Raw genomic sequence first — 116,274 nt, 5'->3', positions numbered from 1 at the left:
AGAAAGTGAGCAGCCAATAGAGAAGAGGTTTCAAGTGGTAGAGATTATTCCTTAAGGGATTAATGATATCAAGACCTATAATGCATTTGTGAGAAATCCTAGGCACATATGTTTCCCCCACTCATTTGTCTCCCTTTTAGGTTTCTCCAACCATGTTTCTATTTTCCCCTATCAATACCATGTGTATTGATGTTGAAGAATATGACCTAAATATATGGCTGGAAAGGGATGTTTTGATTATTATTACTTTTGTCTTATGTTGCATACGTTATGATTATTTCTACTTTTTCCTTCTGAGTAAACATTATGATTATTCTTGCTTTTGCTTTCTCGTTAAATAAATGTTTTATGTTTAACACTTAATGGTTTAATGATTAATTTTATGTAAATGGAACCACAATGGTTCCATTAGATACAGTGGCAAGTGTCAGGATCCCCATGCCAAGACCACCCCTCTCTTTTCAGTCCTCTCTTTTTACTATTAGGAGACCTCCTGGTTTCCAGAGCTACAGGCCCAGCAAGCAAGTCATTCCCTGAGCTTGGCATAACAATAACCCTTTGTACTTATTCTCTGGATAAACTCTGATGCAGCTAAATCAAAGAATTGGCTCAAACCATACCGAGGTAGTCCCTGAACACAAGCAAGCACCTGCAGGAATCTCATTCTGGTCACGAAGCCCTGCTATGAATAAACTCTTTTTTCATCAGGCAAACTTGCCTCTTTGTTGTTGTTACCCCTTACTGCTGGGCTCTTTGTCTGGCCACGACTATATGTATCAAGGCTTAACCTCGCTGCCTACTTTCCCTCCTCCAATGAAATAAAGTTAGGTTTTTCTTTTTTGTTTATAACCACTGTTAGCTCTCTGATTTATTTTTATTTTTATTTTTACTATCAAGGTTTACAGTTGTTGTGATAACCCCTGTGAGTTCTTTGGCATTTTTAGAGTTAACAGTGGTTGCATAACCTCTGTGGCTTTTTGGTCATTTATTTTCAGAGTTTGACACAAGTAAAGGAGTGTATCCCTCCATATCAGAGTTATCTCCTAAAACTTCCCTCTCTGGAAACCCTAGATCTACTTGCATGAGGGCTGCTTGGGCAGGTGATTCAGTGCAGAGAATAAAAGTAGGAGTCTACACCAGACATGTCATACATGCTGTTCATGGGCAATATTGTGGTGAGTACAGCAGGAACCAGATTAAAATACGATTGAGAAATATTTAACAAAATAAATAAAAATACAATGGAACTTAGATAATGTTAGCATGTGGTTTTCTAAGTCAAAATGCTGCTGCAAGGATCCTTATGTACAGTTTAGGGGCCCCTCCTTTCTATTTGAGTTTGACACTGCTGTTCTACACTATGCCTAAGATATATATGTATCATATTTCCCCACTGAACTATAAATATGTGGGCATATGTCACATCCTCCTACTAGACTGTATACCTAGAAATGCTTTGCATGTAGTAGGGGCTGAAAAGTTTCTGTTAAGTTGAATTAATGTCTAATAGCCATTCTTTCGACATATTCACATTACCACGCAGTTTTTCCTCTAAGACCTAATGTTAAATACCATTGTTGCAGTTTCAGGATGTGTTGTGGTGGAACCATCTGAAAGAATTGAGTCAGACCACCTCTAATCCAAGTATAGGCATTTATTGAGATTGACATCTCTCATGAAGCAGGTTAAGTTCCAAGAGGAATCAGCAACTTTAGTGAAAGCAAGGCAGATTTTTATAGGGTAAAGATGCAGTTACATAATGGAAATTATGAATATTAAAAAGGCAGGAGGGGTTTGTTAAAGATTAGGTAATAGAGAGGTATCCCAGTCTCAGTGGAACTGTGTATGTGATTACACACAATGCATACAGAAAAACCCATTGGGGGGAGTATGTATGTATGACAATGATATTATAATAAGCCTCTCTACATCATAAGGTCACTTAAAGGACAATTATTAATTAATTAATTATTGAATTGAACTAAAGGGAATAATATCATACGATCACAGATTTAGAATCAGAACAGGCTTGAGAAATCTTCTGGTCCAATACCTTCATCTTACAAATGAGGATAACATTGCTTAAACGATTTGTCCAGAGCTCCATAGGATTCAGAATTGAGATTCAAATCCAAGTCTTGTGATTCCAAATCTGGTCATCTTTCCACATTGGCAAATGTATGTTGCTTTTAAATTTTTCAGAGAAATGTATCCTTTTAACCAAAAGAAAGTTCTTATGCTCATAGTATATTTCACGTGTGATACAGGCTTCTTCTGCACCTTCTCCTTTAGTTATATCTTGAAAAGTCTCCATATAATTCAATCCATTGTATTTATTAAGCACTATAGCACATTGGGGCTCAGGGAGCAATGATTAGGTACCATGCACTGTGTCAGGTTCTGGGGATAAAGGCAAACTTCAATATAATCCAATTTAGAAAATATTTCAATCAACTTTCTTTTATTTTTTTGGTTAGGCAGTGGGGTTGTGACTTGCCCAGGGTCACACAGCTAGTAAGCGTTATGTGTCTGAGGCTGGATTTGAACTCAGGTCCTCCTGAATCCAGGGCCAGTGCGCTACCCACTGTGCCATCTAGCTGCCCCCTCAATCAACTTCATTTGATACAATATCTCATAGCATAGGTCTTGAGATTTTAGAGCGACTTAAATTTTTTTTGCATAATCACCTACAATTATCTGCACAAATATTCACAATTTGCATAAACAAACCCATTTGATTTTTTAATATCTTATTCCTGGACAGTTTTGCATAATTTTACTTGAGTTCCTTGATGAACCTATCAAAGTTATTTTCTGACCATAGTTTTGCATAATCTGCATAATATAACAGCTTTGGGAAAGGAATGTGGCTAAACAATTCAGCCTAGGTATGGAAACCATGTGTTCAGAAACACACATCAGCAAATTCTTTTAAAAACAGCTAATGTCAAAGCACATCTAGGGGATGAGATTTTTGTTTTTGCTTTTTTTTTTTTAGTGTAGAAAAATGGCTTGGGCTCACTATCCCAGAGTCAGGCTGCTACACATCAGGGTTCTAGGGGTTCCCCGTGAGGAGCTGGGGTATCTTTCTCTAATGCCATCAGCTTGAGCCTCCTCAATTTTGTTCCTCCCACTGTTAGTCAATAGTGCCTAGTGCCCCATTTCCATTTCATTGAACATCAGTTCTTTTACAAAGAAACACTTGTTTTGAAGATAAAGAGAACAAAAGTAAAAACATTTCTTCCCAACACCATGAGGGCACACTCCGCCCTGTACCACCTCTGTCTATGGGGAGATGGGTCTCAGAGTTAGCACAACTTCTATACAACATTGATTGGTCCCATCAAGTTCACATTTAGATGAAGCATGACAGAGGTGAATCCTCTGAGCTGCTGCTGTGTGGGGTTGGAGAGATCATTCCTCGATCCTAAATAGCATTGATGCTGGGCTAGCTGCAAAAAACAAGTATGGACTCAAATTCCTGACTCCTCAGATGCCTAGACTCTTGGGTGTCTGTAGGCTCATTCACCTGACCTAGCAGCTAGGTGGCATACTATTACCAGCTTGATAACAAAATTTGATCAGATGATTGAATCAAATATTAAACTTTCCCACCTCTGATCTCACATATTAATGTACCTGGAGTCAGAAAGATCTGAGTTCAAATCTGACCTAAGACACTTAGAAGCTGCATGGCCTTGGGTAAGTCACAACCTCTGTCTGCCTCAGTTTCCTTAACTGTAGAATGGAGATAATAATAGCACCTATTTCTCAGGGTTGCTGTGAGGTAAATGAGATAATATTTGTAAACGGCTCAGCACAATAACTGGCACTTTGCTGCTTAATAAATGCTTGTTACCTTCTTTCCTGACCTTTGGAAGCACACAAGATTAGAGCCTCCCAAATAATCTTCACCTAAAACAAAAGAACAAAACCTGAAGCAAAGAACTGAATCCTATTTTTATAGGAGCACATGTCAAACTTTGGAGGGAGAGGGCCAAAGCATTGTCTCTCATTGAATAGCAGTGACCACTGGACCACACAAAGACAGCCAGATGATAAAGCTGACTACAGCTTTTTGAAGGCGCCCCTAGTTCCAGTTACAGAACTGCAGCCAAAGGGAGGACTGAACATTTCTTAGTAGGTTGGAACCAGTTGTAGAATGTCTCCACATGTTCCAAAGTGTCTTTGAGGCACTTTCATTCCATTCCATCACACCTTCCAGAATCAGGGTCCATAGCCTCTTTCTCATGGGGAGTAGCACTCTGCTCACATACAATCCCTTATTACATTAGGAAGAGTGTGTATGATAGGATGTAGAATGAATGCAGAGTTCTCTTTACTCACTGAGAATTTTGTTAGTCCTGAGAACTAACCCCAAATCAAAAATAATTTCAGAAAGAAATTTATCAGGTCCTTTGGCAAGGAGAGAGGATAGTGAGGCAAGAAAGCTCCCTCCTAAGTCATTGAGAGGTTACATCATATAGAGTTCAGACAAGGGCATAAAGACGGTTGTCTGATTGGCTGAATATAGGTAGTAGGAGCTCTTTGGAGAAGGGCAATTGGAGATGTATATCAACAATCAAAATTTGGGAAAGCCAAACACAAGCTTTGAGTGGACTTAAGACAAGACCTGAGAAGACCCAAAACAAGCACTGGGTGGGATCTAAGCATTCTTTACAGGCATTCAGCTTCCCTGAAACATCTGTGAGGTCATCCTGACTTCTATAGTAAGCTTTTGGGTTAGACAATTTCTAACCATATAAAGCTAGGTTCCAAAAATAGTAATAAAGCATAAATAAAATATTTCCCCTATAACTTTTTGATCCCTGCAGTCAGAGGAACTTTTAGGTTCTTCTGCTCTCCAGATTTCCTGTTCCCACACCTCCTCATCTCCTTTGTGGAAGCTGCTTGTACCCTGAATTTTACCTTGTTACACTCCAAGGACCTTCCTTCTTCACTTCCACCAGGAATTCAAAACCCTGCTGAGCTCCAATGTCTGTTTGCTGTTGTTGTTGTTGTTGTTTTTCATCACCACCACAGAGATTAATATAACCACAGATTCATAGATGAAAGAGATCTTTGTGGTCATTTAGTCCATCACCTTCATTTTGCAGTTGAGGAAACTGAGGCCCAGAAAGGGGAAGCAATTTGTTCATGTCTGCACAAATAGTAAGTGGCAAAAGTAGGATTTGCACCTAGGACCTCTAAGCCAAACCCTTTCTACTGTCCTTCCTATAAAAGTTGAGAGTAGAAGATCCATCAGCAAGCATTTATTAAGTGCCTACCATCTTCCAGGCACTGTCCAAGGTAGTTGCTTTACCAAAAAAAAAAAATTAATCCTTAATGTCAGGGAATTAAACTTCTAATTGGAGGAGATAAAAGGACAGCCTTAGAAAAGATGCAGATGACCCAACACCCACTATTTGGGAGTGGTATTGAATGGAATAGGACTATCTTTCTTGAAGAGGCTTCTTGAATTCGTACTGCTTCTGGGTGATTGAAAATTTCTTGGGAATGCTCTGTGTAGCTGTGGCCTTTTTCTCCTTTCCCATGCCCTGCCTTCACAGTCTCTTCTTCCATTGTAGAAGAAGGAGAAATTCAATTGTAATTGCTGTTTGTCCACTCTGCCTCAAATACCCACATTATATGATTACACATCAAGGAAAAATCTACCATGGAAGGACATTGTGAGAGTAAGTGCACCCTGATCCATGCCAGGTGGAAGGAAGCTATGTCTCTAGAAATTACCATAAATGGAGTTCTACTTCCAGATTGTATGAAGCAAAGACCAAAGTTACACTATTAAATCTCCACTTCTTCATTTGTTTAAAAAAAAAACCAACAAGGACAACCCACTGACAATTTCCAGAAAGGTTATGCTGTTAATCAAGACTGGATGTAGAGTGTATGCTGTGGGACAGGATTTGGAGTCAAAAGACCTGAATTCAAATCATGGCTCTGCTATTTATTTCCTGCATGAGTTGGATAAGTCATTGAATCTTCCTGGGTCTCAGTTCCTCTTGATTTAAAGGAAACTAATTAAACTAGATTACCTCTTATGTCTCCTCCAGCTCTAAATCCTATGATTTTATGACCTAAGTGTATGCTGGAGCTAGCTCAAACTGGGGAAAGTGGATTGTTAAATTTTAATTATGAACATTTACACATGCACCTCAGAAATCAGCAAATATAAATTAAGACTTGATTCATTTTGTTGATTGCCTAGAAAAGTGATTGAGAATATGGTTAATAATGCAGATTAAATTTAAAAGTATGCCCCACCCACATTTTTTTGAGAGACAGTTGTTAAGCATTTACCAGCACACCCCTGTTATGATCCTGTAAATAGAGTTATTGTTTTCCCCTGCCCAAAATAATTTCTTCTCCCTTTCCAAGTTATCTGAAATTCTACCATTAGCAATTTCCTATGAAAATCTTAAATCCTTATAATCTCACTTTTTTTCTTTTGGTCTTAGATTTCTCAAACTAAAAGCAAAAGAAGCACCTAGGAAGGAGTAGAGGCAGTGTAAAGAGCTCAAGGATGTTGGGTGTTATTGATAATAATAATAATAAAATATAGCAATGCTATGTTCTCTTGTTCTCTGATTCCAAGATGTGTTGCTGTTAAATTATTGATATGTTGGACTTTTTGTTTTGTTTTCTTTTGTTACATTGGTAAAGTCTCAAAAGTCTATGTACTCAAAAGTGAAATGAACAGTACTTTGAATTTCACCAAATCTGTGACATTACCTTCTCTTGGAAGAAGATACATTATTTTCCACAAAACGGGAGTTCCTAAACTTATAGAACTTCTGGGATTAAGAAAATGGAGAGAGAATCCCAAAGTGTCCAGAAGTATCTTAAAAGTACCAAAAAATAAAGTACCAAAAAAAAAAAAGCAACCAGCTTTTTTATTGAGCAAAGAGTACACGCCTAGATTCAACATTTCAATATTAAGAAATTGCACCCTGGGGATGCCACCCGCCCCCCTAGCCTCTCCAGGTAGCATCCCTCCACTTTCAGACTGGGACAAGTGAAAGGGGAGGAGCCAGAGGCGGAGCGTGTGTGGCTGCAGTTTAGCAATAGGTTAAGCCAGATAACCTCTTCCCCCTTTGTTCAGCTGGACTCTGCCTAAGGAGAGAAAAGGTGGTGAGAGTGAGTGGCTGCACAGTGGCGGCAGCAGTAGCGTTAAGCAGCGCAGCAGCGCCGTTGAGCAGCAGCAGCAGCAGCAGCAGCAGCAGCAGCAGCGCCTGTCCCTAGAGGAAAGCAGGCAGCCTCTAGCAAACTGCACTGGCATCGGGGAAGGAAAGCATTCTCCCGGGTCACCGCGGGCTCTGCTCTCCTGCTACAACCTCCAGAGCGTCAGCGGCAGCCCTACCAGAGCATCAGCGGCAGCCCTATCGGTCACCACTCCGTGACCCACTTTGCCAGCCTCTGCTTGCCATTCTGTGATCCCCCTCCTCTTCTCACCTCTCTCGCTCCTTCCCTTCTTCCCCTGCTGCATCCATCTAGTTGCTCGGGAGAGCAGGGGTGTGGGTGCTCTGCGAAGTGTATCTTCTCCACCATCTCCCCGAATTTGCCCACTCCACGCCCCAGCCCACTCCGGGTTTATTTTTGGGAGTGGTGTAGGGTTGGAAGAGGTGAAGAGCCAGAAGAGAGAGGAGAGAGAGAGAGAGAGAGAGAGAGAGAGAGAGAGAGAGAGAGAGAGAGAGAGAGAGAGAGAGAGAGAGAGAGAGAGAGAGAGATCAAGGGGAGGTGGGACATGGAGAGCAAACGCTGCTTCGCCAACCGCTTCGATGACTATCAGGGCAGCTTGCTAGCTGGCCAGTGCAAGGAGGCTGTAGCGCCCTTGGTCACGGCCACCATCGACCGCATTCTGAAGGAGCTGCCTCAGCTTGGGAGCACAGGGGAGTCTAAGGGGGCGGCGGCCCGGGAGAGCTGCTGCCAAGGGGGTCTGTACAGCGGCGTGGCTGGGGTGGCCTATATGTTGTACCACGTCTCCCAGTGCTCTCTTTTCGCCTCGTCTCGGGAGAGGTATCTCCGTTTGGCCAAGCGGCTCATCGACGCCTGCACCCGCGCGGAGGAGTGGGGGGAGCCGGACGCGGATACTCGCGCTGCCTTCTTGCTCGGGGGCGCCGGTGTCTACGCGGTGGCAGCTTTAGTTTACCACGCCCTGGGCCTGCCTGACTATGTGCAGCCACTGGGCAAGTTCCGGGAGCTCTGTGCCATCTGCGCCCCGGTCTCCTTCCTAGAGTGCGGCTCCGACGAGCTGTTCGTGGGCCGCGCGGGCTACTTGTGCGCCGCCCTGGTGCTCAAGCAGAAACTCTCCCTAGAGGTAAGGATCCCCCTTCTCTCTCCCTGTGCGCCTCCCCCAACTTCCTCTGCTTAGCGCTCAGTCTCTATTCCTCTTTTCCCATCTTTTTCCTTTGCTTTCTTCTGTTCGCTCCAGTATCTGTCACAGCAGTGACCTCTGCCACCCTATCATCCTCAGTCTTTCCCTTTTTCGTCTCATTGTTTCTGCCTGTCTCCGTTCAGCTCTTTCCTTTATTTCTTCTCCAATTAGCTTACCCTCCCCACCGCGACTCCAACCCCGTCTGGTATTCTTTACCATCGGACTTTGTTAATATTTTATTCCTGGATATATGATTTTTTTTAATTAAAAAAAATTTAGTCCTAGGCTCTTTTCCCAACTATACTTAGTGACCGGAAACTATATGTTGGTTTTCTATTTCAAGTGAAAATAGAGCATAGAACTGGAGGGGACTGTCATTAAAACAAAGAAGAAAACTAAGGTTCTGAGAAATTGAAATGACTTGCCCAAGGTCACATAGCTAGATAGTTAGCAGAGCTGGGGACTCAGGAGATGAATTTCCCTTTTCCTGAATCTGGTGCTCTTTCCACAGTAAGCACACTGTTGTGGGATTTTCCCATCAAATATGAAAGGGGTTTCCCTTCCTATGAAACCTCATTCAAAACACTATAGAGATACTTCTCTTTGGAATACTAAAATTAAAGACTTTTTTTTTTGGCTGAGTTTGCCAGCTATTGTTTCTATGCAGTCATGTGAGAGTAAGTTGCTTCTTCTGACTCCTTGGAATGAAACCAAAGACAAGAATAACTGCCTTGCTGTAGGTTTGCTATTTATTTAACATTCGGGCTAGTTTCCAATTCATTTAATGCCTTCAAAAATACTATCGTGAAGAATGGAATGTGGCTTTATTAAGTAAATAAATCTTGCATGAAGAACATTCAGCAAACACTACTGAGGGCCTACTATGTGTCAGACACTCAGGATAGGAACTGGACCTGTGATTTCATTGATATAGGGATCTCCACCTGCAGGAAACTGCTATCAATGCAGGTCAGTACTTTCTTTGCCATTTGTCCGAGACAGCTGAGAAGTTAAGTGGCTTGTCCAAGGTTCCACAACTAGTATGTTTCAGAGGAGGGACTTGAATTCTGATCTTCCTGACTCCAAAGTCAGTCGTCTCTCTATTAGGGTAAATTCTCTCCTACCTGATGACCTTATAAAAGTAAAAAAATAAAAAATTAAATTAAATTTAAAAATCCTAAACAGTATCTGCCCTCAGGAGATTACATTCTATTGGACAAAAGGCAGTCATGATTCTGTATGGAAATTACTATGCTTTTCCTCTGTCCAAAATTTGTGACTGAACCTTAGTTAACATCACAGATTTTCTTTGCAGGTCATGGGATTCTCATAAACTAGTTTTCACTGCCTTTTTGAATTGGACTGAATTTAGCTACTCTAGATATGTTTGTTTGTTTTTTTCCTCTCCCTCTTCTGGTTTTGCTTCTAAAAAATGTAATTGTGGGTGGGTGGAGTGGGGTTAAAAGAAAATATCTTGGCTCCTATGGAGTGGAACATAGCCTCAAAAGGATCATAGTAACTAGTATTAGAATTGTCTGGGGGTCATCACATTTAAAGTTTACTAGGGCCAGAGATAGGTCTATTGAGGATGTAACACTTGAATTTTAGTTGGTTTATTTGGGTGAATGAGGTGTTTAAAGATAAGGTAAAACTATATACATAGAGTCTGGGTTAAAAGCTGTAACTAACTTAAGCTATATCCCACAGATTCACACTCTGTATTTTCTTCATTTTCAGAAGGTTGACAAGTCAATTAAAGTGAGATAGGAGGCTTATTCATAGTAAGAGAAAGGCTGACAAGTTTCTGTGATAAAGGCGTGTAACAAAAGTCACTGACATAGGACTTTCTCAAGGGCTATTTTCATAATATTTAATTAGTAGAGCCACAAGTGTATTTATGTATTTTTACATCAGATTTCCTATTGCTTCCTAGATGCTGCAGTGTTTTCAGAACATTTTTAAATTGCATTTTTAGTAGTATCCTTCACCCCTACTGCCATCCCCAGGTTATGATGGTTTGACTGTTCTTTTTCCCCATTCCATTTCACCCATTTACCCGTTTTACCCATTTACCCATTCATTGTTATTGACCCAAGCCCCTACACCAGAATTATGTGGCAGAGTGTGAAGAGATAGACCAAGTCATAGGCAAGAAATCTTGACTAGAACAGTTATAGCCCCTGGGCCACAATTTGGAGGAAGTCACTCATCTACACAGACATCTCTTTTCTACCCTTCTGCTAAACCATATCCATCTTTTTATATTCCAGTTTGCAAGTCTTTTCCCTTTGTCTCTAGTTCCTAGAAGAAAGAACAATCACTATAAGTAAATAATAGCTGTGAATTTAAGCAATTCTATCATTTCTAATGTCAGTCACAGATATTCAGGGTAGAATAGCTAGAGGATGAAAAGAGGTAGGGGTGGCACAAGTAAGAAAGAGAGGTGATTCATGAAAGAGGATGATGATTGCCATTTCCTTAGAAACTGAGCATTGTGGAGATAGAAGGGAAGCTAGAGATGGTCTTAGCATAATTACCTATTCCATAGGTCTTTATCTACCATGGGAAATTTTGCACCAAGTCCTGTGGATTTTTCTGTTTTCAAGATTTGTCATATTCATCCTCTTACACTCATTGCTACTATCACCACCCTGACCCAAGCTGTCTTATCTCCTGTCCAGATTATTGCAATTATCTTATATTTGGTTTTTCTCCTTGCTTATAGTTTCTACAAGTTCCAATTTTTGCCCTGTATAAGATAATGAAATAATTTTAAAGCACTATTCCATTGCTCAAAAAATAAAATAGCTTCTCTTTCCCCCCAATTTATATTATACAATATTTTTTATCCCTCACAGTTTTCAGCACTGAATTAGCTCTCATCATGTTTGATTTATTGGCATTTATTGTCTTGATTGGTTAAATGGTTTTTTTTCCATCATTTATTTCTTGAGAAGACTCAGTTGCTTATCTGGAAATCTTGCTTCAGTGCCTCATCATAGCATTGGAGGTGACCCAGGTGACTTCAAGAACACTTTCTTGAAGTCAGTGCCAGCAGAGAACAGGCTGTGCCAGCTTCTGTCAAGCTGGAAATACTTCAAGTCCAGTCCTGATGTCAAACAGTGCCAACTGTCTTGGGACCACTCTAGCTGAGTGTGAAGAGCCTCATCACTACAGGGTTGGCCACCAAGTCATGATATTTTCCCAGGCATAGCAACCCATGAAACTATACCAAGGCATGGAGGGATTGCCATCAGTCTATTGTCATGCCAACAAAGTGATTGATCTGTTGAAGTGTTGAAAGGGCAGTGGTGCAGGGAGCCAGAGAACCTGAGTTCTAGGATTGGATGTGCTCATTACTCCCTGTGTAAACTCAAGCCGGCCACTTACGTTATCTGAGCCTCAGTTTCCTAATCTAGAAAATGAAGGTATTAAACTAAATTAGAGTTGTCAAGCACACAGATGGTGGGCTTTGTGGAGCTCATCACTCCTGAGTGTGGCCAGAATCAGACTTAAATGCAGATGGAAAATATTTAACAAAATAAGTAAAAATATAATAAGACATAGATAACAGTACATTTGAAAACCAAGCTCACATGTGTCCCATGAGATCCTTCTGTATGCTCTAGTACTAACCGATACTATTTGAGTTTGATACCATTGAACTAGATGACACTCAAAGGCCTTTCCCTACTTCGAAATCTGCAAGTAATAATATTGTCTTTGTGCTTCTGGTTGTGGTTTTGATATATATTATGAAATTATGTTTAGTTGATGAAAATGAAAAGAAAAACCAGTTAAAATAAATGTTTCATCTAGCCATTCATATGAACTTCTCAAAACTTAATGCTTACAAAAAAAAAGCAAGCCACTTGTGTCTGAATTTTACAATTGAGGTACTTGGACTGAAAGAGAATAAAATCTAGAAATAGCTCTCCCAGTCATATTCCACTGTTGTATTTTACTAATGACTTGTGTAGTTCACATTAAAATACTGAATGCTATTCATAGCCAGTGAACACACTAACTTAGCTAGCCAAATCAGATGTACACATAGGCAAATCATTAAACAAGTAGAATTTCTTTTTTTCTCTCTTTTTTTGGATGCTTTCTGCCCTTATTTCTGCTATCTCGCATGATGAAGATGACCAAAAGTTATTGCTTTTAAGTCTTCAGCATTAAGATATTGTAAATCGAGATTCTGAGAAAGGGCCACTTCCCTTTGAGATGGGAGCCACCAACCTGGAAAACATAGGTAAATGAGTAGAGCTTGGAAAGTGTGAAAGGAACCCAGTCAACTTTTTAAGTTCTTTGACTGGGCTGAGAGGAGTTAATTGTTATTGGGCAACTGGAACTTAGTGAGAGGTATAAGAGATGGTTCCAGGGCTTTAGGTCAGAACTAGAACAAGCCTGGAAAGTACTGAGCCACACTAAAGGGTTTGTGTCTAGACTTAACCCAGATCCTGATTGCATGATGGCAGGGCTCTTGATAGCTGTGAAATGCAGGAATCCCTATATGTTCTCAGCTAGTCCAAGATTCTTCAGTCTCATGAGCTAGAACATTATAATTAACATGATATGGAATATTATAAGTATTTCATGCCATATGGATTTATACAAAAGCAAATTTGACTGATCTTACAAGTATTTTTTGTTGTTATTGTTTATTTATGGTTAGACATACTCTGTGAATTTTATTATTTGTGAGGTTTTTAGAAAATGGCTTCTTTCACAGTGGCTAGGAAGGAAGCTCTTTATTCCCACATTTATGAAAGGAAAAGATTCCTTCTTTTACAAAGCCATAATCCCATACTATTCAAATAAGAGAACTGGAAAATTTCAGTTATTGTGTATAGATCAGTGTCACTGGAACAAAATAGTCCAACTAAGGCCAACTCTTAAATTGATTTCTTAAAAACTTAGAGAGAAGATATTGTATTAAGTACTTCAAAATCAGATAGAAAAAAAAACCTCAACAGTTTGATAGCTATTGAAACCCCTTTGATGTTTTAAAATTCATCCAGCTGAATTTATCTTTGTGATACAGAGGAGTATTGGCCAAAACTTGAAATGCATCAAATGAATCATTTCTAAATGAAGGTAGTTTTGGTAATATTTGTTCTTTATGGTTTTATTCCCTCTCTTTTCTTAACAGGCAGAATCAAATGTTTTAAGATAATATTAGGCATAGTTTCTTCACACCTTCTGTCTCATTAAGATATTGGTGATGTGTACTTCCTAAAAAATTTTTTAAAACTTTTCTTTGTATTATAATTGTTACATGAAATGAACTTTATTTCATAATTTTTTTGTTGACTAGTTGAAGAGATTTGAAATATATATAGGTTCTGAAAGAATTAACATGGGCATATTGATCACATAATTTTTTTTCACTGCAAATAGCTTTATGTCCTAATGACCTGTCTACACACTTACTGAAGTTGTTTTGCAATACTGTGGGTAGTAAGTGAACTTTTAAAGTAAAAGTGACAGATCTTATTTGTTTCTCATTAACCTGGTTAATTTAATTGATGCTGCTTAATTTAACAAATTATGCTTACTGTACAGCTGGTTCCAAAGTAATAGCCAATCAGTTTCTTCCATGTGGCAGAAATATACTTGAGTAATCTCTAATATAATTCAATTTTATAAACTGGCACAAGCATAGAGACTCACAGCTTGTCAAGACAAGTATTACTCTCTGTCACTCAATTTTTCAAATTAGGCATCTGACTGCATTTATGAATTGGATTCAATTAATGTGTTGCTACTTGCTTTATTTGTCCCATAAAGGACAAAGTTATTCTCATACATTATTTATGCTCATCATAGCACCACTTATTATTCCCCAATTATTTCTCTTTCCCAATGGGTTTAGTTACTAGGGCAACTCATGAAGCTTACAGACTATTTGACCTTGTTGTTTCTTCACAAGCATTATCTTATAAGAACTGATTTCATCCATATATTGGTTTAGATTTGTCTTGCAGGACAAAGGGCTGTATTTTATAAGATCTGATCTCATTTTATTGAATAGACTTAACCCTCTATGGCACAGTTGTATGGCTCTGACATGTTGAAGTGTAACTTTGCTTTTGATCCCACAAAGAATCATGTTTTCCCACATTAGACTAGAAAGTTTTAGGTGTTAACTGAGATGACACCGCGCAAATGAATGGTAACAAAACAAGCAATAGCTGTAGCACTTTTTTCAGAGTAATAGTAGTGGGCCTTGAACAGAATGGATCCACGTGCTGTAGTAGAGTGAAATGCAGTGTCCATGGCAACCATGTCATCATCAACCTGAAGGCAAGCACTGTGGGACTTTATTGAATTCCCACTCACAAAATGGCTTTGCTGGAAATGTTCTGAGCCTGTTTCCTTCCAGTACTTCTTGCCTAATAATTGGTATGGCAATAAATGGCTAATTTTAACACCCCAAGCAAAGATCTTGTCTACTCCTAGTATTTCAAACACCCGGTGTGTTTTTTGTTATTAAAATGCCTTCACCTTTTGTATGAGTGTGACAAAAGAATTACACGCATATTATAAACAACAAGCTTGTCAATATATTTGACCATGGTTCTGAATTTAGACATACAAGAATTGACACTTATGTAGTGCTTTATGGTTACAAAGTAATGCAAACAAAGATAATGTGTGTATGGCATCAACTGTAATCCTCATAACAGTTCTGTGATGTGGATAGCCCAAGTATTATTGTCTTAGCTCACTTTCACAGGTGAGTGGGAAATCGAAATTGAGGGAGGTTAAGTAATTTGCCTGGGCAGCTAGATGGCAAAATCCATAGAAAACTGGTCTCTGAATCAGGAAGACTTATCTTCTTGAATTCAAATCTGGCCTCAGATACTTACTAGCTGTGTGACCCTGGGCAAGTCACTTAATCCTGTTTGCCTAAATTCCTCATTTACAAAATGAGCTGGAAAAGGAAGTGGCAAACCACTTCAGTGTCTTTGCCAAGAAAACCCCAAATGGGATTACAGAGACAGATGGACTGAAGGACAGCAACAATAGCAATATGCCAAGTACATCTAATAAGTAGCAGAACCAGGATTTGAACTCAGGTTACCGCTTCTCCATACCACATTGCCTGTCTGTGAAAAATGGCCTTTGGTAAAAGAACAAGCCTCCTACACCCTTTTTTCTTCCTTACTTTATTTCCATCCAAAGAAAACCTTCAGCCACTTTGCCCATTATTCATGGAATGGTAGTCGGATCTGTGTTCCTAATAGAAACAGCAAGACTTAGAGATTGGCATTCATCAGAGTGCTTAAGGAGCTGAGCTCTTCTTACTTTACAGGTAGATAAACTGATCTGCCCAGGGAGATTATGTGTCAAAGCAGATGAAGAAACTAGGCATCATCCCTGACTTAATCCCTTTGAATTATGCCTTTCACTCTCCATGGATCAGACTTGTTTTAAAGCAGCAGCCCCTCTGCAGAATTCTCTTAGGTATTGACTCTCTTCTGACTTGGTTCCTGACATCTTTAAAGTAATTCATCTGACTGCCTTGACTATCAAGGCTGTGTTAGAAGATCCTTATCTTGTTCCTACCCATCACTCCACAGATTCTGATGGCCTTATTTGAGAGACAGTCAATCATCATTTAGGATCTCTGCATTTCAGTGAAACGAGCATCACATTTGGAGCCACTAGAGAACCTGGGTTCAAATTCCAAGTCTGAGATTGTTTAATCTGTGTAACCTTGGGCAAATTAATTAAACCCTTTGAGTCTAATTATCCTCATATGCAAAATGAGGGGGTTGAGCTAAAATGACATCTGAAATCCCTTATATCTCTAAACCCATAATCCCCTGTACTACAGAAAGGGTAGGGATAATGGAGGTACAGCAAAACTATATTAATTGCCACTGATTCAGAATTTGTGAGAATGAAAGCTTAGTATTTGCTGATTTTTACTGAATAACAAGTTCAAAGTGATTTTCCTCTGTAGGAAGATGTGTCACATCTTGATAATAATCAAAGGAAATATGTTTGAAATTCAACAGTTTGTTCAAGCCAAGGAGTCAGGAAGGAGATTCCTTCAAAAGATTGTTAACTTCTGGGTCCTTTAATTAATTTTTCTAGGTTAAAAATGTTTGTTTCTTATATATTCTTATGCATATAGCTCATGTATGAAATACAATTTTTATTAATTTATTTTACTTATTAATAAAGGGATTAGTTAGTATAAGCCCATATAAACATACACATTTATTTAGGTGTCTATGCTATAGTGCATATAAATCTAATGCATGCTACACTTAAAAGAAATAAATTAACATGTTTAAAATATCCTATAATTCAGACTTTCTTCTAAATCAAAATGTTTTATCACTCCCTTCTCTCCATTATTTACAATTTGTGAGATTTCATGAACTGTTAAGTCAGATGATTCTCTGTTGTAGAATAACCTATTTAGGACCTTGAGGAGATAAAACAATTCACATGCATTTATTTGTGTATTTAGCTTTATTTAATTCGACTGACACAGACTGTACCCTTAAGTTTCCTAATCATCTCTAACTATGTACATTGAGTCAGAAGGACTGGGTAGGAGGGTATGGATAGTTTAACATGAAACTCGGCCCCCTTTACTGGAAAAATAAATCCAATTACATGTCCCACCAATTCACTTTTCCAAATGAAGGACAACACATTATTACTAAATGCTATTGTAAGGAATTGTAAAGGAAAGACTAGATTTCTAGAGATCTCTGCAGAAGAAGTGGAATGTTTCTATTATGTAAGGAAAGATGGTTTTAGTATTCAAGCCAAGAATTACTTGAGTATTTAGTGATACATGGTTTTAAAAATCAGAAGTTTAAAAAAAGATTCAAAGGAAATTATTGATTTTGTCATAAATTATAGCAGAAGAGTCTCTATTGCTAAACTGACACCTTTCCCCTGTGCTCCTTCCATGTATATATCTATGACTTTTCCATGGAGGGCAGTTAGGTGGTGCAAATAAATAGACCTCATGGTTTGGAGTCAGGAAGATTTCAGTTCAAATCTGGCTCAGATACTTACTAGCTATGTGACCCTGGGCAACGCTATTTGCCTCAGTTTCCTCATCAGTAAAATGGGAATAAAAATAACACTTATCTCCCAAGATTTTTGTGAGGACCAAATGATATAGTATTTGCAAAACACTTAGTGTAGTGCCTGGCACATAGTAGGCACCATATAAATGTGAGCTGTTATTATTATAGTGATTCTTTCCCCACAGAATTTCTATTTCATGTTTTGGGCTGGGCCTGACTCAGGCTAGTTGAATGGTAGTTAAGGCTCAATACTGGAAAAAATGACATACTAATAGGTCATTCGATTTTTTTAAAGGAAATTTGCTCAGCCATAGCAGGAGAAGATTCTTGACAAGGCTAGCCATTAAGAACCCTGTTGAGCTAATTCAGCTGACCAAAGCTCCCGTCATGATCTACCAGCCAAGCATCTGAGTTCACTTTGGGGCCTTGTTCTGTTTTGGACTCATGCAATGTGACATCAGCAGTCTGAGTCCTTAATCTTACCCTGAGCCAACCAAATCTAGAAGAATATCTTAATACCTTTTAAGGAAAAATAAGCCTAACCTCAGTGGAAGAAGGGATTAAGACATTGCTCCTATAACATTCCAGTCACCCCTCTCCTACCCACACATTTAATTAATTTAATTAAGTTTTGTATAGTCTTCTAAGAAAGCATTTATGCAAGACACGAATTATTAATTCCAATCGATAATATTATTTATGGCCTTTAGCTATAGAAAGGCAATGTGATATAATGGGCTAGAGAGTAGCACTCACAGTCCTTTGACTCATACTGACCATGTGACATCTGGTAAATCACTTAATGCAGCTCTCTATAAAACTATTACTTGCAGAACAATTGCAGAGATGCATTGATAAAGGGCATTTTCTCACTGTGAGTTCCCTAATGAAATCACAGACCCAGCCTTCCCCACCCCCAAAGATTTTGGAAAATAAATGTATTATCTACCAATCACCATCAAAATGCTGGGCATGGTATTTTTTCCATTAAAATGGCTACAAGCCATATACAGCTGGCTCCCAATAAATATGAACAGTGAATCTCCTGAAGTAGTCACATTATTTGAATTTGTGCTGCATACTTCCATTGGACTTGAACCAATCACCAAATTTTACATAATTATAATTTTTAATGGTATAAATTCAGTTATATGTGACCACTTTAGGGGATTCTTTATCTACACTAATTGAGACCTAGCTGTATTTATATTAGTAAAGCCACCTGTTATATAGGTATTTATATTAGTATGAAACATTTGAATTAGATAGTGACATTTTGTTAATAGTGATGGCTGAATAGAAATAGATCTTCCTTTGGTTTTAGTTAAGTAGCTAGCCAAGCCTCAATTATTGAAATCTAGAGTAAAACATTCAGAGTCAACTTATGTATTCTGGCAAGTAATAGAAGACTTGGATATCTGCAAAACTCACCACTGTGGAACCAGATTAAAATGTGATTGGGAAATGTTTAATAAAATAAATAAAAATACAGTACATCATAGATTATGTTAATTCATGTTTTTTAAAGTTAACGTGTAGTCTAGATCCCTTTCTATCTGAGTTTGACACCAATACTCTACAGTAATTAAACTTGGACAAGATTTAGTATTTTCACTTAAAGAGTTTGCATACATCAGTTTGTAACAATCTACTACATCTCTGTATTTGTTTTAAAATATCAATGTCATCTAATCATATTCATATGCCAGACATAATTCCAAGTATTTAACCAATGCAATTCATGCTTTCTTGACATTTATGTTATCAAATTTCCATGCAAATAAGCTCATACCATATTCGAGTGATCCTGGAGCACAGATTTGGAACAGGAAGGGATCTTGGAGATCATTTTATTCCAACTTCTTTTTATAGAGGAGGAAACTGATGGCCAGAGAGGTTAAGATCATTGCCCAAGGACATAGCTATTAAGTGACAGCTATATGTGGCTATTAAAAAAGATTCTGCCCACTTAAGAGTTAAGAATAAAAATCAGTGTTTGGCATATAGAAAGGTTAGCTTGTTTGTCATTCAATCAGTATTATAGTGTATTGGAACCTGATACATGTAATGATGAATGTGGACCTCTAAAATTTTGCCTTGGGAATCAGTGAAAAATTAAATATTGCTCACAACTATATTTATTGTATTTTAGTTCTCTGAAGGATAATCTTCTATGTAGTGTATATGATGTCTATTAACCAGAAAATTACATTTTCCAACCATGTCAGATAAGAGAACTTTGTGCATTACATATGTAAATCTGTTCTGTACAGGACTTGAAGTGTTGGAGCTCATGATGAATGGAGAAGCAAGGAGGAATGTCAGTAGGTTGAGTAAGAAGAGTAAGAAGTAGGCAAACTGTTTATCAGAAGACCTAGATTCTAGGCCTGACTTTGTCATAATTGGATGACAATAGGCAAATCACTTAACTTCTGAGTCTCAGTTTTTTCATCTATAAAATGGAGATATGCTCTACCTATCTCATAGAGTTGTTGTGAGAATCTGATGAGATGATGAATATGAAAGCACTATGAAGTGTAATATAAATGTAAACTATATGGATTATTCTAGAGTGGTATAATTACCCACTTCCTTTTCCCCCCTCTCTTTTCTCTTTCCCGACCCTAACTCATCCAGGTTAGTGCCGAGGACTGGGAGCGGTAATTGCCATTGGGGCCAGCAATTAGTCATTAATAAAAGTGGCAGGGTCAGGCAGTCAGGATAGCTGCTAAAGTTACCCCTTTTCCTACTGACTTCAAGCCCATCCATCACAACTTGGGATATGAGTTAATCCATGTTGTCCCAAAGTGACTACTGTGAGAATCCAATTATTGTTATTCAGTCACCTACAAGGCAGTTCACTGCAGAAATTTAATACAATGTGGCTTCATCTTTATTGTGACTTAAATCCTTAACTCAGGTGGGCTTTGGACTCTAGTGCAGTCAGTACCTCGTATGAATTTAGACTGAGTCTGATATAGGTCTGAGGGACCCCTCCCAGGCTTGAGTCACTTTGGAAAATTTAGAGCACCTCTGAGGAAGTGGGTAAGTTCTAGACACTCCCAGAGACTTCCAAAGTAGTCTAGAAAGTTGTTCAGTAATCTGGACAGAATCTTCTCTAACACCCCTTGTCTTCCTATCCCATCAAGTATGCCACAATGATTTGAAATATCAAAGCATAGGAGGTCCAGAAATAAGACTATGTATTTAATTATTAATTAATGCTACATTTAAATAAGTGTAAAAAATTCATTGGAGAAACTTTCTTGAAATGCAACTTTTCACATCCACCTCTTGGAATGCTTGGCTTCCTTCAGGACTCAAAGCAGATTGTACCTTCTACAGGAAGTCCCCTCAGCTGTTAGTGCCTTCCCTTGTCAGGTTACCTTGCATTATTTTATATGTATCTTGTATACACACACACACCACACACACACACACACACACACACACACACACACACACACACACACACACACGCCTCTGTGTTTATACATATACACACACTCATCTTTCTCATTAAAATGTAAGTTCTTTGAGGGCAGAGACTGTTTCTGCTTTTTCTTTGTTTCCTCAAGGCTTAGCACAGTGCCTGGTATATAGTAAGTGCTTAATATACGCTTGTTGATTGATTGCTTGATTGATGGTGGCTAGTATGGTGGGTAGAAAGATTCCCACTCCATACCTACATCATTTCCAGTGTTTCGCCTGCTATTTTGCCTTAAGGCTTTTTATCTTTCCCTTTCTCTTTATCCAGCAAGTAATCCTCTTCTTTTTATTGCATCCTGCCCTGCAAATAACATGTTCAGTTTCTTTGCACACATTTCTGGATGCTGCCTCCCTCAAATGCTCCTGGCATTAATTATGGCTTTCTGAAATACGTATGCATGATAACGTATTTATTATGGAGATAAATAAGCAAGTTGAAATGTTCATGATTTCATGAAATAAAAAAAAGAAACACACATCATTCAGGGTTGATGTTGATCATTTGCAAAAGGACAACCCACAACTTAAAAATCAGACTTTTCAGAGCAGATTGGCTTGATCTCTCACAAAAACTTCTCAGCATTCATGGATCTTCCAGTAGAGCCCCTTAGAATTAGTCCCTTGATTGACAGGGAGATGGATTAGTTATGGATCTGGTCACATATCCATTTACAGCATGGAGATGGCAGAAGGCAATTCCTTTCATAGTGCAAAGTGGGAAATTTGCTTAGTTCTTGACATACTAAAGTAATTTACTTGAATATTTCATGTAGGCAGATTGAAATCTTTTGATTGTTAAGCTGAAAGCTAGCTCTTGGAATGTGTCATTTTGGACATGCACAATGTCTAATCTACACATAAAGAGAATATTTGTTTAAAATTCCCAAAGTTTTTAATCACCACTCAGTGTTAAGGGTCCCTTTTCCTATTCCTCTTTCCCTTTTCTTTGTCTGCTTTTAACCCTCTTTCTGTTAAGGTTTTGCATTTACACATCAGCCACCAGGATTAATTTTGTTGATTACAAAAGATTTTTCTCTACAATTTGTCCTCTCTTGTTTTATTCTCCTAAACACAAGGTTGAGGAAGCAAAAGCCCAAATTCACCAGTTCCAAATTGTGTATAGTAATATTCAAAGGGAGCAGCAATCTCATCAATACAGATATTCCCTTCAACCATGCAGATTGTAACCCATTTGTTCCTATTCATTGTCAACAAAAAGAGCTATTAAGCTTTTATGGATAGTTTCTAAATTGATTATGTTCTAGAGGAAAGAGTACTGGACTAGATGTCAGAAGGACTGGGTTCTGGTCTTTGCTCTAACATTTGCCGTGTACGTGACCTTAGACAACTGATTTCACCTTGCTGAGCCTTAGTTTTCTAATTTGAAAAATGAGGATAATAGCCCACTCCCTTGGGTGAGGCTCAGAAAGCCTACATGGTGTGGAGGAAGTAGCTCTGGACTTTGAGCCTGGAGACCTGGGTGTGAATTCTGGGACCCACACTTAGCTGTGTGACCGTGGACAAATCACTTAAGCTCCCTGAGCCTCATTTTTCTCATCCGTGAGATAGAGATAACAATACTTATACTACTTACTTCAGAGGGTTGATGTGAGGAATGCATCTTGGAATTCTTAAGATGTAAAAGTCTGAGTTATCATCATCCAATGAAATAATGAATGTGAAAGCACTTTGCAAATTGTTTAGCACTATACATATGGGTGTGACACTTTAGTCACTCTTTAGGAAGTATGTTCCCTTAATTGTTAAATGGGTCAATTGCTAATGTGACTCTGGAGTGGTTTGAAGAGAAGCTTATATTTAAACTGTAATAGATTTAATACAATTTTCCAACTTTAAAAGTTATGGCTGCCTTTTTAGGTGCATGTGTGGGACACAAAGATAAAAGAACAAACAAAAACAAAAAACAGCATCAGTCTGTCCCCTCAACTGGCTTGTTCTACTTAGGGATGATGTGGCATGTATAAAGGTAAATGTATTACAAGATAGAGTGTGATGGGGACTGAATGTTCTCAGGAAAATTTGAGGAGGTAGAGAATGCATTCTGGAAAAAGGGACAGATTCAGAAAAGGTTTCATAGAGGGGGTAGTACCATAGCTTGTGCTGTGAAGTGAGGGATACAGAGTGTGGAAGACCTTCAGTGCTAACCTAAGGAGTTTCCATTTTATCATTGAACAGTGGTTCCTAACCTCTTTAAGCATGAGGACCCCCTTTTTAAGGTATGTAAAATTCCATGAACACCTCCATGAGAGTATTTATACTATTGACATCAGTTGGTTGAGAGTGTGCATCATTACATAAACCTACTCTGAATTCAGTGATGCTTTTTAAATCACTTTGTGTCGTGTGGTATAAGAGAAAAAAAGCACAGGCTCTGAAGTCAGAGGACCTGGATTCAAATCTTGCTTCTAATGCTTACTTCCTGTGATGGAAAGACGCTTAATGTTCAGTTTCCTCATCTGACTAACAAAAGGATTGGAATGGCTGGCTTCTGAGTCCTGTTTTATTTCTAAACTGATGATCTGAATAGCATCTCTATATATCTGAAAAATATTAATACATGTGAGTGTGTTACTTTAGTCACTCTATAGGAGATATATATTGATTCAAACTGCATGCTTTGTTGGAGCAAAGCAAAATAACCGTTCTCAGGGCCCATGGTCATTCTCTGATCCCTGGCAAAAACATCATACCTAATGGGTCAGGAACCACTATCCTAGAGACAATAAGAAGCCACCAGAGGTTTGAGTAGCAGAGTGATGTTGTCAGACCTGCAAATTAGGAAGATGAGTTTAGTAACTGTGTGGAGGCTGGATTATCAGGATGCTGTTGAAGTAGCTGAAGTAAGAGGTGTTGGGGGTCTGTACCCTAGGATGTTATGTGAGAGTTGAAAGAATGAAAAAAGTCACATTCTGAAGAAGTTGTAAAGCTCTTTGGTAGCAATTATTGACTGGCTACTTTAAGTGTGGGGTCTTGATGAAAATTATCACTGCAAAGAGGATATGTCAACATTGTGAGTAAGGATAGAGCCTGAGTCCTTTGAGGAAGAAAATTCAACTTTGATTCGGTTTGTTGTTTCCTTAAAGATTTTTTTTCCAGTGATGTGGTTGTGCTTTTGTTTCCTGGATTTTCAGTTTATCTGGTTGTCCTTAATTTCTCGCATACTGTTGAATCTGGACATTTGCATACTTTGTTGTATAACCTCCTGAAAATTATCAGCTCCCCCCAGGTGCTAAATCTTTCTTTTGAAGTTGAAGGACTTTGTGTGTGTGTGTGTGTGTGTGTGTGCAGTGGTGGTGGTGGTGGTGGTAGAGGTAAAGGATATGCTGGGTGGGAAGAGTTATGTTTCTTTTCCCTTTAACTGCTGCTGAATGAATGCTCAAGATCCAAGGTCAGCTTAGCAGCATGTGTGTTTATGTAAACTTTTGAAGCCAATTGCCCCACCTAATCGTCCAACACTGAGCCTTCTGGATATCAGCTAACTTAGGTCTTTTATCTGTGGGAAGAATCATTATTGGATTAAGGGCTATGATGAGTTCTGAGTTCATTGAATTCTCTTTTTTGTTTAATTTTGGATCTGCACAAGAAAAGGGACTTGAAAGGTGACTTGTCTCAGTCTTTTAAATAATCAAGTATTTGTATTTAGTAGATTAATATGAAACTTTCAAAGAGGACAGCAAGTGTGACAAGATGTACCTTTTTATTCCCATGAATCAGTTGATTCCCACCTGATAGCTCTTTTTCTGTTTTCAAAAGAAAGCATAAAATAGCTTGATTTTCCAAGTTTTTGAAGAGCTTATGAGCTTGGGGATACATCAAACATAACCCAAAATTTAGGGGGAATTTTTGTTTGTGGATCAGGTATCTTGTTGAAATGTACATATCTGGATTTCTATGCCCTTCGAAAATGGAGCAATTTCTTTAGCCCAATAGAAAGGCATGGCATTCAACAAGCTTTTATAATGAACACCAATAAAATAAAATAACTCCTGTCTTCAGTGAGCTTATGATAACCACTGTACCAAGGAACACCTGATTTATGAGATTCTATGTACTTGAATCTTTTAAAGAGACCGGTAGTAACTTAACTTGTTCTCAGTAATAATGCTATGCTGTCTTGGCTTTGAATCTGCTGCAAACTCTTGCTATCTCCCTTTTCTTTCAATTACCATTTTTCATTAACTTCAGGTCATTCCATAAATCATTGTTAATGGGACCTTTGTTCCTCTGGCCTTGGGTTCTTGAAGACTGTTAGTAGAATGCAGGCCGTCACAGGTTTTATCAAAATGGACACAGTTTCAAGAATCCAGGGCTATCCCCATGCCATGATGAGACATTAGACATAGTGAGTTGTATTTCTATAGGACTTTAGTGGAGCAATAGATAGATGCATATAGAATTCTTTAAAACATTTTTTTTGGGGGGCAATCAGGGTTAAGTGACTTGCCCAGGGTCACACAGCTAGTAAGTGTCTGAGGCTGGATTTGTCCTTCTGACTCCAGGGCCAGTGCTCTATCCACTGTGCCACCTAGCTGCTCTTATGTATAATTTTAAAATCAATAATTACATTTTCTAAAATTCCTAGTGGAAGTTACCCTCCCTGGACCTTAATTTGCTTATATTTAAAACGAGAGAATTGAACTATATAGATCTATCTATAAAGTATAAACACAAGGCACTTCCCTTGTCTGGGGCTCTATGTCCTCATTTGCAAATAAAGGAGTTGGAAGAGTTGATTTCTAATATGTTTTATATGTTGTGATTCTATAAGTTAAATTGAAAGTAATGTGCTTGTTAGTGACAATGATAACAGCAATAGCTCATGTCTTTATAATACTTTACTATTTGCAAAGTAATTTCACATACATAATCTCATTAGTTTTGTGGTCCTATAATTCTGTGTTAGTTTTTTCTGCACAGCAACAGAAATTCTCTAGGGAAAAAGAGTTGTACATTCCTTGGCCAGCCACATTGGGAAGACCTCATTCCCCAGAAGTAGGAAATTAAAGCAACCTCTTTCGGAATATTTTTGTAGGTTGCCTTGCCTTTTGGAGGTTGCTTTTTCCACAATTCCTCTGTTCTTCAGCCTCATCATTTTGGCCATGTGTGATTTTGGGCTAAAATGTTTTCTTTTTTATTAATTTATTTTTTAATCAGCAAAAAATTTTTCTTCTTGCCCACTTCCCAAAGAACCCCCTTCCAGTTAAGAACAATGGCAAAACTCCCCAAACTTCTGTTACAAACATATATAGTCAAAGGAAATGTCTGTTGGCCATAACTTAAAATGTCTCATTCTGCAGTCTAAGTCCTTCTCCTCTCTATCAGGAGGTGGGTAACATGTTTCATCTTTAGTCATATGAAATCACAGTTGCTGATCACACTAATCAGAATTGCTATTTCTTTCAAAGTTATCTTTATCATGTTGATGTCATTATATAAATTGCTCTCCTAATTCTGTTCACTTCACTCTGGATCAGTTCATACAAGTCTTCCCAGTTTTCTCTGAAACCAATCCTTTCATCATTTCTCACAGCACAATATATTACACCATGTTTTTACATATCATAATTTGTTCAGGCATTTCCTAATTTATGGATACTTCCTCAGATTCCCAATTTTTACCATTTTAAGAAGAGTTATAAAATATTTTTGTACATCTCTAGTTACAGTTTGTTTTGCTTAGGTCTAATTCTTTCCTTAGTTTGCTGTCCCTCAAATTCCTCCTTCTCTTTCCTCTCTTTTCCTTCCTATTTCCATGTTGAGTGAATAACTTCTGTACCTGACTGCATGTGTGTGTGTGTGTGTGTGTGTGTATTCTTCCATCCTCTGACAGCTAGGTCAGATAAGAGTGAGGTTCAAGCGTCAGCTGCTCCCACTGACCTTCTCCTTGTTTGTATAGATATCTACTTTGGAACCCTAATTGTGTGAGATAATTTTTCCCTATCTTTCCTCCCTTCCCAGTGTATTCCTCTTCCCCCTTCTTTCCATTCTTCTCAAAAATTATATTTTTCAAAGATCCTCATCCTTCCCCTGGTTGTGAGAAAAATCCTACTCCCATTGAAGAAAGATATTGCTACATATATTTTCCCCCAGAAAAATAGGCACCCTATCAGTTTATTGAATGATTGAATAAATGAATGAAAATTGGTGACAGCAAGCTACTGGTGGATTTCACTTCAAAAAATAATATACTTCCGTTTCCACTTGATGATGTAGATCTAATTCCAGATTTCATATTAAGAAGGTACATGATGATCTTTTTTACTGATTATATGAGATGAGCAAGAGTGGCTTGGCACCATAGAAAGAGCACTGACTTTAGAGTTGGAAGCTGGAGGTTCAAATCCAGCCACAATCATTTACTGTCTCTGTGACACTGAACAAATCTTTTAACCCCTAGGCCTCAGTTTCTTCTTATGTAAAGTAACATGATTGGACTAGATGGCTACTAAGGTCTTTTCTAACTTTAAATCTATGTGCCTATGATATTACCATCTTTTGGTTTTAATTGATATAAATATGAATGCCTATCCAGACAAATGCTTTATGGGAAAGCCTTCCATTGTAGCTGTTGAGGAGCATTAAAGAAACACTTTGAGGCTGCCAGAGGACAAATAGCCAGGACTGAGTTAAATGCTGACTGACTAAGCGAAACCTCTTCCAACTCCACTGAGATATGAAATTAGCTCTTGCTTCCCTGAACTGTAAGTACTACTGAAAGATAGTATTAAGACCCTACTTTCCTCTGCACTTCTGTAATTTTTTGTGAGCTAATGCCTGAGTTGGCATAAAAGGGCAGTGGAAATACCTTGACCTAATTTTTTCAGGACAAAGAGAACCTTTTAGTGATGCTTCATGCAGGAGTAAAGGCAAGAAAATAAATGAAGAACCCTTTCCCTGAAATGTCAAGGTTGACATCTCCAGATTTTAAATTAACTTTCAACTTTACTGTCCAAATTCTACACCCGTATGTGGCTAGCTAAGCTATTCTCTGGGGCATGAAATATCTTATCAGCTCCAGAAATGAGACTATACCATTGACAAAATGCCAGAGTCTCTGCTGGGAAGCTTGCCGACATTTCACCCGGGCCATTGAGTTCTTCCTCAGCTGTTCTGACATCTGCACCTGTCCTGCTGTTCTTTGACTCTGCCAAACTGCTCTTCTTCCGTGAACCATGTGAGAATCTGTCCTTTGTGGGATTTGAGAATAGGATCCTTTCAAGATGTAAAAAGCCCCACTCCTGATGAGGCAGAAGCAACTCCAGTGTGATAACTATAGAACACTCCAGCACAAAGTAGCTGGTCCTTTCTGATGTGTCCCGCCTGTCTTGGCAGCATGCCTCAGCATATCTTTCAAGAGGTACTTAGTCCTGCTTTTGTGCTAAAAAAGATATTGGGATAGACTGTGTTTCAATTTTATCTTTGGGGCTAGTGCTAGGTGACATCTTGAGAACTCTTTTAGAGATGATTGTCCTTTGGAATGTCATAGAAGTGTGGGGTAGAGGGAGGGGGTGTGTGTGTGTGTGTGTGTGTGTGTGTGTGTGTGTGTGTGTGTGTGTGTGTGTTCTGGATGAATGATGATGGGAAGATGGAAGATTATGTTGTGGAAGACGCTGCTATTGTTCATTCAATACGATAATAGAGCACCCTTTCCCCTCCACATCCACTGGGGATTGGATTGAAGGGGAGAAAGACTTGAAGAAAGGAGACCAGTTAGGCAACAGTACAGACAAGAGGTCAGGAGGGCTTATGTTAGGATGGTGAAAGGATGAATGGAGAGAAAGGGATGTATGACAGAGAAGTAGTGAGAGTAAAAGACAGATATTACATTAACTTCCCCTTTACTGTCCAAGGCATATACTATCATATTACATTATATTATATTATATTATATTATATTATATTATATTATATTATATTATATTATATTATATTATATTATATTATATTATATTATATTATATTATATTATATTATATTATATTACATTACATTACATTACATTACATTACATTACATTACATTACATTACATTATATTATATTATATTATATTATATCATATTATATTATTATCAAGAGCTGTCACAGATGAAACATGCTATCCACCATTCTGATAATGAAGAGGTAGACTCAAAGTGCAGACTGAGACCAATGCAGGAATTTGTTTTGTTTAATGATATGTATTTATGACAGAAATTTTGTTTTTCTTGCTTTCTTAATGGGAGAGAGAGGAGGAGAGATGGGAGGAAGAGAACTTGGGTCTTTGAAAATAAAGTTACATATGAGTTGTTGTGGGTCTCCCATAGGGGCCTCCCAAACTATAGTTTTTCTTTCCCCAAATTAGGATCTTAGATATTTATTCTTTGTGTAATGAAGACAGTGCAGTATTAAAAGAAACGTGGGGGGGGAAGGAGACAAAAAAAGGCAAAAAAAGTTACATGATAAATTTATTATGTGTTTAAAAGGAATAGCAAATTGTACTTAATAGATTTGCAGTTTCATGTACAATCATCTTTTTTTCTATTCTATTATGTTATGGAAATGCTTGCTTTATTTCTTAATGCTTGTTTTATTTCAGAATAAAATTAAGTTGTTTTTTGTTTTTTTTTTAAAGAGCCATAGGATGAGATTGTCTCAATACTCTGGAATGTATTCCTTACTCTTGCCATGTGCTCTTTAGAAAGGGATGATGGTCTAGCTGTTAATCTGTTATGTGGCTGCTTTTGATGCATTTTCTGTGGCAGTGATCACTGATCAAAACCTGTGTTCTCCTGCTGAATAGCAATATCTCACACTTGCTGTTGTTCATCCTTCGCTCTTGAAGAGGACCAATGATGTCATGAAAGTGATGTCTTTATAGCATTCTAAAATTCATATGGAAATTAATAACAGGTTAGAGGTTGTGTGGTACAGTGGCTAGAGAGCCCTCCTTAGACTCCGGAAGAGCTGCATTGAAGTCCTCCCTCTGATGCCTATTGTTTCACGCAGATAGGTCTCCTTCTCCCCACTCACACAGCCACCATCCTAGTTTGGGCTCTCATCACCTCTCACCTGTACTATTGCAATAGCCTTCTAATTGGTCTCAATGCCTGAGGTCTCTTCCTACTCAAATCCATCCTCTTCTCAGATATCAAAGTGATTTTCCTAAAGTACAGGTCTGACTATGTCATCCCACAACTGAGGCAGCTACATGATACCATGGATAGAGTGCTGAGCCTGGAGTCAATAAGACCCGAGTTAAAAAATCTGGCCTTTGACCCTTAGTAGCTATGTGACCCTAGGTAAGTCACATACCCTCTTTTTGCCTCATTTAATTATCCTCATTTTACAGTTGGGGACAATAACAGCACCTACCAACCGGAGTTGTTGTGAGGATCAAATAAGATAATTTTTGTAAAGCACCTGGCACATAGTAGGCTCTATATAAATGTTCATTCCCTTTCCTTCCCTTCTCAATAAAATCCTGTGGCTCCTTCTTACCTCCAGGATCAAATTTTACAGTCTTCTTTTATGTCATTTAAAGCACTTTACTATCTTCCTATCCTTTCAGTATTCTTACCATGACACAAATACACACATGTATGTGTGCCCATACATATGTGTATAAACATGTATGTGTATATACATGTGTATTCTCATCAGACACACGTATTCTTCCATACACTTTATGATCCAGTGACATTGGCCTGTTTACTTTCCTCTCCCATGGTATAAGATGAGCATTACCACCTTTTTGCCTTTACTCTGGCTGTCACTTGTTTCTGGAACCCTTTCCATCCTCACCTCTCACTCCCAGCTTCTCTGGCTTCCTTGAAGACTTAGCTCAAATTCCACCTTCTGCTGAAGACATCTCCGGGTCTTCCCTGACTGCTAGTGGCTTGCCTGTGAGACTACCTTCCATCTGCTCTCAGTGTATCTTGTAATGCACAGGTTGTCTCCCCCATTCCAATGTGAGCTGCTTGTGGTGCAGTGCCTGATACATAGTAAACATTTAACAAATGCAGTGCCTGATACATAGTAAACATTTAACAAATACCTGTTGGCCTACTACTTACTGACTGCAGGTCTAAGGTGTCAGTACTTTGTTTAGTGGGCAGTGGGGGAGATATTGAAGGTTTCAGGCAGTAGAGTGACACAATCAAAACAGGTCTTTATTACATGAATTTTGGGGCAATGTGAAAGATGGTTTAGATGAGGAATGTTATTGGAGGCAGGGAGAACAATTTGTAGGCTATTGTTATAATCTAGGTGTGAGGAAATAAAGGCATAATTATGGGAAGTTATCATTCCTCTCAACCAGTATCTCAACTTGGGGACAGAGGCAATAGGCAGAGCTTTGAGGCTCTTTTGAGCTGTCAGGTGGGGTTTGGACAAGGAGGATAATTAGCCCTGGCACTTTATCATTGAGGGGCAGGTCAAGCTGAGCATTTAGCTTATTGTTCAAAGTTATCACATCTGACTCCTCATGACCCGATTTGGGGTTTTCTTGGCAAAGATAATGAAGTGGTTTGCCATTTCCTTCTTCAGTGGATCCATTTTGTTAGGCAATCAGGAATTAAGTAGCTTGCCCAGTATCACATAGCTAGAAAGTGTCTGAAGCTGGATTTGAACCCAGGTCTTCCTGACTCCAGGCCCTACGATCTATCCATTGAGCCTCAGCTGCCTCACGAGCAGTTAGCACAGGCATCTTAATTGGAGCTAGGAGAGCAAAGCCAAGTCAGCAGAGGAAAGTGGTTGAACAATCAACACAGTTGACTGAGGCAAAAGGGCAATTCAAATGGCAGAGTTTTACAAGCCATGAGTGAACAGCTATTTTCCAAAGCTGGCTGAAGACTCTGGCATATTCATCCTCCAGCTATTGGAGATGCCTTTATACGGAAGCAAGCACACGAGACAATTTTGCAGCAAACATTTATTTATTTCTTTTTCTTTTTTTTCTTTCTTTTTCTTTTTTTTTTTGCAGCAAACATTTATTAAGTACCTTTTATGCACAAGGCATTTTCTTTGGCTTTTGGTGTGCAAATATAAACATGGCAACTGTCCTTGAGGAGTTTGCCCCGTAGGCCATGCCCCTGCCCTCATCGTCTCTTGATCCACTCACTCTGCCATAAAATCCAACCCCAGCTGAAGTTGGGAATGGGGAGGAAGGGACAGATGAGGCAGACCTTTCAGAGGAAAAATTAAGAAGATTTGGCAATTGGTCAGGCATGAGGGGAAAGTCAAGGAGACTACTGATTTAATCATCTAGTTCCCAATCCCTGTTTTTGTAGGTAAGGAAAACAGAAGTTTCCTGAGATCCTATATTGGTGATCTAATGCTCAAAAAATGTCCACCCCACAGTGTTTCTTTTGTGCCTTATATCGTATACTAAGTATATACCATGTCTTCCAGAAATATTTCTTGGCTGATTCAACATAGGTTCTTTCTGGTCTTATTCTTAAACTATTATTATGTAATCACTGAGTCTTAAATGTTAACACTTGCCAATGTTAATGAAGAGATGTGCCTCCCCCCCACCCCAGCCCCTTCTGTTTCTGAATCCTAAAGCACTTTTCTCCAAGAGTACTTAAATTCATCATTTTGCCTATTGGCAATTCTTGTATAGGTAGAACCTTATCTTTTAAATACTCATTCCCTCCATAGGAGCAAAGATTAAACCAATTTCCAAGCTACTTCTGTCAGGATTTTGGCACATCAGGCAACTCTGTCTCCGTCTTTTCAGGGTATCCATTCATCACATTTTGAAATTTTACATCAAATGGATAGGATTTTGTGGGATGTCACAGTCTCTTGAAATGCAGTGAGGAGCCCAGACATCTTTAGATGTGAATTCTCTTTCTCGTTGAAGATTATTTGTAGCTGACAAACGCTATATTGAATTTTCTTCTGCAGGTAGAAAAAATGAAATCTGTTCAAGATGAGAATTGCAGAACATCATAGAACATAATTCTTTAAAGCATTTCTCATGAAAATTAAATATGTTTGGTATTATTTTTATGATATTCTGAAATACCCTCCTTCCCAATAGGAAAATATAATAGAATGATATCTCTCTAGCAGTGCAAGTGAGTGCCTTGTCATTTTGTGCAGGCACTTTTTTTGTGAATGAAAATAGAGGCATGAATCTGTTTTAATAGTGAATAAAAATAATGGCTTAACAGGATCCCTAGACTGACCAGAGAGGTTAATACCTCTTGCTAAGGAATACAATACTCTCTAATTGAATTTAGCTAAAAATAGTATTTACCAATCACTTTAAAAATGACTTAGTTCCAAAACAAATATTAAAATATGGTTTCTAGCTGTCTTAAGTCTTAAAAAGTATTTAACCATTTTGGAATGACTGAGTTATATTTTTCTTGAAAACATTTTTTATCCATGATAGAAATCTTGCTGTGGCAGAACAAGGTGTTATAATCCTGGGTTAGTGCTTTGAAGATCAGAGATTATATCCCACTGTAATTTTCTAAGGGATGTGTTTGGATAGAAGAGGAAAAAAAGCAAACAAACACACACACATATTCAGGTCTCAGCAGAAAAACTGGAAAGGAGATAGACTTTCTGCTCAAGGAACAGAAGTGTATGTCAGTGATTTCTAGATAAGACTACAATTCAGTGTGAATACTCCTGAAGATCTCCTATATGACTTATCTTTATGGGGAATCTGAATCTTGGAAAATGAGGAGAATTGCTTTAAATTATCATGTCAGAAATGTTTTGAGATACAAGGAAAACTCATTAATTATTTGAACATTAGTTGGGAACTGGAATCCCCACAGGAAAAACCATGAAGTGCCTTTCAACTAGAACTAGGTCATTTTGTTTGCTTGACTTCCTCTTTGAACAATTTTACCTATAGTACTTAGCAACAGAAGATGAGAAAGAAAGAATTAAAAATCATGACTGAAGAAGAAACTAGGATGAATTAGAATTGAACTTGAAACAGGTATTTCATCCAGCCTCTGTTCCACTCTCCTCTTTTCTTTGGCATAGCTGTCTGATGTATTTCTTACCAGAATATGCCTTAGATTTTTGTGATTTTAAATGAGATAACATGAATTAAGCATTTCTCAAACTTTAAAACAGTATATAAATTCTAGCTGTCATTATTATTATTATTATTACTCCAGGCCTTCCAAAATTCTCTGATTTTGTCATTGTGAGTGCACTTCCGTTGAAACAAGCCTTTGAAGTTCTATTTTGCATCTTTGGAGTAACTTAGTAGCAAATTACCTTCATGAAGGAACAAAATATTGATTGCCTAATGCCCTGCTTTCTGGTAGAGATCTCTGGTAGAGAACTCTCTTGGTTCTCAGATGACTGACAAACAACAATTTCTCTGTCCCTTCTTAAAGCTTTTCCAGCATGGTAGTCAAATCAAATCAACCAGTATCCCTGCTTAGCAATGAGGATGCAGAGAAACCAAACAAAAAAATAAACAAACAAAACCCAAACTAGCCTCTGCTCTGGGAGGTCACAGTCTAGGAAGAGATAATTTGCATAGAACTATATACACACAAGATATAGATAGGATAAAATGGAGATAATCAATAAAGGGAAGGAACTAGCATTAATAGGGTTGGGGAAAGACCTATAAACCTGGCAGAAGGTGGGACTTCAGTCAGAGGATTCAGGCTTCTTGCAGAAGATGGGATTTTAGTGGGAGCTTGAAGGAAGCCAAGGATGCCCAGGGGTAGAGATGAGGAGAGACAGAATTTCAGGCATGGGGGACTTGTAAGAACTTGAGCTCCTGTCGTATATAGCCTTTGAGAACACAGACTCATTTTACACCATGATAAAGAATCAGAGTAGAAATTTAGTAGAGGAAATTGCAGTGGATGGTATAAAGAGAGATTTCTTGATATTAATGCAACCTGTGACTCATAGACCAAGTCTTATCCTGGGGGCTTGACTCAAAGGGTCAGTTTCTTTTTCTTTGTCTCTTTCCCCCCACCTGATTGAATATAGGATAATCTCCTAAATAAAACTTCTGTTGCTCATATTTAGGGTATACTAAGCTCCTAAATATTGCATAAGCAACATGAGATAAGATTATTGGGTCTTGTACAACCCTTTTTTTCACCTCCAAATCATAATAATAACTAGCATTTATATAGTACTTTAAGATTTGCAAAAGTGCTTTACAAATAATATATCATTTGATCTTCACAATAACCCCTGATTGGTTGGTGCTATTATTATCCTCATTTTACAGATGAGGAAATTGAGGCAGACAGAGGTTAAGTGACACGTCCCAGGTCACACAGTTAGTAATCATCTGAGGCTGGATTCTGAATCAGGTCTTCCTTACTTCAAGCTTGGTACTCAATCCATTGCACTAATAATAGATAATATTTATATAGCACTTACCAAATATGATCTCATTTTATCCTCACAACAGCCCTGGGAGGTAGATGCTATTATTATCTCCTTTTCGCAGAGGAAGAAACTGATGCAAACAAAGGTTAAATGACTTGACTAGACAGGGTCACACAACTGGTAAGGTGAAGCTGAATTTGAACTCAGATCTTCTTGACTCCACGACCAGCACCCATGCATTGCACTAGATGCATAAGAAAATGAGTAAGATGCTACAAAGCAGCCTATGGAGAACATAGAGAGGCACTGAGCACTGGTGAGTCCTTCAGCTCCATGACCTGTTCCCCAAATTCTTGAAGGGAATTGCACCTGAGGTGAATGTTAGGGTAACCCTCTGGCATGCTGGTAAGTTATTCTTTTTTAAAAAAATTATTTAGTTTATTTTTAATGTATTGAATAAAACATAATACAATAAAAAAGATGATTGCATGTGAAACTGTAAATCTGTTATGTACAACTTGCTATTCCTTTTAAATATATAATAAAATTATCATCTACATTTTTGTCCCTTTTTTTCTTCCCTCCCTCTCTCTCCTCTCCCATAGAGATGGCTACCATTAGACACAAATAGGTGTATGTGTATGTGTGTGTAAAATTATTTTATACATATATCTATTTATCAGTTCTTTCTCTGGATGCAGATAGCATCTTTCTTCATATGTCTTTTAGAGTTAAACAAGTTGTGGTATATGATTGTGATGGTATACTACTGTGCTATAAGAAATGATGAGCTCAGTGATCTTAGAAAGACATGGAATATTATTCTTTCTTACAGAATTCTACATGGTATTCCTAAGATTTAAAAGCATCATCCTGTGTTTTAGATTCCCTTCCAAAGATCAACATGCTTTGGAGTCTGATGAACAAATAAACTGGATCTGCCTTGTCTTAGCAAACTCTGGCTTCGTTCTCCAAGTAGGATGAAATGCAGGAACCTTGCAGACTTCTTCCTTCTCCATGTAATAATAAGAATGAGGAAATCTCGTTGCCCAGAGTGCAAATTCAGAATCCATAAGGCATCTCTTGAAGCTGGTGTTAAACAGGAATGTTCTCTTTTCTACTAGAAGACCAGATTATGGCATTACACGACCAGAAATTAAATTTTTCCTTCCTTTCTAAGATTGGCCTTGAGAAAGGGTCCTGGAGCTTCCCTCTCAGCCCACATGCAAGCCCATATATGTCTGTTGTAAGTGATCATTGTAACTCCTGGTGGGGATGAGAGAGAGAAATCTCCCTTCCTTTGCTGTACTTTGAAATATGGTATAAGAGGGAAGGCTAAAGAGCAGTCCTCAAAAACTGAGAGCTGAAATCTTCAGGGAGTAGGGCCAGCTGCTTTTATAGGCCAAAAGGGGGAATGGCTGACCCTCAGTCACATTGACTGATCACAATGACTTTCCAGTGTCCTTCAATTTCCTTCACAGGGTCCAAAGGGCCATATAATCTATTCTGGTTTGATTAAGAAGGTTCTTAAATTTGATCAGGGACTAGAAATGACCCTATAATCTCATCAGGTTGAGTGGAAAACTCCTCACTTTGATCAGGGACTCTTCTGATTCACTCCATTTATAGTAAAAGACAATATTTGTTCCATGGGTGCCCCATCTATGCCCATGTAATATCAGACAACTAGAGGCATGCCTCCCCCACTCCCACCCCACCATGTTGATCTCTTGGTGGAAGGTTTGTGTACAAAAGTAATTCAGGATGAGAAGGCATGAGCGGGTTGTAATCTGCATGGCTGGAGATTATACCTACACTGAAAAGATCATAGACCCAATAAAGTGTAATCCTTTTTTTAGATCTCTCATATAGATGCCATATAGATGCCATGACCATTCTTTCTTACTGTCTCTTTAAGAGGTAGAGAAACTTGGAGAGTAGTATTTAAAATTGTCATTACTATGGAGTTAGGTTGAGTATGAGTTTACCTTTGGTCTATGAAGCTTTATAAATAGTTGGTGGAGGAGAAAGAAGAGGAATGACAACTTCTTTCTTGGGAGAATTCTTAACTGCTATTTTATGAAGAAGCTTTATAAAAAGAATTTAACGAGGAGCAAGTCTGGAAAGAGACTATTCAGAATGACGACTAGGGAGAATGAAAAGATTGTTTCCGTCTCATGGCTGGCTAGAGATAAGCTAGGGAAGACAGAAAGAAAGATGATGGAAGGATTGCCTCTCTTTATGAAACTATTGTACTCTTCATCTTATGAAAAGAATGAAGAAGATTCTTACAAAGAGACTTTATTTGGTATCTTAAATAAACTGGATGGTGTAGGATTTTGTTTTCAGAAGTGAAGAGAAACCATCTGCAGTTACAGTGATGGTTGGAAGTGACTCTGAATGTGATCTTTCTCACAGCTCAATCATTGTAAATAGTTTTCTATATTTTTACTGTTGATTTAATTTTTAATTAATTGCATATTCAGTAACTTTAATATTTATTTAATTCTAGGATTTTAAAGGTTTTAACATAGGGAAATATGAGCAACTACTGGGAATGGAAGTTTTTCCAGTTTTTAAAATAAATAACATTTGATTAACTGGGCTGGGAGTTCTAAGCTTAATTGATTGAGAGATGTTGAAATTTTAGTAATTACTGAAGAAATAACCAAATATTTTGAACACTCAGGATGATGTTGAATATAAGAACAAATTAAGTAGCAGACTTGCAATTTGTAAGCACCCCTAAGGAGGGATGACCTATAAATGAGTATGAGACCCCAATAACCTTGCTACAAAGTTATTGAAGATGAAATATTTAAAAAACCTAACATATCTATGTATGTGTCAAGTACATCTCCTCATTAACACACATCTCATCTTGAATTTTTCTTCCTTGTTTTAGCCTTTATGTTGTTGAATCATTTTTCAATCACGTCCGACTCTTTGTGACTCCATTTGGGATTTTCTTGGCAGAAATACTGGAGTGGTTTGCCATTTCCTCCTCCAGCTCCTTTTACAGATGACGAAATTGAGACAAACAGAGTGAAGTGACAGGTCAAACACTAGTAAGTGTCTGAGGCTAGATTTGAACTCAGGAAGATGCGTCTTCCTGACTCCAGGCTTGGCACTCTTATCCACTGTGTTGCCTTAGCCTTTTAGTATTTGTTAAATATACATGGAAAGGCAAACACTTACAAAGTATCCAGGACGTGACCCTAATTCTTAGAGTTTGCATGTTATCAGATATCAAATAAATTAAAAGAAACTTGGAAACAAATGAGGTTTTCCAAGGAGAGAGACTGTGGTTGGAGAGAAGAAAAATGCCAAGAATGTCCACTGGTGAATAGAATGATGAAGTTTTAGGTAAGTAAGATAAAGAATTGCTTGTAAAGCTATGATAGAAGCAATGAGAGAGTCAGGAATATGCAAGCCTGAGTTAGAAAGTGAGGCAGGAGACCATCCAACCTTTCTCATAATAAAAGAAACATCAGCTAAATTCTGAGTCATCCTTCCCTGCTCAGTAAATGAGGTTGTCAGGAAACAACTTTGTATAAGTGCTGATCACACCTAAACTATGCCCGAGGGCTCATAACTTGTTCTGATTACTGAATCTTGTTCCTTTTCCTTCTAGCATCCCAATTTAGTAAATATCTGGCTCCTGAGCAGACTCTATTAATGTCCATTTATCCAAAGTAATGCATTTGTCAACCATGTCCTCATACAGAAGCAGATGCTGAAAAATGATTTTTTTTTTGGTGGTGGTGGTTTCAGGGCAATGGAGGCATTATAAATGGAAATGTTTCTCTGATTGCTTAAAGGTGCATGTCCTCCAAGGCTTTGTCCTTGGTGCTCTTTCCTTCTTTCTTCTCTCTTGGCATCTTATTCAAGCCCAGATGACTCCCTAATCTATATCTCTAGCCTCATCCCTTAAGACCCAGAGCTCCAATCCTGCATTTCTTACCTGAGTATCTCCAATTGAATGTCTCACTGGTACCCATCACTCTATATATACAAAACAAAATTCATCAACTTTACCCCAAAATATGTACCCCCCAAACCCAGCTTCTCTATTTTTCCTGAAATCTCAGTTTTTTCTCTTTCTGTAACCCTCCCTCTTACATTCTGTTGCAAAATGTTGTTAATAATTTCTCCAAAATATTTAAGGTCTGTTCCTTCCTTCCTATTTATATGGCCACTTTCCCTATTCAGTCCCTCATTACTTAGATTATTTAAAAAAACAAACAAACTTCTAACTAATCTTCCTGTCTCTATTTCTTCCTCTCCTATTCAACCTTCATGTCTCTGACCCTAGATTGTTTCACTTCTCCTAATGCTTAGATCTGATCAGACCATTCCTTTGTTTAGAGTCTCTCTGTGGCTTCAGTTGTCCACCAAATAAAGGGTAAATTGGCATCCAGGCCCCTCCAGTCTTTGTTTTCATTCTTCTTTAATATTGCTCCTTACAGTAAGTGCTTAATAAATGCTTGTTTGTTGATGGATTGATTAATGTATTCTGTATTCTGGCCAAAGTAGATTCCTCATTATCTGCTGTTCTAGCCCTGCCCTTTGTGGTCTCTCCGCTTTTTGCTGTTGCCGTCTTCCATGCCTCTGACAAACTCTCCCCACTTTTGCTTGTTGAGATCTTTTCTTTAAGTCCAACTCAGGTCTTACTTCCTCCATGAAACCATCCCTGATCCTTCCAGCTTAATGTCATCTCTTCCTTTGAAAATTTCTCCTGGTACTTTGTACAAATCTCTCATTTGTACTTTTGTAATTTACCCACACAAATATGTGGGTAAATCTATCAATGAGCTATTGATATATCATAATGTATCTCATAATGCCTTCTCATTCTGTACCGTGATTGTCTAAGCTCCCCACAGATTTTCCATAAAGGATTTCCCTAATATTCTGGAGTCCTTTTTCTTGTTTTGTTTTGTTTTTACATTTTTATGGGTACCAGCGCAGCACTCAGATATCAGTTATTATCCATTACTTTCACAACATAACTGGACCACTTTCTTTTCTGATCATACAGTTTTAATGACAGACCTTAAGCCACTTCTTGAAAATATGTTGAAACATTTTCTTTGTTGAAAATATGCTATAATCTACTTATGCTCACCATGTACCTCTCCATTAATTTTTACATGTCTCCAAAGTTTTGATTCTTCAGAGATTGTTGAGAGAGAGAGAGAGAGAGAGAGAGAGAGAGAGAGAGAGAGAGAGAGAGAGAGAGAGAGAGAGATTTAATGTAGTTTTGTGTAGGGGAGCAGCTTGAAAGTTTTTGAAACACTGTAAAATTTCCCAAATGAAGTCCATCACTTTTTCTCCTTATTTTTTAATGCTTGCCCCAATTTATTACCCATCTATAAGTGCTCAACAGAAATATGTGAACTAATGGACTAACACAATGGACTGGCCATCCAATTGTGTGGCATAATCTTGATGAGAGGTATGACCCGAGGTTGATCAGGTTTTTCATAGATCTGCCATGCCTGCTTCCAACTATTCGGGCTAGCTCAATGCTTGTGTATACAAGTATTCGAGGAATGACAAAGTGTGCAAGAAGAACTAATGACTCACTGGACCTTTAAAGAAGGGGATATTTTACTCATGGACCTTGCTTCTTTATACCCTCTAAGTGGCACATCATGTAACTTTGGGGCTTCTCAGATGGGGTGGGGAAGAAGGACAGGTGATCCTTTTCCCAAACCTAGCCATCATGCAGTGGTGAGCACCTGGCAATGTTGCTTAGGTAAGCCTGAGATTAGATTTCAGAGCCTCAGTTGCCTCTTCTCTTTTATGTTTCTTTTTTGAGAATAGGTGACTGTCTAGGCTTGGAGGTAACTTTGTGACTTGGTGGGGCTTGGAAATTCTGGGTCTAATGGGTGGAACTGAGCAGTGATAGGAGAAGTTTCTGCATAGAGGATGACCTCTTATAAGAAGAGGTGCCCACAGTAGAAATGGACATTGAAGAGACAGTATAAAACCAAGGTAAAATGTAAGTATTCAACAATCTCCCAAAATGCTTTATGTTCTGATGAGGTTTAAGTCTCAAACTTCTGGGAGGGTATAACCATAGTTATAAATTAAAATGACTTAAGTCCTGTTTTAAGTCTTTCAGTCAATTCATGCTTGTGAATATTTTGTGCTAGCATATCTTTTGCGTATAGAAAATAAATACCTTTCCCACACTTGAATAATATTGTACACTGAGTACCTTTGTACTCCCCACTTTGGAAAAGAATGTAAGATATGGACCAAAGCCTAAGCTTTAAATAAGTCCTCCTTGGGGTGCTGGAGTGGTGTTATAATCAGCTGGAGAGTGAGAGAAGAGTTCATTAGAGTGAGGCTCCTCCAGGGCTGAAACCAGGGCAGACGGCATATGTGGATCTAGAGCAGATTGGGGCCCTTAGTGGAGAAGGAGTAGATTCCATGCTCCAATTTTCTGCAGGCCCAGAAGTCTTCAGAATCTGTCCATGTGTGCCTTAGAAAAGAGACAATCTGCTCTTCCCTCATCTTGAAGGATGGCAGAAATCTAATGAGGAGAAATGAGTGTACATGGAGATGTAAGAGTAAGTGACATACTCAAGTGGACTGGCTTGAGATGCAAGGGAGCTCGTTGAGACTATTAGAGGAGACAGGCCTTGAGGAAATGGCGCTGATGCCAGAACTCTGGCAATTAGCCCTGAGCAATTTTACTTCCATTGTTTGCTCCTCATAGAGGCATCCACAGCTTCAAACCTTTAGTGAGGGGCAGAGGGAAGACCCTTACCAAGGGAAAGTCATACCCACAGCAACAGCTTGTGATTTAGCAAAAGCAGCAACAACTTTACAACAATAATCACTACATCCTAGCAAGCCTTTAGATTTGGAAGGTTCTTTGATTGTGTTTAAGTCATGAGCATGTCTATCTTCTCTGTGTATGTACTCACATCTTGTTATGATACCATATGAACCACATACTTGACAGAGGCTCTGCAAAACTTGTCAATGCAAAATATAAGGCCATTTTTCTCTAGCCAACCTAACACCTATATTAGCCTTTCCTCATATTCTTCCAGGATCAAAGCATGAAGACATTGGGCTCCAGCTTGTTTTCATGATAATATTATGACAAGACTAGGATTAGTTACAATGAGTGCCAACACTTCACTGATAGATAGGTTTGGACACCAGAACCAGGATGTCCACTGCTCTGTTGACACCAGCAACATCCATGAGAAATTTCTTGGTTAACTTCCATATAACCCAAGTATAGGTGGTTTTTTGTCACTCAGCCCACTGAGGTGAATTCGTCGAAGAGGTTCTACAGGTATTTTTGTCAAATGTCTATCATAAAGTGCTTAGAACGTAATGGTTATTTGTGTTCCACTCTCTATGACAGCACTGCAATCCATATCCTTAATCTTTACCAGAGGAAGTCTTCTAGAGGCAGTTAGGTAGGGAATGCAGTGGATAGAGTGATGGACTGGAGTCAGGGAGAGCAGAGTTCATACTCAGTCTCAGATACTTAGTAGCCATGAGACCCAGCTCAAGTCACTTAACCTCTGCCTCAGTTTCCTCAACTGTAAAATGGGGACAGTAATAACCCTTACCTTACATAGTTGTTGTAAGGTTCAAGTGAGATATTTGCAAAGCACTTAGTACAGTGCCTGGCACATAGTAGGCACAATATAAATGCTTATTCCTTTCCCTCCCCCCCTTCATCATTACTTCTGTACAACTGCTACTCCTGCCTTCATCTTCTTATGTGCCATTTCTGCTTCCTTTTGTAGCAAATCCAAGATGTCGGTCTCAGGGTCCAAATGTGGTATGGTGGTTCCAGTCACTGATGATGAAAAAAGATCATTATAGAAATGGCAACAAATCTGTGGCATTTTACGTACATTTGTTGTCCTCTTATTAGTTTCAGTTTGAAATGTCCTTGAGATGACATGGTTCAGTTGGGTGATTGGCTAAATTTGCTGCAGTCAGTTTTCACTTCCATGCCTTTTGCTGTTTTATGAGGTGACGCTGCTTTTTTTTTAAATTCCTCTTCTGTAATATTTTACGAATTACTTTGGTTGCTACACCCGTGTTGCCCTTGACTGCTGTGTCTATTTACTTGGTTAAGGAGATTGGGTTTTCTGGCTAATGTGAATTCTAGGTGGCTTCTTTGTCATGGTAATCTCTTTGCACAGGTTAAATTTTTTTTTCAAGAAATGGTAATAATCGAGGTAAGTGGTATTGCCTTTGTTTTCATTTCTGTTTATTCAGTATTGGAAGTTAGTCTGAGTAGGTCAGATCGAAGCTGTTGCAGTTATATGTGGCATCATCTCGTCATCTTTACATTATATCTAATTTGATGTTGATTTTGACCCCTGCTCTACAATAACTAATCTCTAATATGACTGTATAACAAATAAGTCTATTGACATCCACATCAGCATCCAATAATTATATGTTTATTAACATATAGTTAATTTCATTCTTATAATATTGTTAATCACTTGCTTGACATGTAATTTATATAGTTATTGATGTTCATATAAGGATGGACAACTAAGTGGCACAGTGGATAGAATACATGGCCTGGAGTCAGAAAGATTCATCTTGCTGAGTTGAAATCTGGCCTCAGACACTCACTAGCTCTGTGACCCTGGGCAAGTTACCTAACCCTGTTTATCTCAGTTTCCTCATCTGTGAAATAAGCTAGGGAAGGAAATGTCAAACCACTCCAGTATCTTTGCCAAGAAAATCCCAAATAGGGTCACAAAGAGTTGGAAATGACTAAAAAGCCACTGAACGACAATATATATCATGAGCTCTATTAGATTGGATACTTCCTGAGGTCAGGGACAAGATCCTGACCTCCTCAGCATCTAGCATAGTGCATTGCACAGCCTAAGTACTAGATAAATATTTGTTGAATTGAATTAAAGAAATTTAATCAGCAGATACAGATAGTTTGATCTAGGGGGCTTGGGAAATGAAAGAAAGAATTAAGATATGATAATAGATACAGGGACTGAAACATGATTATGGAGAGATGATTGTTTAACATAGTAATTTCTCATTACTTGGCATCCCCAAGTAATTAATTTATTCATAGGTCTTACATCTACCTAACTCTTCCAGGTTACCACTCTTAGCATCAACATTTTTTTTTATTTCAACTATTTGTAATGAAAGTCTTTGCAAAATGTATAATATAGTTGACTTGCTTCTTAAATAGAGCATAGTGAACAGAATTTAACCTTTTCTTGGCACCTCAGAATCATTACTATAAATTTTTCTTTGAGGTCCATAAGGCTATGTATAACTCTCAGCTCACTGTGCTTTTTGAGTTCTTGTGTTAGCATGTTAGAGTTTTTTCTCTTGTTCATCATCCGGTTGTTATTTTTTGTTACTTTGAATATGCCTGTATGCTTTTAGCAGCCTTTCTCCTTGCTTCTAATCTGTGGGGTTTTTTTCTTTCAATGATTGCCAAAAATGAATCATTTATTCATTCATTCATTCAAGTCTCAACAAGCATTTTCAGTGAAGCCATACAGTGGTCATACAGTGGTTAGACCAGTGGACCTGGAGTCAGGAAGACTTGAGTTCAAATTTGGCCTCAGACATACACTAACTGGGCAAGTCATTTAACCTTCATTTGCCTCAGTTTCTTCAACTTTAAAATGGAGGTTTTACAAGGTGAACAGTATTTACCTTGAAAGATTGTTGTGAGGATCAAATGAGATAATATTTGTAGAATATAGATAGAATGTAGATAGAATATAGAATAGAATATAGATATAATATTTATAAAACTCTTAGCACAGTGTCTGGCAACAAGTAGGTGCTGCATAAATGCTTATTCCTTCCTTTCTTTATTAATTACCAGTATGTGAAAGGAATACTGCTAGATACTAGGAATTCAAAGACAAAAATGAAATGGTTCTTGCCTGCAAGGATGTTACATTCTATTGGTGAGAAATAGATAAACAAAAACATTTATTAAACCTACACTTTAGGGCTATCAATATTCTGAGGTCACATGACCCAGGTCCTTGGGAATAATCCCAAGAGCCTCATTTTCGATCACTGTCCTCGTGTAGAGTTACTCCAGGAACAATTTCAATTGTCATTTATAAACATATCTGGTTCACGTTCAGGTTTTCCCTAAAGTAGGTTACAGGGTCCCAACTCCTGTACAGGCACTCCAGGTAGCAATGCCAATGGGTAGTAAAACCTTTATTTCACCCCACAGAAAGGCTCATAAACCAACACAGAAATGAATAAAGACCTCAAGTAGACCATTCACATGTATATCTACATGTATGTGACCAGAAAGGCTCTCATACACACTCATATGTAAATATATACACACATATACATGTATTTGACATGAGGCCAGAAAAGAAAAAGAATTGCCATTTTTAAAACTTGCCTCTTCATTGTTCTTTTCCAATTTAATTTCATTTACATTTATAGCCCCAAGCTACCTCAAGGATTTGTCTATTCTGATTTATAAAATTTTATAGTTTCATCTGAGCTTTGTTTGCCATTGAGCTAAATAAATTTTGTTCCATGTAACTTGTCATGTGGAGTGCTTTTGAATAATCTGCTTTGTAAATCCCATATGAGAACTGACTGAAGTGTTGGAAATCAGAGAGTATGGCTTATTCTCCTATGGCATTAGTTAATCAGTGGTGTCTAGAACCATTTTCTTTTAAGCCCGAATCCATAAATTATAATTTTGTTCATCATTTAAGTTCCAAGTAGTGGCAATAACTTCTTTTTCATACAGCATAAATGGCATGAAATATTTTGCTGCTTGAAATGAGCTCTCATTTCATCGGCATGGGTAATCTCTCCACTAATGCAGATTGCACTTCCCCTCCCTCCCTGGAGTTGGTGGGACCAATCACACTCATCATCTAATGCCTGACCTTATGGTGCTAAGCCTCACCACAATTATCTAGGCTGGTTCTTGGACAGCAGAAATATGCCTGTATTGAAAGCTCTTCTAGCTTGGTGCAACTTGCCAAAGTGTGTTCCCTTGGCATCGCCTTTGAAAACCCAGCTTCATCTCCATGCCAAGATGAAGAGTGGGCACAGTAATTTTATGGAGGGATGCCATGGGAGAACTGCTGTGCAGTCCTCCTGTGTGATTGTGTATATTTTTTCTAATTCTTGCTGATAATGTATAGGCTGAGCTGGTCAGTGACTGGGGCAAAAGAATCACCCGCTGACTTTGTAGTTGCAGGCTGGAATATAATCCCTGTGACCTGAGGGGATCTCTAACAGATCCAGTATCAGCCATTATGTTTACTCATCTTTCTTTTCATGGCCTAAGCAAATCATTCCACCTTTGCTGTTGGCAAAGCACAAATAGGAAACAGCTCAGCAAGTTTTTGTTTGGGGTTTTGGTTGTATTTTGTTAAGCATTGCGTTTGCTGTTCTAAAAAAGCAACCCAAACCTAGCCCTTTGCTTATGCAAGTACTTTGTTTTATAACTTTGAATTATGGAATCAGTAGATTTAAAGAGCTGAAAGTTTTGGAAAATTGCTATCTCAATTGCTCAGCACTCAGTTGTTAATGAACTTATTTTTTTTCCAGTTTTTTTCTTACTGTTGAAGAGAGGAGACTATTCAGTTCCTGGCACACTATCTTGAACATAGTAAATATTCAATAAATGGTGGATGAATGTTGTATGAATGTTCTTGTAGGTTCTACTAGGCATCAGACTCAGTAATAATAGAGGATCGTAGATTTAGAACTGGAGGGGAACATCGAAGGCCATCTTGCTCAATCCCCTCATTTTATAGGTAAGGAATGCAGAAGTCCCAGAGATATTAAGTGACATATGCTGTATAAACGTTGCTCAATCATTTCAGTCGTGTCCAACTCTGTGACCCCATTTGGGGTTTTCTTGGCAAAGATTCTGGTTTGCCATTTCTATCTCCAGCTCATTTTACAGATGAGGAAACTGAGGCAAACAGGGTTAAGTAACTTGCCCAGGATCACACAGCTAGTAAGTGTCTGAGGTTGGATTTGAACTCAGGTCTTCCTGACTCTGGGCTTGGCATTCTATCCACTGAGACACCTAGCTGCTATATAAATGTTAGCTATTATTACTATTATTAATCATTCAAGGTCATACAGGAATTGTGTCATTGCTGGTATTTACACCCGTGTCTTCCTGACTGCAAGTTTAACACTTTGGCTACTATGCCATGCTGCCTGATTCTCTGGTTCAAGCTACTTATTTGAAAGATGAAGAAAGACTAAAAAGGTGAACTGGTTTAAGGTCACACAGGCGGTAAGGAGCCAAGTCAGGATGTCTGATGTGATGCTCTACTTTCATCTCTTTCCACTGTTGTCTGGCCCCGCAGGCCTGAAACACGAAACTTCCTGTGCAATTAGATGCAAAGTTTGCCATTGATCTTAAATATGAGTAAGTCTCATGCATTAAGATACAAAATGGGGGAGGCCAAGAAGAGGGAGGGAGGGAGAGAAGGAGAGAATGGGAGGAAGAGAAAGAGGAGAGGGGAAAGAGAAGGAAAGGGAAAGAAAGGGAGGAGAGGGGGAGAAGGAAAGGAAGGGAGGGAAGGAGAGAGAGAAAAACAGAGAAAGAGACAGAACAGAGACAGAGATAGAATGAGACAGAGACAGAGAAAAATAGAGACACAGAGAGACAGAGACAGACAGACACACACACACACACATACACACAGAGAGAAAGAACACCTTTTAGAAAAATTCAGCAAACATTTTCAAAAGTTTTGATTCCCAATTTAACAGTCCACAGTGAAATGCATACAGATAAGCATCACTATGAAATTCAGTATATAACATAGTCACATCAAAGCTCAATTTTGTACCACTAAAACCCAATCAGATTAATATTTTTCTTAGGAGAGCATAACTTTCTTTTTCTTAGAATAACAAAATTTGGAAGTACAAGAGTCTTTCTCCCTGCTTTATTCTTCCCTTTTCCCATCTCCTTCTTGGTTGACCAGATCAAGAGGGAAAAGAAAAAAAAACCCACACACTTAAGTAAGACTCCAATTCCAAGCAGATACTTTAGAGGAAACTCCAGTAGTGGAAATCTACATTTATTTTTAATTGAATCTAATTTTATTAGGGGAAAGATTCATCCTACTTAAAAAGACTCATGAAAAGGTAAGAAAAACAAACATTTATTACAACACACGCACAGATTCAAAACAATAGTTAGTTAACTTTTCTGGGATCCCTACTAGGTCTTAGAAATTTTTGCTCCTTAAGAGGGAGAAAAAAAGGAACTGTTTTGCTTGCAAGTTTTCTTTTTTTTTTTCCATTACAAGTTCTGCACACTAAATTGAGCACTATTTGATCTATTCCTGTTGGTTAAACAGTTAAACTCCATTTTAAATAGACAGAAGCAAGTTTCTCTCTCCAAGTACTTTTGCAAGTAGCTTGGGCCTGTTATTTGACCTTTCTTCCTGTGGCTGTAGAAGCTGAGAAGAGAATGCTGCCAGTCTTATATGGAGAAGAGGTAAGACTTTACCTCCACCCTGCAACCCCTCCCTCTTTTTTTTCTGAATGTTTGTCAATGATATTCAAGTGCAATTCGCTATTAAATACCTAGTAGTCTATCTTGGCCTTGCCTTGATTCTATAATTAACAGATCAAATACTGAGCACCCTTTCTCTGATTTGCTCTGATAAATGCCTAGTTTCCTTTCCTGTCTAACTCAGGTGCTATTAGATGAACACATGAACTCATTCAGTTGTTCCAAGCTGTATTTCCATTAACTCTCATTTTGTATTAAGTCCTTTCCTATTCTTTTATTTGATAATGATTCGTAGCTACACTTCCCTAGGACCTTTCAAGGAAAGTTCCAGGAGTAGACTAAGGATATCTGACCATACAGAGAGAACATTAACCTAAAAGGTCCACTTACTTAGGAGATCTAATAAGACTCATAGAAGGGTGCACACAAATGTCATTTTATTATAGGGTATTTAGCCGAAGTTCTCAAGGTGCTCTTCCCCCTTTTAAAAGATAGTTATGGGGGGCAGCTAGGTGGCAAAGTGGATGGAGCTCTGACCTTGAAGTCAGGAGGACATGAGCTCAAATACAGTCTCAGACACATGACACTTATTAGCTGTGTGACCCTGGGCAAGTCACTTAACCCTGATTACCTTACAAAAAAAAATTAGTTATAAGGTTTATGGTTTGTTCCTAATAGGCAAAGATGAATATCCTTTAGCAGAAACAACTTTGACAATAAAAATTGCTCGAAAAATTTGGTAGGAAGAAGGTAGATTCTTGACCCAAACTCTAGCTTTTACTTCTGAGCATCCCCTTCGATTTCTACTGGTCATGTGACAGTCATCTCCCAGAAATCTATTTCTGCCCATACCACATTTTTGAAAACAATATGTAATAATAAGTTTGGATAAGACCCATGAAAATAAAAAATGCCAACTCACTCTGGGGTTGACTTTAGGTTCATTCTCATAGACATGAAGGCTTCTTCTTATGACCTTGCCTGGGATCTGAGTGTCACCGCCTCGGGGCTCAGTCCTCTGCTTAGGTGGTCATGAGCTCATAAGGAACAAGATGGTAAAACAAAAAAGACGTCAAATTTTGTTTATGGCCTGAATTTCAGATTTAATTCTTTACCATCTTGAACTTTGGACTGTGAGGCATGTGCTAGAAGCAGTGAAAAGATTAATTTTTGTTAAGGGCCCTTTGTTCAGCACTTTATATATGTGGTGGTCCTGCATCTACATGATAGGTTGGCAGATGATTACTAATATCTATATATGTGTGCTTGCAATGACATTTCACTTAAATTCACAAAGTACGGCTAACACTTGTAATTACAACATTTTGTATTACAAACATTCTGAAAGGAATCAGGGCAGTCATAGATTAGATGCTGCTCACACATCCATCGCTGTAGTCTCCAAAGGCTGATTTTTACTGCTAAACTTAATTCCTGACCCTGAAAAGCTTAGTTATATGAAGATAAGGTATGTTTTCCACAGTAGAGTGTAAGCTACTTAAGGGCAGTCAATGTTTTGTCTTTTTTTGTCTTTTTAGCTCTATTGCTAATTTTCAGTGTGAGCATTTGCACCTTGAAAACTATCAAATGCTACAAATTAAGGCTTGGTTTATTGTGTTTCTTTTGTTTGTTTGTTTGTTTTGTTGTTGTTGTTTTGGCAAGGCAGTCAGGGTTAAGTGACTTGCCCAGGGTCATACAGCTAATTAAGTGTGAAGTGTCTGAGGCTGCATTTGAACTCAGGTCCTCTTGATACCAGGGCTGGTGCTCTCTCCATTGCACCACTTAGCTGCCCCTGGTTTATTGTTTTGTTGATTGTCTAGACTAGGCCTACACAACACGCAGTCCAGGGACTGCTTGCAACCTGCCAAAGGATTTTGGGTGGCCAGTGAAAAATGTAGGGTGGCCACTGCTCTCCTGTTTGTCATGTGTCCTGTGGCAACCCAACCATCGTCCATCTGCTTCTAGTTTAACCTATCTGCAGCCTGAAGACGTTTAACCTGTTTTAATTTTGGCCCCTGTCTACTGCCCAACTTGGGCAGGTCTGGTCTAGACCTAAGAAAGTGATGGAGAAATTGTCAATGCAGATTAAACTTAAAAGTATGTGATATGTTTTCAGCCCTGCTCTAATGCATAAGAGTATCAGACACATATAGTAATGGTGCTTAATAAATACTTATTTGAGTTAAAATAAAAAAAAGAGTGAGCACTTTTCAGAATCAATAGCAGTGAAGATGGCAGTGGAGTAGCTTGTAATTCAGGAGGTATGCTGTGATTATCCACCCTCCACCCCTAAACCTATCACTTTGTGCAACTACCCACTTTACCCTTACTATTGCTCAAGCTCTGCATCTTTAAGCTAGGATACCGCCTCCATTTCCAATGACCTTATTCCAGTTGCAAGATGAGAGAAATTGTAGCAAAGTAGCTTAGACCCCAGGGTGATTTGATGCTGAATGTGTGAAAATGCACAGAACATATCACCTTTACTGATCTATTTTAAAGAGTAAACCATAAGGAACAGACTATGAAAAGAAAAGGTTTGCAGGAAACATTAGGATTCAAGTATTTCCTCTATTCATGCTAGTAGAAAATATATAAGAAGCTCCAAATTTGAACTGAAAAATAACCAAATTAAGAAAATGGAATTAAAAATAGTAAATTCCTAGAGAGGAAAGCATTATATTCAAATTTTATAGGAATCAAAGAATCCTGTTTGAGAATATTTCCTGATAGGAGTGTTCTACTGAAAGTCTTTTACTTAGGAATGTAATTTGAATCTTCCTAAATTTAGTTAAGTCCATGTGATAATGAGTTAAAAACCGAGTAAGGATATGATGGAAAGAAATGTCATATAAAGTGCTACAATTTATAAGATATCTAGCTAACTATCTGCACACATATACTATATGTACGTGAACGTTTATGTATATCATAATTATATATATATATATATATATATAATAGCTAGATAGTGCTTTAAAGTTTGCAATGTGTTTTACAAATACTATCTCATTTTGGCATTAGAGCAACCCTGGAAGGTAGGTACTATTCTTATTCTCTTCTTATATATGAGGAAACTGAGGCACAGAGAGCTTAAGTGGGTTGCCCAGGGTTACACATCTAATGAATGTCTGAGACCAGATTTGAAGTCAGGTCTTACTGATTCCAAGTCCAACACTTAATCTATTGTGCCACCTAGATGCTTACCATATAGATAGATAGATAGATAGATAGATAGATAGATAGATAGATAGATAGATAGATAGATGATAGACAGATAGATAATAGAGATAGAGAGAAATGATAGGTAATAGAGAAAGATGATAGGCAGGTGATACATATTAGATGGGTGATATAAAAATAGAGAGATTTAGAGATGATAGGTGATAGATATACACACACACACACAAATCTCACAACAAGGTTAGCAAAAATGTTGTTGGTTTTTATAGTTATTTTGAAAGAAAAGGAAGGATCATGGGATGCATGGGATGGATGGTATTACGATAACTGACAAAAGAGAAATGGCAAAGCTACTCAATTCTTTTTTTTCCTCCTTTTTTCCAAAAAGGAGAATAATCTTTACACTGTAAATAGCAGAATACAAAACACTAATAGGGAGCTGATTTCTAAGACAAGTAAGGAAATAGTAACAGAACACCTGGCTACCCTTGATGAATTCAAATTGCTCAGACAAGATTTTAATAGAAATGTGCTTGCAAAAGTTTTTTGTGTATCTATTGATGTAATTTTGCTTTTTTGTTTTTGTTATTAATATGATCTATTGTATTTATAGTTTTCCTAATAGTGAAGCAAACTTGTAATCCACATATAAATTCTTTCAATCTAGTCAGAGTACAATCTTTTTAATAAGTTTCTGTAACCTCTATGCTAATATTTTATACAACAATTTTTCATTCATATTGACTAAGGATATTGGTCTATTGATTTCTTTATTTGATTTATATTTCTGGTTTAGGTATTAATGCTATATTTATATCGTAAAAAGGAGTGTGTCATAGTATTTCTACAATTTTTAGTCTAAAAATACCTTATGTAATGTTGGACTTTATTGTTCTTTGAACATTTGATGGAATTCATTGGTAAATCCTTCTGATCCTGGAATTTTTTTCCTTTGGGAGTTCATATATGACTTGTTCTTGAGTCACTTAAATTCTCTCTTGTTTGACTAATCTTATTTTTTAAATGCATACATTTCATTTGAGTTATCAGGTTTGTCAGCATATGACTGGGAAAAGAATTTCTAATAATTTTCTTATTTTCTTTTCCATTTGCTGTGAGTTCTACTTTATCATATTATATGGTTTTTCCCTCTTTTTAAGTCAAATTAATTAATGATTTACCTATTTCATTAGTTCTTTTGAAATATAGTTTTATTTTCAAATTCAATGGCTTTTTAGCTTTACATTTTATTAACCTCTTCTTTGAATTTCAGAATTTCTATTTTGTGTTTGATTGGGGGCTTTGATTTATCGCTTTTTAATTTCTTTAGTTGCATGCTCAATTCATCAATCTGTTCTTTATTTTGTTGATCAAAGTGTTTAGAAATATAATATTTCCTCTGCTGCTTTCCATGTATTCCAAAAGTTTTGGTATGTTGTCTCAAGGGAGGAAGTGCATTTGGGGGTTTAGAAGAATAGGTCAGAAGTGTAGATGATAAAAAGGGAAAATGATAAGTTGTCCCAAGCCAGGAAAGAATTCAAATAATTTGGTGTCCAAACAGGTTTGAGACCACAAAATTTAGATACTGTTTGATATGCTTGGTATGGTGAGTTAATTGGCATCATTATGTGTCCTGGTCTATGATGTCCCTGTTGTCCCCAATGATGTCCTCTTTGTTGCACTGAACACACCAGGTATGGACAACTACCACTTCCTGCTAAAATTTTTGGCAGGAGACATCTCTGTGTCTGAACTAAGGAGGATGTACTTTTGTAACATGCAACTAAATCCCTGCATGCTTTCTTTGTATTCGGTGCAGTCGTGGTTTTATCTTAAGTAGAGAATTGATGACCTTTGACTTTTTTTAGTCTGCGATAAGTGACAACTTTGACACTTCAAGATGATAGAATGTGTGAGAAACCCCATATTTCTCATTGATCTGTTGTGCTGTGGCATAATCTCTAGTTCTTTATCACTTTATCTTCGAGGGAGTATAAGACACAAAATTAATAACTCATTTTATGTGAAGACTGTCAAAGAACTGTCTTATGAGTTAAATAATGCCCCCTCTTTCCATCTGAAAAGAAGTGTGTATGTGTATATATGTATGTATATATACACGTATGTATATATGCAAATGTGTGTGTATATGTATATATAATATATATGTGTGTATATGTATGTGTGTGTGTGTATATATGTATATATATATGTATATGTATATCTATATCTATATCTATATCTATCTATATATATATATATTCCAATAGTTCTTGGAAGCTCAGCATCCCTTAATGTAACAATGGCATCACTGGGTAACAGCCTTGTCTCTTTGAAGAGATTACCTTCATATAGCTAGTAAGTATCTGAGGTCACATTTGGACTCAGGTCTTCTTGACTTCAGTGCTCTATCCACTGTGCCATCTAACTGCCTACTGATATTTTACCTTTCAAAATTACTTGTCTAAAAATGAGTGGTAAAACGCACCCAAACAGTCTTCCTTATACTGGGGGGGTGGGGGTGATCAGGAAAAAGAGAGAGCTTTGGCAAAGAAGATAGAAAGCTGACCTCTGAATCAAGGAGAACTTTATTCAAGTCTCACCTGTACCATTCTTGTCTCATGACTCTGGGCAAGAAAATGGAGGGTTCAGCACCCCCAAGCATCTCTCTGACACCGAGTTGCAAACTTGTGGCTGCTTTGCTTTGGTAGAAGGCAATTCCTCATCAGGAATTACCTATTCTTATGGAATCACAGTGGGAGGCTAGGTGGTGCCATAGTGCACAGAGCACTAGACCTAAAGTCAGCAAGACTCATCTTCCTGAGTTCAAATCTTGCCTCAGACACTTCCTAGCTATTTGACCCTGGGCAAGTCACTTAACTCTGTTTGCCTCAGTTTCCTTATCTGTAAAATGAGCTGGAGAGGGAAATGGCAAACCACTCTAATATCTCTGCCAAGAAAACCCCAAATGGGGTGACCAGAGAATTGGATACAATTGAGCAATAGCATGGCTATGAAATCACAGGTCTAGTCACTCTTCCCTCTCCCCCTCCCCTAAACACACCCACACCCACACACACCCACACACCCATACACACACACACAACCTGATGCTTCCTAATGATGGAACATGGCTGGATCAGCAAGTGAGAGGAATTGGGTTTGAATCAGGCAAAGAGAAATACCCTGTTTGGTTTTTTTTTAATATTGTGGTTGGATAAAATCAATCACAATCTTTCACTGAACAAGGGGTTAATCAGTCAGTTCGACATTTATTGAGTGTCTACCACGTGTAAGACATTGAAAATATTTTCATGATCTATTTATATTTTAATGAGAGAAGAAAGTGAGGTCCTCCAGGACCCTGCAAACCCAAGGGACAAATAGTTGATCTCTATTTAGGTATTGCAATTGCTTCTATGAGACTTGAAATCTTCCAGGGTTCTGAGAAATTGTGGTCACTTTTGATCTAATTCTCTGCCATCCAAGAGTGTAGAGGTGAGACAGGGGACCACAGCCATCCCTGTCACTTTTAGTTGTCACAACAGGGGGGTGTACCTGCTTTGTATTTTTCTCCATCCTACAATATGAGTTCCCTCCCCAGAAGGAGGTGATTAATAGGGAGTACTACCTCAGGCTTTCAGGTTTTCTAAGTTTGCTGGGCACTTCCTCTTTATTTTTCTCCCCACACTAAAAGGTAAAAGAGATGCCGAATCTTTTTTTTTTATTTTTTAGGCAATTGTAGTTAAGTGACTTGGCCAGCTAGTAAGTATCAAGTGTTTTGGTCTGAGGCCAGATTTGAATTCAGGTCCTTCTGACTTCAGGGCTGGTGCTCTATCCACTGCTCCACCTAGCAGCTCCCCACCCCTCCATGCTGAATCTTTTTAGCCCAAGTCACTAGGTGGCCCCCCAGGGGCATGACTTTCTCTTGCCCCACCCCTTCCTCTGTACTTTGGAAACTAGAGATTTTCTTGAAACTCCCAAATTCTGGGACACCTGGACTGGCTATGAGAAAGAGCTTACATTTTTGCCTATGGGTGAATTGGTTCCAGTTCACTTAGTTGCATCTCTGCTATTTCAGGAGTTCATGTAATACACAAGTTATTAACCAAATCATTGCCATAAGGTTTTCCCACAACAGCAACATAGTACCCCCAAGTAAGTGAGATTCCTCACCTACTCTGACCCCTTGTCCCAGTTAACTTCTCTGTATTTCTAGCTAGTCACTGGCAACATCCACTGCTTCCTTTGTATGAAATTAATGTACAGGTATGCTGTGCACACCATTATTATTGATCAGACATTTTATGTGAAACAAATCAAGAAATAGAAATGTTGCTGTTTTCTGGAGTTCTAGAATTTGCAGCAGTCATTGAGAAGAGAACAGGATTGGGAACACTGTAAGTTCCTTAGTGTTAGAAAGGTGGGGTTGCCCAGTGACATAGAGAACATAATAGTGTTGGAAGGCAACTTAGTGGTGATCAGCTGTACCAGTCCAGACCTAAACTAGGAATCGTGTCTGCAGTATTATGGACAAGTGACCATCAAGTTTCTTCTGATAAGGAACTCTACTATTTCTGAAGTAGCCTTGGTTTCCTCACCTAAAAACTTAGGATAATAATAGCATCTACCTCATGAGGGGGTTATTGTGAGGATCAAATGAAATCATATTTATAAAGCACTTAGCATAATAGGTGCTGGCACAAAGTAGGTGCTGGCACAGAGTAGGTACTTAATAAATACTTGTTTCCTTCTTTTCTTCTTCCATACTAGAATCATTTGTAGTTGTATTTTCCGAATTTTAAGGTCTTCTTTAAAGCCTCTGGCCAAGCAAATTATTTATTGCAGCTCTTTGAAACCTAGTTTCACAAAGTCTTAAGATACATATCTGACTCTGTCTAGCCTTCTACAGTTTTTATAAACTCTAAGATATTAATTTTTCCCTAAGGTTTCTCTCATTTTCACAAGTTGACTTCCATAGTCATTGATCAAGATTAAATCCATTGGTAGTTTTTCTCCTCGTCCCTTTTTTTTTGAGATATGAGACTGTCAGTTTGATAAGTCAAGAACTGATCAGGTTCTCTTTTAACAGTTTTTCTAATGTGAATTTATCAAGAAAGTTTCTATTGTAACATTTGTTCTTTCCTAAAACAAAAGGAATGAATGAAATACCTCTAATGTGCTTACTGTGGAGGCTAAAATATGCCAAAAATTTCTACATTGTTGCAAGACTGTTGAAGCACTGTTGTTAGTTGTGAAATATAAAACTCAATCACCCCAAGAATATGAGCCACTACGCCTGCCACGCATGGGAAGTTGGTATTTGTCAGTATTTCTTTTAACTGTCTCAAAGGCTCCCTCTGCTGGACTGAGCAAAAATCTTTTTTACCCCCTATTCTTTCTAAGACTACACTTTCTAAGACCACAGCTTCACTGACATTTTAAAACTAAGTCATGAGACCCTGATTGCTCGGATATAGGACCTAAAACTCATTGATCACAGATGAGGCACTTATAGGGCCATGGACAATAGTTTTAGAGCCAGAAGGGATCTCGGAGGCCATTTAGTTCAACCTCCTTATTCTACAAATGAAGAATTTTGTTGTTCAGTGATTTAATTCATATCCAACTTTTCTGACCTCATTTGGGGTTTTCTTGGCAAGAGACTAGAGTGGTTTGCCATTTTCTTCTCAGACTCATTTTACAGGTGAGGAAACTGAGGCAAACAGGGCTAAGTGACTTGCCCAGAGTCACACAGCTAGTAAGTATTTGAGGTCAAATTTGAATTCAGATCTTCCATATTCCAGGCCCTAGCACACTGTCCACTGTGTTATCCCCCAAATGAGAAAACTGGATTGTTATTCTTTGATTATTGCTTGTTGTTGACTTTTTTTTAAGGTAAGCTATTCATGACAAATCATTGGAATCACTGACTTTTCATAGATATCAAGTGGCAGAGTCTGAGATATGCAGTGATTCAAATTCACAGTCCAAAGATGTGGTTCAAACAAACAAAAACTGAAACCACAAATGAAAGACAGCTTGGTGTAGTGTAATGGCAACATCATTCACCTTGGAGTCAGTAGTAGTTGGGTTCAAATCCTGTCATAGATGATTACTCTCTAGGTGATGTGGGGCAAGTAACTTATACCTCTTTCAGAACTAGTTTTCACATCTTTATACCTGCAGTACTTAGAAAGCTTTTTGTGAGGATCAAATGAAATAATGAGCTTTGAAAATTTTAAACATAAATAAATAAACAAATATATATATACACACACACACACACACACACACACACATACATGCATACATATATGAAGTAGGAAGGGAATGTAAATAGAAGATGTGCTAATGTCACTGAAAAGCATTTATTAAGTGCTTACTATATGCTAGACACTGTGCTAAGGGTTGAGATTATAAATGCAAACAAAAAGAAACATAGCCCTTGTCTTCAAGTAGCTTAGATCCTTCCACATGAAAGGAAACTGAAAAGGTCAGGGACAGGGAGGAAGAAAGGAACATGATGGAGAAGTCCCAAGGTCTCATAGAACATGGAAGAGATGGCTGCCTGGGCACTGAGTTAATGGAGATTCTGGAAGGAGTCCAATCACAAGGTGAGGCTCCAAGGGCAGAGGTGTGAGTTTTGGGGCTGAAATGATTTTGCAGGATGAAGAAGTTTCTGAGGCATGATGGAGCCTGGTGGGAAATTATCCGACCTTGAGTATGATCCCATTTCCTCTTTTGGGTTTAGTTCCCTCATTTGTACAGTGTCAGAATTGGATAGCTGATCTTCTAGTCCTAACATTCCACTCTTCTGTCACTGTTCACCTACTACACTTTGATTCTCCTTCCCTGTCCCCCTCCTTCCTTTATCCCCAGCTCAGCTGATATAATCACATATCCAATGATAATTAGGGAGGAAGATTCCTTCCCCACTTCAGTTGATGTAGTCAAGGAAGGTCACTGAATGTATTCACAAAGTATAAAGTAGGTATTAAAGAATTTTCCAAAAACCCCACAACAATGTATGATGAATAAGTCCCTCATCAATTTGAGAGGATCATAGGTCCTTGTCTGTAGGATAAAAGAAGATGATACCATAAGGAAAATAGCTTGTGATTGGCTGAATCAGACGTATTCCTTCTCTTATATATAAAAGCAGTAAGTCATTCAATACTTGAGAATTTCAAGCTTTATTTTGTAGTTGGTAGGGGAGAAGGGTGGAAAAAAGGGAGAGGGCTTTTTTCTTCCCTTGATCTTTTAGGCATGATATAACAGCTAATGGGCCAGTGGAAGACAATGCTTCCAGCTGGGAGTAGAAACACCCATTACGTCAAAAATAGTCATTTGAGGAAGAAAGCAGCTTCAAGGAATGTGACCTCTCACAACAGAGAAGGGTATTCACTGAAAGAGAGCTCAAGAAAAGAGAAGATCTTGAGATGAGAGTTGAGTAACCCATCAGCAGAAATGTTACATCTAAGGGGAACCTCATAATGACTCTACAAAAAGGATGAAGACTTCTAGACCATACAATACCAGAAGTGGTGAGCCACCCTTTGTCACATGTATATTGTATATGTATGTTTGTACCATTGTACTCTGAGCCCAATTTTCCTATGGACACTGTCTATTGATAGGAGATAAGCCCCAGGTTTTGGGAGGAATGTTTTGTCCTAACTGTTCTTACTATATACTATCTTGGGTTAATTATACTATCTTATTATACTTATTCTATACTATCTTATTGTACTTACTATATACTATCTTAAGTTAATTATACTCTTACTATATATACATTATATATATACTATATAATATATTTATATATCTTGGGTTAATTATACTATCTTACTATACTTACTATATAATTCTTACTACTTACCATCTTAGATTAATTATACTATCTTACTATACTTAGTATATAGTTCTTACTACATATTATCTTAAGTTAATGACATCTTACTATATTTACTATATGCTATCTTAGGTTAATTAGCTAACGGCTAATTAAATGCACTGCCTGATTGTTAATGGGAATTACAACTGCTGGGGTGGCTTACGAGCTACTGTAGTAGGAGAAATCACCCCACAGGGTTACCTCTAGAATCTGAAAGTAGTAACCATCATCTAGGACCCTAACTTGCAACTGCGAATGCAAGTTGGAGGGGAGAATAGCACGAGGGGGTGCCAGATAGGGCATTTATGAAGCACTTACTATATACCAGGCACTTGGGATAAAAATATAGGCAAGGTGGGAACAAACCATACATAAAAGGTGCTGGCAAGTTGGGGGTGAGGGTGGGGATTGAGAAAAGTACCTTTGCAGATGCCTAGTAAGGAGACAGCTGGGAAGCATCATGGAGGCTTTGGCCCAACAAGATAAACCAAGAGCTCTTATATCAGAGCCAGGGGACCCAGGCATTCCAAGTTTCCACTGGGTTGGAGATGAAAGTTGAGCAGGGAGGCCCACAATGAAGAAAAGGTCAGGAAGTGACTATGTATATGAATACGTATACGTGTATATACACATATATGTGTATGTATATATATACATATGTTATGTAATATAGAATATAGGGGGAAAACAACAATGAAAAGAAGCTTCCCAGAGTCATTGATTATTATGGATCTGCTGAAACTGAAAATTTCTGGGGGTAGGCAGTATTTTTTTTCTTTCTTGTAAGTGTACTTGGTTACTTCAGTACTGACTCTTTTTTTTCAGCCCTAAAACATCTGGCAGTGTTACATGAAATGTCTATTTAGAGATACTTGCTGCTGGATCATTGGTACTAAAAGTAAAATTGCCATATGTTCTACCGCACATGACAAACCACAGAGAGAGATTAAAATTTTTCTGAATAACAAGTCAGGTTTCAACCAAAGCAGCGCTTCCTGTGATTTTCCATCCCACCCTACCCCGTCTCCTATCTCTCTTTACCTACTCATTCAGGGAATATCTGCTCACTCTTGTTGCCATGTCACTTCTTCTGCCTTGTCTGCCTGCTCTGGTGGCAAAGTTTTAGCATCTTCATGACAACTGGTGTAGTGGTACCTTTAGAGTTGAAAGAGTGTTGGGATTTAGAGTCAGAGGACCTGGGTATGAATCTAGCCTGTGCTACCTTAGACATGTCACTAAACTTATCAGGCCTACCTAAACTTATCATTAGCTACCTCATCTGTAAAGTAGGGCTTTAACATAATAATGCTGTATTATAATATTATTAATATTATTCTAAATATTAATGTTACTTTAATAGTATTAATATATTTCAATATTATTTTAAATTATATTTATAATAGATACCAACCTTTTTGAGTATCCAACTATTTAATATCCAATACGTTTCATGCATCTTTATGATAATAGTTATTCTCTTAAGTATCTGTGGTGGAGAAATTACATCATGACAAAAAGCTACTTAGAATTTAGGGACATTTTAAGATGAATTTGAACTTTTGTTTAATGACTGCAAGTTGTGAGACCTAACAATGTCAGGGATGAAGCTGAAGATGACCCAAAGGTGATTCTCAACGGGGAGGCACAAGGTGGGCATGAGAAGCTACAGCATCTCACAAACGAGGAGTTAAGCAGGCAGAGGGGTATAAAGGATAAATATATGACTGAGGGGAAAATGGGCTGGTGATGTGAGGAGACCAAGGGAAAGAATAACTAATGACTGGCCCATATACTCCCTAGAATATGCATGATGTTAAGACAATTCAAGAAAGGTCTCCAGCCACCGGTTGGATACCCTGTGGTAAACATTAAGGGACAAGGAGAAGCATTGCATGGGAGGGGCAGGTATGGATGGTTTGTGGGATGAGTTAATGGAAGGAATTCATACACCCATAAAATCATAGATCTGCTAGAGTATGAGAATTTTCAAATTAATCTTAAAATCTACATGAACTTGAAAAATAGTGACAAATATATACTAAGATATTTATGCAGTCTATAGAATATATGCTCACTTAGTTCTTCTACTGAGTCATGCTTCATGTTTTATTGGGATTGCATAGCCATCAAAATGACAGTATGTTTGTATGGATGTATATTCAATGACCTCTTGCAAAACTTATTGGGCAGCCCAAGGGTTTGTGGCCTAAACTATAGGCACTCCTGGGCCTGGGGATCTCTAAGGTCTAGCTATGGATAGGTTGAATTTTGGGTTTTTCTATGCAGGGATAAGAAAACTCTAGCAACTATCCCAGTGTCTTTAACACTTTTAGTACTCAATTGTAACCTTTTTTTGCCTTTATTTTTTATTTTAATTTCCCATTTTTCTTATTTTAGTCATTTGGTCAGACTATGAGGGAAAAAAATCACCTCTTTCTTTTATTCCATAAATTAAAAAATATAAAAATGAAAAAAGATCACCTGGCCAGGATTGAGGGGTTGGTAGGAGGAAAGAATCACGATTCTAGGAGTATGAGGGAGAGAAAGTTCTTATTTCTATAGTAATGATCATTGTAGCTAACACTTTCAGGTTTGCAAAGCTCTTTGCCAATATTATGTTATTTTGTCCTCACAATAATCCTGGGAAGTAGGTGCTGTTATTATCCCCATTCTGCAGATGAGAAAACTGAAGCATAGCACAGGGAGTAGTTAAGTGACTTGCTCAGGGTCACACAACTAGTCAGTATCTGAGGCAGGATTTGAATTCCAGGCTCAGCACCCCATCCATTGTTCTACTTAACTGCCTCATAGTTTAAGTTTTACAAAGCATTTTTGTCACAGAAGTCCTATGAGGAAATCAATGCAAGAGCTGTCAAGCCAGTTTTACAGATGAAGAAACTGAGGCTCAAATAGGGTAGGAGTGCTTTGTCCAAGGTCACATAACTAATACTCATCTGACCTCTGTGTGTGTGTGTGTGTGTGTGTGTGTGTAGGACAGTGGAGAGGGGTTCAAATCCAAATTTCTTGGCTTCAAGTACAGTGGTCTTTCCACTACATCACACTGCAACTCTACAGGGTGTCACAAAAGTCTCAGTGCCATTTAAGGTATTAATTTTTTTTTACTATGTAAGCTTTTATTATTTATCATTTAAACTTTAATACCTTAAAATAGCACTGAGACTTTTGGGACACAACACTTAATATACAGAATCACAGAAGCCTTCCTCTGTGGTGAGGTATAGAATTGTGGAGTGTTAGGTCTTAGAGATCATTGAGCCCAAACCCTTTCACTGTGCCGATAAGGACACTAAGCCTAGAGGAGCATAGTAATGTATCTAAGGTCAGAGGGTTAGCATAGCCTCCATCTACTCTTCCTTCCTATGTCCTTCTCACATTGGAACAAACCTAATTGGAATCAAAGTTTCTAGTCTCTTGAAGGTTAGAGTTGAAGTTGAACTAAAAGAAAAAGAATTACCATATATGATAAATGCACAGTTGGATAAATAAATATTTGTTGAGTTGTTTTTTTTTAGTTATGTCCAGCTCTTTGTGTGACACTATTTAAGATTTTCTTGGCAAAGATACTGGAGTGGTTTGCCATTTCCTTCTCCAGCTGAAATGAATGAAAAGCCTGAGAGACAGAGCTTCTGGGTAATTAATAATCAATTTATTAACAATGGCTAGCAAATAATCAATACATCGAGGTCAGTGGCTCTCTTGGAAACCAAAGATAAATTATTGAGATCATCTAATGCTTAAATACCCTTGGAAGAGTAGGTGTTCCCAACAGGTAGAAATCAATTCTGGTTAACAATTAATGAGAGAATGAATGTTATAATGAGAGGTGAGCTTATTCAAATGAGGGTCTGGGGGACATAATGTCACTCTTGGACAAAAGGACTCATCTCAAGCCAGACCACTCTTGCCTTCAGACAATCTAGACAGGGATACATCTCCATCTAGTCTTATCTGAGTAGAACAATGGGCTGGAATTCACTTAGATTAGATTCTCTTTGCCCTTTAGTCATAAATAAGGTCTCCCAGTTGGGTCCCACCCCAAGATTGAGGAGAACGTCTCATTGTCAGCCCTGTCCTTTATAAGGACTGAGCTTTGAATGAGGAAAGAGAAAAGGAAAAACCGCTGGATTCCCTCCTATATTAATAATTCCTCTCAGGTCATTTTACAGGTGAGGAAAATGAGTCAAGCTTGGTTAAGTGACTTGCCCAGGGTCACACAGCTACGAAGTGTCTGAAGCCAGATTTGAACTCAGGAAGACTCATCTTCCTGGCTTCAGGCCCCATGCTCTATCCACTGCTCTACCTAGCTGTCCCAAAAATACATGCTGTGTGAAAAAATATTTCCATAAGATCTCCCCCAATTCTTTATATCATCCCCCCAAAAGTTTTGTCATTAGACATGTAAGTGATAAATGAAATGTTTAAATATAAAAATAGGCACCAGTAATTTTCATTCATCACAGTCTAATTTGCATATGGTAAATTAGCCAAAGGATTCGTATTTCTATATATAACATGTAGGTGGTAGACACATACATAAGTCACTTTTTTAGTTTTATTATTCCTCTCCCCTTTCCTTGGAACAGAAAGACTGATTGAGGCGCCATCCTCTGAAAAGTCCTTTATGACTGGGACAAATAAGGCAATTTCAATCACTTTAGTCTGATTTTATCTGTACCTCCCACTGAGCAGTCTGATTTTTTTTCACCTACCTCCTTCGACCTGTTTCTAGTTCAGACCATGAGAACTAATGGAAATAGGATGTTAGTGAGTTTAATAAATTTTAATGTGTTTATTCTATTCCTGAAAATGTTGCTTATTTATTTAAGCATTGTTGATACAGGTTGGTTACCTTTTTAATCTGCATCCAGAGAAAGAAATAATAAATAGAAATATGTATAGAATGACTTTAAAGGTAGCCATCTCTAGGACAGAGGGTAATCAGAAAGGGGAAAAAAAGAAAGTTACACAATAACTATTATATATTTAAAAGGAATAGCAAGTTGTACATAATAGATTTTCAGCTTCATGCACAATCATCTTTTTTTTCTGTTTTGCTATATTATGGAAATGCTTGTTTTCTTTCTTAAGTTCAGAATAAAATAAATAAAATTTCCAAAAAATGAAAAAAAAACACATTAAGTAGCCTCTGGCAGAGAGACTATAGAATGTAGTGGTTAAAGACATGGACCAGATCCCCCTATTTCCAATTCTTTCATCGCCTTTGAAACGTTGCTCAGAGCAGTGCTAAAGAATCACAGATGGTACAGGAGGAAGATGAATGGATAGTGGCTAAATGTGGGGTGATGAGCAGAGAATGAAAAATTCCTTTGAAGGCAGAAATCCAAAGGGTGCCATCTATCAACTACTCTGAAACACCAGCCACATCAGGAGTGGCCAACATAAATTTTCCAAGGAAGCTTAGATTCTCAAAGAACAGATGATATGTGGTTGAGGGAAAAAGCCAAAGTGACAATTTTCTTGATAATGCCACTTGATGGGCTAACATATTTTAGTGAAGGGCTGAGACATAAATCTGTCACAATGAATAACATTATTTGTCTAGACATTCATTTATCCACAAAGATTATTTATGGGTAGATTTCTTTGTGCTGCAGCATTATTAAGGGAACATTTATTAAATGTGTCATATACACATTATGCATGTCATTATGCATGCATATCCATACACATAGACATATGTGTATATATGTATAGGTACACACATACATGTTTATATGAGAGGCAGTGTAATAGGTTTCCCTGGAGTCAGAAAAACCTGAGATCAAGTCCTGTCTCTGATTCATACTGGCTTTGTGACCTTGGATAAGTCACTTGACCTCTCACCGCCCAAAGCAACTCAACTCTCTAACACTTTAAGTTACACATAAGTTGCTGATCTGTGCATATTCCACCCTGAAGAAATCACAGGTCTGGACAAAAAAAAAATCCCCAACATGCACATATTTCCATTTATTTGCTATCTTTATCTACAAAGATGAAGCTAGTGACACTATCGGTAGGGCGAGGGCCTAATTTTTGTTTTTAAATAATAATGATGGGTTGGCATACATTCAACCAATAGCTATTGTCTCCAGTGGCATAAATTGTCAAAGTGGGTTGTCTGGAGCTAAAGTATAGAACCTAATTAACTGAAACCTTTGGGATCAAATATGAGTCCTTAGATTCATTAGCAACAACACTCACATTTACATAGCACTTTCCTCATAACAACCTGGGAGTCAGGGAGTACAGTTATTACTATGATACCTATTTTACAGAGCAGCTAGGTGGCACCATAGTGGATAGTGTGCTGGGCTTTGAGTCAGGAAGACTCATCTTCCCAAGTTCAAATCCATCTTGCACACTTAGTAGCTGTGTATAACTTTGTTTGCCTCAGTCTCCTCATCTGCAAAATGAGCTGGAGAAAGAAATGGCAAAACCACTCCACTCCACTATTTTTGCCAAGAAAACCTCAAATAGATTCATGAAGAGTTAGACGTGACTGAAAAATAACTGAACGATAACAAATGAAGTCATGACAAGAGGTTATGCTCCTGCAGTTTGAAAGTACCTTAATTGCATAGTCAATAGACAGCACATTAGATGAGGGTCTGATATGGCACTCTCATCTAGAAGTCCATTAATAGCATGGGATAATTTTCTTTAGGATGCTGTGAGAATGAAAATTTTCCAACTTTGTCAAACATATTAAAGATTTCAAAACAGCAACCTGGGACTGCTTTTATGACATTGTGTTTTCATTGTGGAAAAACTTCTGTATGAGAACATGGTCATGGTTCACATACTGTGCTGCTGGTTGCAGGTTAACTTATGATGATATGATGCAATTTCACTACAGTGGGATTTTGTGGCCTTCCTGTAAAATCTAGGGAGTCTAAGTGCAGGTTTAAGCTATTGTAGCTTAATATTGTTTTAAGCTATTATTATTATAGCTTTTTAACTTTAATCAGAAAATTTTAAAATATATTTTATCTATTTTTAAAATATTTCTCTTACATGTAAAATTTTTTAACATTCTTTTTTGAAATTTCGAATTCCAGATTTTCTCCTTCCCACCCCTGTCATATATTGATTATACATATATAGTCGTGCAAAACATTCTATGTTAGCCACATTGCTAAAGAAAACACACACACACACACACACACACACACAAAACCAAGAAAAATAAAGAAAATTTAAAAAGTGTGCTTCAACCAGCATTCAGAGTTCATCAGATTTTTTGTAATGGGTCTTTTGGAACAATGTCGGATCATTGTCTTGATTAGAGAGTTACAGCGCAGTATTTTTAAAGCTATAATTATAACCTTAAATGGCTCTAAGACTTTTGGGACACTGTATATGATCTCAGATTCCCAAAGAACTCTCAGCCTAGTGGATTATTATTATTATTATAAATTATCGTTATAAAACAAATGAAAGAAGGAGAGACCATCTCAACTGAAATTTGCTCTGTATTTATATAACAAGAGGCAGTGCGGAGTAGTGGGCAGACAGTTAGTCAGAGTCAGGAAGAAGTGGGTTCAGGTCCCTTCTCTGACACATATGGATTGGGTTAACTCTAGGTAAGTCACTTAACCTCTCTGTGGCTCCAGCAATCTAAGTTGCAGAAAACTTGCTGGTCTGCATTGATAGAAGGAATTTCTTTATAGAAACAGGAAAAAAAACCCAAAACTACACAACATAGACATCTAAGTGACTAATCAGAAAAGGCCAAACAGCCTAGTGGATTAAAAAAAAAATCAGCCTTTAAGTAAGACCTGGGTTCGAGTTCTGTCTCCAACACATAGTAGCTGGGGGACCATGGATAGGTCATTTAGTCTTACAATGCCTCTATGAAACATCCCTAGCACTTAGTAAAGTGTCTGGCGTATAGTAAGTGCTTAATAAATGCTTCTTGACTTGATTTGACTTAAAATCCTCCAATCCCCTCATTTTACAGATGAAGAAACTGAGGCTGAGGGAAGCTAGTAAGCATCATAGAAGGGCCTCTTGTGTGATCTACTGTATGTTAAAAGATCAATTTCTACACTGAATTTTCTACATTAGTGAAATCGGTTTGAACTATCCACACACACACACAAACACACATTTAGAGTTGTAAACTAGTTTCATTGAAAGGAAAGGCTATCATAGAACACTAGATCTGGAGTTGGGAAGACCTGAGTTTCAATCCAGCCTGAGACACTTATTAACTAGATGAATGCGGGTAAATCATTTAACTTTGTGGGGGGGAGGTGTCTCAATTTTCCTCATCTGTAAAATGGGGATAATAATACCTCCTAGATATAAAAACCTCTTACAGATGTTGGAAGGATAAAATGAGATATTTGTAAAATGCTTTGCAAACCTTGAAGTGCTATATAAATCCTAGCTATTATTATTATTATTATTCATTATTCTGATTCCTCGGTCGAGCACTGTGAGAACACACCATTCCCATATGTCCTAGTGACTGAGGCACGCGGCTGCATACAGGAATGAGCTGCCAGAAAATTTTTTTAAATTAGAAATATCTCTAGATGAGCAGCCAGGTGGCACAGTGGATAGAGCACTGGCCCTGGAGTCCTTTCAAATATGACCTCAGACACTTGACACTTACTAGCTGTGTGACCCTAGGCAAGTCATTTAACCCCAATTGCCTTGCAGAAAAAAGAAATATCTCTAGCAAAGGGCTTCATTACTCTAAAGCAGAATGAAAGAATGTTGCTGGAGAGGGATTAGGTTTTAGGAGCCCTTTTGGCTGTACCAAAGCCATCCAGAAAGCTATTGAAAATTGACTACTGACTCCTTCCTGGAAGATACGGAGTGCATACGGCACTGCCAGAAAGCTTCTATAAATATTTAATTTTGTGGTCATTGTGCTGTGATGGGCATAGGACCTGTTTTTCTTCACTAGTTCCTTATCTTTTCCTGGTTTGCTTTTTTCTTTTTCTGTAGCAGAATGGAAAAGCACCAGCTTTGAAATGATTTCCTCACCTAAATTTTCAGAACCAGATTTTCTGTTTAATCATTTTAATGACTTACGAGTAATTAAAAACTCCCCAGATTCCTCTAAATTCCTCTCTTACTTTACATTCCAAGCTTAATAGTCAGAAAACACCAAATAAATTCAGATAGAAGAGACTTTATATAGCCAGGTGTGCTCCATTTGAAGAGTAATTAAAAATATGCAAAACAAAACCATTTTGGCTCAGGATCCCCAGCCAGTCACACTTTGGTACACAGTTCTCCTGATGGGGTACATTGAAAGAGTTGCCTGCTGGCGATACTTCTGGTTTTCTGGCAATGTAAATATTTGTGTACAAGACACCTCTCTTGCTTTATGAGTCACTCTCAAGGCCAAGGGTTCTTCATCTTTTTGGTGTCATAGTCCTTTTTGGCAGTCTGGTGAAAACTGTGTACCTCTTCTCAGAATTATATTTTTAAATCATTGAAAGAAGTGCTAAATTTCAGTTACAGGTTAGTAAAAATAAAGATGTAAGGTTTTTTTTCTTTTTTTCCCCATTCAAGTTTACAGTCTCCTGAAATATGTCTATGAACCCCTTGGAGGTTAAGAATCCCTCTTTTTGGCCCTTTTCTTCAGTGGTTCCCTTTCTGCCTTATCTCTCACAATTTTCTAAGCAACATTCTCCCACTTTATCCAAGTTGGTCAATTCAGTTCAATTCAACAAACATCATTAAACAGAGTGAGTTCCACAGTGCTAACATCCACTTTCCTTGGGGAAATAGATAACAAATTTAGATGAGACATAGTCCTCGATCCCTGTGTTGAGGACGCTGTACTAGGTGCTGGAAGGATAAAGTTTAGGGAAGCCAAGGTCTCTGCTCCAATGGAGCTCAGCTGAGGTAAAGGATATGACACAAAAATAACTCAAAGTATATTAGCTCAGGGCCTCAGACAACTCTATGACTATGAATTGCTAGGTGGAAGCTGTCTGCATTGGTTTATAGAGGAAGTATCCTCACGGAGAGTTGCCTGTAACAGTAAGATCACAGGTTCAGTAAAATAAGCATATGCTTACATGCAGGAGCCAGCCTGAAATGGAGAGGCGATTATTAGGTTTTCAGTGAACTTTTACACCTCAGAAATTGGCAAATGCAATGAATAAGGGCTTGATTTTTTGTCTTATTGATTGTCTAGACTTAAGAAAATGTCAATAATACAGGTTAAATATAAAGTATTTTGTAGGTACGTCTTTCTCCCACTCATCACCCCACCAGAGCCAATTGTGAAACATTTACTACCTGGACCCTGCATACACACACACACACACACACACACACACACACACACACACACACACACACACACGTGTGTGTGTGTGACACGTGTATACATGCATATACACATGTGTATATGCATGTATATTGTATATGTGTTATAGATCTACACATGTGTATGTATATAAATATATATGTGTATATGTGTGCATCTATATCTATTTATATATCTCTTTCTATCTACCAAATATTCCTTCTTGGGGAGTGAGAACCAGGTGTTTGGGAAATTCTAAGTATATTCAAATGAATGCCCATATGCACAAGTATTTCTTAGTCATTGTAAGGTGACAGAAGTCATATGAATACATAATGAGAAACCCAGCAATTCCCTTCCACAGTTCTCTAAGGCAATGGTCTCCAAAGTGGGGGCCGAGATTCCCCTTCGGGCTGTGGCCTGACACAAGGGGTGTGTGATCACCAAAACAAGAAAAAGTGACCCTTCTTTCCCCTTTCAAGCAAGCCACCAACCTCACTCCTTTGGAGCTGGCCACTAGGCCTTCAAGGCTCCCAAGCACTTATAGAAGCAGCTGTGATTCCATCCCCATCCCATGTCCCCTAGGTCACCTTGTGGCTATGGCAGCTGTCCCTTGGAGGAAGAGCTCTACTCTAATTCAGGCTCTCCTCATCTCTCACCTCTAGTATTGTAATCTTGTCTTTCCCTTCTCCAAACCATTCTCCTTTCAGCTGCCAAAACGATTTTCCTAAAGCACAGGTCAGACCGTGTCACTCCTCTACTCAATAATTGCCAGTGGCTCCCTATTGACTTTAGGATCAAATATTATTTCATCTTTATCTCATCCTTTTAAAAAGATCTATTTTGTATAAGTTTTACAGTGTCCATAATTATTAGTACAATAGTTTGTTGTTCATCATGTCTGACTCTTTGTGACCCCATTTGGGGTTTTCTTGGCAAAGATATTGGAGTGGTTTGCTGTTTTCTTCTCCAGCTCATTTTATAGATGAGGAAACTGGGGCAAACATGGTAAATTGACAGCTATTGTTTGAAGTCAGATTTGAACTCAGATCTTTCTGACTCCAGGCCCAATACTCCATCTACTGTGCTATCTAGCTGCCCTAATAGTACAATAGTACATGTATGTAATTTGTAAGTAAATATACCTGTATTTGGGGTTTCTGCTCACTTTTTTTTAACTAATAGGATTATGTTGGCAAATGTTTAACAACTGGCTTTCCAAAAAAAATGCATGACATGCCTTTATGTTTAATTTACGTTATTAACCCTTTCTCCATCACTATCTTAAGTCTAGACAATAAAAAAAAAAAAGTGAAACACTGGGTTTTAGTATTTTTGCTGATTTTTGAAGTGCAGAGCCTTACACTGAAGACCACTGCAGGTCAGGGGTGCAGGATCTGAAAATTTGGAGACCACTGGTCTAGGGCAGCTTGGCCATGCCCATATTTGGTTACGTACAGTATTGAACCTATTGAACATGTGCATATATGCCCACTACATTGTTACCTCAAATGCCTCACATTTAGTGTGTGTCTTCTCTTCCTTCCAGATAGATTTGTATAATAGAGGCCACTTAGACAGCAGATACTTTACAACTCTACAATCCTGAGATGAGGATTGATAGACAAGAATCAAAATCTGATGGACATATTAGGATGTGCTGTAGTAAAAGGATATCCAGAAAGAAAGACAGGAGATCTAGACTCTAGTTCTGGAACAAACTTCGACCCAGAGGAAATCAATCTCACCTTCTGTGTTAGGGTCTCTTCATGCACTCCCTCACGGTCAGACCCTTGGTTTCCCCCTGAAAGCTTTGGACCCTCAGCCTTCACTTGTGGAGACTAGAGGAAGTCCAGAAACCAGCTAATTCAGATAAATGATACAAGACTAAATCTGCTTAATAACCCCCTTGCCATCGCCGATTGTGAGGAGGGGAATTAGGGCAAAGGACCCAAAACCCAGCAGACTCCTTAAGCCTGAAGTATGAACACCTGCTGCGATAATAACCCTAGCCCCGACTCACTTTGATTTTCTCAGCTTTAACTACAAGCACTGGGGATTCCAAGCTACTGTCACTCCTACACATAGGTGGCATGGTTCCCATTCACACGTTCCTCTTCCCCTCTTATTCACATAAGTGAGTCGTTCTAAATGCGACATCATATTCCTTTTGTACCTCGGTACATCCTGAGGCTGGCTAGTTTTCAATCCCAAAGATTCTTTCAAATGCCAGCGCTGGGAATACATCCCCTTCTCTCTCTCTTTCTTTCTTTCTCTCTCTCTCTCTCTCTCTCTCTCTCTCTCTCTCTCTCTCTCTCTCTCTCTCTCTCTCTCTCTCTCTCTCTCTCTCTCTCTCTCTCTCTGTCTCTGTCTCTCTTCCTTCCTTCCTTCCTCTCTTTCTTTCACAAAGCTCTAGGTACTAATTGGTAGCTCTAAGCAGCTGTGTTCCCTCCCGCCTCCCCCCTTGCACAGCTGTTCCCCCTCTTCTGGCATTCTCAGACTTTGACATTCTGGGGCCTCAGTTTCTCTCGTGATTCAAAGGAAGGGAGTGGACACAAAAGACCGTGTCAGCTCTAAACTTTTATAGTTCAGTGGTTGTTTAGACTTTATTCAATATCAAAGAACCTTCAAACTTGCTTCATACCTTCTTGTTCATATGCTTCTTGTAAGGAAAATTCATTTGAGATTTCACCCTAATTAATGAGGCAAAACTCAGTACAAAGAGAATTAGAGGAGTTTTTTTATAAGTATGGGAAGGTAGCAAGACAACCCTGGATATCAGCTATGGCTTCAAGGTAAAGCCAGCTTTTATTGGGAACTTTAAAGACTATTCAGATAGGTCGACCTCAGCAAAAGAGGCTGGGCCCTTGCATCTCAGTTCCTCCCCAAGGTTGCAAGAACTACAATTTGCAGGTGGGGAGGAGTGTGTGACATGTAGCAGGTAATACGAAAAGCTTCAGAATTGGTGTTGGGTTGCCTTCTCCAACACGGAGAAGCAGGACTGGGAACAATGGGATAGATATGGAGTCATCATAACTTTCTTTCCTTTTTTTGGCAATTGGAGTTAAGTGACTTGCCCAGGGTCACACAGCTAGTAAGTGTTAAGTGTTTGGCCTGAGGCTTTGGTCTGAGGATTTGAACTCAGGTTCTCCTGACTTCAGGGTCAGTGCTCTATCCACTGTACCACCTAGCTGACCCCATAACTTTCAATATACTCTTGTATCTTCTGCCTTAAGATATGATGATGAAATTTAGTCTACAAAAGGAAGTTTTATCATACACAAGGAAGGGTACTAATGCTATATAATTAGGGATGGAAGGTGGTGGTAGTGATCCCCCCCGGCCCCCGCTTTTCCTCCTCTTTTTGCAATGGCTTAAGTGAATGAAGGAGCCTTCTTGGCAAGCCCCCTCCACTTTTTTCACCCAAAGACACCCTCCCTAATGACTACAGTTAGATGGTACAGTTGATAGTACACTGGCCCTGGAGTCTAGAGACCCAAGTTCAAATTTAGCCTCAGACACATTAGCTATGAGACCCTGAGTAAATCATTTCACATCTCTTTGCCTTAGTTTCCTCAGCAATAAAATGGGGGTAATAATAACCTGACTCCCCATCCCCTAGGGTTGTTGTCAGGATCAAATAAGATAGTGATTGTATAGCACCTGTCACATAGTAAATGTTATATACATGCTAACTATTATTATTTCTAAAATCAAAGATATAATTATAATGCCTTATCTTTTCCCCCAAGTGGTAGGTTTTAATAGTGAGTGAAGTGGATGGGGTCCTTAGGAGGAGGGAAAAGTGACAACTGTAGGAGAGAATCTAAAGGCTTATTTCTCTGGAAGAAAAAGCAAGAAAACCCTTTTCATCTCCCCCCTCCCATACCTAACTATAATGAGTTATTCTTTTTATTTGCTGATCAATAAACCCTAGGAAAAGTCTGGTCTGTGCACTGAGATAAGGAATTGCATGCATAACAAGTCACTATCCTGTGCAAAAGCTTCTGCTTCTCTTTGTTTCTTTACTCTGTTTTTGAGTGATAAGAGGAAACCACCCAGATAGGATGCATGACCTGAGGAGGTTTTACAACAATATTTCAGCAACCAGTTCTCTGTTCTAAACTGCTGATTAGAGATGCAAGAAAAATGACCACCACCCATCAAACACACTCATTTTTATTCTGGGTTAAAAAAACCCCAACAAACAAGTGATCAAGCAAACCAAATAAAATTATAACAATAAATGCTTAACTGGGGAACAAAAAATTAAGTCAACCCTTAATTATCTTGCTAAATTGAGATAAAGACAGCATGGATTATCAGATTACCAAATTATCAGATTAATTAAAAAAACCTTCTTTTTAGTCTTCCTTTGCATTGTTCTTCCCCCACTTTGTGGAATTTCCTGGTTAAGTGAATTCAAGAGCCAAATTAGACAGACAGGATATTAGAATATTAAAAAATTTTAAAAAAAAAGAAGAGTTCTTTCAGGTAAATGATTGGTGGTAATTTATCACAAAGCTTATTGAGTTTGTGGTATAAAGAACGGGCTAAAAGTATTAAGGCCCAAGAGGACATCTAACTTGATTATGTTGCCAGAATGGTACTAGATTTTGAGGTGAGTGAGATTTTATTTAATACCACTGAAAGCCAGCCTGTGGTAGTGAAAAATTCTTATCCATAAAAGTGGGGGGGCTGAGCTAAATGATCACTAAAGTCTTTTTCAGCTCTCTGTCTATAGTCCAATGATCAATGGACTCAAAGACAGAACACCTGGGTTGGAGTTCCTGTTCTTATACTTACTGGACAACCCCTCTGAACTTCAACTCCTTCCTTTGTAAACTAGATGTAATAATACTTATAATACTTACCCGGCCCTTCTGCAAAAAGAACTTTCTGAACCAATGTTCTTAATTTTCTTTTGTGTCATGGCACCTTCGGCAGCCTGGTGAAGTCTATAGACACCTTCTCAGAACAATGTTTCTAGATGCATAAAATAAAATGGGAAGGAATACAAAGGAAAGCAAGTATATTGAAATATAGTGAGAAAATAATTCCTAAAATTAGTAGATCCCTTGAGGACCCCAGGTTAAGAACCCCTGCTCTATACTGTAATCTGAGACCCTGGGCAAGTCACTCACTGATAATAATATCAGTCGATGAAACAGATAGCACAAAATGATGAGATGATTATAGTGTTGAGAAAATAAGATAATTTAAAGTTAAAGGTTAGGGTTAGAATTATAAATGGAAGATTACTTTGTGATTTTTTTCTTTTTGATTTTCTTTAATTTTCAGTTCCAAACTTTCTCCCTCCTCCTCCCTTTCCCTCACCCACTGAGAAGGCAAGAAAAACAAAGCCCGTTATAAATACAAATAGTCATACAAAACAAATTCCCACGTTGGAATTTAGATTTAGAATTCCCACTTGTCCCCCAAGAAAGAGAAAGAAAGAAAAAAATAAGGAAGAGAGAAAGAATGAAATTGCTCTTTGATCAGCTTTGGTCTGCTGAGTTCATCCGCTCTATCTCTGGAGATGGATAGTATGTTTCACCATGAATCCTTTGGAATTTTGGTGGGTCATTACACAAATAAGAATTTCTAAGTCTTCCAAGGTTTATTATTCTAAAAATATTTTTGTTGTTTTTTGGTTGTATCCAACTCTCCATGACCCCATTTGGGAAATATACTAGAGTGGTTTGCCATTTCCTTCTCCAGCTCATTTTACAGATGAGAAAACTGAGGCAAACAGAGTTAAGCAATTTGCCCAGGGTCACACAGCTAATAAGTGTCTGAGGCCAGATTTGAACCCAGGCCTAACTCTAGGCCTGGCACTGTATCCACTGTACCATCTAGCTGCCCTTCTTGCAATACTATTTTTGTATAAAAACCATCCCTTTCATCATTTCTTATGGCACAAGAGTATCCCACCACATTCATATACCATAACTTGTTCAGCTATTTTCTAATTGATGAGCAATCTTTTATTTTCTAATCCTTTGTTACCCCTAAAAGAGCTGCCATAAGTATTTTTGTCTTTTTCCTTTTTCTTTGAATTCTTTAGGGTATAGACCTAGTAGTGGTCAAAGTACACAGACAGTTTAATGACTTTGGGGACATAGTTTCAAATTGCTTTCTGGAATGGTTGGACTAGTTCATATCTCCATCAACAGTGAATTATAGAAACTGCAATTCCCATAGCCCCTTCAGCATTTGTCATTTTCCTTTTTAGTCGATTTAGCTAATCTGGGGGGTATGAGATAGTACCTCAGAGTTGCTTTAATGTGCATTTCTCTAATTATTAGTGATCTAGGGCATTTTTTTTCATGTAGCTATTGATAGCTTGTGTTTCTTCTGAAAAATATATATTAATATTCTTTGACCATTTATTAATTGAGAAAAGGCTCTTATTCTTGTAAATTTGTCTCAGTTCCCTTTACATCTTAGAAATGAGACTTTGGAAATTACAAATATTTTCCCTGATTCCCTGTTTTTCTTCTAATTTTAGCTGTATTGGTTTTATTTGTAAAAAATAACTTTTTAATTTTATGTTTTCAAAATTTCTATTCTACCTACTGTGAAGAGCTCTCTCTATTTTACTCTCTCTCTTGTCTCTGTCTCTGTCTCCTTTCTCTGTCCTATTTGGTTATAAACTCTTCTTTTATTCATAGATATGACAGGTAATTTCTTCTATGCTTCTCTAATTTGCTTATGTCATTTATTTCTAAAACATGTATTCCATTCGGACCTTATCTTTTATATGATATTGGCCTACACTATACCTAGTTCTGCCAGACTATTTTCCAGTTTTCCCAACAGTTTTTGTTTAATCATGTTCCTTAGTGAATTTTTGCCCCAAGAGCTGGGATCTTTGGGTTTATAAAAAACACTAGGTTACTGTGCTGATTTGCTTTTATATATGATGTATCTAATCTATTCCACTGGTCAGTCTCGATTTCTTATCCAGTATCAAACTGTTTGGACAGTTATTACTTTGTAGTATAGTTTGAGATCAGATACTGCTAAGCATTTGTCCTTTCTCATCTTTTGTTCATTGATTTCCTTGATATTCTTGACTTTTGTTCCTCCAGACAAATTTTAAAAAAGTGTTTTTCTTGCTCTGTAAAGTGGTCCTTTTATAGTTTGATCAGTATGACACTGAATAAGTAAATTTATCTAGGCAGAATTATTACTTTTATTATATTGGCTTATAAAATATTATATGTTTTTATATTGGCCTAATTGAATATTTCTCCAATTATTTACAACTGTCTTTATTTGTATAAAGACTACTTTGTAGTTGTGTTCCTGTGTGTGTCTTAGCAGGTAGACACACACTTATTTTATACTGTCTGTAGTTATTTAAAGTAGAATTTCTTTTTCTATTTTGAAAGATGACTTTAAATGAATTGGAAAGAAAAATAGAGAAAACTGATGTTAAGAACTGAGAAAAATGCCTGAGACTGAACCCCGTTTTGACTGGGGAGATGAAGGGAACCTTGGAGTCTTCTAGGAATTTAAAGCAGGACAGCTTGATTTTAGTGTCACCCTAGAGGTAGCTAAGAAAAGAGGGGTTGAAAAAGTAGATCACTCCTTAATTGGTAATCACAGAGATTAAGTTGGTTAAAAACATAAAAACATAAAATTGGTAAAAACAAGATGAAATCTTCATGAAGATGAGAAATTCCAGTTTTACTGTGTATTCATGATACTATAGCCTTTTTTTTTAGTATTGCTTATAGAACACAATTTCTGTTACTTTATATTATGTATAGTATATGTGTTGGATTTTTTTTTCCATCTCCCCAGTCAGATGGTAAACACTTTAAGGGCAAAGATTGCCCCTCCCCCCTAGTGCTTTACATACAGTTATATTTATTTATTGAATCAATGTTTATTATTATTATTAAAGAATATTAAGTCTGGGTCAAGCAAATCAGAGTAGTGCATTGTAACTAGTTAATAAATTGTTGCTATCGTACTGCAAAATGAAGTAGTGACTTGAGTGCCAGATGTAACGTGAATTAATTAGAAGTCTTAATCTCAGAGGAGAGAATAAAACTGAATGGATTTCACCTTGATCCAGGAATATGTTCATGCAGGGCAAGACTGAACTATATAGGGAATCGTTTTCTATTTGTTTTGTTTCAGACAGCCTTGTCCACTTCCTAAGGCTGGAAGATCCTGCTTATTATATTGATTGATGCATTAGATGGTAAGCACTGTAGGAAGAACATCATGCTACATACAGATAATCTCATTTTGACCTTTATGAGACATCATTTTGCTGCATGCAAATTTATCTCAATAATTGTCTATTCAAGTTTAGTTTCAATGGTGAAACCATTCCATGATGGCTAAAAGCTTCAGCTGAGCATGTCAGGTAGTCGTGGTTTTCAAGAATAGTGCCTCTCTAAGCACAATCTAAATGTCTCCTAATTGAAGCATAATGTCTGGGCCAAACCTGTACTGCGCACGAAGAGTAACAGACTAGTTAAGCATGAAAATAAAGATGTTTATTATTGGCTCTTGTCTGAGTCATGCCTGTAGCCGGGGGACAGTGATTAATGATGACACAGATGAAAAGTGGTCTGCTAGAGCCTGTGTGTGATAACGGACTTTGAGCAGAGAAGATATGATTTGACCTTAAAAGAAAAACTCATAATAGAGAAATTAATGGTTGGGTAAGGTAAGGATTGTACAGAAGTTATTACCATATATACAAAGGGTGTGAGGGATATGTGAGCTGACTGTAATCAAGGTTTGTATTTGACCAAAGAAAAAGGGAGAGGAAGGAAGAAAAGAAGGAAGGAAGGAAGGAAGGAAGGAAGGAAGGAAGGAAGGAAGGAAGGAAGGAAGGAAGGAAGGAAGGAAGGAAGGAAGGAAGGAAGGAAGGAAGGAAGGAAAGAAGAGAAAAGTCTTAATAACAATATTTCCTCTTTTTTTGTGTGTTTTTTACTTAGGTGTTGACCCCAGTGCAGATCAAGTCAATCTGCCAGGCCATCCTAGAATCAGGGAAGCAGTATGCAACGAAAAAGAGAAAACCATTTCCTTTAATGTATTCTTATTATGGAACGGAATACTTAGGTAAGTAGAAGGCATAAAGAAAACCCAAGGGATGAAGGTCTTTGTGACTAAATATAACACTGACAGCAAACTGGAAGAGTGTAAATAGTAATCCTAAACTTCACATAATGAGAATTGTAGAGATGGTAATCATTTAAAATAAAGGCAAGGGGGCAGTTGTAGCTTAATTTCTACTTTTATTTGCCATCATGTAGCAGCAGAGGTTGAAACAGCAATTAGAAAGATTCCTCTAATGTAGATGCAGATTTTTTTTTGTCTAGATTGAGTTAGATTTTCAAACTCCTTGAAAAAATTTATTTTAACTCTTCTGTGCAGTAGGGAAGGTTGACTGCAGCTGCTTTCACTTAAGAAACATCTTCAAAATGGACAGACCAAAACTAAGAATGCTGATTGATAATGATTATAGAGATACAATCCACACCAAATGAGAGGTGATTACGTCTCTTAACTCTGAGTACCTGCAAGAATGAGCCTACAGAACACAAGAACAGAAACTTCCTGAGAGGGTATTTAGTGAGAACCTAAGCTGTTGGCTTCCCTGCATTGGTCAGTGAAACAGCAATGGATCTAGAGTCAGAGGACATACTATCTTTGTGATGTTGAATAATCAACTTAACCTTTCAGGACCTCGTTTTCTTTTTCTGTAAAATAAGGAGGTTGGACTTCTGAGTTGCCCTCTAATTATAAATTTGACTGGCCATGATTGGATATTGTATCCACTACATGGGCAACTAGGTGGCAAAGCAGATAAAGTGCTGGGCCTAGAGTAAGAAACATTCATCTTTCTGAATTCACATCTGGCCTCAGACACTTAATAACTGTGTGACTCTGGACAAGTCCCTTAACCCTGTTTACCTCAGTTTCCTCATCTGTAAAATGAGCTGAAGGAGAAAATGGCAAACCATCCTAGCGTCTTTGCCAAGAAAACTCCTAATGGGGTCATCAAGAGTTGGACATGACTGAAATGTCTGAATAACAACAAAGCAGCATCTATTACATGTATGTTCATATGTGTAGAATAAACAGCAGAAATCTAATATAGTAGATTTTTAAAATTTTATTTTATTATATAGCATGTGTCTTAACAATATGATGATTTAAAAATATATGTGGTATCCACTTAAAATCCTGTTCACTTATCACGTTTTTAAAAAATTCCTCATTTATTCCCCCGAAGAGCAATATTAATAGCAGCCCTGACCTCTCTAGGCAGGACATGGAAATACATTTTTATTTAACTTTTTTTCCTATTAGAATTTTTTCTTCTAGTGGCAGGATAAACTGACATTTTCTTACAAAACAGACTTTTCAAACTAAATCTTTAATCATACTACAACTGCCAATGAAGTATAAGAACAGTGCTTTCAAGTTTCTTGACTCTAATTTTAAAGATGATAATTTTTAATCCAGAGACCAGAAAGCTCCTTACAACTTCTTTTGAAAGCCCAGATTTTGGAAATAGGATGCTTACTTGAGTTTCCTTTTGCAGTTTTGCGGTTATTGGCACATTTTAAAAAATTGAAACAATGTTTATCCTAAAATCCTTTGATAGGGATGACTAGAAATTAGATAGAGATAAGAAAGCCAAAAAGCTTTCTAAAAGACAACAAAGCACCAGTCAAAAAGAAGTAAAGCTCCTGCCCAGACAATAAATTGTGCTAGCTGGAGCAAAGTCAAAGACATCTGAGTGGGAGGAAGAAAGCATCAAATATGAAAAGTTGCCTAAAGAACAAGCCCTAAGATTTGGGTATTGATGACAGCGCCTCCCCATTAGTGTATACCACACTAATTTGAATCTGAAAGAGGAGGAGTAAAATTTAACTTTTCTTTACTAATTTTTTTTTCTAAAGAAAATACAAATGTATAGTGCATAAACAGTATTGCTGAAGAAACTGTTTCAAATGCCTGAAGACTGTTCTAGGCCTGGTGTGGTGATTTGCATCTGTAATCCCTACTGCTCTGGGTCGTGGAGGCTGGTTCATTGCTTGAGTTCAGGACTTCTGAGCTCTAGTAGAACTAAAGCTAATTGAACGTACACACTAAGTCTGGCACCAATAAAGTGAGCCCCTCAGAGGTGAAGGGCCACCAGGCTCCTCAAGGAGAGGCAAATTAGCCCAAAGTCAGAAAAATGGAGCAGGTGCGGATCATATTGGGAAGAGGCCTGTTAGTAGCCACTGTACTTCCAGCCTAAGTGACAAGAAGAAAATAATGAGGAAACCTATGTGCTAATAGAAAATCATCCTAATTTTACATTAAAGTAGGTTCCCCAGAGACTATATTTTGTTGGCCTAATTGTAATTTTTTGGAAATAATAAACCCATCTTTAAAAAAAATTCCATAACTACCTCTTCACTAATCTAGGTCGGTCTCCCAGTTACTGCACCACAGTGAAGCTTTACTCCATTTTTCTTTCATTTATAGGTGCCGCTCATGGTCTGTCTTCCATTCTCCAGATGCTGCTCTCTTACCACGAGCATCTCCAACCTGCTGATCTGGAGCTGGTCTGGCAGAGTGTTGACTTCCTCATGGAACAGGAACAAAATTGCAATTGGCCTCCTGAGCTAGGAGAAATGATTGAGAGGGAAAACGAGCTGGTCCACTGGTGTCATGGAGCTCCAGGTTACACATTTCAATGTAGCTGAAAGTATCCCCCCACATCTGGCATAGCAGGAAGGAGAGAGATCGAGAAAGAGGGAGAGAGAGGGAGAGAGAGACACACACACACAGAGACAGAGACAGAGAGAGAAAGAGAGACACAGAGAAAGAGAGAGAGAGAGAGAGAGAGAGAGAGAGAGAGAGAGAGAGGAGAGAGAGAGAGAGAGACCACCTCTAGTGGCTTCTGGGAAGATACCATGTCATTCTGATGAGATAAAGGGCTCAGGGACACATTTTCCAGAGTCAGAAAATCCTAGGACTTCAAGGAGCCTGCAGAAGGGATAGAGTTCAGCTTGGCAGATTGTCTACAAGGATCACAGGGCCCTGAAAAAATATTTTAGATGTGCTTCATTTGCATTGGCCTGTCCTTATTTAAGTACATGAAAAGATACCATCGAAGTAGTCAACTATTCCTAACCAATAAAGATTTGAGAATTATACATGGGTTTTAGTTCTTAGGTGCTCTCTCTGGAGTCTTCCATATGCATAGGTGATTGAGAATTGGTTACATTATTCAGATCAAGAAGAATTATACCAGATCATAACATAGTGAACAATTAACACTGTAGCTAGGTGGTACAGTGGATAGAGCTCTAGGCCTGGAGTCAGGAGACCTGAATTTAGTTTAGTCTCAGGTATTTACTAGTTGTGTGACTCTGGGCAAGTCACTTAAGCCCTATTTGCCTCAGTTTCTCCATCTGAAAAATGAAGATGATAATAATAATAATAATAATAATGCTACCTCCCAGGGTTGTTGTGAGGATGAAATGAGGACTTTTTGTAAAGTGCTTAGCACAGTACCTGGCACATAATAAGTGCTATATGAATGTTAGCTATTATTATTACCAGCTATTATTAATTTCTCACCTGGCCATTCTCACCTCTCCTTATTACTAGGATTTGTTGCCTTCTTAGAGAGGCAACATCACTGTTGGGGTTGAAATGCAGCTTCCTATTAGAAGTCAAGGAAAGGGGAAACAAAAAGAAAAGTAGCCTGTGATTTACTTCTTGTTATTCAGGGTTTGATTTGTTTTCCTTCTTGGTGGACCATTTGCCTAACCCACTGGCCTCCATTTCATTACTTGTTAGTATCTGTAGTTGAGGGAACTCAGGGAAATTTTTTATAAATTCCTCAAACCAGTCAGTTTTGCTAGTTGTTAGTTTCAGTGGGAAAAAAAACTCAACAGGGAAAATATTTAAGTATGGGCTAATGTGAGATTTGGGAGTTATGCAGGGTTTTAATTTTTAAGTGCTCTCTCTTCAATTCTTCATAAGCACAGGCAATTGAAAATTGGTTATATTATTCAGTTTTGCCTTGGCTTGCCTGATTTCAGTAGGCAATTTATTTCCCAGTTTAAATCTACTCTGAGATCTCAGATGTTTACATTTTAATAGCTGGTTGAACCCTCTGTCTATAGGCAACATTGCACCTAGCCATTCCAGATGTTCTATCTTATACTTACATCCCTATAAGGTAAGGAATTTTAAAACAGCCACATTCACCTGCTTTACTGCCATGGTATTGTTTCTGTTAAAGTCTGTCTTCTACAACTTCTTGATCTGTCCTTACTGATGAGGAGCAGTTGACAATTTTGGATGGTGTTCTGGGCTAAGCCTGACTCAGGCCAGGCCTTGGTAGTTTGAGGTTCAGTGCTGGAACAAAATGATATATTTGTTGGTTATTTAACAGTTAACAAAAAGAGATTTGCTTAGCCAGAGCAGAAGGAAAATCAACAAGAATGGGCTTGGAGGACACCTTGAATTAATTCAGCTGAGTGAAATTACCTTCCCTCAGTTATCCATTGTGATGCACCAACCAAGTGGCAGAGCACCCCCAGACTTTCTTGCAGCTGTTTGGTACTCAGGTAACCAGGAAGTGATGTCAATAGCCTGTACCTTTAATCCACTTGAGCCAACCAGCACTCAAGGATGGCATCAATATATTGTTTTTAATTTAATTTTTAATTTTTGGAGTAAAACAAGCCTTTCCATAACATAATACAAAATAAAGATGATTGCACATGAAACTGCTAATCTACCATGCACAACTTACTATTCCTTTCAAATATACAATGAAATTATCATATAAATTCCTTTTTTTTCTTTCCCTCCCCCACCCCAGAAATGGCTACCATTAGACTCAAAAAGGCATATATATATGTGTGTGTGTATATATATGCACATGTAAAATTAAATATTTATATATACACATATATATGTAAAATTATTATACTTGATACTTTTAAAAGAACAATTAGCATAACTTACATGGAGGAGGGCTTAGGATATTGGATATTGCTCTTAGCACAAATGGTATCATTTTAGATAATTAAAGACTGGGTATGTGCCATCGTGTGTAGAATATGAATTCCTATTTCTCTTACCTTTCCTAATAGACCTCATATTCCACGTATAGAATCAGAGAATTCCATCCTCATTTTTCCAGTTAGGTTTAACCAAAGTTAATGAATCAGTGAAGTCAAATGACTTGTGGAATTTAACACAACTAATTAATGGGAAACCTTTGCTCTCACTATTTGATTTACCTTTTTTTTGGGGGGGGAGCCTCATACTTGTCCATTTTATTTGATGAAGCTCTTAACTAAACAAACTTTAATGGATCTGTAATTGCACTGATGTTGGTGCTCCCTCCAGTGTGTACTCTTAAAAACCCATCTCTGTCTTCTCATTCTGTGCAATTGTTGCCCTTATTTTTCCAGACTCTTCTTAATGGATCTACACAATGGACTAACAGCTTTCCTCTAGGTCTTTAAACATTCCATGTGTGACAATGCATCACAAAGATTATCCTCCTGTTACCCCTTGTTCTTACTATGTGATAAGTCCACATCTTTTCCCAATAAGATATTTCCTGGATTGTATCTTTTATGCTGCTTTTTATGCATACATCCAATATTGCTAACTTGCCAAGGACTAGTTATGCCTACTAAACATCTCTCTGCTGCCTTTTTGTCAACCATCACTTTGGAGATTTTGCTGCCGCATGATTTATAGTCATATAATATCACTGGAAGAAATATTGGTGTTAAAGAGAATTTTTTTTAATGTCATCAAACAGTTTGTTTCAGAGCAATCTCTCGAATTCAATTTAGGACCATTAGGGTTTATGTTCCCCTACTATAGCCTTGCAAGTCACTACCACACCTTGCTGTGGTATTAAAGTAGGACCTTAGTGGAGGAAACCGAGCCTAAATGCCGCACAAGTCGATAAATGTCCTGAAAATCATTTTCCTCAATTGAGGCAATGTCAGGCAATCAGCATAGTTGTTTGTTTGGGGGAGCATCATTCCATTCTAATATTGGCTCCATTGGTACTTATCCTTATAATCCCCCTTTAATAATATTACTACATAGTCTAAAGTTTCCCGAAGCACTATAGCTGCAGATTACATTAATGTTTAAATTACATTAGGACTAATAAATGTTCTGATGGGATCTGGGATACTCTCAGGTTGAAGGGGACAGTTGAAGAATTAGAAAAGCCCCACAAAAAGAACTAAACCTGCTTTTAATACCCAAACTTGCCATATGAAAGTCTTTTTTATAATGTATGATTTCGTACATAACATTTTGTAGAGGAAATATCATGAACATGGAAAGCTTCTTATTAAAAAAACATATTTCAACTAAGATCATAGAATTCAGAGAGGAATCTAGAGATCATCTTGTGTCATGAAATCAGGAAATCTCTGAGTTAGAAGAGACCTCTGAGGTCATCTTATGCTTATCCAGCTTCAATGCTTATCCAAACAGGAGCCCCATGTACTAAGAATTTATCCTCCAGCTTCTCCTTGAAAGTCTGCAGTGACATCCCTCTATCTCTTCGGGCAGTGCTTTCCATTTTTCAAGAGCTCTAAGTGTTAGGAAGCCCTTCCTTATATTGAATCTAAATCACCCTCTTGGCAACTTTTACCCGTTGCTCCTAGGTCTTCTCTCTGGGGCCAAGAGGAGTAACATCATTTCCACATGAAGACAGTTGTCATGTCCCCTTTAAGTCTTCTCTTCTCCAGATATGACACAGTTCTATCACTCTTCTATTTGCTATCTTCTAGACTGGCTTGTGAGTAACTTTTCTAAAAAGGTGCCATCCAGAAAGCAACGGTCCAGATTTGGTCTCACCAGAGGAGAGTAAAATTGGACTGCTACTTCTTCTTTTTTGTGTACCATGTTTCTATTAGTGAGTCAATGAGTCAATAAACATTTATTAATCATTTACTATGGGCTGGGCACTGTGCAAAGTGCTGGGGATACAAAAAGAGGCAACATTAATGCAGCCTAATATTAAGGTAGTTTTATATAATTGTAATTGATGCTCATAAACCATAACTCTTAGTGATAGCTAAACTGAAGAAAAATTAAATTATATTCCATGTGATTTTAGTGTAGTTTAATCTAGTAGCTTGAAAATTGGCAATAGTATATATCACAGCTCTCAGTTAACCAGAATATACAACTAAACTGAATAATTCAATTCTCAACCATTTCTGAATAGAGGATCACCATAGTTGTCATAAATTTCAATTCAGGTAAATTATGTTCTAGTCCTGACTTTGCAAATAATATGTACACTGAGGAAACAAATAAATCCTTTATATGAATCTATACAATTAGGTAATAAGGCTGGTTTTCCTCAGGAGGAACTTTTGATACACAGAATTTTGATTGAGTGACAGCATGCAATGATGTATGAGTCATGGTGATGCAAGCCTTTTAGTCCATATTTGTTAGGTGAGGGACCTTTCTTGGATTTACTATAGTAATAACTTGTATTTCCCACATTACTCTTATATATCTTTGTTAGATCAACAATAATCTCTACTCACCCCAGGTTCTAGCAGTATAATCCTTTATTCTATAGATGCAAAAATTGGGGCCCAGAAAGGCCACATGGGGAAATCTGCAAGACCACCTACTTTAATATCAGGTCCTCTGGCTTCAATTTCAGAGTTCATACCGTATCATGCTACACAGAAAATGAAATTTTGCAAAGGATAGCCTGGGAAACCCTGTTATGGACATTTCTTTTTCTTTCTACATTCTTACTGTTCAGTGTCTTTAATAAAATTGCAACATATGCTATAGCTCAGAATCATTGCATCCATTTATCCACTAAACTATAAAATCAGACCTTTTCAGAAAAAAAAAAGTGAGAAACCAAAGTGTTCAACATATCATTATTTATGCTTAGACTGTTGTTGCTAATGGTTACAGAAGCATCTGAGAGAAGTGCTCCTGACAGCTAAGGAACTGTCCATTTATATCAGAAACTGGTAGAGTGAACCTTCAATTGATGATAATAATAGAGAGTTAAATGGACAGTCTTAAACTAGGAGATCATTGTCTGCATTTGCCTTTGAAATACATTTTTGGAATGTTTTTAAAGCAGAATTTCTTTTCTGATTGTGTTTTGTTTAGATGGTATTAAAGTTTGTTTAGCTCCTCTGAGCTAACAGGAAATAAAAGTGATGATCCAGCCCAGAATCATATTGAATTGGCAACAAGTCTGAGATGAAAGCAATAATCTCAGCAAGCCAGAGATTAAACATTGTCCTCCAGTAATCCAGATGGGTTTCTTAATAGTTTCACCTTGGCCCCCTTTCAACCACATCTACATGTAACAGCAATGATAATGCTTCTTAAGTGAAATTGACCTCACTAAGCACTGTGATGTCTTATTTAAAATAAATTTATTTGCGATGCTTTTTTTGTACCACAGTAATTTCCTAACATACCCCTCTCCAATTGAACCCTCACAAAAACAGTTCAGAAAAACTGACCGACAAAATGACCGTGTCTGACAGCATATGTAACATTATGACTCAGTAATCCTTCACCTCTTTCCTGAGAGCAGAGATATTTTCTCTGAGACCAAGACTGGTCATCACAATTAATCTTAGTTAAGTTTCCTTTTTATGTTGTCTTTATTTACATTTTTGTAGTCATTATGTGTGTGACTTTTCTGGTTCTGCTTGCTTCACTCTGTACCAGTTTATATCATTACAAGTTTTTCCAAATTCCCCTTGTCATTTCTTACATCTGCTGCCTTAAAATAATGGCTGGTGTGGAATAATTGTAGCACTCTGCCCCTCATCCCAAGCCTTTTTCCACAGCCACCACCAACCAATCCTTCCAGTCAAATCCGATAAACCAATGTAATAAACACTTATTAAGTGCCTTCTGTTTGCCAAGCACTGTGCTAAGTTCTGGGTATACACTTAATAAAAAAGAAAGACAGTCTTTGCCTTTTAGGATTTTATTACATAAAGGGAAAGACAATACAAAAGGAGACCAGTATGGTAGGGGACAGGACACCAAGGGTGTCCTGTATGAGGGCATCTTGTTCTGTGGAGTGGAAACCAGGCAGGACAGCAGATACAGAGTGGAATGAGCTGAGTCCAGTTTCTGCCCTCCATAAAGGAAGGCATTCGGAAGAGTTTGGTACTCTGTCCTCCAGTCAGAGATGAGAGGAGGCTGAGGATGGTGGTGTCAATCAAGATTTGAGTTAGGGGCATGGTGATGAGATTAGAAGTAATGAGCTTATCCTGGGAGGGACATCTTGTGTCCTGGAGTTAAAGTCAGGCAGGGCAGCAGATACAAAGTGGAATGAGCAGGTTCTGCTGTCTGTAAAGGAAGGCATTGGGAGGAGTTTAGTACTCTGCCTTCCAGCCCTGCCCAGTCCCTGCCCCTACTCCTAGTCCAGTTTATGAAACTCCTGGGGTGTGGCTTCAGAGAAATGCTTTTTTCCTTCATGGAATCCCAGACAAAATGCAGCATAGAAAGCAAAGATTATTTCAGGCTACCCTCCAGAGCTATTCCCTTTCTTCCCCTCCATGCTCCTTTCCACCCTTTTCCTCTTAATATGTGAAAAGCTTTATCTCCCCATTATTACTTCACCCTCTTCCAGCCTTTCACACCTGGCTTGTTTCTAAGCCACAGCAGGGAGGAAGTACACAGTGAAAAATCAGTGTGCAGATTTACAGTATGACAGGTAGTTGCACCCAGGACTAAATTTAACCTACTGTAGGAGATCCCTGCCCACTGACTAATTTCTCCTCCAAGCACAACGCTTAGGTGGAAGCTTTTTGTAGTCCAAAGTTCTGACGGGCCAACTAGATAAGGACACTTCCTTCTTCTGGGACCTGTACACTGTGCCTGCTTTGCACAGCATTCTGACCCGTGCATATCAATAGATATGCTAACGTTGGGCTGTCCTTTCTCTTTCCTGGCCACTACAGTCAGAGTGTTTCTCCTCCAGGATGTGCTGCCAAGAGATAAAGTGACAACAAAACCAGACTTACTGTTCAAGAGAGGATCTAAGATCAGAGCCTTCCTAGTTGTCAACACTAAATTTGCTAAGTTTGTCAAATATGGAAAATATCTTTAAAACACCTTCTCATTCCCCATTTTTTAAACATCAAAATCTGTATGTAGTACTTCCCCCAGTCTCATTCAATTTATTTTTGAGAAATGTGGTAAAACTACAATTATGAATTTCTAAAATAATGAAAGTATAGGTACTTTATTAAATCCTATTACTACATCCATTCCTATATGAAAGAGAATTTTGCACTCATATTTTGTATCAAAAAATCCAGATTTCACCAAAGGCTTTTGTTTTGTACTAATACTTAAAATCAATATACAAAGTTTGTATAATCCTCAGCCCCACTTGCTGTGGGTCTGATGTCTTCTGATGCTTCAGGGCAGTCCACAGGGATAGAGGGAAGAACCCAAAAGAGCCTGTTATCCAGAAAGAATAAATCAGAGGTCATCAATAGGGTGAAAGTAGATGCTAGGAGCAATTCTAAAAGCTGAGGAATTAATGCAGTTTTAAGGGCAGCATACTACAAAAAAGAGAAATCAGTACTTGCAAGATGGCCGCATTAACTTCCTTCCTCAAAACAGTTTATGGCAGGGCTATGATAACTATGTCTGCTCTCACTCCCCTAGGATTGTAGGCTGATGTGTGAGCTGTAGCACCAAAGTGGGACCGAAGGCTATTTAAAGTTGAGGTTCTAAAAAATTACTAAATTCGGCATACCCTTTGACCTCTGTATACTAGTCCTATATCCCAAAGAGATCAAAGAATGAAGAAAAGTACTTATATGTACAAAAGTATTTATCACAGTTGTTTTTTGTCATGGTAAAGAAATAAAAATTAAGGGAGCACCCCTAAACTGGGAAATAGCTGAATAAATCATGGAATATGAATGGAATAGAATATTATTGTGGCATAAGAAATTATGAAGAGGATAGTTTCAGAGAGACCTGGGAAGGCTTGTATGAAGACAAAGTAAAGTGAGCAGAAGCAGGAGAATAATTCATACAGTTAGAACAATATTTTAAAGACAAACAACTCTGAAAGACTAAAAACTCTGGTCAATGCAATAACCACCCACAATTCCAGAGGTCTATGGGGAGAAACATGCTATCCATCTCTTGATAAGATATGATGGACTCAAAAAAGAGACATTTTTTAATATGGTCAATGCAGGAATTTGATTTGTATGAGTAAGCATATTTTATAAGGGTTTTTTTTTCCTTTTGGGAACCCAGAAGAGGAAAAATTGATTTTTATTAACTTAAAAAAAGAAATTTTAAAAAATGAAACTTTCAAAAAATAATGAGTTAACTTTTTTTTGTCATGAATCTTTTGGCAATCTGGTAAAGCCTATGAATACTCTCATTTTTAGAGAACAGGACATCTAACTAGGAAAAGCTGAGTTCAAGTCTTGCCAGCACACATAATAGGAGTGTGACCCCAGGCTAGTTATAATCTCTCAGTATTAAATGAAACTCCTTCATGCTCTAAATTGCAAGAGAAAGCACCATCTTATACTGTACATATAGGAAGTTCCTTTCCAGGCATTCCCTATACCAGTGAAATCACAGGTCTAGTTTTTATGGCAGTCCCTTTCCCATCACCAGTTATTATTATTATTTTTGCCCTCTGAAATGTGGGGCCTGGGTTCAAATCCCAGTTCTGCAGCTTTCTCACCAAATGTCCAAGCCCTGTCTCTGGGTTTCATTTTCTTTATTGTTAAAATGAGGTGGCTAACCTGAGTGGTCTCCAAGTTCTTCTGGTTCTAATCCTGTAATCTTTAGTTTAGAAGCTAGACAGCTGCTTTTCATATGAGCCCCTGTGCCTTCAGTCCCAGCTACTTGTTATCTTGGTTTATTTCTTGTCTTGCTTTTGTACTTGCTGTTTTTATTGATTGAATGGATTTATGTTGAAATCAATGTCTCCTGTCTTAAACAATGCAGGAGGACCATGAGAAGGGGGAGAGGAGGAGCAGTTCCACAGTTGCCAGGTTCAGACCTGTGAAGGAGCTACGGTCTTGTTAGGTTTTAGTGGTTCTTCTGATTTTAATTTAACCAATGTTGTGTAATAGCAGTATTTAAACATTATGCATTTTTACATTCTGTGTGAGAAAGCTAAGCTGTGCAAACATTTAATCACTGCAAATACTCATATTTGCCACAAATTATTTATCTGTGTCCATAGGAAATATCAGTCCACTTGTAAGGATAAAGGCATTATCCCAATCTAATATTTCTAGTCCTACTTTCCCCAAAGGGTACCCAAGTACAATCATAACAATTTGAAATAAATCTCAGAGAAGGTAGATCTCATTTATAAATGAAAAGTATGTTCTCTTGGTTGAGTGAAAGATGCCAACTTGAATATCTTTGACATGTTTACAGGAATCGCCTACCTATTTGCCAAAGCGTACCTGGTTTCCAAGAAACCTCAGTATCTGGACACATGTATCCGGTGTGGGGAGCTCACGTGGCGAAAAGGCCTGTTGAAGAAAGGACCTGGGATCTGCCACGGTGTGGCTGGCAGTGCCTACGTATTCCTCCTGTTATACAGGCTGACTGGAAACTCCAAATACATCTACAGAGCGCAAAGGTGAGCAGTGTCTCCAGAGAATTACACCTTTTTCCAATGATGTCTGTCCCATTTTAGAACTGTAAGGCCACAGCTTTCCTGCTTTAAGAAATAGAAAGAGGATTAGTGATGCTGAGGGCTCGTATCAGCTCAGATTCCTAAGTGCATGCTTCGTCTAGTTGTATCATTCATCTGCTCTACACCTGAATGAGGAAAGATGATGGTCATCCTGTCTGATCTGATGTTGAGGGGTAGAAGCGATTTAGGGAATAAAAGGGTCAGACCAACAAGCAATCTGGTACTATATTTTCTCTTTTGAATGGACTTGGGAAAAAAGGTTAATTGTTTTTTCTACCAAACTTTAGGAATATACCCTAAAACTTGCCATTATAAATGTTTAAAGGTCTATGAATTTGTCAAATTCTTTTGAACTCATTCATGTTTTCATCCCTATTATCTTTCCTAGCAAAACATCCATATGTTCATTACCCTTGCTGTAAAGTAGTGTTTCCAGACTTGCTCTAGTCCACTTAGAGAGTAGCAGAATTGGGAAGGTAGAATAGGAAATTTGGAAAGTAACCAAAAGTTTAGTATCTGAGCCCCAAATTATGCCAACTAAACCATACCACCCCTCTTTTTGTGCAGACTCTGGATCCTTCTATCCTATGAGCTAAAAGAGATCCCTTCTTTACTTACAAGACATACAAGTATTATGGTTTTGTCTCATTTATATATTTTCCCATTATCCACTATCATTGATCATGATCATCAGGTGATAAGTATAGAAACATCTCATCTGACCAGAACTGAGCCATTTGGTGATATCTACCACATAGCCGAGAACTGGGAAATAAGCAGAAAAAAGCATGTGAGCATTCAAAGTAGATATTCCAAATTCGATGTTCTAAAGCACAAGTATTTTTCTCAAATCAGAAGGAAACTTCTGATTCTTACTCTGAGGCAGGTAGGTAGTTCAATGGATAGAATGCTGGCCCTGGAGTCAGGGAGAAAAGTTTAGATCCAACCTCAGACTTTTTTTTTTTTCCTTTTTGGTAAGGCAATTGGGGTTGTGACTTGCCCAGGTCACACAGCTAGTAAGTGTTAAGTGTCTGAGGCTGGATTTGAACTCAGGTCCTCCTGACTCTAGGGCCAGAGCTCTATTCACTGTGCACCTAGCTGCCCTTCAGACATTTTATTAGCTGTGTGACCTTGGGCAAGTCACTTAACCTCTTTCTGTCTCAGTTTCTTTATCTATGACAGGGCTATAATAATAACACCTACCTCCCAAGGTTGTTGTGAGTACAAAATGAAAGAGTATTTGTTAATTGCTTTGCAAATTTTGAAGTGCTATATAAATGATAGCCATTATTATTTGACACATTTATACTGAGGTCCATTATCTGTTCTGTAGACCCAAGCTTATCCCACCTACCAAAATAGGAGAGAGGATAGGTGGAAGGTAGAAAGACTACTTTAAGGCAAGGCAGCTAAGAAGCCCATTGAGCTATAGGAGGCCTGCCTAGACCACATGGTGGCAACTTATGGCCCAGATGTCATTTTTTCAAGATATCTTTTTGTACTTCAGAAATCTATTATTTCATTAGTGTGGGTATGACTTCCAATGATGCATTGTCAACCCTCTATAACTTGATGGGCAATCATTGAGAAATTTTGTGGCTGAAAAATTTGTCACTCTATAGCCAACCTGGCCTTTATGAACTTAGCTTGACTGGTCCTCAGAGAAGTCATATATCCTATAACCAAGCCCTTCTTTGAAGTCTTAAACTTGTGCTATGTTTTGAAAGCCCAAGCTTACCTATGAACCAGTAAGAGGCATTAGAGTGAGACTCAGAGGAAGTTTAAGGATATCACACTAATAAATGTTCTTGGGAGGAATGAAGTACTCTCTTCTATGTAATTTTGCATAACTGTTAGGCATGGGTACTGATTCTGTAACGGGTAGGGCAATTGGAGCTTTATTCCAGGATGCTGAATTGGAAATATGCCACATTTATAAGGTTCTGGTAACACTTTAGTCTTTCAGCAGAACAGAAATGACAGCACTTAGAAGCTAGTTAGCAACAACAATTAATTAAAATAGGAAGCTACTAGCCAGGCAGGAAGGAAGGAGTAAGATCCTCCTCCACTCCACTTCCCTGCCTGCCTCTTGCCTCAGAAGTGGTTTGTGATATTTGTTCCAGGTATAAAAATTCCTAGTTGTGACTCTGACGGACACCTAATGGTAGCATTTATTAAGCCCTGAAGTATGGTATACAATGTCATATGGCAAAAGAATTGTGGCCTTATCTCAACATAGTAAAACAACCACCTTGAATATGTTTGTGATCTTAGGTCTTGAAGTTACTTTCAGGGTCACCAATGTATTCAGTTTTCACGATGGTTCACATAGATCTGTTCCCACTGAGATTTGTGAGAAAGATGTCATTGTGATGATGGAATCTCTCCTGGCTCATGGCACAATAGGATCCATGATTGGAAAGTAAATGACCATGACCTTCTGAGAAAATTAAGTCATAATTCCATTTTCCTTTGGAAAAGGTTGTTAGAACATTGCCTAGGAATGCTTGTCATATGGAACCACAGGTTAACCTAAAGGTAGGGTCTGATGGAGAATGTGCTGCTGCCCAATAGTCTTAGTCTTTATCTATAAATAGCACTTGCTTTCTCTTCTAGCCAAAAACTCTGAGAGTCTTTCCTTCCCAGACTGATTCTTTTGTGATGGCAAAGTAGGCCATCTTTTGTCTCAATTCTTACCTAGTCCTTAATCACTGAATGGGTGTTGTCTCAGACAAACTGAGAACTGGGAAAGACCTTAGCTTAAAAAGGCCAAGGTCTCACACTGAATCCAGGGCCATCTCCAGTCATCCTGATCTATATCTTGCCACTGGACCTAGATGGCTTCAGAGGAGAAAGTGAGGCTGGTGACTTTGCACAACCCTCCCTCACTTAAGTCCAATTCACTTGCAAGTCATGGCATCATCTTCCTGATGTCATGGTCCTCTTTGAGAACAAAGGACAAACAATACCACCTAGCCCTTAATCACTGAATGGGCATTGCCTCAGACAAACTAAAACCTGGGAAAGACGTTAGCTTTGAAAAGGCCAAGGTCTCCCTCTGCATATTGGGTTATCACCAGTCATCTTGATTTATGTCTTACCGCTGGACTCAGATGTCTCTGGAGGAGAGAATGAGGCTATTGACTTTGTAAAGCTCTGCTTCGCTTAAATACAATGGACTTATAAGTCAAGACATCACCCTAGTGATGTTATTGGTCCTCTTTGAGAAGGAATAATGAACAACAACAATAGGAGACATAAAAACTAGACACAATAACTCAAAAAGCAGAGGACTCTGGGACCATTTGATAAGTAGTCCTAGACTTCTATAAGTCCTGAAAGCAGCAGTGTAAGATAGTTTAATAATGGATGTTCATAGGAATGATCCTGAACCATCCTGAAAAGTTGAAATTGTATTCAATATCAGCTTTAAGTCAGAGAATTATGTAATACATATATTTCCATCTCAAATAGCTAGGAAAAAAAAACTAGCCACAAAAACACTTCTTGGTGAATAATATCCCTCAGCTATTCAGAACAGTCTATAAACTCAGAAATATGGGCCCCCAAATCATAGATAAAGATCCCAGCAGGCTGCATATTGATTTGGAAAATCGCATGTTGGTCAGTTGTTTTTCAGTCTTGTCCAACTCTTTGTAACCCCATTTGGGGTTTTCTTGGCAAAGATACTGATAAGAACTACATTTTTATGTGGTTTAGGTCACACTCAGGAGTGTTGCGGGCCACATGGTTGATAACTCTGATCTAGAAAATTCAGCTCCTCAGAATTATGTCCCCCTCCCCCAAAGAGTGTCAAATAACCAAGGTTTTACTGCATTAGGCATCCCTGGGTTTTATAGCACTTGTTTGGGGGGAACCTTTCATTTAGACTGAAAAATTAGCTCCATCTCATACTCATTTAACACCTAATATGCAGGAAGACACTGTCAGAAAAGCTTCCCATCACAGCAGTCAGATTTTGTCCTTTGGGTCCTCACTAACAGCTGCCCTGTGGCTACTATTTCATGTTGGTCAATCAAATGTTGTCTGCACATAGTACAATAGTAGGTAGCACACAGAAATGAATTAAAGTGACAAGATCCTTTCTTATCTAAAGGTCACACAGACAGGAAGAGATTTCAAAAAAGATCTTATACCCAGAGCTGGAGTGTGGAAAAGGAATGTTCCATTATAAGGAAAGTGGAAAAGAAATAAAAAAAGGCAGAGGGATTTCTGTTTTAAGGTTTTTTTTTCAACTTATATAATTGTACTATTGGATTCTTATAATTAGTAGGAGCAACTAGTTAAAGAAGAATGATATTTGAGGATGAATGTTTCAGAAACCAAAGTAAAGCAGATGTTGCAATGCGTAGTGTTTGTCAGTGTTCTTTTAGGTAGAAGCTGAAAGGTCAAAGGGGAGTGGTCTGTGGACTCTCTCTGCTGTTTTGATGGCACAGCTCCAAGTCTTGCCCAGTTTCTTCTCAAGGTTTTCCTAATCTGTATTCAAGGTTTTCCCCCCCAAAATGGCAGAAGGGCCTTCCCTACCGCTGAGCTGTAGATGTCTTTCCCAGGTGCTAGTGAAGAAACAACAAAAACCCCTATTAGCTTACTAATCCTATTAGCTCCCCCTCTACTCAAATGCCTCAGTGGTACATAAGGTACAACTTGCTCTTTGTTTATTTTCTCCCGGTGCCAATTCTCCTGGTTTTTGGAAACATCACTTTTAAAAGAGTTTTACCATATATATATATATATACAATGACTTAAGCGCGCACACACACACACACACACACAAATGGAATGTTATGTGAACACACCTGGGTCCCAAAGAATTGGAAAAGTGAACCTCCTTTTCTTCATTGCCGAGATGGAGACCTATGGATGCAGAACATTGCATATATTTTCTGCTAATCATGTGTTGGCTATTTTGCCTGTTTTTATTTTTTCCTCTTACTAAATCTTTGTTACAAGGAATGTCTCAGTAGGTAAGGCACAGACAAGGGATATATTTAGAAACAAATGTGATAAAGGAAACAAAATGTATTGATAAAAATAACTACATTTTTTAAAAGAAGAAAAGAGCAGACCATCAAAAATGTTTTATAATACTTTTCCCCCCACATCACGATCGTTTTTTGGAAAAAGAAAAAATGGAAAAATAAAACCTCTCCTAACCTGAGACTAAGCTTCACTCTAACAGCCAACCAAGAAAATACTTACCATACGGTGACTAAATCCAACCATGTTTACAATGCTTTATTTTAATAGTTTCCCTGCTTACAATGCGAAGGGAAGTTTGTTTCATTATTTGCTCTTTGAATCAGAGGCACAACTTGTAGCTTTTTTTTTAAACTGTCTGTGAGTAGTGTAACTGATACTATCTTGTGTTTGCTTTTTAAACATATGTTTATTGAAAACTCTTTGGTTTACGTTAACTACTGTTATCATTCTTCTTACCTTTCCTCCCAAAGAGTCATCCTTTCCTTAAAATAAAGAATTTTTAAAAATAAAAAGGAAGGAAAAAAATAAACATTCAGCAGAACTAATTAAAAAAATCAAACAATTCTGACTTATTATGTCATGCTTGATACCCCTACCTCTGCAGGGAATCAGAGGAAGATGTCTTCACATATCTTTTCTTTGGGGTCAAGTTGAGTCATCATTTTATAGCATTCTTTTTTTTTTGTTTTTTTTTCCATTTACATCATTATGGCTATTGTGTACGTTGTTTTCCTGGTTCTACTTACTTTACTCAATATCAGTTTACTTAAGTCTCTCCAGGCATTCATCCCATGCATTCATCATATTCATTGTTTCTTACAGCACATTTCATCATATTCATGTATTTTTTATTCTCACCAAAATATCCACATTTCTCCCTCTCATTACAGTTACCCAACATTCAAAGTTCTTTCACTTTGCATCTCACACCATGAGAACAAAGGCACCAAATAGCACCTCTCTTTCTTCTTTCTCTGTTCTTTATTTGAGAAAATAGCATAGGAATCAGTAATGATGATGATTCATTTCAAATCTCACTCATTCAACTTAGGATTTGTATTTTAATTTTTCTTAGTTTCCCTAAATTCTGCTTAACTGGGTTGCCCAAAGAAGTTGTGTGATAATAGGTTAAGGCAATGTTGATTGATCTGGAAAGGCATTCATACATAGTGGTTGGAATGAAGAGTCTTATCTGGTAGTGAATTATGTGTGTTTTAGACATTGTTCCTACTTTCATTTCATTTTCTCTCTGTACAGACTTGCTCCAGTCTGCCCAGTGAGCAGCAGAATTGGAAATGCAGTAAAGTAAACCAAACTTTAGCATCCCTGTCCCAGATTCTGCCCGTGAACCACACCATCCCTCTTTTTCTCTGGAATCAAGCTCTAGACTTATATATCTTACAAGCTAACAGAGGTCTCTTCTTTACTATGGACAGTATCCAAGTAATATGATTTTATCTCATTTGTTTACTTTCCCTTTATTCTCAATCATTGATCACAATAATTAGTTAATAAGCACAGTTTATATAATAATATAATATATAATCATAATTATATAATAGTGGTTAATAAGTATCTATAATATAGCCAAGAACAAGACAGATCTCCCCTATCAGATACATACATGCATACATAGTTGCATACATTCACTTGCACATATAATCTCTTCTGCTAGATTGTCTGTATATATGTAGCTATGATATCGTTGTTTGTTGTTTAGTCATTTTTAGTCATATATGAGTCTTTGTGACCCTATTTGGGATTTTCTTGGCAAAAATGCTAAAGTGGTTTGCCATTTCCTTCTCCAGCTCATTTTACAGATGAGGAAACTGAGGCAAACAGGGTTAAATGATTTGCCCAGGGTCACGTAGCTAGTAAATGTCTGAGGCTAGATTTGAACTCAGGTCTTCCTCATTCCAGGACACACACTCTACTCACTGGGCCACCTAGCTGTCCCTATGTAGCAATAATTGCCAGCATTTATACATATTTTGAAGTTTGAAAAGCTCTTTTCAAAATATTCTCATTTGATCCTCACAACAACCCTGGGAGGTAGTTGCTAATATTTCCACATTTTATAGATAAGGAAACTGAGGCAGACAGAGGTTAAGTTGCCTAAAAATCACATAGCTAGTAAATGTTTGAAGCTGGATTTGAACTTGACTTCCTGACTTTGGGTCCAGTGCTCTATGTATATGTATATGAGTATAAATGTATATACATATGTAAATACATGTATATACATATGTAAATACATGTATATATGAGTACATATGTATATACACTCATGAATATGGATCCATATGCATGTATATACATATACACTCATGTATACGTGAATACACACACACACACACAGAACACACATGGAGAGAAATACAAATAGAGATTATATGCAACCAAGATGCATGGATAGAGGTACAGTGTAGGGATTACATGTGACCAGGCCCCACACAGAAATGTGAAGTAAAAACTCAAGCCCCTATAACTATAGAGCCACCAAGGTCTTCTGGTAATGTTGAATGGGGTGTTCAGGGAGGACTAGCACTCTGGTATGAGGGCTTGCCAAGTCCTTTCCAGGGCTGCTCATCCACTTTTGGTGTCCACCTGCCACCCAGCTCTCACCTGTGGCTCCAAGAAGCTGTAGTATGTGCAGAGGTCACAGCCCGGTAAAACCATCTCAGCAGACAGGCTAAACCAGGTTGAGGCTAACTGATAGGCCTCAAACCCACTGGTGAGTTAGGGGATGTCTACCCCACGCATGTGAAGATTCCCCCCAGCAGCAGAATAGATAGATGAGAACAATTTGTTCCAGTGGTCATGAAGGCAGCTAAAGCAGGTGCTGTGGAGGGCTCAGAGCTTGGTCAGGGATCTAAGATACCATTGCCAGTCATCCTGACTTTTGTGTTGCCACTAGACTTTGATGACTCTGGAAGAGAGAGTAAGGCTGACAACTTTGTGCAACTTTGCCTCACTTAAATCCAATTTATAAGTGATTCAAGACATCACCTCTTGATGTCATTGGTCCTCTTTGAAACAAAGGACAGACAACAACATGCTTCTCCCACTCTTGCTCTTTGCTGACCTCCTACCAGGTCTGCTTTCTGCTCGTCTTGCGTGGTGTGCTGTCTCTGCCAGAGATGGAGTCTTTGCTAAGTGTGGCTTCATGCTAGTCTTGTATGGCCCCTGCTTGGCATTGTTTTGCTCATCCTGTGGGTGCTTTCAGGTCCAGCTTCACCGAACCTATAGTTGTACTATAGAGACTTGCTCTACTTCCAGTTTCTTCCTTCAGCTAAATTCCCCAGCAGAGATGCTACCTCTTCCTTAGAGAAGGAATAGGCTGCCATTGTTCTTTTAGCTTCAAACCTAGAGGATTTTCTTCCATCTTTCCTTTAGAAATAGCAGAAATCTATCACAATTTGTCATTGAACTAGGAAAAAGTCCTCAATGGCTTCTCTCCCACAAGGGTCTATTTATTTCTCTGAGCCTTGGCCAGAATGAATGTCATCTTTCCAAGAGAAAGTCCCTTGCATCAGGTGATGTGCTCTGTGGAACACAGAGGACCATTCTAGGTGACTAGTGTTCTTCAATCATTTTCCAGTCATGTCCTATTCTTCGTGACCCCATTTGGGCTTTTCTTGGCAAAGATATTGGAGTAGTTTGTCATTTCCTTCTCCAGTTCATTTTACAGATAAGGAAATTGAGGCAAACAGGGTTAAGTGACTTGTCCAGTGTCACACAGCTAGTAAGTGTCTGAGGCCAGACTTGCACTCAGGAAGATGAGTCTTCCTGACTCCAGGCCCAGCACTCTATCCACTTCACCACCTAGATGTCCTATTGAAATCTTTTTTACTAGTCAACTGGAGACCATGTCTGACAGAGTCATAAAGTCTTTTTAATTCCCTATATAACTTTTCAATTGGAAATGGTTCCCAATTAGCATGTATTTAGTTGTTCCTTTTACCAAGAAAAAAAAAAGGAAGGGCAGAGTTTAGGGCTGTTGACTGGTTTCTTAACTCCAAACTCTTTTGCTTTCCTATGTAAATGTGTCGAAGGGGGAAAAGGACCTGAATAGACTAAGTCCATGGAGCAGGGACATTGTTTGCCCCTGGCTTTGCTGAATTCTGGTCTTTCATATGTGTATTTGTTCAGCATTGAGCTGTAAGCAAAGGGGAAGGAGTCAGAGAAATTGAAGATGCCAGAGAGGTGGAGACTAATTCATGGTGCAAAGCACTCATGAAAATAGAACAGGAAAGCATCACATCCACAGATGTGGGAATTAGCTTTGAAGATGAGGAAGGCCCCCTCTTCCTCTGAGACAGAATGGACCCAGGAAGTGAAAACAAGAAGCTCTGTACCTTTTTGCAGTATTATCTGATACATAAAATTCTCTACTGGACTCAATAGTATAAATAATGGTCTAAGCTGACCTAGATTTTTGTGCTGGTTCCATTTCATATGAGCCCCTCTTCTGTGCGTTTATTCCTTTGTCAGGAAAATGGAAATACTGATTTGTTATGTCTGTGCTTCTCAAGATTGTCCCAGATATCAAGGAAAAATTATCTGTGATCTTTTTCTCTTATCCTTCTTGGATGAAAATTCTTCCCTTAAAAACAAAACACTAATGTGAAACTCAATAATCCAGCTAAAACATTTCCATATTCTGGCATGTGCAAAAAACCAAATGATATGAAATGGATTAAAATTTTGTCTTCTGAAATTACTGGAAAAGTCTTACCTTTACTTACTTTGAGTAGCCTTCATGGAAGCCCAAATGCTTCAACAAGATAAAATAGCTAATGAATCTCATATAACCCCTTATGAAGTTATTAAACAACATGACATTTGAGCAACTGCTGTTTAAATGGAAAAGAGTTCCCATAATCTCTTAGCCATCTAATACATCAATTGCCTTTTTTTCTTTTCTTTTTGATAGAGAGCAAAGTGGTTCAGGTAATGAACAAAAAAAATCAAATTACTGAATTAATTGATTATGATAATGTCTCTATTATGAAATATTTTCACACATAGTTTTTTTTCTTTAAAAAATAAATCATAATTTGGTTTATCTGGCTTTGGTGTTGGTGTTTGATGCCATAAAGGGCAGCTAGGTGGCACAGTGGATAGAGTGCCAGGCCAGGAGTTACGAAAACCTGAGTTCAAATGTATCCTTAGACATTTACTACCTGAGTCACCCTGGGCAATTCACTTAACCCTGTTTGCCTCAGTTTACTCATCTGTAAAATGAGCTGGAGAAGGAAATGGCAAACTTTCCAGTATCTTTGCCAAGAAAATCCCGGATAGCTTCATGACGAGTCAGACATGACTGAAATGACTCAACAACAAAAACTGATTCCATAGGTAAGCTGCAACACTTGCCTTCCTTTAAGGGCATGCATCCTATTTATTGAAGAAGAGAATCTATTTGGGGCAGCTAGGTGGCACAGTGGATAGAGCACCGGCCCTGAAGTCAGGAGGACCTGAGTTCAAATCCGGCCTCAGACCAAACACTTGACACTTACTAGCTGTGTGACCCTGGGCAAGTCACTTAACCCCAATTGCCAAAAAGAAAAAAAAAAGAATATAATCTATTCTTCTGAAACATTTTCTCATAACAGAGATTGTCTGTCAACTACAAAGGAAGTCTAGGCCAGTGAAACTGTCCGCAGAGGAACGTGACAAATTTCTTTTTAAAGGAACATTTATAATATTCACATTTCTTTTTGGGGTGAAAAAAACCATGATAATGATTTTCTTTTTTTGTTTCAATTGAGGGTGGAAGAGTCCTCATGGAATATCAAATTGCCTTGCTTTGTAAGCACTGAAATTACTTAAGATTTGCTTGACAAAATGATAGTTTGGCACAAAACATATCAACAGTTATTTAATTATTCTGTAGTGGAGTGAGTGCTGGATTTCAAGACATAGGACCTGAATTCATATCCCAGTTCTGCCACTTATTCCCTGTATGACTTTGGGTAAGTCACTTCTCTGGACTTCAGTTTCCTCAAAAGTAAAATAAAGAAGACTGGAATTGATCTCTGGATCCCTTCTGCCTCCAAATCTATAGTATGGTTATATGAACTAGAACTTTCTTTTTTTAAACAAAAATAATTTTTCTTGATATGTTTTGCTTCTACATTGCCTTGTATCCTTTCCCTTCTTCTCTCCCAGAGGGAGAAAAAAACAACAAATAAGATAAATATATTTTTGAAGAAAAGGAAGAGGAGGAAGAAGAGGGAAAAAATCAGCAAAGCTGATCAATTCATTGAAAAAAATCTGACAATATATATATAAAATATTCCACACCTATGGACTCCCAGCTTCTGCAGAGAAGTAGGGAGAAGTGTCTCCTCATATGTCTTCTTTGGGGCCATGCTTATTCTCTACAACGTTATTTTTCAATTTTTTTGTAATAGTTGGTTATTCTTTTCATTTACATTGTTATGGTCATTGTGCATATTGCTTTATTGGCTCTGCTGACTTCACATTGCATCAATTCATGTAATACTTTCTATACTTCTCTGTATTCATATGTGTATGGTAAGATTCCATTATATTCATATATCCCAGTTTCTTTAGCCATTTCTCCCCAAAATGGGCATCTACTTTGTTTCCATTTCTTTGTTAACAAAAAAAGTACTGCTATAAATATTTTGGTGTATATAGGACTTTTCTTTTTTTATCAATGATCTCCTTAGGGTATATATCTAGCAATGGAATCTCTTAATTAAAGGCATAATAACATCATCATTATCAGCAACAACAACAGTTTGCAAATATTTTTACAAACAAGCAAAATCTTGGTTGTCCTAAGGCTTATGTTATACTAACATTTGTTATTTTTATTGAATAGATATGTTTGCCTAAAGTCTGTATTTATACCATTGTTTTGGGCACTTCGAAGAAATGATTTCACAATTAAGTTTAAACCCAGAAATTTTAAGTTCCATTCAACCTAATAGTATCTCATTCCTTGATCTCTTTCCCTATTACTATGATAATAGCTAGCATTTATATAGTACTTTAAGATTTGCAAAGTGCTTTACAAATATCATGTTTGATACTCACAATAAACCCAAGAAGTAGATGCTATTATCCCCACATTGCGGATGAGGAAACTGGGGCTAGGAGAGGTTAGGTAAGTTGCCCAGGATTACACAACTAATAAGTGTCTGAAACTGGGTTTGAACTCAGGTCTTCCAGACTCCAGGTCCAGCACTAGATATAGCCATTGAATCACCTGACTGTTTCAGTCCCTTTATTTGCCCAATTGTGATTCCATTCTCTCTACATGGAAACAAGGGTAATGGGGCCAAACCTTTATTTCACAAGAAAAGCAACTTCTTCCTCATCTCTGTGGAAAGGAAAGAATTAAACTTGAACTCACTGAATGTTACACAACCCAGGTTCATGAAACAACCCAAAGGCTTGTACTGTGGAAATTATCACTAGAAAACTAGTGATGCTTTCTTATTTGCTTTCTCTCTCAGGTTTGCAGAGTTCTTGTTTACAGAAGAGTTCAAAGCTGGCTCTCGGATACTGGAGAGTATTTACAGTCTATATGAAGGCTTCTCTGGAACTGTGTGCTTCCTGATTGACTTGCTGCAACCTGGCCAGGCTGAATTCCCTCTCTTCAGCGTCTTTGTTTAGAAGATGACAATCACCAGTGCAGTCATGCAAAGGCATCTGGGATTTTCCTTTAGCATACAAGGAAGGCAATTTATACATAAGCCAGATAGCGGTATCACTACCACTAGCCTTAACATTGCTGGAGTATAGGGTGGGGGCAGAGGTAGGAAGGAGAGAGGCATGTTGGGGGTTAGAGTGAAGGCAAATGATACTAGATTTGAGAGGGAAACCTGCATCTTTTTTTAAAATTACATGTCTTAAAAGCTTAGAAATTTCTGTATTTTAAGGAATAAACGAACATGAGACCAGAAGTGAGGGAAAGGGAAAGAAACATGAATTACCTTTCAGTTGGTAGCATACAAAAAATGAATGTGGAACATGGAAATATAAAAAATACGGAAGCCCTGGAAATTGGAAAGAGAATTAAACAGTTGTAGGAACTCCCCACACTTAAATCCAAGAACAAAGACAATCAAAGACTTCTAAAGCTGAAAACTTTGAAAAGGGTAAAACTTTCTGATGGATGAAAAAACAAAATCTTGTTGTTTTGAGTCTTGTGATCTATACTTGTGAAAATGTTGTTTTTACTGAACAGATATGTTTGCCCAGAGCCTGCATTTATACAATTGCCTCGGGCACTTTGAAGAAACTATTTCACAATTAATTCTAAACCCAGAGATGTTAAGTTCCATTCAACCTCATGGTGTATCTCTTCCTGATCCTATTCTCTTTCATTACAATAGATAGAAATACACATAAAATGCTTTAGCCTAGCAAATGTAGCAAGTGTTGCTGTCAAGTACTTTTCTCTGTTTTGATGTATTAACAGTATTGTCTAGTAATTGAATTTTAATTCAACAAACATTTGTGAAGCTTCTACTTTGTTCAAGGTACCATACCAGGTATTAATATGCAAAGATAAAAAAGAAAAACCTCAGTCCTTGTCCTTAGCAGTTTATGGGCTGGTACAGAGGATGGAAACTGTACACAGTAACTATGATACAAGTTAAATTATCAGTAAATACATTGAAGAGGTCCAGCAGGATAAAGTGAGAGATTAGAGGAGGCAGGGATTATTTCTAGCTCAGAGAATCAGGAACAAAGGTGGTAGCTGAGGTGCACCTTAAAAGAGAAGGATTCTGGGAGCAATGATGTGGATCAATTTCATGCATTAAGCATAGGAATATTTTTTTTAATACTGTTTTTAAGTATGCAATGTCTTTTAGGGCATTGAATTTTAAAACTACTGGTCAATCCCCCTATTTCAATTCTGGGGTAATCAACTACAGAATCATATTTTTGTCAGCTTCTAGTAGGATACTGCTGACCCAATATCTTGGTCAGAGACCAAAAGAGATTTCATATGGCAAACCTGGGTAAAACATCACTCTCAGTAAAATTAATACTGTTTCACTTGTCTCCCCAGGCATCTATTCAATAGCTGAATTGCTTCAAAGCTTTAAAGACAAGCTGTCAGAGAAGTTGAAACCCTACTATGAATGGATAGAAATCTTAAAACAGTTCTAGTACAGATAGTTGCAAAGCACTATGGCATTTTGAATGCACCCATGTACTTTGTTATTCTCTCCTTCTCACCTCCCCCTGCCATTAGCAGGGAAAATTAAGAAAAATTCTTGTATCAAATATGCATAGTCAAGCAAAAAGAAAATTCTGAATCGACTATACCCAATAGATGTCTCATTTCGTACCCTGAGTTCACCACCTCTCCATTGGAGGGTGGTTATTGTACTTTATTGTGTGTCCCTCGGAACTGTGATTGGTCATTGCATTGATCAGAAATCTTAGATCTTTCGAAGACGTTATCAATTGTATAAATTGTTTTCCTTTGTCTGCTTATCTGTACACTTCTGTGATGATCAATTTTCTACTGTAGGGTGGTGAGAAAAAACCACACTTACATTTTCAAGATTCAGTACAGCAAACATTTACAACTGAGGGTATTGAGTATAAGATTCAATATTATAGCACTAAGGGCATATACAAATGAATAAGATACTGAAATTGTGCAAAGGAGTTTATAAGGTATAGCATATGAAAGAAAGTCATTTATACAACCGTTTGTCCCCAGCTAATAAGTTAGCCAGAGCTTGGGACCATAGATTTTGTCCTAGAAGAGGCCATGTAATCCCTATCCCTCATTTTACAGATGATTAAACTGAGGCCCAAAAGGTTAATTGACTTTCCTGAAGCCATACAGGTAGTAAGTATGAGAGATGGGCACAAACCTATGTGATCTGATACCAGGACCATGTTCTTTCCCTAAGAAATAGATGGCTTTTGTTTTTACATCAAAGTCATGACTGGATACATCCCCAGCTAAACAGCTGAGCAAAACCAGTTAATAGAGTGACCACTCTGATGGTCTGGTACAGACCCACATGCACTAGCATGTGCAGCATTCTGCAAATGGGGCTCCTTACCTCTGGACTGGGAGGTGTATTTCATTATCTGATCTCTTAGGTCAAAATGGATCATTACATTGCTTCAGAATTCATTTCTTTTAGTGTTCTTTTCATTTATGTTACTGTATTTATTGTGCATTTTTCCCTTGACAATTATTTAATTTTTAATAGGAAAAAAAACTATTTGTAAGCAAGTCTCATCTAACAACTTGCTCTCCATTGTATTTTCATTATTTATTGCTTATTAATCATCATTTATTACTCATTAATCATCATTTATTACTCATTACAAACAAAAATGAAAATTTTAATGTAGTTCTTTTGTCTGTAATTGAATATTTATATTTATAAACACAGACCTATATGCATTACCTCAAGCAGTGGTTTCAATTCTGAGGAGTTAGGAAACAGTAAATCTTGGGCAGAACCTAAAACTTGTTTTGCATAAGGCTCTACAACATTCAAATAGAACTCAAAGCAAACTCTTTCTATAGCCACTTTAAAACTTTTTAAAAAAAATTTAATGAAAGTCATACATTAAGCTACCAGCTTGGAATTCTCCATTATTTCATTCTTTATCTGCTTGATTACCCTCCTTCAAGATAAGGAACTGAGAAAATAAATAAATTGAGGCAAGGTTACAAAATAACTTAACCGCCTTTATTTCAGTTCCAGGAATAACAATGACAGAAGAATAATCCCTAATACTATGATTTATTTTCATGTGAATGGAATTTTCTTAGGTGAATAAAAGTATGACCCTGCTGGGCCAAAGCATCTTTATGTATACCACTTCCATTGGAAATAAAGATTCAAATGAGCTACATTATTGTTCTTTGAAAAATTTCACTTTTCTAGGTTAGAATCACGGATTAACTTTATCAGAACCTACATTTGAAAAAATCAAATTGCCTGAAGTGTAAACACACAGGTGTTTGAGGGGGTTTTCTCCTTTTCTTTTCAGGGAATAAACTCTTGCTTGGAGTAGGGGGAAGAGGGGGGCTTGCAGTTAGATGACTACGATTTGATCAATCACCCAATGTATGTGAGCTTGGACAGGTCACATAACCTCTTTGGGTTTCAGCTTCTTCATCTGTTAAACAGAGTGGTTTGTTGTGTGGTTTGTTTTTTGTTTGTTTTTGTGGGAGTGGGAGTGGGAGTGGGAGATGTTGGTCTAGATAAAGCACATTCCAGCTTTAAATAAATGCATGATCCATGATGCTCTTACAATCCTTCCATCCACGAATATAAAACCATCCTGTTTTAGAAAGTACAGAATAGATGATTTAACAGTGAACAGTTCAGACAAGGGATGTAAGCAAGTAAGCAAAGGATAAAGGAGCCAGAGAAGGAAGAACTGGGCACAGTGGATGATCCACTTTTCCTTTACTGTAGAGGACAGGAAAGGAAAACACTGAAAGAAAAGACTTGAAGGTAAGTTGGTGCCATATTGGTTAAGGCCTTAAATGCCAATAGAAGGAATTTAAATTTCCTTTGGGACAAGAAAGTATGGGCTTTCTTGGTGAAGAAAGTTTCTGAGGAGAGTAGTGATATAATCAGAGCAGTGCATTGGAAAATGATGAGACTGTGACAGCAAGGATGCACTGGGGAGGCCTCAACTAACCTGGAAGCAGGAAAGCCAGGAAGGAAGTTATTACAATGATGCAGGTGAGATGGTGACAAAGGAGGGAATTAAAGTGGTTACAGTGGGAGTAGAAAGGTGGGTACAATGCAGAGAAAGGATTTGACAGTTGATTGGATGTGAAAGGTGAAGACATGGGAGAGTAAGAGACATCTCTGAGGTCGAAAACCTGTGTGACTCAGGGGATGGTACAGAAATAAGAAAATAAGAAAGCTAGGATGAGAGTCAAGACTTACTTTGTTTTATTTTTGCAAGAGCAAAGTCGGGGAGATTAATCCTAGGACCTATGATAAGTTAAGCTTGGAAAATATTGCAATTTGATCAATCTTGTTTTAATAACCAAAGACTTGTCTTTTGTGTAACAGTATGTCTTCTGGAACTATAGGATGTTGTCTTTAGAAGCTTTTAAATGCAGGTAAAACAGCATTGCATTTTTACAACTAGAGGTACAAGTCTAATGCTAGATTCAAGGGACATAGTCATGAAAGATCTTAAAAGTTGATCTGTGAGGAACCATAAAAAAGGAATGAAATGATGTTTTGTATTCCATTTAGATCAGGGCAGTTAGAAGGCCCATCTTATTGTTATATTTCTTTTCCCCAAATAAAATTGTAAGTCATCCCTACCCGCACTTGTTTTATCCAGCATGTACGATTCATTGATTGATGCTGGGAAAGCTTGATTTATTTATTTCTAATGTGGGTGGTTTAGTTTTGATATTGGAAGTGGTTCAGTTTGAATAATATTAACTGGGACCCTTTAGTGATCTCTGTTAGGGCAATTTGTTAATGAAAAAAATGAGAGATTGAGATAATAATAGCCTTTCTTGATATTTCCCATAATGCAGTGTAGTTATGAACTCAGTGGCATTTCTTAGTGCTGCCTGAATTTGAGCTCTTACCTTGACTCACCTCTTAATATTACCTGCCCTATGAGCCCCTAGGTTTCCATCAGATGCATTCCTTATCATTTTAGTTTCTTTGGACCAGAGGTGGGAACCTGCAGCTACCTGTGGCCTTCTAGGTCCTTGGGTACAGCTTTTTGACTGAGTCCAAGTTTTACAGAACAAATCCTTTTATTAAGGGGATTTGTTCTGTGAAGTTTGGATTCAGTCAAAGGGCCATACTTGAGGATCTAAAGGGCCTTGAGGCCACAGATTTCCTACCCCTAGGTTAGACAATAAATCACAATGGCTTTGAATGCACTTGATAGTAGCCAAGTAAACTATGCTTATGATTTGTGGCTGAAGCTAAGTAAATGGATGTTGCAATAGAAAAATAAATCCATCTAATATTTGCTATGTGTCTACTAGATACAGAAAAAGAGCCATGTTCATTTAAGTTGTCAATATTTCCCACAAAATGCTGTCTCCTTAGTGTGTGCATGACATGACACTGCTCTTGGGATTTAAAAAAATATCCAAAAGTATGATGAGATCTCCTTTTCCACACCATACATGCCCATCATCATAAGCTTTTAAAATTTGGTTCATCACCCCTGCCTTGCTTCCATAGAGGTTGTGTTTATGTATAGCATACACATGATTTCCTTATCCTTACAGAGGATATTTGCATTAGGCAGAAATCATTTCTGCATAGATGGAGATCTGTTAAAATGCAAACATTTGTTTCCCTGGGAGCAAAGGATTCAGTCTACACCACAACCTACCAGAAGGCAGCAGGCCAATTCTGCAGTGCCATTCAATTCCATTCAGTTCAACGAGCATTTATTAAGCAAGGCACTGTATTGGACAATGCTATCCATTTTCCCACGTGCCAGCGAAAGGCTTATTCATTGAGTTTGGTTGCTGAGGCTAATTCAGGCCAGAGAGTTGTCTGACGGGTGAAAGCCTTTACTATGTTCCCTGTATGAAGACCTGGATTAGTTTTCCAATTGTATGTCTATATTACCCCTAAATGATTAGCTTACTGTTCAGATCTCTGCTTCACCTTGGTTATCTGATCCAAATGAGTTAGTAAGTTTTAAATGGACAAAGAAGCATAAAAACAGAGAAAGGAAAAGGAACCTTGAAAAATATCATGTCTCACACTCAAGAGAAGCCCACTTTGCATGACAGAAGCTCCAGGGTGCTCCTATGAGTGATTTGCTTATTTATTTATATTTAATGATTTATTCCCCACCTGTTGTCCTGATTCCTTCTTGCTCTGATGTTGAGATATCAGGACAATTTAAACAAAACAATTAACAGAATTCAAAACTATTAATAAAAAAGTAGAGAAGATGCCTTGGGCAATTGGGAAGAGTTAATTTCTCCAGTGGAAAGGTGAAATTAATTCTGACTTTCCTCATAGTTTAGGCAAACAGGGAACATTTTCATTTTCTGATTAAAGAAATCCAATACCTTTTCAGTTGTTAGGATCAGGGTTAGAATTGATAGCGAATATGGATATATATACCCATATTTCCTGACCATATTTAATGCCAGCAATAATTTCAATTCATTTGTGTGCATCCTTCTTGTTTCTGTGATGGATAACTTTTGTAGGTAAGCAGTTCTTTTCCAATAGAATATAAACACTTTGAGGGTAAGGAATGTTTTCATTTTGGGGGGGGTTATTCTCTTCCTAGTACCTTCCATACAATAGGTGCCTAATACAGAGTGGGGAACCTGCTGGCCTCCAGGCCACATGTGGATCACTAGGTCCTCAAGTGTGGCCCTTTGACCGAGTCCAAGTTTTACAGAACAAATCCCCTTAATAAAAGGATTTGTTCTGTAAAACTTGGACTTGGTCAAAAGGCCGCACCCCAGGCCCTAGAAGGCCATGTGTGGCCTGGATCTGCAGGTTCCCCACCCCTGGACTAATACATGGAGTGTATTATTGTTTTCTTGCTGCTCTTGAAGTCTTTGTTTCTCGCATTTGATATGGATCATTCACATTCCTGGTTAGTCATGTCTTCTATCTGTTGAATGATAAATCTCTTCTCTTTAGAACCTGCTGTCATTAATCACTGCACACTGGTCCTTTAGTAGCTATCGTCCTGTCCCCCCTTCCCCCCACCCCAGCTGGACAGAGTTTTGCATCCCCTTAGGGCCGCTAGGTGGTGCAGTGGATAGGGACCTGCAGTCAGGAAGACTCTCATCATGAGTTCAAATCCAACCGCAGATACTTACTAGCTATGTGACCCTGGGCAAGTCACTTAACCCCCTCAGTTTCCTCAACTGTTAAATGATCTGGAGAAGGAAATGGCAAATCACTCCAGTATTTTTGCCAAGAAAACCCCCAAAAGGGGTCAAAAAGAGTCAGGCATGACTGAGCAATAAGGCAAGAAATAAAGGAGTAGGACAGAGACAGACTTTATTTTAGGAGCCACCTTACATAAAAGACCTCATTTTGCTGAGGCAGCTAGGTCACACAGTTGAGAGAACACTGGGCCTGAAATCAGGAAGACAGGAGTTCAAATCCAGCTTCAGATACTAGCTGTGTGACCCTGTGCAAGTCACTTAACTCTGCTTCAGTTTCCTCAACTGTAAAATGGGGCTAATGAGAGTACCTGCCTTATAGGGTTGTCTGTGAAGATCAAATGAGATAATATTTGTAAAAACACTTAGGACCGTGCCTAGAGTGTAGTAGATATTTAACAAATGCTTATTCCCTTCCCCTGTGAGGTCTTGTGTTCAAACATGATTTGAACTTCTGCTAGGCCCTGAATTCATGCAAATGGGAGAATAAAACTTGCCTGCTCATTTCATCAATAAAGGCATCTTACTTTAATATAGAGTTCTAAAAAAGTTTTTTTAATGTGTTAAATTAAATGTCTCAGTCCTGCTACTGGTATCAATCTACCTCCTTGAGGGATCATAAAAATCACTAGAGCTTATGCTTCTTTGGCCCTTGACAGTTTATGAGGCACTTTCATATACATTAGCAAATTTGGTCATTAAAAACCCTGGGAGGAAAATGAGGCAGATACTGCCACCCATATTTTGCAGATGAAGAAACTGAGAGGTTAAGTGACTGCCCAAAGTCACACAGTTAATAACTGATTCTGAGGTCCTTGTATTTGTTAGATTCTTTTGGAGTTTCTGTAGAGCTCTGACTAACCATTCCAGTGAAGTGAGGGTAAATCTATTCCAGTAAGGTTTCCTCAAGAAGAAGAAGATGCCACAGGGGAACAGAATGGAACTATATTGAAATCTGCCATTTAAAGTCCTTCTTAATCTATAGTTTCAGTTTAGACTTCTTAACTGTGTGTGAAGTACTTTTGAGATGTTACATTTTTTGAACATACTTCTATCTTCCCTCTTCTTTATTAATAAGGAAAGTCTGGCACCTCACTTTTATAATTCCTTCCAGATCACTAGAGAGGAGATTGGATTCCTTTCCCTTTAAAATGGAAGGGTCTTGTGCTTTTAAAGGCGTCACTTTGAATTACCTTATAGCCATAGAACATTTTAGAACACTAGTTGAGTTTCCATTGTATGTTGTAATAAAACGCTTGAATTCAGATCTCTACTCATTTCCTTTCCTCCTCCCCTCCTTTTTTCTTCTCTTCCTTGCAATTTCCCACAAATGGACTGTGCCAGCTTTCACAGCAACAGTTTTGCCTAATTTCTGGGAAAGGTATCCTGAAAGCTGTTACTGATGTTCCAAATGGGTTGCTGAAAGAAAGGTATTGGGTTCTCCTCTTGTACCCCTCAATTTACCCAGAGGCCAAAGCATCATTTCTTGTTACTCTCAGTCAAACTGGAAACTCTTTTATACTGTTTTTGTTTGTTTCAGGTCTGACAACCCTATATACACAATGGAATCATCTGAATGTTTTTAATATATCTATGGGCATGGGCCTTTATTAATTTCCAAAATAACCCCATTTTCTGTGCCTCCTTTGCAATATCAATATTCTAAAGCGAGAAGGTGGTAGGGGGAGGAAGACAATTTCTTGTGTACATTAAACATGAAACATCTTAATGTGTATCAATGTAAACATGAGGCACATAAGGAATCTAGTAGAGAAATGCAGCTTTGGCTGATGTTTTGCTCTGTGTTGTCTGTGATATTGATTTATGATGTCTACATTTGTGTGCTGTATTATATGAAGTTAAAAATGCAATACACATTAGTCTAAAGGAACTATATGTTACTTATGGCTGTTGGCAATCATCAGTAAATTACTTTTGTTATAATTTGGTCTTAACAGAGGCTGTAGCACTGCTTCACGTTAGGTATGTCTTTAGGGTCCTTAGACAATCTCCATTTGTCAGTGATGATAGGAGAATCTTCTTCTACAGAGTACAAATACCCTTCAGAGCAGATTTGTTTAAATGACCAGATCTGTCTCTTTTCTTTGATGGGGGGAGGGGACCCTTTTACCCTTCAGTATCTTCTGAAGATAGCAACAGCTGTAAGCAACTCTGTGCTCTTCTTCAATTCAATTTCATTTTTATATAGACCTTCACAGGAGAAAGATTGTGACAACCAAAGGCAAAAATTAGCACTAGGATCAATCTGACAGAGACCTCTACCATTATGTTCTTTTCAAAAAAACGCAACACTCTTTCCATCTTTGAACATCCAATGGCCTCTGCTCAGATAGATGGATAGGGCAGATTCCCATTATCTATCTGCAGATTGGAATGGATAGTGAAAGAGGTCTCAGCTAATATTACTAATGTGAAAAATGAGTAAGTTAGTGCTATATTCTTTTGGATTGCTGTAGCAAACCTACATTGACAAAAACCCAGAAAATGAATATTTTAAAATCAAATTATATCCAAAAGCCATATGCCAGAAATACTCAGGGCTTGTATGGCAATGCTACATCTTAATTAGTGATAGGAATGGAAAATTTCCAAAAGAATAGCACAGAATTTGCTTCATTGCACAAATATTTTTACAGAACTAACAGTAATTATAGAAACAGGGTTTTATTACCTTGTCAAACATTCTATGAATATGTCATATGCAGTAGTAGTATGCTAAGGCAGTTAGTTAACGTGTGACCATAAAGGAATAATTTGTAGTTAGTCTTACTAATATATCTAGTCAGAGCAGAGAATTACTATTAATGTCACTGTTCACATGATTAACAACAGCAACAGTAATATTCATGATAAAATGACATCCCTTGTAATAGATTTGCATCAGGGCACAAGGCAAAAATAACAGCATTTAATAAAGTATATATGTACCTATGATTATAGATGTATACCTATACAAACATGTACATGTATAACTATAGAAGCAATCAATGAGTAGTCAAATAATAAGAATTAGCTATGACTTGAAAATCCTAATGCACATTAGAATGCTAAATCTAACACTACTTCTGCATTATACAATTTAAATTTTCAATGACTTTTTTGCAAGGTAAATGGCAAATTCTTTTTCTAGAAATGCCTTTTTGTAGAAGTAAAAGGCCCTAGGCTCTCTTGAAAACAACTCAACAAATTGTTTCTGGGTACTTTTGGGTACATTGAAAAATAGACATATAGCAATTAGGTACAGACACAACAAACACTTTGCCATATCCTTTAATATATTCCACAATAAGTTGCTGAATTCAGTGCAATTAAATTAAATTATAACACAGCAGTAGTCTCAAGTATATTGAAAAGTTACATGTTGATATATCATTTTTTTAAAACATAAGGATCATAGAGGTCTGTTGCCCAAACCTAATATAAAACAACTTCTTCGACATTTCTATCCTGTCAGAGAAATGCAATGAATTGTATATTAAATTAAATGGACATGTCTGTCAGGGGGAAAAATGAACATTTATGGAACCCGCAGATACATGTTCTAGGACAAAACAACATATAAAGGTATAACTATAGACATGAGTCCAAGGGCACAGTTACCTGATGTGCATTTCTGGAAGAACAAAGTTCAAAATGCTGATCATATCCTAAGTTCTTATACTGATTGCTCACAGAATAAGAAAGTGAGAGCTACAGGCTAATATTATTTCCCTTCTAATTGTAATGTTTGCTCCCAGCCATAGTAAGATGTAGTCTCTTTAGAACCAAGGTTAATTCTGCTTTATCAGAAAATGCACCTTACTGTTTCACAAACTGCTATTACAATGTTCTAAAACACTGTGATATTTCCTATGTGTTTTCTATACTAATTTTGTACTGTAAATAACCCAATAGAAACTGGACTTTATAGTATTTAAAGCAGTGTTACAGTGTCGGCTTATCAGTGAAACACCCACATGTACAAATAGCTAACTTGTTAATATAAAACCTTTGGTGATCCTTTGCCTTAAAATAAAGTCTAACCTTAAATATGGAAGCTGTGTATTCATAAATTGTAGGCATATTCCTTTAAAAGTTTGTCTTATACCCACAATTCTATTCAGCTAACATTTATTAACAACCCACTATACAAGGCATCATTGCCTAGTGGTTAGACAGCCAACCCAGAAACCAAAAAAGCCTAAGATCTGATGCATACTGGCTGTGTGACCTTGGGCAAGTCACTTAACCTCTTCATGCTTGGGGCAATCCTCTACTACTGTCAGTTGCACAGACAATGCTAATCTGCATTGGTGGAGGAAGTTTTCTTCACTCAAGAGTTCCCTATCAGAGGTCCAGTTCCTATCCTTACATACATGGCAAAGACAAGAATGAAGCAGTGTCTGCCCTCAAGAAGCTTACATGCTACTGGAGGG

The 116,274-nt window shown here is 37.9% G+C and overlaps 1 protein-coding gene across 1 annotated transcript; it reads left to right on the top strand.

Annotated features, from left to right (window-relative positions):
• The first annotated feature begins 7,126 nt into the window (after positions 1-7,126).
• LANCL3 (LanC like family member 3) lies at positions 7,127-115,417 on the top strand. The gene is made up of 5 exons (XM_020979882.2): positions 7,127-8,338; positions 79,169-79,292; positions 81,714-81,911; positions 91,674-91,881; positions 104,433-115,417. The coding sequence occupies exons 1-5, from the start codon at positions 7,766-7,768 to the stop codon at positions 104,590-104,592; spliced, it is 1,263 nt and encodes a 420-aa protein (XP_020835541.1). The 5' UTR covers positions 7,127-7,765; the 3' UTR covers positions 104,593-115,417.
• The last annotated feature ends 857 nt before the right edge of the window (positions 115,418-116,274 follow it).

Source organism: Phascolarctos cinereus, unplaced genomic scaffold (assembly GCF_003287225.1).
Source record: "Phascolarctos cinereus isolate Bilbo 61053 unplaced genomic scaffold, phaCin_HiC Scaffold_726;HRSCAF=1367, whole genome shotgun sequence".
Classification (NCBI taxonomy): Eukaryota; Metazoa; Chordata; class Mammalia; order Diprotodontia; family Phascolarctidae; genus Phascolarctos; species Phascolarctos cinereus.
The sequence above is the reverse complement of the archived record's forward strand: the minus strand, read 5'-3'. Positions and strand labels throughout refer to the sequence as shown.

Bases quoted from the DNA above. Each gene is read 5' to 3' on its own strand.
- LANCL3 (XM_020979882.2), top strand. From the start codon at position 7,766: ATGGAGAGCAAACGCTGCTTCGCCAACCGCTTCGATGACTATCAGGGC. The intron at 8,339-79,168 runs GTAAGGATCCCC...TTTTTTACTTAG, and splicing joins AGCAGAAACTCTCCCTAGAG to GTGTTGACCCCAGTGCAGAT. The intron at 91,882-104,432 runs GTGAGCAGTGTC...TTTCTCTCTCAG, and splicing joins TACATCTACAGAGCGCAAAG to GTTTGCAGAGTTCTTGTTTA.